Genomic DNA, 144,179 nt, shown 5'->3' with positions numbered 1-144,179 from the left:
TTACTAAGTGAAAGAGCCAATCTACTAAAGGCTGCATGTTGCATAACTCCACCTAACGCGTATGGCGTTCCAGAAAAGGCAAAACTGTGGAGACAATAAAAAGATCAGTGGTTGCCAGGGGTTGGGGCAGGAGTAAGGGGTCAGGGACTAGAGGAGAGGGAGGGATAAACAGGTAGCGCACAGGGCATTTTTCGGGCAGTGCAACTCCTCTGTATGGTACTGCAGTGGTGGATACATGTCATCATACATTTGTCCAAACCAAAGAAGGTACAACAGCCCAGGTTAACTTTAATGTAAACTATGGACTTTAGTTAATAATAATGTATCACAATTACTGAGCCATAAAAAGGAATGAAATAATGCCACTTGCAGCAACATAGATGGACCTAGAGATTATCATACTAAGTCAAAGACAAATATCATATAATATCACTTATATGTCTAAAAATAAGACACAAATAACTTATTTATAAAACAGAATGAGACATAGACATAGAAGGTTACCAGGAGGGAGAGAGGGGAGGGAGGGATAAATTGGGAGTTTGGGATTGGCAGATACAAACTACTATGTACAGAATAGATAAACAACAAGGTCCTACTGTATAGCTCAGGGAACTATATTCAATTGCTTATAGCAACCTGTAATGAAAAAGAGTCTGAAAAGGAGTATATGTGTGTATATGTGTGACTGAGACATTGTGCTGTGCGTCAGAAACTGACACATTGTAAATTGACTATACTTCAATAAAAAAAGAATATGAAAAAGAATATATATGTATAACTGAATCACTATGCTGTACACCAGAAACGAATACAACATTGTAAATCAACTATACTTCAATTAAAAAAAGTTTTAAAAACTGATGTATCAATATTGGTTCATCATTTGTAACAAAGGTACCACACTAATGCCAGGTGTTAGTAATAGGGGAACCTCGGCAGGTGGGGTTAGGGAGGATATAGGAACTCCGTACTTGCTGCTAGTGTTATTCAGTCCCTGGTCCGCTAATTTCAGCTCCCAAAATGTCAATCTAATAGTTTGAATGGCTAATCCAGAGCTGTCAGTGCAGCTTCGGAAGTCACTCTGATTATTTCCTTTGTGCTCACAGAGGAGTTACCACTCTTCTGCACTGACCTGCAAGAGGTCAGTGGGAAACCAGCCCCAGAGTTCTGACCTGCTGGGAAAGCCAGAAGGGTTTGCTTTCTGGAGCTTGGCCTGCACGCTGGCTATGGGTTCCCCAGACCCCTGGCCCTTGCCTCCCCTGGGAAGGAGACGAGCGTGGAGAAGAAGCAGGGCTGACCAGGGAGGTCAAGTAGTGCAGTGGGGAAGCTCACAGGCTCTGGGCTGCAGTCCCAGGTCTCCCCTTACTCATCTGTGAAATGGAGCAATAAAAGTACTTATTTTATAGGGCTCATGGAGGGAACAAATGAGATGTTAGTTGAGACAATGAGCACAACGCCTGGCATGTTGAAAAAGCTTAATAAATGTTTATTTATTAAAATAAAATTAACTTTATTATAATTAATTATTACACCTATTATACAAAGGTATAATAATTATAATAATGGTTATTGTTATTTTACTTCCTTTCTCATGGGTTTTTGGCAAGGAATACATCAGAGGAGAGAACAGGTATAAACTGCTAGAGGTAGGAGAAGGGTTTACAGACAAGAAACGGTAGCTTTACGATTGCAATGTCAGGTTATGTTGTTCACTGTTGGGACATAGAAAAGGACAGATATAGATGCTTGAAAACATCACGGGTGAAGTCCTGCTGGGCTCTAATCATGAAGGCTGCAGTTCTAAAAAGAAAAAAGTCCTCTGTTAAAACAGTTACCAGAAAACAGTTGCCTCCCTCCCTGGCCGGCTTCCATGCTCACTCCAGTAGGAGCAACTTTTATGAGGTGACAGGATAGGACCTCACAGATACGCAGCCTGGACGTGGATGGACCGCCGGGTCCGTGGGAGAGAGATGGCTGCTTTTCATCTTCACGACGGGGTCCCTGCAGGCCGTCAAAGCCCAGGCAGGGGATCACAGGCCTCCAGGGTGACCGTCTGTCCTGGCCCTTGGCAGATGTGGCCTCCAGCAGGCTCTCGCCCCGTGGGGGACAGGGATGACCTCCAGCGTCTGGGCAGCTGGCCCCAGCGTTCTTGATATTTCTGGCTTTGGATTGTTGGGGTTGGGAAGGCAGAACAGGGGGTGCCTGAGAATAAACTCCTGCTGCTGTGGAGGGCTGCCTCCAGGCTCTGCATGCCCTGGGGCCCTTTGTAAAAACCTGGTCCAAGGAGTGATAACAGGAGGGAAAGAGACACAGACACAGAACCTTTCCAGTGATACATGCACAATAAACATCTCTGGATTTTTCCATCTGGACAATGCAAGCAGTCCCAGTGTGTGATACGCTAGCTACACACTGGCATGTCTTGTACTGGGAACAAACTCAGTGACTGGGCCCCCAGGTATTTGGCTTTTCTGTGGCTGTGATGAAGATTTGTGAAGAATGTTCATGGGGAAAACAGCTCCCACCTATGGGGAACACAGGGATGCGCTATGATTTGCATTGGGCAAATAAGACCCGGGTCCTGTTAATTCCCAGCACTTTTGTGACTCTCTGGTGAGCAAAGAGAGGCAAGGGGGTCTTGGTTAACCTGAGAGAGAACAAAGAACAGGTCTGTCTAGGGCCACCACGTCTCTGAATGGCCCTCCCTGGGGACTGTGTTAGGTACTGTGTGACATGAGCTAAACATAAGCGTCCCGGCTAATGTTTAGGGTGTTTACAACGTGCCAGGAGCTGTAACAATCTCTGCAGTAGAAATGAGCAGAGTTAATGTTTAGCAGGTGTGCCCTGGGCCAGGCTGGCGTTCATTTAATAGGTTAGTGCCCAAAGCTGATTATTAAGTGTTTTCCTGGGTACTAGCATTGGCCCCCATTTTACAGATTAGGGAACAGGTTAAGAGAGGGCAGCAGCCTTGCCCGAGATCAGACAGCTTGTCCGTGCAGAGCCTGGACGCAAAGCCAGGCTGTCTGAGGACAGACCTTGGCGCTTCGCCTGGGCGTTCACTGCGTTTAAGACCCACAGTAAGTATCTGGGCGAGAGCGCTGTTCCTTGCACGGACACGCCTCCCGCACCCTGCACGCCTGCGCAGTGCAGCGCAGCGGGGTGGGGTCAGTGGGGCGTGGCTCGCTGTCCTGTGCTCCAGTCCTACAGGGGAGGCGGGGATCTGGGCTTCGGAAGTACCAGCTCATAAAGAAGAAAAGCTAACCACGCTTAATGAAAGAGAGGGACTCTCCCTCCTTAAGAGCGAACCGAAAAATGAGGCAAGAGGGATGCTTCCTGGGAAAAATGTCAAGTCTTCAAGTCATCTTCTGCCAGGGTCGTCAAGCTGGAATTTATCTGACACATTCCTCCACGAGCTTATTACGCACAATGCTAGACTAAGTATTTTGCATATATTTTCTCATTTAACCCTAAAGCAACGCAGCGTGGGTGAGGTACCATGACTGTGCCCATTTTACAGGTTGGGGAAGTGAGGCTGAGAGAAGTGAAAGGACACACTGGATCTGACTGCTGTGTAAACCCGTGATGCTGGTAATCATTATTCTGTACTACCTTCCTTTTAGGAATTTCAAAAACAGTGAAGGCATAATGTGGTCTGTGGCTTTCATATACATTTATTTTTTACAGCTATATTTCCTTAGCACCTGCTATGAACTAGGAACATCTGTTCGTTTATTCAACTGATTTGTCAAGCCTTATTGCATGCCAAGCCAAATGCTGGGCACTCACTGGTGAAGATCAGCAGTTGTCCTTACCTTAGGGGTCTTGCAGTGTCGGGTGAGGCAGGTGGAAGGAGGAAGGAGGAAGGGGAGAAGGCGCTGGGAAAACTGGTTCACATTGTAGAGAGTTTCCTGTGAGCCAGACACTGTGCTGGATGCTAAGTGATACATCATTTCACCAGAACTGCCCCCTCCGTCAATAGACTCTCAGGTAGATTATTCTTTTTTTTTTTTCTAATGAAGTATAATTGATTTACAGTATTATGTCAGCAGTGCACAGCACAGCGAATCAGTATTTTTGCAGATTATACTCCTTTACAGGTTATTACAAGTTAATGGCTATGGTTCTTTGTGCCGTACAGTGGGTCCTTGTTCCTTATTTGTTTTATATGTAGTAGTTTGTATCTGTTAATCCCATGCCCCTAATTTGTCGCTCCCCCCCTTGCCTTTCCCTTTCGTAACCGCAAGTTTGTTTTCTCTGCCTGTGAGTCTGTTTCTGTTTTGCTTATATGTTCGTTTGTATTATTTTTTTAGATTCCACATGTTAGTGATACCATACACTATTTGTCTTTCTCTGTCTGACCTATTTCACTCAGCATAATATTCTCTAGGTCCATCCATGTTGGGGCAAATGGCAGTCTTTCGTTTTTCTCTTTTTCTTTTGGCTGAGTATTACTCCATTGTGTATATGTAGATACCACATCTTTATCCAGTCTTCCAGTCATCTGTTGATGGGCACTTTGGTTGCTTCCATGTCTTGGCTATTGTACACAGTGCTTCTAGGAACACTGGGGTGCATGTACATTTTCAAATTAGCATTTTCATTTTTCCCAGATATATACCCAGGAGTGGAATTGCTAGATCATACAGTGGTTCTATTTTTAGTTTTTTGAGAAAACTCCATACTGTTTTCCATAATGGCTGCACCAATTTACATTCCCACCAACAGTGTATGAGGATTCCCTTAGACAATTCTTATTACCTCCATTTCGCAGAGGAGCAAACTGACTTGGAAAAGTTGGGTAATTTGCCCCAAGTTTCACAGCCAGAACACAGTGGAGCTGGGTTTTGGACTCAGATATCTGACTTCAAAGCCTGTGCTTTTACTTGCTGCTTTATATTCCCTACTTTTCATGTGTAATACTAGCCCCGGACCTGCAGGGAGCCAATATCAACCCCATTGAACTGATGGGAAACCCAGGCTTGGGGGGAAAGTGCTTTGCCCAAGGTCTCTCTGGCTAGAGCAGGGGGTCTGAACCCAGGGATTCTGGTGCCAAGTCCAGGGTGTGCTTGTTACTCAGCATCACCTCTCCGTGACAGAAACCTGGGGCCAGGAACCAGGGGGTGGGGGCTCCCCCAGCCTCCCGGCTGCACCTCTTCCAAGCACTGGTGGAACATACGTCGTGTGGCTGGACACTGTTTTACTGATGTGTTTAGGGCTGGCATCCAAGCATCTCTTGAAGCTCCGTAGGAAGCCGGGTAGGTGGGGAGGGGTGGGTGTACAGGGACGCACCCCACTTCCCGCCACCAAAGAAGGGGACTGGAAGCCTTTGTGCCCTTTCTCCTGTACTTCATGTTCCAGAGCCATGCCCCATGATTTTCACCATTTCTTGATAAGAAGGAAGAGGCTGCTGATTCACATTGAAAGGAAATGGCCTGGGTTCTGAAACTTCCTGTTTATCTGGTATCTGCAACGATATCTGTGTTATGCAAATATCACTCCTCACTTCTGAAAAATGCGGGCATGTACACACACACACATACACACACATACACACACAGACCCCTCGCTTGGCCCTGTGCACTGGGTGTCCTCTGTACCCAATAAACTGAAAAATGATTCCACTAACACAATAGCCAGGCTCCTGGGGGAACCTGCTGTAGGAATTTATGATCATTAAAATAGCAGCTTTTGTCTTTGGGTCGAAGAGCTTAGCAGATGTTCCCACCAGGTAAGTCCTCGCTCTGGCTCCTGGCCCAGGGCTGGTTTGGTCTCTCCCTGGCAGAGCCTGGGAGGTGGGGATCCCTGATGAGGGAAGCAGAGGTGTGAAGGGAGCTCCTCCAGGCCTCAGGCCCCACTGCAGCCTGGGAAGGCCATTCCCTCGTGGCCCAGCTCTTCTCTCGCTGGGCTTCCAGAAGGTGCCACATGCCACTTCCAAGCCCGTGGTGAGTCCAGGACAATGAGACGTTGAACATTTCTGTTGGTTCACTGGGACCTTTTTGCAGGTCTATCTTTCTTTCAAAAGTTCAGATCTGGGCCCCAGGCAGCCCCTTGCTGCGCTGGTCTGCGCTCCCAAAGAGCGATGGCCCCTGGAGCAGGCCCGGGACCCAGGCTGCGCCGCCGGCTGCTGGCTGCCTCCACGCTGGGAAGCTTTTTTCAAAAAGCTGAACATAAGCTTCGATTTTAATAGGTGCAAGTGAAAATGACATGTGACTTCCAGAAAATTCTCAGAAGTTCAAAAGAATTCTTTGTAATGAGTGAAATAGCACTCTTCAAATGGCTGAATGCTTTTCTCATATTCAGAGTTGAATTAGGGGAAATAGATATAAACTCCTGCAAGAGGAAATCTGGTTAGCTATAAATTAAAAAAATTTTTTTTCCACTGTAGTCTTTTCCTGCCCCCATCCAAAAATCCTCAGCCAGGTGGCAGGAGGGTGGCCTTTCCTTCCCCTACTTAGAAAGGGGTGCAGCTGAAGTTCTGGGGGAGTGGCCATCACTGGCTTGGAGCTGGATTTGCAGATTCTAGGCCAGTGCTCAAAGGGAGTGGCCCAGTGACAGGAGCATAAGCTGAGACAGGTCAAAGAGGGTGGACATCTTGACTCTGTTATTTACCAGCTGTGTGACCTTGAGCAAGTGACCTAACCTTACCAGGCCTCAGTTTTCTCACCTGTAGAATGGGGTTATCATAAGGATGATGGGAGACATAGTGCCTGGTCCAGGACCTGGAGCACAGGACAGGGTCAACTGGGGAGGTGTCATGATGGCCACATGCTACAGAGACACTCACGATGCTGATTCAGCCTCACTCACTATAACAGGTTACGTGGGACCCGAAAGATCTTCAGAGTGTTTCTAGAATCCGTCTTTGGGGCAGAAGTTTGCCTCCAAGCTCACTCTTTTTTTAGGGATGCCCATGAGGAAATGATGAGGTGAACAGTGAAAACTTTTCTGAGAAAGGAAATCTCCACCCCTTGAGAGGGGCCCAGCATCGCTTTTCACACTTATCCATGAACTTGACCCACTGTGTCAGTGCCCACTCAGGCTCTGGGAAGTGAGAGATCACCCTGCGCTTCTGCAGATATGAGACAAGGCCAGAGAAAAGTGGAAACAAATGCCTTAGTGCATAACCCACGTGAGGCAACTAAAGACACAGATTCAGCCCACATAGCCACTGAGCACCTACTGTGCACCTGCTGAATGCCTGGTGTGCTGTCGAGCATCGGGGAGACTTGTGACACTAGAGTGATAGCTGTGTCTATACTGCAGTCCAGACACCAGGCTGGGTGCTCTGCAAACAAGATTTCATTTCAACCCCCCAGGAGCCTCTCAAGTATGTATTAGCATCCTGACTTATCAGTGAGGCACAGAGAAGTTAAGTCCCTTGCCCCAGGCCACACAGTAGCAGGCTGCACTGGAATACATGTCCCATCAGCTGCAGTCTGAGCTGGCCACCCTCTCCCTGCCCCCTGCCCCACTCTGCACCCTCCAGCCTGTGGGAGTTAAAAAGCAGGAGAGGAAACACACAGCCCAGAATGCTGAAATAAGGATACAGATGCCAAAGAGCCCAGAGGAAAAACAGACAAAGGAAGCAAAGGAGCCAGGTATGACTTCATGGAGGTGGTGGAGTGGGGATGGGACTGGAGCATATCTGGGAGCAGGAAGCAGGGGCAGGAAAGAGAGTGGAGAACATAAGAATGTGCAAACTTGAGGAGAACTTGAGGAGACGAGGGCATGTCTGAGGCCGCTTTTCGTCCCCCTGGAACTGAGGACAGAGCTCTGGGAAGTGGCTGGGCCCTTGGAGTGTCTGTTGTCTGTGGGTTCTGGACTCTGAGGCTGGCCTGACACTTGCTTGGCAAGTTCTCCCTGCTCCTGACAACCTGCACCCTCTTCTGGATGATGGGTGTTGGATGACGGTTGCCTGAGGGGCTGAGAGTTATCTGTACAGCTTCCCAGCAAGCGGACAAGCCAGGTACCTGCTCTGACCAGCCGAGAACTTGCCCTGCTCCTTGCGTATCATTCGCGTCTCCCCCCAGGGACACCGGCGGCATGTAGAGCAGGTCTTTCTAGTCAATGGAGCCGGTAGGTTGGGTTGGAGTGGGGTACGCTGCAGAGGAGAGAGAGCGTGGGACAGGGCAAGAGCTGCCACACTTGCTCCCCTCCCATCTGTGGACTGGGGTGAGGCCTGGACCTTGGAAGAGTGATGACCAGGGAGGTGGGGGCAGGCACAGCCCCCTCTGTGTGGAACTCAGCATGGCTGCCTCCCGAGGCAGGTGTTAAGACCCAGTCTTGTGTTGACTAAAAAAAAAAAGGCCCATCCTAAAAGCTGAGAATTATGTTTCATTTGGTGGACAAAGCTGAGGACTTAAGCCCAGAAGACAGGCTCTCAGCTAGCTCTAAGGGACTGCTCCGAAGAGGTAAGGGAGGAAGGATATACAGTAATTTTGCAACGAAAACCAAGTAGTCATAAAATCAAAAGAATATTATTAATTAAAGAAACCAGGCATCTCAAGTTAATGAATTTAACACTTTTCTGTGTATGAGAAGATGCCAGAGTCTGGGCTCACTGAAGCCATTCCCTTGATGCGCTTCTTAACTCGGTATCCTGCTTGTTTTCATCCTGAGTCCCCTCAGGGTGCACAGTTGGGGCAGCTGCAGTGCTGACGGCTTGATGGCTGCAACACAACATCCTTTGTTTACTGATATGACAGGCGACATTTTTCATCCACACTTGCATGGCCGTAGGCCTCCCAGTGTTACTCATCGCAACAAGTCCGTGTGCCCGACACACAGTGAAGCCAAAAAATACTGAAACATCCGAGTTTGGAGCAGAGAAAGGCTTACTGCTGGGCCGAGCAAGGAGGATAGGTGGCTCGTGCCTAAAAAGCCCCGAACTCCCTGAAGGGTTTCAGCTGAGTATTTTAAAGGCCAATTGAGGGCAGCGTGTCCCAGGGTATGCGACCTGCTGTGCACAGTTCTCTGATTGATTGACATCATTCCTTTGGGGCCAGAAGGTCTGGGGGCTATGTGCTCATGATCATCAAGTAGTTAATTTCTTCCATTTGGTGGTGGGTTTTAGTGTCTGAGAAACTCAGGAAATATGCACGAGATACTGTTATCTGGGTACTTCAGAGAGGAGTTCGGCAGAGGATATGCGGGAGGGGTCTGTCGTGGGAATGCCCCGCATGGTCCTCCTGCCCGCTTACACCAGCTGGGCACTGTCCTAGCAGCAGTGCTGAAACTCTGGCCATGCCCCTTCGAAGGCTGCAGACATTGCCAGTGGGGCCAGAGCAGAGGGAAAACACACCCCACGGGAGACACTTGGCTTCCCCACACCTGTTCTTCCCCCACTCTGCCCATCTCAGGCTGCCAAGACCAGAATTTGAGGGGTCAGTTTTAACTCCTCTCCCACACCTGTCCCGTTCAGCACAACTCAAAATCTTGTCGGGTCCACCTCCAAAATGCCTCCTGGGCCTGCCCACTTCCCTCCAGCGCCATGTCCAGCTGTCTCATTCAAGTGCCATTGTCTCTTCCTCAGCCACTGCCGTGGCCGCCTGCCTTGGGGCTCCCCCATTTCCACCTTGGCTTTCTCCAAGCCATTCTGCCCAAAATAGTGAGAGGAATGGTGATAAAACACAAATCAAATCACCTTTGCACTTGTTGCATCAAACTCCTCCTCTGACCTCAGGGCCCCTTCCTGCGGGGAGACGGACAGGGTGGTGCTTCATTCCTGGGCTACTCATTCATTCACTCACTCACTCATTCATCCAACACACAGTCACTGAAGCCCTGTCATATACTGTTTTTAAGACCCTGGGGGCAATGACAAAATAGACAAAATCCCCCGATCTCTTGGAAGGAAGTTTTAGTGGAGGGGAGGGCTGCCGATCAATAAACCGATACAGAAGATGTTACAGGTTAGATGGTAAGACTAGGAAGAATGCAGGGCAAAGACGGGAACTAAGGGTGCAGCGGCTGGGGGTGGGCCCCAGGGAAGGCGGCACTGAAAAAGTGACACTTAAACAAACACCTGAAGGAAGTGAGGAGTGAGTCACGGGGATACACAGGGGGAAACTCCTTCTGACAGAAAGAACAGCAGTTGTGCCCCGCACTGGGAACACACCTGGAGGCTTGGGGTGTTTTTAAGGAAGACCCTATCTCCTGTTTTTTAAAAGCACAGTGTTTCCACAATTTATGGTTATATATTTTTTAGATTATTGTGTGCTTTCCCTTAATAAGCTGTCAGCTCTCTACAATCAGTGATGCATCTCTCTTGTTGATACCTGAATCGTTCGTATGACGTTATTAGCACAGGGCCTGGTGTCTCAAAGATATTCAGTAAATTTGTGTTAAATGAGGCAATAAACCTGCCAACTGGCACTACAAAGGGGCATGTGTGAGGAGTCCCTTTGGGGGCTTCTGGAAGATGACTGGGGACACTTTGAAGGGAGTGGAGTTCCACTTGAGCAGGTGGTTACCTCTGTGGTGGGGGCGGGGTGTGCTGTGAGCTGGGCATCACTGTGACCCCACTGTATATACAAGCTTTGGGATTCCCGCCATTGCGCTGGTTTATGAAATAAAAAAGAAGGCATGCTTCCTTCTTGTTAGCTCTGATACCCTGTTTTAAGTAGTCCTCGTCCCACTGTTCATCCTCCCTAAGGATGGGATGGAGCAGACCGACTCTTCTCAGAGAGATTTCTTTTCTTGTCCCAGCAGCAAAGCCCACCTGTGGTACAGGGGCTGTTCTCACTTGTAGGTTTAGACCACGCCTGCCCTTCCAGCCAACGGTACAGAAAACCTGAGAAGCAAGTTCTACTTGACAAGAATTTCTTGCAGACCCTGGAAAAAGCTTATTCTTTTTTATCGTGAAGGTTCTGGCCAGTGTGGTAGCAGGAATGTTAACTATCGATGAGGAGGAGAAGATAAAATCTCGCCACCCTCCAGGGCCTGGAATTTCCTCATTCCTGAGCCCAGGCTTCCTTGAGAGAGAGACTGCCAGTGCCTACTCCTTACCCAGTTTCCCCTTGTGCCTTATTGAAAGTAACTGACTGGGGGAGGGGCAGGCACATACCCAGCTAAAACACTGTGTTTCCCAAATCTCTTGAAACATGGGACAGACAATGAGGTATAAATGCAAGGAGTTGAGTAAGGCTTCCTCCTCTTAAAAGGAGCTAGCAAATGTGCTCTCCACCTGCCCCTCCCCTGTTTCTCCCCCAGAACACTGATGTGATAGCTGGAGATCTAGCAGCCATTTTCGACCATGAGGCAACCTTGGAAAGGGAAGCTACAAACTAAAACATAGACTTTCAATCTTTAAAGTTGAGAAAGAAAAACACAGCACCTGACATCTGGAAACTGGCCTGATACTTTCAGCCAGTCTTAGTCTTGTTAGAAGCTGGCCTAGACATTCTCTTGTTGGGCATAAATGATCTCACAGAACACCAGCAATGGACAGGGTCACTCTGTGGCTGTGATAGAGTGAGTCAAACAAACCACTTCATAATTTTATCTAAAAACAGACAAAAACAACCACAAAATACTGAACATCTCCCTCTCTTGGCTAATTTGAGTGACGGCTGCTTCTTTACCAATTGCAGCTTTGGCTGTGATCTGGTCTGCCCTCCTTACTGATAAGACTTACAAAGATACCCAATCATAGAATTGTCCCATTTCCTGACAGCATCCAATCCAGAGCAAACCCCTGCTTTCTTGGACCCTCCCCAGATTCACCTAACCAAAGCTCAAGTCCTTCAAGTCCTTTCAAACACCTTTTTACTGAGATGGCCCCCAATTCCCCAGGGTGAACAGCAAGTGATCAGACCAACTTGTTCAGCTACAGGTATTCAAGTAAGTCATGTGGAAGGAGTTACAGAGCAAACTGTGGGTCTGCGTTATAGAGCAGCCCATGTCTGTGTTTCTAACACTTTCCCAGCAATTCGGAGGCTGCTGGGCATTGGGCCCCACTTTGAGTAGCAGGGCCGTCAAGGACAGTGGATTCCAACACCAGAAACACTTGGGTTTGGCCACAGGACGCCCACATGAAACCTAGACTGCTTTCTAGAGACAATATGCCTGTATTTCAATTAAGCCACTGCTTGTTGCTTCTCTGTAACTAGCAACCCAATCCAATCCATTGCCCGGGTCCTTAGAGAGGCATGTGCATCCAGCTGCAGAAGCGTGTTGACAGGGCTTTGCGGTGGCCAGGTATGTGCAGACCTAGCAGGGGTCAAGGAATGATTGACCAAATATGTCGCCTTTGAGGTGAAATTTCGAGCAGCCAGAGAAACCAAGTCATTCCACTTAGTGGAAGGGTTGAAAATCCTCAAATAGTCCCATGTCAGCTGCATGTTGGGCTCTTGGGCTTGAGGACCAGAAACATGAGAGTTTCCAAACTGCCCTTCCAGCTGAAGTTGTCTGGGCTTCGCCCCACCTCGCCCTCCAGCTCCAAACTCACCATCCCACATGTAAGAGCACCACGATGTCTCCCACCTCCTTGCCTTTGCTGTTCCTTTCGCCCTGGTTGCCTTTCCCATCTCCTTTCACCAGGTCAACTGCTAACTCTGACCCGGCTCAGCCTCCCACCCCCGGCAGCCAGCTGAGTGCCCTTCTCTGTGCTCCCAGGGCACCTGGCTCCCCGACCCTCATTCTTTCTCAGGTTACATAGCCTTGATTTCTTCTGCAATCATCTTTCCATTGGTCGTCAGCTCCCAAGGACAAGAGCCATGTTTTCTTCATCATCACATCCTCAACACTCAGTAAATCTGAAACTGAACTAGAGGCTTCAGTCGCCCACAGCTTGCCCTTTAACCTTGAACCCACTGAACGAAGGTTAAAGGAGTGAAAGAAACCCTTCACTAATGTTTCTCCTTTGGGCTCATGTGAAATTGGGGGGTCCAGGGGCTTTAGGCGTGAAACTATAGGTCATAACCCCCTTGGAAACTTGGCCCCCAAGAAAAACGTGGGCTTCTGAAAACCCACAGGGGTATGAATTAGTGTTTAGTAAATAACTCTTAAACTGAAAGTTAGGACTCGTCTATATCTGGGCTTTTCATACTTGAATATGCTTATAAGTCACCTGAAAAGCACATGCAATTTAGCCCCCAGGTGAGTTTTACATGCTGAGACCCGAGCATTGGCCTCATCCAGCAGCTGCTTAGAAACTCAAAATCTTGGAACCCACCTGAGTTCTACTGAATCAGAATCTCTAGCGGTGCGACCCAGGCATCAGTATAAAACTCCAGGTGATGAAATCCAGGTTCCCAGAAACAATGAAAGAAAGGTAAATTACAGCAATAGTGCCCACCTAAACGAGTGAGCTTACACTGTGATTGACTTACTTTCCAATCTCACAATAACTGAAGGGGAGTCACTGAAAATGGACTTTGAAAAGAGAGAAACACTAATGACAGTGCCTGGATGATGATGACGATGATAATGAGGATGAAGATGAGGATGAGAATGTAGCAGCATCCACTCTGTGTGTGCGGGGCTGTGACTATGTAAGTGTGCACGGGCAAACTTTTCAAAGGAAATAAGCTAAAATGCTCACAGTAGCTGGATTATGAGTAATTCCCCCCCTCTTCTGTAATTAAAAAACTAACTTTTGTATTATTTGTATAATAGAAAGATACATGTATTCAACTTATAAATGTGCTCTTACTTCACACTGTAGGGGACAAAAGGGGCTGTGGGTTGGGATGGCTCAGTAGTCTCATGGCATCTCATGAAAACCAGACTGTAAGCCTTTCTCCGTGTTGAAGAGGGGAGGTGGGGTACAGCAGGCACATGGGGTGGAAATGCCGTTAGGGTATTTGTTGGAACAGCTTCAGTGCAAAAGACAAAAACCAAACTCAAACTGGACTGCGCCAAATTTAGGTGAGAAAGAGGAGGAGAAGAGGAAGAGAAAGAAGAGAAGGAAGGAAGGAAGGAAGCAAGGAAGGAAGGAAGGAAAGAAGGAAGGAGGAAGGAAGGAAAGAGGGAGGAAGAGGTGAAAAGAAATTGCTTGGTTCCATAAAAGAAAAGACCAGCTGGAGCTGTGCACTCTGAGGATGCTTTCAGGGCTGTCCACCTCTTAGCCTTCCTTCCCTCAGCATCAGGTCCACTCAGGCAGGCTGTACCCTAGACGTGAGTCTGGCAGTTCCTGCTTGAGTTGCCCCTGACTGGCCCGGCTTGGGTTATATGTCCATCCCTGCGCCTTAGAGATGTAGGGCTGTGGTCTGGGCCACGTGCCCCCTAAGGAAGCCCGGAACAGAGAGGGGTGAAGAGCTCTCCTCCAAGGAAAGCAAAGTGCTGCCGTCAGAAGAAGGAGGTGCAGGGCAGGAAAAACCACTGGATACCAGCTCCAGTCAATTTTGTTACTGATGCTTGGAAGATTGGCTCTTAGATGTGTCCCAGGCATTTTTCAGACTTGGGTTGAGAGTCTAGATAAGACGCAGAGTGGCTGCAGTCTTCCAAAGACCAAAGCTGCCCTCGGAGGCGTGGGGGCGGTGGGGGTTCTTACTCACCGAGTTAGCACTGCGCACAGTGCTCTCGGGAGGAGGTGGGAATTTCCACGTGGTAAGTTCCCTTCCCTGTACGATGAATTACGTCTTGATGAGAAACCCGTGGGTATTCTCTGAATGAGAAGGAATGTACCACCTTCCTTTCAATGGTGACAGTGCGGGTGCCACGACAGGGTGCGGACTGATTGATCTACGCAAATACCCATCTACGCAGACACCATCCTGCTAGCCTCTGCAGAATACGCGCCTGGAGATCATTTTTGCCGCCCAGGATACGCCACCTTTGCCACAACCACTCTCCCCACCACCCGCGCACCCTGCGGGCCCAGGCATGTCAGCCCGGAGTTCCCCGGTTAGAACCAGATGAGAGATCTCTGGGCCTAAGATTTGCGGAGGTGGGGCTGGGGGTAGGGGTGGGGGCGGTAAGCTGGCTGGCAGTGGCCCAGGTCCCTCCCAGGGACCGTCCCGGGCCTCTCTGTCCTGCCTCTTTCATCCCCAAAGGGCTCTTCCCCATCCCTGGAACTCCCACCCGCACTGGGCTGTGTGGGGGCAAGAGCTGGGGAGGCAGGGAGGGTGGGGAGCTGGGAGAGAGACCGCCCCTTCCACAGGCACCAAGGGGTTCTGCTGGTGACCCGACCTGACGCCTGCCCTGACCTCCACAGGTCCCCTGACCTCCGACAGTGTCTGAGGAAACTAAATTATGAGTAAAAGTGAAAACAAATTTTTTTTTGTTTTGGGTTTTTTTTGGGGGGGGGTGGGGAGAGATAATTAGGTCTGTCTGTCTGTCTGTATTGTTAATGGATTGGGGATTGGATTGGACCCAGGATCTCGTGCATGCTAAGCAAATGCTCTACCACTGAGCTATACCCTCCCCCACTAAAAGTGAAATTTTTTATGAAAAAAGGTAGAAACAGTAAGAGTGAAAAAGTTTTCAACCCTGGCTGAAGAAGCTAAAGACATTCTCACACTAGTTTGTTCTCTGGTGGATCATTTCCATCAACAGACAGGTATGCTGTTATTTCTCCTGGCTTTTACAGTTTTCTCTATAAATAATGATTCAACAAATAAATATTATTCATTGATAATTAATCAATTAATAAAAAAGAAGAAGAAAATCTCTTCTATAGAAGAGTTCCAAATAATACATCGTAGGTAGAACCCCCTCCAGGAGGTGAGGTGTAAATCCCTTCTCCTTGAGGGTGGGCTGCACTTAGTGACTGGCTTGCAAAGAGCAGAATGTGGAAAGGGACAAATCGTAATTTTATAGGGAAAAAAACCTGGCAGACGCCATCTTCATCAGGTGAGGAAGGTAACATTGCCAGTGGTAAGCCACGTTGCTATCACGTACCCTCTGATATGATCTAATGAAAGGGGTACTTTACCTCTGGGGTGTTCTTCCCTAAAACCCCTAATCCCAGCTGAATCATAAGAAAACCTCAAACTCAGATTGAGGGACACTGTAAAATACCTGACCTCTTTAAGACTGTCAAGATCATGAAAAGTAAGAAAAGACAGAGAAATCATCACAGATTGGAGAAGACAGACATGATGACTAAATGCAATGTGGTGTCTTGAACAGAAAAAGGACATAAGTGAGAAAATCATGAAATCTGTTTAGAGTTTGCAGCTGGGCTACTTGTATCATACCATTTTAATTTCTTAGTTTTGCAAACATGCCATGGCTTTTCAAGACGGTAGCATTGGGTGAGGCTGGGCCAGTGGTACACCACAGCTCTCTGTAAACAAATAAACAAACAAACCTTCCTCTACAATTGAAAGACTGACAGAATCAAGTGTTGATAACTCTGGAGCAACTGAAACTCATACATTGCTGGTTAGAATGTAAAAATATGTAGTCATTTTGGAAAACATTTTGACAATTTTTTTAAAATTAAGCACATTATGATATGACTCATCAATTCTACACCTCAATATCTATCTTAGAAAAACTGAAATTTATGTCTAAACAAAGACTAGTATACAAACACTTCTTTCACAGCATCTTTAATCATAATAGCCAAAAACTGGAAACAATTCAAATGTCCAACAACAAGTGAATGGGGAATCAAGTTGTGATATATCCAGACAACAGAATGCCACTTAATGATAGAAAGGTGGAGTTATGTCTCAAAAACGTGCTGAGCAAAAGAAGCTAGACACAGGAGTACATCCTGTATGATTCAATTTATATGAAATTCTAGAAAAGGCAAAACTAATCTCAGTGACAAAAAGCAGATCAGTGGTGCTGGGGATTGGAGTGGTGATGGAGAGAGGGACTGACCATAAAGGGGCGTGAGGGAATTTTTGGGGGGTGATGGAAGCGTTCTGTATCTTGTTTGTTGTAGTGGTTACATGGATGTACATGGTGGTTACAAAACTCATTGACTTGTATACTTCGAATCTGTTTAATGTAAATTTCATCTCAGTAAAGTTGATCTTTAAAAGAAGCTTGCTCTTGACCTCACTTACCCTGCCAGCTACTCTTTTGTAAGACTCCTGAAGGAGCTGTCTCTACTCATGTCTCCAATTCTGTCCCATGTATTCTCTCTTAAGTCAACACCAATTAGGCTTTTGTTCCCATCGTGCCTTGAATACTATTCTCATCAAGATTACCATGACCTCCGTGTTGCTAAATCCAATGGTCAGTTGTCATTTCTCAGTCACATCTTACTGACCTATCAGGAGCATCCCATCCCATTCACACCTTCTTTCTAGAAGCACTTTCTTCCTTTGGCTTCCAGGACACAATAGTCTCTTGATTTTCCTTTTAACTCAACTACCCCTCAATCTCCTTTGCTGGTTCTCTTTATCTTCCCAATCTCTTAATGTTGGAGTGTCTTGGGACTGTCTCTCTACAGTCACTCCTCAGATGATTTCACTGAGTCTTGGGGTTTTAAATTCCACCCATATGCTGGGAACTCCCAAATCTGTTATCTCTAGCCCTGACCTCTTTCCCAAATTCTAGACTCATAATTCCAACTGCCTACTTGACATTTCTACTTGGATGTTGAATAGACCTGCCAAACCCAACATATTCAGACTTGAACTCCTGGTCTTCTCCCATAAACCCGCCCACGCGCAGCCTTTCCTCTCTGTGTAGATGGCCCTGACATCTTACCATTTGCTCAGATCAAAAACCTAGGAGTCACCCGTGACTATTCTTTCTCTCACACCCCACTGGCTCCACCTTGAAAACATATCCATAATCTGTCTGTTCTTTATTATCTTCATTGCTACTCGCTTGGCCCAAGCAGCTTTCACCTGGATTGCTGAAGCAGACTCCTAATTGCCCCTCCGGGCTCCACCTTGGCCCTCCTCCACTCTGTTCTCAACACAGCGACCAGAATGACCCTGTTAAAACTTCAGTTAGAGCGTGTCATCCAAAACCCTGTAGTGATTTTCTCAGACTAAAAAATGTCCTTGCCGTGGCCTGCAAGGCCTGCACGTCCAGCCCCCCACCCTGCTCCCCACTCCATCCCTGTGACTTCATCTCCTAATACCCTCCCCCCCCCCGGCCCACTCCTCTCCAGACACACTGGTCTTTTTGCTGTTTCTCCACCTGTCAGGTATCGTCCTGCCCACCTGAGGGTCTTTGCTCTAGCTGCTCCATCTGGATGTGCCACTGGCCACCTTCCTCGCCTCCTTCAACTCTTTATACAGACTTGCTCAGACCTCACCTTCTCAAGGAGACCTGCTCTGACCGTGACATTTAATATGCAACCTGCCCCGCCCCCAGCTCTGCTTTCCTTACCTTGCTTGAGTTTTCCCTTTGTTTCCGTGTCGCTTCCAATTTTCTAACATACTTTTCCATCTTATATATTTTGTCTACTTTTTATTGTCTGCCTACTCAAGGGCAGGATTCTGTTTTGTTCACTGCTGTACCCCAAGTTCTAGAACAGTGCCTGGCACAGAGAAGCTGCCCGGTGAGTATTCGCTGAGTAAATTAATGAAGTTTCTCCAGAGGGAGCAGATTTCCCACCCCTGGCCTAATAGCCCAGATCTGACCAGGCTGGCACAAGAGGAGGAGCATCTGGAGGGATCCCATCCCACATCATGACTGAGACAATCGGGAGGCTCGGATCCCCCTGTTTTGGGTTGTGCTCTCGGACCTCAGACAGACTAGGGCCTCCCTCTGGTTTGCGGGGCTGCAGTGGGCTCAGAGCAAGCCCCCACTTCCCGAGGTCACAGCTCCTGGGGAGCCTTCCCAGTCTGTCGCTGCATTGTCTAGCCCCACGTGGCTACCGAGCCCTTGAAGTGTAGCCAGTCCAGACTGAGACGTGTCAAAAGGGTAACATTTCCAAGACTTAATACAAAAAAGAATGTAACATAGCTCAGTAGTATTTTTTTAAATGTTGATTACATCTTACTATTTGGGATAAATTGGGTTAAATAAAAACACTATTAAAATTAAGTCCACCTGTTTCTTATTACTTTTTAAAAATGTGGCTACTAGAAGACTGAAAACTAACTACTTCAGCGGCTTGCATTATATTTCTATGGGACAGCACTGATCTCCGAGGGAAAACTACTCACGTTTAGAAGTCAAATCCCATGAGCTTGAAAATCCACATTTCCTAAATGCAAACTGATGGTTCCTTTATTTCCAGTCACACTGAGATACAGTAGGATTCCATTAAGACAAAAGCCCCTTTAGGATTTGACTAATTGGGTTAATGGGGACTTTTAAAGAAGCTTTGTCTTTGTCTTTATTCTTCTATCATCTGCCGCTGCTTTGCCTGCGGGCCGAGAGCCCTCCCGGAGAACACGCGCCTGCCCCGTGGCTCCTCCGGAGTGTACTGAAGTCCCACGTGTGCAGGGGCCGGTGGAGGCGGGAGGTAAAGAGGGCAGCTCTGGGCCCTGACCCTGAGTCCTGGTGGGGCCTGCCTGCCGCTCGCGGGCAGTGTCAAGGCCACGATGGCCCAGCTCAGACCTGAGGGTGCAGCTGTGCGCACTTGGGGTGATTACCCCGTGGGTGCTCAGGCCTGCTGGCAGGCATGCAATCCCAGACCTTAGGCCAAAGGGAAGGACGAAGGCAACCAATTCTGGATGAAATAAGAGGCTGTTAGCGAGTTTCAGGAAAGACCGGCTCCCAGAAACTGGGAACACTGTGGAGCTGTGACTTCCAGGAGGCCAGGCCCCAGAAGAAGGGTGCCCCAAAGCTAGGGGTCAGGGGGCACAGGGAAGACAGAATGAGGGGCTCATTGAGCTAAGGGCCTGGCGCCAGGCAGACACAAGGATGGAAGGAGGGACTGGGGTGAGGGAGACTTTCTTCTGTTTTCCAAAATTCTGTAATCTTGCCATGTTGTTTTTATCTAATTGGGGGGGGGGGGGGAGAAGTGGGCAGGGGGAGAGGGAGGTGCAGCGTATCTTGAAAACTTGCCCCTGGATGTAAGCCATCTGCCTGGCCCTGCCTGGCAGTAGTCATTCCTTTCTGACTCAGGGCTGGGGATCTGGACTGGGAATTATAATCTTAAGTTTCTTGAGAAAAGCAAAATAAAATTTCAGCCTCTGTTTTCTCCTTCTTTCTCACTTTGCAGGCTGTAGGGGGAAAAAAAAGAAAAAGAACATGAAAAGCCAAAGCCAAAAGGATTCACAAATTGCAAAGTTAGAAAGTGAATAAGAAATGAAAACGAAGTAAGATGTTATTTTAAATTTGCATGAACAACAACTCAGAAATGCAGGTCAATTTACGACAGGGAAGTGGGCACGACTGTCCCAGATGTTCTAGGGATGGATGGGGCAGGAGGCAACTTAGGACAGGGACCAAGGTAACATGTCCCTAGCCAGCTTGCTACTGGGTTAGGGGGTCTCCTCAGCGAATGGGGGTTGCTGGGAGTCTTGCCAGAAGCACCCGAGAAGTATGGTGGGGATGGAGGACCCAGCCTCTTGGGGGCTCAGAACCTTCCATCCCCGAGCCCTTGTCTGCCTGTGAGTGAGCTTCCATCAGCCACAAACTGTATTTATGGCATCTCAAAATTTTCCGCATGAAGTAACATTTTTCCCCAGACCATTTTCTTCACAAGTGAAATCGGATCCCCACAGTCCGTGGAGACAGACCAAACAGTGTGACATCACCCTCCAGGGAGCCGTCACTTTAGATACCATCGTAGCCTTTTATTCAAGATCAAATGGATGTGACTTGCCTTGTGGAGGTCGTCGAATCCTGCCCCAGCAGAGGCGAGGGATGGGCCCCTGAGCTCTGGTTGAGGAACTGGGAGGGCGGAGGGTGGCAGGTGTGCTGGGTGGCCTGCAGGGTGGGACTGGACAGGAAGGGCCCGTGGGGAGGTCTCCCTGCCACCTCTCTAACTGCAGAGATGCTGCTCCATGACGTGCCGTGATGGGGCAGCGCTCCTGCCAGGGACACTGGCCCCCGTGTCCCTCCTCTCTCAGCCTCCCATGCTCTGGTGACGGTAGCCAGGTGCAGACAGCGCTGACCTGGAAGTTAGACAGCTTGGATTCTGCTTCTGTTCTGCCTTGCAGAGCTTCTGAGCCTCAGTTTCCCTCTCTGTGAAGGTGGCGAGGGTCAAAAATCCCAGCTCTGCTACACTACATAGATGCTTTGGGACCACACAGGAGAATAAGCATACGGACCTGGGAAGCACACGCCTGCTTCTCCTGTTCCTGCCTGCAGATCTGTTAACACTCAGAGGGGAGTATTCTGTAGGTCCTCAGCCACAAAACCCACGGCTCCCTACAGGGGGAGTCTGGGGGGATTGGCAGGGACTGTGATCCACGTCCTCCTGAGCTAATAACAAACATGTTATTTAATGAAAGCACCAAGAAGACGAGAAGACATCCTGTCATCTGGGAACCCAATCAGCCAGCGCCGAGGTCCCGACCCATCACTAGAGAACAGAAGTTGTCCTGTCTTTCTGCAAATGAAAGCTTCTTAAAGTGTAGCACACGGGCTGTCATAGTTCTAGGTAGTGGTTGGCCATGAAAGGAAGTAATCCATGAAATGATGCTAATAATCAGGAGTTACTGCCCACCAGGCTTGCACTGAGCATTTTATACCCTGGTCTCCTTTGAGCCTCTGGTTGGTGCTCCAGTTCTCGCCTAACGGATGACAAACCTGAGGCCACTTCACTCTGACCACAGGCTTGGGATCCAAACCAGGTCTGTCTACCCCAAGGCCCATGTGTTTAACCACCACACCATTCAGCCTCCCAGTCACAAACAGAAGCTCTCTGTGAAAAGCTGTGCCTTGTTTATTTTGTTTTCTTATGAATTTGATAGACGATGAGGCAGGGAGACCAAGGTGTGTGTGCTTCCTCGGATGCAGAAGGTGGGACACCTCACCTCCTCTTGTGGTATCTGTTCTTGCAACTCAGAAGCACCATGTTGACTCTGTTATAACCTATTTTATCCAAATTAAATGATCAAGAAAAATCATATATCTGGATATAGTTTAAAAGGCTGACATTGAAAATAAGTTGACAGTTCATATTTATTCCACAGCTGGGAATGTTATTTGAGCAGTTATAAACCAGTGAACCAAAGTCAAGTCACTGTCTGGGTCATTAGGACTCCATTAAAGGCACTGAAGAATTTCAATCAGCAGGAGAAAAAGGGTGCAGCCACGTAACTTCAGAATTGGAATAATTTCTAGTAAGAAAAAGTCTTTTGACTTAATAGAAGTTGTATTCTGAGCAGGGTCAGATGTTTAGTTTGTACAAAGAGAATCATAATTTCAGGCAGTGGGAGCTCCAGGCCCTTCTGCGCATAGCATTTTCTGAGTCAGGGCCAGAGAACAAGATGACTGCTTGCCTTCCGAGTTTCTCTCTCTTTCCTCCAACGACAGCTCGAGACTAGGGCAGGGCAGGCCTTGGAAAGGTGTAGGTCCAAAGGGGAAATAAGGAAGGCAGAGCCCTTTTATGTTGGGGCTGGGGCTGCCACATTCCAGAACGGGGATTCCAGAATGGCTGGAGGTTTGCTGATTGAGGATCTACTGTGTTTGCATTTCAGGGACCAGAACATACATTTTGAAGATCATAAGAAGTACAGTGGATTACTAAGCTCAGCCATTAAAACATTTCTGTCATCAGGCAAGATGATGTCACCACAGCTCTGGGGATCTGATGGCGCCAACATACGGATACAAAAACCAAGAGAGAAAGGTTTCATGCTACCTACATAGAAAATGAGCTCAAATAGAAGAAAAGATATGCTTCCATAATTCTCATTTCTATGTTATCATCAAGAGTACTTCTATTAGAGGAATCCCTTCTAAAATAATTTAGCAAACATGGCCACCAATATCCGGATCTTTTCTCATAGAGCTCAGTGGAAATCATCTTCTTGAGTCTCACAGGGTGTGCATTTGGCATTTTAAAACTTCTGTTGTCAAAAGGCACTTCCCACCTCAATGTATACTTGAGACTGGGCAGTTCAGAGGTTATGAGCTGGGGCATTTCCCTTCTGTCACTGGAGAGGTCTCTGGGCTCTACTGATGACTGAGAGGCTCCTTTACTGCGGAGGGGCTGTCAGAGCTCATGAGATGATGCCTGGAAGGTTCTGTAAGGCCAATGAAAAATAACGCACGGGGGTTGTAATTAATAAAGCAGTTATTAAAGCTTCCTCATCAAATCAGAAATTATGTGATAATGTGTAGATCATCTGCACATAAAAAGCTAGAGTTCAGCCACTAAATCACATAATTTATTCTGCTGAGAGAAAAGAAGTAACTTGTATTGAGTTCCTATAAAGTACCAGGTACTTCCAGATATGGTGACTCACTTAATGGGAGAGGCATCATGTTCTAATGGTCACACGCAAAACCACTGGAATTAGATTCTTAGTTTGTTCCATGACCTTAAGAAACATACATAACTTTTTAAGCCTTGTTTTCTTTATGAAGAGAGAACAGCAGTATCAATCCTTGCAGGACCTAGTACACGTGTACACACAGCGCTTGAGTAAGACAGTTTTATTATTATTAATTATAAGTCTCTGTGTGGGGGGGCTATTATTTCTGTCTTAGAGATAAAGACAACGGTTCAGAAAACCTAAATTTTTTGAGCAAGGTCAGCCCATATTAGGCAGAGCAAGAACCTCTCAGCTCCAAGACTACCTGTTTCCCAGTATAACCACAGACGGTACCATCTAATCCAAGACTGGAACTTAAACTAAAATAACAAACGAATGTGGATAGCTCAATAAAGTGAAATACAGAACTGATATCTGGTTAAGTATGTCTCCTCTCCCCAAATCAGGGGCTCGACTAAAGTGAGAACCGCCCAGGCCTAAACTTACAGAAGAAGAATTCAAGGATCCTCACATTTTATTTTCTCCTAAATTTGAGTCAGAGTCTAAAAGAACAGCCTGTGCTGATGGAATTGTACTAACTAGGACTGTCCAAAGTAAGTTATAGTTTTTTGCCAGCTTTCTGTGCCAGTGACCTAGAAACTATTTCAAAACCTATTTTTGTTTCTTAGGGGTTGAAATTTCAGTGAAGCAGTCCAGCCAACTCTGACCTGGAGTCTTCAAATTTAGAAATTAATCCCCAAAGAAAGGGAATACTAATTTTTATTATGACAGAGAATAACCTTCTCATAGCCCAGTTACAGGAAGAAACAACTAACGCTGTAATGCCACACCTCTAAACGCTTGCAATTTATAGCACCAAGATGCAAGAGAACTAGGCTAGCAATTATCCATGAACCTCCAAAAAGGAATCTGGCTTATGGACATGCACAAAACGTAAGCATTCTGTAGAGATAACGCTGCATACTGTACAATTTTAACAGCTCACAAAGGGATACTGTAAAGAAAGAAAGAAAGGAAGGAAGGAAGAAGGAAGGAAGGAAGGAAGGAAGGAAGGAAGGAAGGAAGGAAGGAAGAAGGAAGGAAGGAAGAAGGAAGGAAGAAGGAAGGAAGGAAGGAAGGAAGGAAGGAAGGGCGAGCAATTGAAATTTGCTAAAATGTATTCACACATAAAACAATATGGGTACATGTTAATTTGTAATGATTCCAGCAAAAAAAAAAAAATCCATTTGTTTATTTTTAAATCTCAACAAATTTACTATTGCATATTTCAACTTGAAATTACCCTTGGTCAGAACTTATTATTAAATTGATCCTTAGATTAATATGGACATGAAAAAATAACCCAGAATTAAAACAAAACAAAACCTTTAGGGGAAAAAAAAGGGGAAGAAGAATCTATTAAATACCACTCGGGTGAGTGATCCCTAAGCAGATACAGTGATAGTGTCATCCCGGTGTGGGGTATTCTCTTATCTTCACACATTTCTCATTTTAGAGATGCTTCCAAAGCTGTGGGAGAGGACACACAGGAACACATACTGCAGAGCTCAATTAACACCCACAAGACATCTCGGACACACTGGGGCACCAGGCAGTGAATGGCCTTGTTAAATACCATCCAGCAGGGCATTCTGCAGCTCCAGCACCAAGCTGACAAATGGTCCTGCAGTCATCAATCTCCTAACTTGAATTAAAAGTATGCAGCAGACAACGGACTGAAGAAATAGCTGTTCTAATAAAGAAGTACTGTGACTGACCAGTGACAAAGTGGTAACACCAAGCCTGCTATGGAAACTCTGGAAACTTCTGCATGGCTTCCTCACAGCCTTTCCACAGTGTAAGGTGCTTTATAGAGAAAGTGCACTATTTGATGTGAATTTTTTTTTTTTGAGAAGCGAAACAATTTCTCACTTAAAATGTTTATCAAGTGAAGATGATAGGTTTACAGTGATTCTCCTGTTCATAAAAAAAAAAAAAAAAAAGGAGATTTGGGTGACAGGAAAATATTTCCCTGGCTTATGACAGCTTACTGAACAGGTCAGTATCCTGGTTAATTATTAAAATACACAGAACACAATGCAAAGTTTATCTTTATATAGCTAACACCAGATACTTGTATTTTTTTTTAATAACAATTAGAATAGCATGTGGGAAGTCAGTGGATGGAGACCAGTGAGTAAGGGGCAGTGTAGTTGAGGTAAGAGTAATAGACTACAGATAAACAATAAGTTTCTTCTGTATAGCACAGGGAGGAACTATATTCAATATCTTGCAGTAACCTATAATGGAAAAGAATATGAAAACAAATATATGTATATATATGTATGACTGAAACATGCTGTACACCAGAAATTGTTGACACTGCATTGTAAACTGACTCTACTTCAATTCAAAAAAAAAAAAAAAAAGGAAAAAATAAAAACTAGAGTGAATTCATGTAATGGTTCTGCCCCTTTCTTCCTTGAGGGGCCGCAGTCACTGAGTCCCTTAGTCTTCTCCCCCCTCCCTAGATGACTTCTAACAGCCCTCATCTCTGAAACTGTGATTACAAAACTTGTTAATGTTCATTTTTTTGACTTCACTCAAATGATTCACCAAAATGCTAGAAGAAAACTAGGACATTTGATTTCCAGCATTTAGACTATTACCTGCTTATTCAGCAGGTATTTTAAATCCCTTTTGGAACAAAGAGACACACATAAATAAGGTAAAATGACAATCTCAGCTATGCCAAAAACCACAGTTGCATTTTGAATAGAACGCAACAGATGATTGTTACCAACTGCAAAAGGTCAATGCAACTGACAGGTAAGTTTGTGGCAGTCCTATCAATCCAACTTAACTGTCTAACTATCCATCTCCCATCATGATTCAAAAATGATATAAGGGGGCTTAAATAATACAGAATAGCATAAATGAAAAGTGAACACTCAGAACAGGAAAATAAAACTAAAGATGAGGGTATAAAATAAACCAGGAGTGATGTTCTAATAAATCACCATAATGACCTATATTACAATCTGCTTCTGGTGGAACCCAAATTTGGCATTAAGCTTGTCAGCATCCAGTGTGAAAGAGGAATTCTACCTGATCAACTACATAATTCATAGAGAACATAAGATGGAAGCAAAGCTCAGCAGAAATGCAGTTTGCGGTTGTAAGAAGCAATCAGGGGGTCTTCACACAGAACTGCGCCAACAGCATGTTCAGTAGCCTTCCTTAGAGTGGATGCAATGGTTAGTACACAGGGCTAGTCCTCGAGACAACTCTCACTTCGAGACAACATCACCACCAAGCAGAGCCAGGCATCACAGTACGATGGTCAGAAGAGGCTATAGTCCCACACTGTCTGACTTCACACCCCAGCTCTGTCATGAAAGCTGTGTGACCTGGAACATGTTATTCCAGTCTGCCTCAGGTGCCCTCAGTTTCCCTAACTGTGAGGTGGGGGTAAAAGCAATTTGTGAGGATTAAGTGGGTTCATAAGAAATGTACAGTGTCACCACTTGTTCACGAAGAGCTCAATACAAGCATTTGGGGTGGAAACTGCCTCATGACCGTTCAATAGCTTACTCTACCCTGTCCTGACGAGCCCAAGGCAGGTTTGAGAACAGTGCTGTCCAAAGGAAGTTTCTGCAGAAACACTGTTCAATACAACAGCCTCTTGAGGCTACTGAACAATAGAAATGTGGCTAGTTTTGTTTTAAAATGTAAAATGGGAGGGAGGGTAGAGCTCAAGTGGTAGAGCGCATGCTTGACATGCACAAGGTCCCAGGTTCAATCACCAGCACCTCCTCCAAATAGAAATATATGAATAATTATGAATAAAACACCCCCCTGCCAAAAAAAAAAATATGTAAAATGGAGCTGGCTTTCAGGCTCAGATAACTATGCTCTGACAAACTGAATTTCTAACTTAATTTGAGTAGCCACAATGAAAGATACAGAAAACAGCCATCACTGCAGAAAGTTGGGGCAGTGTTGATCCAAAACATCTTCCAAGCAATACCCTCTTCATGCTGTTATCAGCGAAGTCTTTGATGACTATTAGGCAACAAGGAACCCCAGACTACTCCTTGACGTCTCACTGGAGTGCGTCCAAACCCCCGTTGCCAGGAGAGTGTAGACCCTTGTGCCTATGTGGAGCTGTCCATTTGTGACGTAAAATGAAACAATGAGCAGATGAGTGGCTGAACACAATGCCAGCCTATCTGTGCTTTGAGGGAAGCCAAGTAGGTATCCACAGCAAGGCCAAGATCCTCTCCAGAAAACTTTGGAATCTACATCTGAGCACAATGGAATGGGCTTGATCCCAGAGTTCTACCTCATCTAGCACAGCTGGGATTGTTTCGGCTTGAACAATTTTAAAGGGTGGTTTACCCAGATGCTGGCCTCTTTTTCCTCCACCGTTCTATTAACTTTGAGAAATGCTACTTCCTGGTGTACCCTTCCAAGATAAACTACTTGGAAAAGGTATACCAAGATGACTAAAAAGAGAAGCTGTAGTATGTATGCATCACTGATAAAAGTAACAACTGCTGAAGTCAATAAATGATTTAATATAAGTCATGTAATATGAAGGAAAAACAAAGGGAAAGTAACTGATAATGAAATGTGTATTTCCACATGTGAATGCCCAGGTGCAGTGACACTAGACGAAGCAACTAAGTCACTGGTACCCACACACACAAGTATGTGGGGACTCAACCATCATCAGCAGCACTGCTGTCAGTAACAAGATTTTTTGAAATAAGTATAATTCCTGGTCAAGTTTTGAACAAAATAAAGTAGAATCTTCCCTCAGTTATCTCATGAGTGTATTCTTAGAAAATTCAGGGTACATTAAAACTGTATGAAAAAATACTTTAAAATGTAAAATGGAGTTAAGTTTTAGGCTCAGATAACAAATTAAAAAAAAAAAAATCATATGAATGACCAGCAGAACGTTCAAGAATCACGGGATGTGGCACAATTCTTTGTTGTGCTAAACTGTCCCATGTGCTGTAAGACATGAAACATCTATGTGACCTGCCCACTGATGTCAGCAGTGTCCCCAGTTGTTTCTAAAACCATGGGTCCAAGCCCATCATATTAATTCAACCAACACCACCTGCACTGGTAACTGATTCGTCAATCCAGGCCTAATCAGCCAGTGCACGGCATTGGTTGGTTTGAGAACACGGTACACGACGTAATGCTGGCCAATGAAACCGAGAGGAAGTTTGCTGGGGACTTTGCAGGAAAGCTTCCAAGGAGCAAACCAAAGGAAAGACAGTCTTTTTTTCTCTACATGGTCACAAATGGATGTGAGGCCTCAAAATTCTGGACTCATCTCAGAACCAGCTGGAGGATGAAACCAACAAACAGGAAGGGAGAACAAAAAACACAGGGAACTGAGCTAAATGTGGATTATGTCACCCTTGGGGTCTACTCCACCTCTGGGCTTCCAGTTACACAAATCAATACGTTTCTTATGGTTCAAGTCATTTTGAGTTTGGGTTTTGGTTTCTTGCAGCTGAAAGCACTTTGATACATACATAAACAATTTCACAAGTCAAAGACTGGGTTAAATAAAACAACAACAAAAAGTGACTATTGTTCCTAGACTTCTATACCATGTGGTAAAAAAACAAACAAAACAAACACAGTATTTTTTCCACCTGTGGTAAGTGTGAGGCAGGCTGTGCTGGTGGAAGGCCTGCACGCTCTTACATAAAGGAGCTAGGGGTGCAGGGCTCTGTGGTTCCTCCATCCAGCAGCAGGCATGTTGTGGAAGGAGAATGGCCAGCACAGTTCACACATGCAGCCTGTTCGAGGAAACACGTGAAAAGTACACGTTTAATCTGAAAAGGAAAAGTACAGTTACAGGAAAAAAAGTATTTGTGTACAAAGAGTTCCACAGGGCGTACTGTGAACAAACAGGAGAGGAAAAATAGACTAAGTCTCCGTTCTCATGAAACTTATCAAAAAGATAAAAAAAAAATACAGTTGACCCTTGGACAGCAAGAGTTTGAACTGTGTAGGTCCACGGATGCCCAGATTTTTTTGTTAAATACACAGCACAGTACTGCAAGACCATCTGCTGGGTGAGTCTGCAGGTGCGGAACCACGACACCAAGGGCCCACGGTAAAGTCACACATAGACTTTCAACTGCACGGTGGCCAAGGCTCCTAGTCCCAAACCCTGCGTTGTCCAGTGGCCAACGGTGCACGTTTCTGAGTACAGCACGTGATGAGGAAATGGTACACAGGGAAGTGGGCAGTCAGATATGGTTAATGGTTAAGGGTAAGTATTTGTAAACAGGAGTGGAAATTTTAGTAATATATGCTGCTGAGATGGCAGCAGGCAAGGTTCTAGATGATTCCAATTGCCAGGTTCATGACAGACAGCAGGGCAGAAAGAAAGAGTAAATTTATAATTGGGGAAAGGCCTAAATGTGGAATCCCTGCTCTACCATGTCCCAGCTGTTTGACCTGGGACGAGCTACTTAACCCTCCTCATCAGTTTCTTCATCTTACAAGACCGGGAAGTGTATCGGGGGTGGGGCGAACATAAGGAAGAAATGAGATGAGGTATGCTGGGAAGTGCTTAATCATGATAGTTATGATCATTCTTAAAACCACAAGCAATTCACCCAAATTAATTTCAGAATATTTATAAGATAAGCAAATGTGAAACTTGAAATACCTATTACATCAGGTTTGAAAAAAGCTGTTTTTTTAAACAGCCAACTGGAACTCATTTTTAAAAACCCTACATTAAAAGAAAAAACAATGATACAGAAGAAAATAGATTGTGATTAAGAGATTATAAATACATTTATTGATAGTATTACTGAATACTGAATGTAGAGAATAGAATACAAAGAAATCAGCACTTAAAAGGAAACATTAATCTTTAAAAAATGCAATATATTTACATAGATGTTAACCAATTTCACACATGTTTAGAGTTATAAACATAGACAAAGCTAATTTCAAAGCTTTCAATCTGAATGTACTTTGATGAATTCTAGTGTTCTCCAGTCTAATGTCCACTGTTTTTTGCTGTATTTACACCAAGTATGATTAATTTTGTTTGTATCTAACCTAAAAGCAAGACTCTGTGTGCTGATCCTGAGGCAGCCAGGTAAATCAGGAATTTCAGAACACCTCTTTGAGACAGGATAAAGCCACATGAAAGAAAACACCTCAATTCTAGATATACAAATGCAAAAGAGAAAATATTAAGCAGCAAAGAGAATCACAGAAATATCAATTCTATTCTAAACTGTAATTTCTAATTCTAGCAGCAGTTCAATTAGCAGTAGCTTAGATGACTGTGTGTGAAAAATGAAACCATTAATTCTTTCACTACAATTTTTTGACTTAATTATCAAGTCTTCACATCCTATTTTAATAATCCAAGAATATGATTTATATACAACATAATCATTAACAAAAGAGGCCTTCAAATGTACTGCTGAAAAATGCAGTATAGTTTGGGGGCCAGATTTCAATTCACATAATACTACAATGCAGGAAGAGTTTACGACACCTAGAATAGTGTTCAGCGCTGTTAATTCAGAAATACTCCATCCACTCTTGCCATCGGAGAATTACTGACATGGATGAGATTGTTATGACAATTCTAACAGGGCCTCTAAACAAGGTTGAACTTAAAATGAAAAAATTATAAACTATGATACAATTGTGACAACACAGCTAGCTTATAGAACTGAATTTTTCACATAACAGCGCTACAGAATTACAGTGACAGGTAAACATCAGAAACATCTCCCCCTGCTAACTACTGAGTAGAAAAGGTTTTCTGACTGTACTTTTGATGACTCGGATATCTTGCAAATAAACACCAGGAGAAAGTGAAGAGTGAAAAAATGAACTTCTCAAGTTCTGTTTTCACGAATATTATAAACAAGCAAAGCAGTTTACCAAAAAATCAAAATTATCCTAAAAACAAATAAATATGAGATCAAATCAATCATTCGTGAAGAAAATATAGCATATTTTCAAAAGTTCTGTTCGGTTTGAGACTAGACTTAAAAATATTAAAACATACCAAACAGATTCCAATAACACTGATTTGCTATTCAGGCTTTGAAAAAAGCACTTCAAATTTTAAGCTGAATGTTTCATATTCCCCGGTATTCCCCAGAGAAAGTAAATACAAAGAGAAAAGTGGCTTTTGAAAAAATAGACAAACAAAAGCAAAACAAAACTAACCAAAACTAACCACGTAGGATAACCTTCTCCTTTCTGAACGTTTCACTATCGTTGAGCCTACATTAGGGTGAGGTTTGTACAGTAAGGGTTCCTAGCCCCGGCCTCCATCTTTTGTTCCACAGTCCACGTTTTATCAGAGAAGGCTGTGCAGAGGCTTTCCTAAGGAGTCAGGCTGAGTTGGAGGTAGCTTAGGACACAGTATGCTTGACTACAGTATGTAGTTAGTTCAAATAGACATGTCGTTCTCCTAAAAGGATAACAATGTGTAAAAATGCCAAAAGGAAAAATGGACAGCCCTCACTGCCTAGCACTAAGAGAAGATTCTGAGAAACTGAGAACAAACACTGGAAGCCAGGACACTGGCACTGGTTTCATCTCCCACAAGCTCCTTCAATGCACCAGTTCAGGCTGGTTTTCCACAAAGGGCAGCACCCCACTCACATAGTAGGCGATGCCAAGGGACAGCAGAGCAATGACAAAGATCAGGAGCAACACCCTCCAGAAGCCCAGATCCTCTACAAACTCCTGCCACGTGGTTCGGAAGCTGGACAGGACTCCTTCTCCTTGCTGCAGGTTGGGATTGAGCAGGGAATGGCTTTCCATGGCACTGTGAGAGAAGCAAAGAGAAAAGAAAGGGTATGAGACAACACATTTCACCTATTTCAAGAACATAAAGCAAGAGGAACTGCACTGTTCAGAAAAGACCAACCTTAAAACAACACTTACAAGAAGAAAACTGACACATGTACGCATACTCTCACCCACCTGTGTGCTGATTTGTGTATCTGCATGCATTTCCACAATGTACCTGTAACTATAAATTGCTAAATAGCAATGATTATGTTTCATGCTTTAGTATCTGGAAGGGTCAAAGTTCAGAATCCTTTTCTAATAAAAAATGTCCCAAGCAGAAGTCTTGAAGTAGGTCAAATGAGTTGTTTCCATCAGATACTAAAGCAAAACACATTTTGGTTATTTGAAATTTAGACGAATTCAAAATGAGAATTCAAAATGTGAGAATTCATGTTGATGAAAATAAGCAAAGATGGGCAAATCTAAAAAACTGCTTTATACACTGTGTGAATCTTAAAGTGAAAAGGGGATTTTATTCATTTAGTTCAATAATCTGACCAGTGAAGGAATTCCTTCTTGCAGCTGTCATCCTCTAATAGTGGCTGCTCCCTCTTCAGGCCGCGGTACACTTGGACAGGGCTAGCCACTAGGAATTCCTCCTGATAGCTTCCTCCCACTGGTTTTAGTTCCATCTTGTACAACAATACAGAGTAAGTTTATTTCTCTTTCACATTAAGGCTGAGTCTAGTTGAATATAAGGTAGTACAAATACTATAAAAACACTGATTCTGGTTTTCAGAACTATATAAACAAAAAATATGACCACCACAAAGAGAAAACAGCGTATCTGATGCTGGTATTCAGAAGGCTGCACTGTGATCAATTCCCAGCTCTAAGGAATCAGCATGCACAACTGTGTCACAACACGCAGGCCCAGTAACAGGGCATCACTTAGACTAAAGCCACAATGACCATAATCACAGGTACCAGCTGTCTACCGCTATTACTATCCTTCCTAAACTCCTTCTCTTCACATTCTTCCAACCATCTTGGGACAGAACAATGGAAACAGCATAAAACAATTAGAGTCTGGTTCTTCGTGCGTAACTGACAGTTTTCACTGTAACCTACAACTTTTACTTCTGAACACTGTGAGCCAGACGCCCTTCAGCCTATCCTGGCATTAGTCTTCTCTAGTCATCGGAAGGTGACTTCCTAAAGGGCCGGTCTGCTTAACATCCAAATTTTTTTATATTGAAAAATGTTTATCTTCTTAATAATAAAAGACATTTTCTAGTTTTATTTTTAATTTTTTTTATTTTTTATTGAAGTATAGTTGACTTATAGTGTTGAGTTACGAGAAGACATTTTCCACGGTTATCTACAAGAGTATGAAAATTTAAGAAATCTCAAGGAAGTTCAAAATAAGATTGGAACTCTGAGAAGTTTAGGAGAGGTTAATTTTGACTTACCTGAAATTTACTGACTATGTCTGAGTCGACATGCTCTCATACGTAAAGGTGTTAGATACAGGTATCTCCCACTTTTTCAAAGTTCGCTTTATGCCACCTCACTTTTAAGAAACATCTGCGATACTACCTGTATTCGCTAACTGAAAAAAATCCCAAGAGGAATTTAGCTTTTATACGAAAAAAGGCAAAAATCAAAAATATTGTTCAATGTTTGTTTTGCAGCGAGAGTGGCACCGCCGAGCTGCTTCCCCAGAACTACACTCCTCATCTCAGCACCCAGCTGCCAAAGCTCTGAACTGTGTCTGTGAGCCTCTGTGCCTTATCCTCATTTCTTCTGTGCATCCGTTAGTGAGATGACTCCTAAGAGAACTGCTTCTTTGCTTGATGCCACCTTGGCTCAGGAAAGGTTTCCTAGAACACTCTACTTTTGCATAGTAAAGGGTGAAAGCGGTGGGAATCTACAAAATGAGAATTCAGTTGCGCAATCTCTAGGCACTAGTGAAGTTCTGCTAATTAGAATTTAGCCAATGAAGTGTTTTCTACTGTCTAGGAAATACCTGATTCTAGCATGGTGGTCTGTGTGTGCATGTGTAATTATTTTTGTATATGTATCATCTATACTGTCTCTGTCATCCATACTTACAAAGTGAAGAAGAACTAAATTAAACCTAGGATATATGGGGGTGTGGGGAAATATTTTTCATCAACTAAATGATTTAAAGGCCTGTAAGAAGTTATGCTATTTTTCAGGGAACCCTAAAGGAAATGGAAAATACTTGGTACATTCAAAATCTTGCTTTTATCTCTTGCTCTAGAAAAGACGAATCATCACACAGCTGTGCCACAATGCCATGTACTAGCCAATCCTTTTAAGCTTTTCCCCCCACTTTTTCTTCTTGATATAATTCACGTACCATAAAATTCATCTTTTTAAAGTACATGATTCAGTGGTGTTTAGTCTGTTCACCAAGTTGTACAACCATCTCCACTATATAACCTGAGAACATTTCTATAATAAACTCTGTACCCTTCAGCAGCCACTTCCTACCGCCCCTGCCCTGCTCCTGGCAACCACTAATCTACTTTCTGTTTGCTGATTATGGACATTTCCTATAAATGGAATAGTATGATACGTGGCCTTCTGTGCCTGGCTTCTCTCACGGGGCACATTTTCAAAGCTCATCCATGTTGCAGCACATGTCAGCATTTCATTCTTTTTTTTACGGCGGAATAATGTTTCACTGAATGGATAGGTGACATTTTGTTTATCCGTTTATCGGTGATGAATTTCTGGGTGGTTTCCACCTCTTGGCTATGAAAATAATGCTTCTATGAACATCCACGTACAAGTTTTTGTGTGAACACATGTTTTCAATTTTCCTGGGCATATACCTAAACGTGGAGTCGTTGTGGTAAGTCTGTGTAACTTTCTGAGGAGCTGCCAGACTGTTTTCCACAGCAGCTACGCTACTTTACGTCCAGCAAAGACTGAGGGTTTGAATTTTTCCTTGCCGGTAGTAGTTGCTATTGTCCATCTGTTTGATTACAGCCATCCTATTGCGTAGGAAGTGGTATTTCACTGTGGTTTTAATGTGCATTTTCCTAAAGACCAACGATGCTGCCCTTTAAGTGTTTTACTTTACGCTTCACCCACCGCCTCCCTACCATGGCACTGGAGGGCAGGAGTCAGTCCGGACAACCAGGTTTTAAAGAGCTGTCTTCACACTATGCTGTGACTAATATGCATACACATGCTGAACTGCAGTGGCAGGTACGTGAAAGAAGAATAAATGTCATACTGCGCTGCTCAAGTGACTAATCACTTCTTAGTTAATAAGTAATCACAATTGATGCAACAAAGTTAAAAGTGTATTTCGAATAAAGAGGTGCCAAGAGATTGGCTATTAATAAAAAACACCAAGCAAAAATGCATTCTTGGACATTTTTCACGGTAAAGAAGCTTAAGGTAGTTATGAAAATAATCTTTAAGTCCTTTTGGAAGAACATGATCTTTAACAAATAATAGGTAACTCAATGCTACTGAATTGCTGATGGCATTCTGACCGCCAGTCTGCAGCAGACAGGAGAGAGAAGGGCCTGCCCGTGCACCTTGGACTTCTCCCTTGTTTCACGTGCTTGCCTGCTTTCAGTGGTGACTCGCGAGGCGCACGCACGGGAGCCCCAGTTTCACCTGTTCCAGGTCACGGGGAAGTCGCCTCATGTCCACGTCACTGGCGGGTGTGTGACATCTTGTCTTACACTCTCTGCTCCTGTTTTACTGTCCTCAGCACTTTAATTCCCTACCCTTGAAACTCCCTTTTCGGTCTCTTCTAATACTGTCCAAGTTCTTGGCCTTCCTTCTCTCTCCTCCCTTTCTGAAATTCCTTTCTTTTTGTGACCCGTATCTGAATTCTCAAACTCCTGCTTCCTTCCCTCCTATTCAGCCTTTTCCCGCCTGTACAGCAGGCTTCCCTGCACACTGGCTAACAGAACATTATGTGCACGTGGGCACATAGGACTTACTGTTAATAGCTTTTCAATTGTAATCTGGAGCCAGAAGGACAAAATAAAGTTCAAAGAAAGAATCAAAGCTCTTTACTTGAAAGCAAATAAATATAAAGCTCACAAAAAGCTGTCATAAAAGATTCACTTAAAGTGACTCGCCCCTTAAGAAAAATGGTATCTTAAGTACCTTTCACTTTCAGCTGTCTGCATGGTCTCCAGTTTTGAGTGAGTTCCTCTGTTAAATCCTTTTACCTCCTGTTCTTCCAAAGATTCCAGCAATCGGATGACATCTTTATTCACTCCTCTGCGCTTTGCCAGCACTAAGGGTGTAGCACCTTGATGATTGCTAAAAAATTTCATAAAAATAAAGAGGTCATCATAGCAGTTTTATTACCCTGTTAGTAGCCATTTGTGTAGATCTCAGTGAGGAAGGCATGGGCCCCATTAACTCAAATCCCAGAGCAGAACCAATGGTTGAGCCAGAACCTGAATTTTGAGTTAACCAATTTATTTTTTCCTTTTAGGGAAAAAAGGGACAAAAAAAAAAAAAAAAATATATATATATATATATGTAGGCATAAGAGTAGATAAATGAGAATAAATAAAAAGAGGACATCTTCCTAGAAATTAACTGGAAAATTCTACATTCTAGATTCATTCTTGTCTGACATTTATATTTTAAGGGAAGAGTATATATATTTTAAAAATACGTAAGAATTAAAACAAAACTCAAGCAATCAAATAAGCTGCTTTGGTTCACCGAGCTATTCCACAACAGGAGACAGCCCAAGTAACACTGAATCCTCTAGTCAATGCCCACCACATTTTGTCCTATAGTAGCAAAACCATTTACTGTCTTATTCAGATTTAGGGACATTATAGTACCAATACATTAGGGCAACATGTAACTGTAGCTTAAAGGTCAAGGTTGCTTTTAAAAGTGGTCTGATACCTTTCCCACTCAAGAGACAAGGTATCACTAAAACAAACAAACAAACAAACAAACAAAACCAAAACCAAAACCAAAAACCTACTTCCTCAAATTGTTCAGTATAAAAAGGACTCAGCCCCAGAGATAAGGAGGCTGGCATGGTATGTTACATGACAGAAGTCAAACAAGCTCTGGATCAGGTGGAACGAGGTTCAGACTCCAGCTGTGTGACCTCTGTTACACCATTTAAGCCAGAATTCTTGTCTCAACCATCATCTATAAAATGAAGATAACACCTACCTCAAGAGCTGTTCACTCTGAGGATTAAATGAGCTAACACAGTAAGTGCAATGCCCAGACCATAATCGATTTTCAACAAATCTGCGTTCTTCTCTTCCTTTTCCCTTGTCTAACAATACACAATTAATGAGGAGCAGAACCTAGCCACTATTTTCATAGAAAAACTTACCACTGCTTCTGCATAAATCTAGAAGTCAGCCTCTTGCTACATCACTCCCCTAACAAGATGACACTGTCCTCAATACCTTTCTGAACTTGTCACTACACCTGATCAACGAGGAGACAAAATCAGTAGACTTCCAAGATTAGACCACTGGTTGAGAGACTAACGGGAAGAAATGACTAGACTTCAAAAACCACGGAGAACTTACCAGATATCAATTTTGAGTCCATTAGAAACTAAGAATTGAATAGTATCCACGTGGCCACAGAGGTGAAGGGCTGTGTTTCCCTGGTAGTCTGTGGCCAGGAGGTCAGCACCGAATTTATGTAACAACTGGCAGATGTCCACGTTGCCTCGGGCTGCTGCGAGGTGAAGGCCTGTTCTGCCCCTGCCGTCACGAATATTTGGGTCAAAGCCACTTTCCAAAAGCCGCTTGGAGTAGTTAAAGTCTCCATCAATGCAGGCTTGCAGCAGGGGCACGTTAGTCTGAGAGGAATCATTTACAAAAACGTAGGACATTGCTGGAATGTGGTGGAGGGAATATGCCTGTAATGAAATACGAGGTGAGTGGGATTTGCTGCAGCCAAACTAAATCAAGACAATGAAGTCACTCAGAAAAGCACTATTTCTTTTCCTTCTTGGCCTCCTGCCGCTAATAAATCATCTCACCAAACAGAAACAACAGCAGAGTTATCAAGTATATTTTATTTTCCATTAACGTGTCTCTTTAAGTTAAGCAAGATACAAGCAATTTGATTTAAGTTTACTGCTCTGTCAGAAGACACAGACAACATATTCCTTAAACTTCAAATAACTACCTACATGCACACACACACACACACACAAATGTTACTACTGGTAGAGATTCTTACTAAAAACCAAGTAATTCTCTTTCATATATTTGCTTCTTACTGTATTTGAGATATTCTATTTGGTAAACAGAATTTTCTGCTCAAAAGTTAACTAAATCAGCTTTAAAAAATAAATAGCTTAATTCACACTCAACAAGGACCTGCTAAATGCTGTGTGTATAGTACAAACTTCAAATTTTAATTGAAATAGAAAAGCCAAGGAAAGTAAAAAACTAAATTTAAAAACTGGAAATATCATAAAATTGATCCAGATTGTCCATCGTTTTACGGCGCTGATCCTATTCTGCTCCATCCTGTGGTTATCTAAATATCTGATTTCGCTAAACTCCCACGGTCTGAAGACGGAGCGGTGAGGAGAAACAGGTCTCTGGGAATTCGGAGGTGGGACCAAGGCAGCAGTCCTTGCTGTGTCCACTCTAATATTCCACCCATCTGAGCAGCCCAGGTTCACCAGTCGGTCTGTCCACGCCTCTTTCACTGCTGCTTCTCTGTCCCAGCAGTCTCCCGGTCTCTCAGTGTGAGAGAGGGGGTGTGTGTGTGCGCGCGCGCGTGCGTGTCTCCACCCCACCCCCAACTTCCCTTTCCTTGGTTCACTTAAGAAAAAGTTAAAGCCTGATAAAAGAAACTTTCCTAAGAAGTTAAAGAGAAAGCAAACCAAAACAAGAAAATACAAAGGCAGAGACTTCTGTGCTTGTGAAGATGGCTCCCTTTACCTAAGGTTACAAAAGTCACAGATGAGCTTGGCCTGTAATTTATCAGGCGAAGTCCTTCCTTCTGGAACACAGATGGAACTGGATGCTAGATCAATCTATTGTGCCTAACCTCAAGGGAATTCAGGAAAGCCTGGCTCTGGAGTTTGGTAAGATTCTTTGTCCCTACTCCACTCTGCCTGGTTTCCAGCAGAGACACAGTCCCTCTAGCCCTGGGCCACCTTACACTAAGCTCTGTTGCTGCCCTGGGCCCACCACGCGAGGCGGAGACATTAATACTGACTGAGAGCCTGTTCTGAGCCAGGCACTGCACTAAGGGGTCTTAATAAATTTCGTTTAACCTTCGTAACAAATCCATGGTAAAATTTATTACATCTGAATTTTAGTAAGGAGTCAATGAAGGATTTTAAGCCAAGGAAATGGCATGGTCTTAGTATATCAGTCCTTCAGAAAGATCACTTTGTTTGAGATATAAAGAGGTTAGACTGGAGGGGGTCAAGACTGGAGGCAGGGAGATCAATCAATAAGCCGTTGTAGAAATCCAGGCAAGAAATGACAACAGCCGGACCTGAGACAGTGGTGGAGAGAAGACGGCATACTGGAGAGGGACATACTAAATAGAATTAACATAACTTATTGACCTGCTGGATATAAAGAGTGAGAAGGAGTCATTAAGGATAATTCTAAATAAGGAGAAAATCTGCTTATGATTAAGAATTACAGAGATCAAGTTAAGATAAACTTCAGATTATGGTACCATATAATGCTTCTTAAGAAATTAATCCAATGGGAAGATATTACTCAAAAAAAATGTCAAGAGTTCTCTTTTGAGGGTAATCTCCCTATTTTCCCCTACAGTACTCACTGGATTGGATCATAAAAAAGACAAAGGTATCACAAACTTTTTAAAAATTAAAATACAACCTATCATGTGCTTTTCAAGAGGCAATGTGCTTTGGTCAAATTCTCTCAGAATAGATAATAAAAAACAATCTACTTGGTGTTTTTGGTTCAAACACAGTAAGAATTCTTGTGGTTTGCAGACTGGGATTCTTTTGAATGTTGGCTCAGTAAAAAGGACAAGCCTTTCTTGTCTATTTTTAAGTGAGAGAAAGTGTGGTGTATTTTGTGAGTTTCTTTGTGTCTTTGCAAAACTACTAACCTCCAAATTTATTAGGCCCAATGATAGATAACATTTTTCATCTTGATCGCAGAACTGATTCTGCCCAAAAGCAAGGCCACAGTTCACTGAAGCTTTCACGTATTTTGAAGAAGTCCACAGCAGAAAATACTAACCTGGGCCTTAGGACTGGATCTTTCTTTCAGTGGTCACACGGCAGTTTCTCTGAATTCTTAAGAAGGTTTAACAGAATATCCAGAAGTGTGCTGGCAAGGATCTATAGGAAACAGAAAATTCAATTATAACAAAGGAGTGGCGTGAAAAAGGACTTGCTGTTCTACTAAATACAGACAAGCTAGACGGGCCTGTAGATACTTTCCAAAAAATCTCTGGGTAAGGCATCAACTTATGAGGCCAATAAAGTCACCGACGAGTAATAGAGTGGTGAAAAGGAAGAAGAGACGGGCTTAATAAGGAGGAGCTCTGTTGCCCACAAACAAGCAAGCACGCTCAGAAAGAGGAAAGAGTCAGATAATGTGCCATCAGCAGAGGACAGACTGGGCTCCGAAAATTCACTCTACGTCAGCAGAAATGGAATGCATATTTTCACGTTATAAATGGTGGCTACATCTCAGGTTAGCCCACTAAAGCACTTTTAGAAATAAAAAGCTGTCTGCATGGGGGAAAAAAGTTAAAAAACCAATACTTGTGTTTAAACCAAACAGGTACATTTAAGAAAAAAAATATTTCTAATCTGTCTTAAATGCTGGTACTTTACCCTCCTCCTGAGATTGTCCCCCACTGTTTCTTTTCAGTGCAGAAGAGACGCTGGCTCAGATCTACCTGCAGTCTTCTGCACAGCCCTTCCTGACCCAGCTCCTCCTGCACCGTGGCGCTGCCTGCCCTCCCTCTCTGGGCCCTGAGAGACATTTCCAGAGTCCCTGGCCTGTCCCACTGCACTCTTCTCTTGAGGGAACGTGGAAGAGAGGGGGTCATGGACAGGTAGTATGAACCACAAAAAAATCAATGGTAATTTGTTAGGCAAACATTTACTGTGTGCCTAAAATGTGCCAGGTACCACACTCACTGGTAAATTTAGGACATAAAGTCTAAATCCCAAATTTATAGTTCCAGCTGAAATTCATGACTTTTACCGGTCATTCATGCTATTACCAAATCCCTTTAAATAAACTTATATAGGGAAGTAATTAATGGTATTTTATGAAGCTCCACCTAATGTACCTACGTCAGGCTGTATCTTACAGGCTAGCAGTGCTAGGCTGGAAGCGAAGATGAGGCTGACAAACTGTACGTGAGCACCAGTCCCACAACAGCTGAAAGAACACCATGATGACACGACAGCATGCACAATGCCCACCTCCCCGAGTGTGCCCTAGTTCTCTGTGGTTCTGCAACACCAACTCAGACAAACTTCCTATCCCTGAGCCACTTAATTTCTTTAAACACATAATCTGTGTTCACCAAAAAAGCCTACAACTTTCTTTCCTTGTCCTGACCACTGGAGCTGAGTCTTCATGCCTGAAGCCTGTCTCTAACATATTAATATATGATCTGGCTTTTTCAATGTCAAGACGGTACAGGGGTTATTCTGAAGATAGCAGAATTTACATTATGAAAAAGACAAGTGCTGCTTTTTGTTTGGGGATAAAATTATAGATTATATACTTATGCCCCCACCAAGAAATCCTAATATTTCCTTAAATCCACAAGAAAGACCATTTTTCTCTGATATGACAGGCCCCATTAAGAAAACAACTTGATCAAATTACAGATTTATTTACATGATTTCAAACTTAGTATTATATAATGCATTAGGCCTAATTATTAGAAACCTGCCAAGAAACTGTCCAAAACCCCAATTAAATCATTAGAAATCTGTTACTGGCTTCCCCAAGAAGTTATAGAAGTGAATAAAATTCAGGACACATTAACCATTGTCCAAAGAGGGGAGAGGACTAAAGACTTTTTAAACTTTTTTGAGATAACTAGATTCAAATTCAGTTGTCAGAAATAATACAGAGAGGTCCTGTGTACTTTTTACTTAGTCTCCCCTGATGGTATCATCAGTGACACTGACGCTGAATCAGTCAAGATACGGATCACTTCCAGCCCCACGAGGATCTCTTCTATTGCCCTCCTACAGCCACATCTACTTCCCTTCTGCCCCCACCCCTCCTCATCCCCTGGAAATGGAAGACTACTGTCTTCCATGTCTATAGTTCTGTCATTTCAAGAATGTTACATGGATGGAGCCATAGAGTATGTAACTGTTGCAATTTTTTTTCACTCAACATAATTATCTGGAGATTCATTCAGGTTGCCATCTGTATCAACAATTTGTTTCTTTTTCACTACTGAGAAGCATTTCATGGAATGGATATACCACAGTTTAACTGTCTATCTACTAAAGGACATCTGGTTATCTCCAGGTTTTGGATGTTACGTTAAAGCTTCTAAAACATTCAGGTACATATTTTTACATAATGTAAATCTCCATTTTCTCTAGGATAAACAGCTAGAAGTGCAATTTCTGGGTCATATAGAAGCCTAAAGATTTTGATGGAAAGACTATTGAGTCTGAAAGTGCCCATCTTCCCCATGGGAAAAAGAGAGTAAAAGAGAAAAAGCCAGATCTTTGAGGTCATTTCTCTGGGTGCTAAGAGAGTGAGAAATCATTTATGGATGAGTCTGTAGGACCAAGATTTGGAAGGGCTCAGGTGGAAGCCCTGGCACTTACCAAAGGGAATGTATCGTATGAGCCACTGCACAAGTATAGTTAGAGGCACGCATGTGACAGCTCTCGAGGTGCACAGGAGGCTGAGTCTGTCACCCTGTGAACACATGTGAGCACACTGGAGCTGCTTTAGAGGTGGGGAGAGCAGGACGGAGAGATGCGCTAGTCTGACTCTCCCGACAGAGGTGACTTTGGGAGTGTACAGTTCTCTGAAGGCCGTTTTTCTACTGTCAGATGTTCAGAGAGCGTGGCTACTCCACCAAGAATGTATCCAGAGCTGGGATGCCTGGGACTGAACCCCACTTCAGCTCCTCACCAGCTCTAAGACTTAAGCACCATAAAATGACAGATACTACGCAGGAGACCAGTGCTCTCCTGCACCTGAGCTCGTACTCAGCAGCGTTCTGTAAGCCCCTGGAAACGTAGCGGTTTCTAACAAACGAGTGACCTCTAGTGGGGGGTAAAGGAAAGAAAGAGAACTGGTTCCTGGCAGAGGAAAAACCGTAAGAACAGTCAATAGTGGGGACAGTCAAACCCCAGAAAGTCCTCCGGTTGTTTACCAAGGCCTGGTTCTGGTTCCTAAGGGACATAGTGTCCATAAGGGCCAGTTGACTGGCTCAGAGGCCGACTCCCTGGGACTGTTCAAAGCAGGACTCTGAGGGTCAGGTCTTAGAGGGCTGGCACAGCATAGCGTTTAAAACTCTAACTCCATGCTCTGTGGCACTGCCCAGGAAACTGCATGGGGATGGAGTCACTCATCCTCTGGGACAAGGCAGTCACCTAGATCCCAGTAACAAGAGCTCCTAATGCCAAATAGTGCTTGTCTCAACCCACGTACCAAAACAAGGAGGTTTTGGTGAAAGCTTGTGAGCCACCGACTTGATAGAAATACATTTTCTTATTAAAACATTTTTTTACATTTTATATATTTTTTTATATTTATCTTAGGTCAATCTATACAACTTTAAGATAGTATTCTTGATGGTTAAGAACTAATGGAGAAGACATGTCTATTTTAACATACACTTACTATACCATCACTTTAATTGGTCTTCTGTGTCCAGTATCACCAGCCATACATAATGTATTGATTTATTTTTCATTTTGAAAGGTCCCTAGGAAAGGCAAGACTAAGTGCTACATTCTTGGTTCAGATGGACTGACAGCCTTATGCCTATATAGCAACTTTGATCAGAGATCAAAGCACCAGACACTTCAAGGAAATTCAACGACAAAATAGCATAGCTGGAAAGACACACCAGCAGATCTTACTCCCTGCATCTTCTAATGTCAAAGGAAAGAACTAAAACTGAGAGTGACACACAGTAAATGGAGTCCCCAAATTTGGATTCGCTACAGCTCACTTGTTTTATTCTTGCCCTTTAAAAAGGATACTTGCTTTTAAAATATAAAATAACCTCAAAGAACCAAAAAATAAAAACGCCCAATGAATTCATTAAATCCTAACTGCTTGCACTTTAGAATTATTATTCTTAAAACCTAAGCAGTGTGCAGATCCACAGATACTAGGCATGGGGAAAAAAACAAGCCATATTTGAGAGTAAGTAAAAATTTTAACAATTTAAACTTTTCCCCATATATTGGTATGTTTCTTCAGTCTGCTTATCTTTAGCAGCTTTATTTCTCAGTGTTCTTACTGAATTCTTTAGCACATTAAAAAAGAATCTGTCCTATATTTTCCCAATTATCACACAGAGTGGAATTTGTTGACATTTTAGACCAATCAAAACGCAAATAGTCTAAGAGAAGTTTAAAATAATATTTTTGATCAAAATTCAACTATCACAATGGGTTATTAGGCAATGTATTTAAAAGATGTGATACAGATGGATCTGACTACAATGTAATAAGGTTATAGAACCAGTTTCATTTCTTTATTGGCAAATAGTTTAACTGTGACAGCAATCGTGATGCAACACTTGCTTTTGCTCACTATAAAACTTCCAAGATTCCAGTTTATAGTTCATCTTAAACTGCGATGAATTTAGGGTCCGTATTTATCTGTTTTTTTGGAGTCTGTGTTGAAGGGCCTGAGATTCACATAGATCTTATGGCTAGAGTTCCAAATTTTAACCTTTGAGGTATCTACCAAAACAAAGGCAAAACATATGTGAATATTTACTTTGAGTTCTTAAAAAAGGAAAAGGGCAGCCCCCTTTCTGAAAGCCTGGTAGTGAGTAAATAAAAAAGGAATTGAGAATATTACCCTTTTAGGCTATTGCAGTACCATGACAAATATTTTAAAGAGGAGGTTTATAAATAGAACCTTCTGAATTTTACTTCTAAGCCTCAAAAATAATTAACAGAAGTTCAAAAAGAGTAAATTTTAGATAGACCTGGACTCACCACAGATACATTTTTACTTTATGTTTAAATTTGTGGAGAATACACATTTTATGGTATTTCCAAGTCAAATTTAACTCTAAAATGTTTTAATTTTGTGATTTCTTCAATGCCAAGCTGTCAATTACTTCATAATTAAAACATTATTAATGCAGTAAAGCTGTGAATTACAGAGCTACTTTAATAAAGGCTAGTTCATTGTGCTTAAGTTCATATAATAATTAAAAGTAGGCTAATCAGGTATTACTTAGGTGGTGTTCTTAGGGAACAAAGGATTTACTTATGTTTGTAAATGGTTATTATGTTATGTTTATTATTTATAATGAAAAAGAAAAAATGATTTGTATTTTTGCTATTACACTGCAAACAACTGCTTAGCAACATGTTTTAACATTTATTAAGTTATACTCCAGGCATTATTTAAGTGTTTTTCCTGTAATAACTAATTTAAACCTCATGGGAAAAAAACCTAAATGGGAAGTACTATCATTATTCTCATTTTCTGGGTGAAAAAAACTAAGTCACTAAGTTTGTTTTCTTAAGATTCTTTTTATATAATGAATTAATTTAGCAAATCTTTTCATCAAAGATTACATAAAGGGAAACATTAGTCTAGTCCACACACTCTGAATTAAACTCTTGGAATCATTTTATTAAAAGTAAACTTTTTAAACTGTGGGAAAACAATAAATATCTGGAAATGTTTCTTACTTTACAGGAAGCATCAGTCTAGCTTACATATTCTGAATTAACTCTTTGCAATCACATCACACAAAGTAAACTTTTTAAAATATTAGAAACCCAAATAAAATATTTGGAAAAGTTTTCTACTTTACAGGAAGTGACTACATTCCTAGACTCATTGTTCAAGTATTTCTTACTTGTTAGGATAGTGAGAAAACATTTGCCTAAATTTTTATTTCTCCATCAGGAAATCAAAAAATCAGCAAACAAGAATTTTTGATATATATTTCCTGCAATATTTATATTATGTAACTATTTTTTTACACTATTAAAATTTAGTTATAATTCAAATTTCAGAACGATATTGGTTTAAAAATTAAAATTAATTTTTACAAGGAGAATATTGTTTATCTTGGATATTTCATTTTACTCCAATGCTTTTCAGGATTTTCCAAAATTTTTACTGTGTAATTTTACCATGTTTAAAATTCTTAGCAAGGGACTCCCTCTCATAGACGTTTCCAACTTATAATTATATAATAGAGGCATTAAATAAGCTCTAGGAGGTCAATCTGAAGTTTTTCATACACGTGTTACTTTTGTAATAAGAGTTATTTGATTTTTTAAAAAATTACCTTTTTCCTAGCTACAGCAGTACGCTATTTACATGGCCTAATGGCGCCACCTTGTGGCCCACATGGGCTTCAAGAGCAACTTGAGCATCTAATACTGGTATAAAGCAATACCAGTAACCGCCTTTGAAGCTTCTGTTTCATTTCAGTTACCTATTACAGTGCTCATTACTTCGGAAATTGTTCAGAATTGGGATGAACTTCAATTTTCCTTAAAAAAGAAAAGTTAACTAATACAATTTTGTAAGTCAATTAGAAAGAAAGAAGAAGAAAGAGAGAGAGAGAGAGAGATTTACCAAGCAAATTAACAGCATAAATATAAACATGAAAAATCTAAACCTCTTTAACCTACATTATCAGACTTCATTTACACAGACTTTTTACGGTACTATGAAAATGACATTCTTACTTATTCATTTACTCGGTGTTATTTAAAAATGTAGAAATTAGAACTTTTGTAAATTATTCCTTATTTAAAAAAAATTATTCCTTATTTTCTAAATACTCCACAAAATTTAAACCAGACTTTACCTCAAATAGTTCGAAGGTACAAGATTGTTTTCTTAGGAGAAATTTAAATTTATTTCTGTGAAATTTTTACAGCTGGAAGGGCCATCCAGGATCATCTAACCTAGATATCTAACCCAATCTCCCTATTTTTCAGATAAGGATACTGAGAACCAGAGAGGCTCTAACTTTACCTGCCAACCCTTACCTCCATGGTTCTAGATAAATATAAATATTTTATTTAATCACTTTCAATCTTTACAATGCAACAGATGGCTGGACTGCACCCGCTTTGGAAAAAGCATGTAAGATCACGAAGAAAAAAAGATATATATATATATACATATATATATATATATGTATATATATATATATATACACACACATACACACACACACACACAAATACAAAGATCATGGAAAGAGTTTATGTCCCCAGAAAAGATGGTGTAAATCTGGTATATACTTGCAAATTATTTTGTACATGGCATTAATTTACTGAGGGCAGAAACAAGAACCTAAACTCATGTCCTCAGACAAAAAGACAGCATACTTCAAAATAAATCCTGGTTCTCAACTTCTTTGTGCATGTATTTTGTCTTTAAATGTATAGTTCGTAGCACCTCTATGTTAATTTTAGCCTAACGTAAGAACAAAGATAAGTGGCAAATGAACACACTCCACGCAAGCACTTTTATGAGCCCTGAAATGTATTATGTAAAATGGACAAACTTCACTGGGTGTTGGTTTTGGAGGTTAACAATACATTATCAGCAGCAGCAGTAGTATTTTATTTCCACCAGTCACTGATAAAATAATCCAAGCCAAGTTGCTACAGAGCTGAAGATGGAAGTAAACTTATTTACTGTGGAGATGACTACAGTGCTTTCAAATAACTTATATATGAAAAATTTACAACTCACCTGCATTAAAGAGTTGTACATACTTGCAGACTCCAATCCCTCTCCCCCTTTTCTCTCTTTAAATCACACCGATCAGTTTTCTCCCCCATTCTTCTGAAAGTGCTCTTGCCCAGTCACCAGTGATCTTCACACTGCCAAGTCCAATGGTCATTTCACAGTCCTCATCTTACCTGACTTATCAGATGAGCAGGAGGAGAAGCTGGTCACTTTCTCCTTCTTGAAACACTCTCTGCACTTGACTTCCAGCACTTCACCCTCCTGCCTGCAAAGGTTTCTCCTCTCAGTCCTTTTGTCGTTCTTCATTTCTCCAGTCTCTCAACATGGAAAGTGCTAGCGCATTCAATTTCATGGCTTTAAATACAATCTATATGCTAGCGACTCTCAAATTTCTATTTTGAGCTGGAACTGGTTCATTGAACTCCAGTCTCAAATAATCCCACCTCAACAGGCATCTCAAACCTGATGTGTCTACAACTCAACTCTTGATTCCCGCTCCACCCTCCTTCCCATCTCTCTCCACCCTCAAGTCTCCCCCATATCAGTAAAGGGCAACTCCATCCTTCCAATAGCTCAGACCAAAGGCCTTGAGGTCATTCTTCATGTTCAAATATTTGTATTTATAGTGATTAAAAAAAACTTATCTTTTTTTCTGTCGAGCGAAGTGTTTAAGTCTTCAAGTTTGTATCTTTTGTTTTGTTCTTTTTTTCCCTCTGGGAATTTTTCAGGGGTTGGCTCCACTCTCTAGTTGTCCTAATCATTTCATACATCCTTTTTAACTGTTTTCTTTTGCAGAGCTGCTTAAGTTAGGCCCTTCCATTACTGATTTGATTTTCTGTAATATTTGTTGTTCCTTACTGTTTACAATTTGGATTTTAAATTTATGTTTTTATATAAATTTAGTCTTTTTATCTTAATCTCCTTATGATACTGATTTTAAAAAAATTTTATACATTCCTAATCCACGTTTTTCTAGATTTTCTTCTATTTCTTCTAGTAAATAGTTGTCAGTGGTATACTGTTCTGTGTAGAGCTTATGAACCTCTTCTCTTACAGTGCAGAGTTCATTAACTCTGTTGACTTTTTTATTATTTATACTTTAAAAGTGAAAGAACTTTTGAGATTATCACTGTACTACTGAATTTGTCATACCAAATTTGCTCAATATTATTCTACTAAAGACTTTCTAGATTTTTTACAAAGAAAATAACTAGAGAATTGGATTTTGTGTCGGCATTCTGTAAGGGATTGTACTGTGGTGTTTGAAAAAGACTTACCTATTTAAAATATTTTTGGTATTATTAGAACTTAAGTTTACAGTTATATCTTTGTAATAAAATCCTTTTTTTCCAATCCAGTATACAGCCCTAAGAATGATCAACTTAAACTTCACATATAACAATAAAATCAGTAACAAAGGAATAGCTAGTCTCCAAATTAAATAGATGCTTGTTCCTCTTTCCTTTTCTTTCCAGCTTTATTGAAATATTATTGACAAATAAAAATTGTATATAGTATTTATGCAGCATGATTTTTTAAAGGTGTACATGTGATGATTCAATAGTACATTGTGAAATGATTACCCCCATCAAGTTAATACATCCATCACCTCACATAGTTACCTTTGTGTGTGTTTGTGTGTGATGAGAACACTTAAGATCTGCTTAGCAAATTTCAAGTATATAATACAGTATTAACTATAATCACGATGCTGTACATTAGCTTTTCAGAAATTATTCATCTTATAACTGTATGTTAGTACCCTCTGACCAACATCTTCCCATCTCCCCCACCCCTCAGCTCCTGGTAACCACTGTTCTATTCTGGTCCTGAGTGGGACTTTTTTAGATTCCATGTATAAGTGAGATTATACAGTATTTATCTTCCTGTGTCTGGCTTACTTCACCTAACATGATGTCCTCCAGGTTCATCTATGCTGTCACAAAAAACAGGAGTTCCTTCCTTTTTAATGGCTAAATAATATTCCATTGTGTATATGTACCACATTTTCTTTATCGTTCATCTGTGAATGGACACTTCGGTTGTTTACATATCTTGGCTATTGTGATTAATGCTACAGTGAACATGCAGCAGGTATCTCTTCCAGATAATGATTTCATTTCCTTTGGCTGTATACCCAGAAGTATAGAGCCTGAAGAAGAAGAACTTGCCTTTCTTTTTTAAGTGCTATTTAGTTTTTTGGACCTTCTCTGTTCACTGGTGTGATAGGCACTTCCTCCAAGGCAGTGTATAGAGACATTTAGATAATTTAACTTCTGATTTGCCAGTGGTTAAAACAATTCTAAGACTAAATATGTTCAACAAACAGTAGACACCCCTTTGCTAAAAAAAAAAAAAGTAACTTTTTTGCCCCTAGTTCTTGATCAAGTGGCCATAAACACACATTTGGCAAAGAAGTGCTGGTATTTGTGTGTATTCAACAGGCTATCCAAAAAGCAGTAATTTTAACAAATTTCTGAATACAGTCAATTAAAAGGTATGTGCACATTGTTATTCAGGGATGGTACCAATCAGTCAGAAACCAGTGCAAGAGCACACATGGTTTATTTAGCTATCTTTTCCACACTGGGTCTTTACGAGATCAGATACTCTGCTGTGTTTTACTTTTTAAAAAATGAAGTATATTAAAACTAGCCAAATAATCTCTATTTTCACTTATTACATTATGGTGTCTTTTTTCCTTTAGCCTGAGTTAAATTTTTACAAAACGTCCTGAAGTATGACATTGTCAGAGCAGTTTATCTAGACATTCCAACTCTGGTGGCAATTTTAGTCCTAGTATCAGTTTTTTCCCAGAGCCAAATGGCATTTCTTTTATTTAATTCTCTTTCTGTCACTTCCCCATTTGGGGCTATGTTTCGCCTGTTGGCTGTTTTTCTTAAAAACAAAGCAATAACTGGTATTGTCTGTAAGAGTTTTCCCTCAGTGAGCTTATTTTATCTCATTTGTTTATTCAGAGCATCCTTTCAGCTTGTTCTTCAAGTTATCTCCTTGGTGAGCTCCTAGAATTTACCCAGCCTTCAGCCTACTTCCAACCACCATGAGATTTGTTCCATTTAAGCGTGAGATTTCTTAGACCTCAATTTAACTCCTTCTCGAAGACAGTTAGATACCATTATACCCCACCCTTCCTTTGATCTTTGTCTTTTGCTGAAACATGTAACACAAGCAATTTTTTTTCCTTCTTAGAAAGCAGTGGCAGATGCATATAGCAGTAGGAATCAAGTGGTAATGACTACTTTAGGTTCTGTGTCATTTAAATATTTGGGTCTAAGTAATGGAAAACCTAACTTAAACTGTCGATAAAAAAGGGACTTTATTGATGCCTGTATTTGAAGTCCAGACTTAGTGTAAACTTCAGGTGAGGTTTAATCGCGGTTTGCCCCTGTTTCTCTGTCTGCCTTAGCCTGTGTGCGTCCCTTCTCTCTCTCTCTCTCCTCCCACCCACTGCCTCTATCTCTCTCTGTCCTTTCTGAAATATTTACTAAAATGATTAAGGCAACTTTAGCTGTCATCTTCACACCATATTTTCAGGAAAAAGGAATATATCATTCTAGCACTCCAAGTAAAGGGTCTTATTGGACTGAAATGTGTCTACCTCTAAATAAACCACTACATCGAGAGGAATGTAGTATGTTCATAACTTAAAATAATCAGAGCTGATCCCTTCAAAACATACGGACAGTCAAGAGTAATAGTGTTGAGCACTAACAGGACAGGAAGATGTAGGACTGGTGGGCAACCAAGTTGTGCCCACGACCATGGGACTGGGCCTCCCAGGGAATGAAAAACACATGGTTTGGGATCAAAACAGTACATTAAGTTAATGTTTTAGCATATGGAAATAACTGACAGAATACAAAAAGTGGAAAACCAAAAAGATGTAGTCAGAACAGTAAATTAGTTAAACATCTCTATATAAGCACAAAGTGATGAGTGGAGCTTAGCTGTCTGGAAGTGGGCACTGGCAGCCAAGAATCTGACTCCTGCTGGGTACTGAGGATAGAAAGTGCTCCGCAGACAAAAGACTGGAGTGGGGTTATGGCTTAAAGTCAGGGCCTCGACTGGTACCTCCTAGGCTTGCTAAGAGAATTAAATAAAGGTAGTAGGTTTGAAAGCACTCAGCAAGCGACATACAGCAAGCCCTGAAGACAGCTATTACTGCAGTTCCTTCACCACTGACATTACAGCTATTTCAGCTCGGAGCGCCTTGGTACCACTGTCCGTTTTTATACGGATAAGAATTACTATTTAATGGTTTTTTTTTTTAACCTCGTTATGTTCTGTAGCCAATTGTGGACACTATGGAGCATTTTAAAGAATGTCTTTTTATCCAGGCAGAGGCCGGTACCGGAGAACAATTTGCTTCTTGCATTGCATGTTAGTTAAGAGGCAATGCTGTCCTTTACCCCGGGCACCCGGGGCCCGTGCCATCGGGACAGTTCACTCACGTCTCAGCTGCTTCTGCTTTCGCCTGGACTGCGGGTTCCCAACAGTCGGGGGTAGCCCACCACCGGGGCTAATGCCATCTTTTCTGGCCCGACGCCTGGACGCCGGCCGAGGGCTTCGGCCCGGACCTCCGCCCTCCCGATTCCCGGCGAGCACGCCCGCCCCAGGCCGGCCCGCCGCGGCCCACAGCACGGCCTCTATGCCCCGAGCCCCGGAGCCCTCGCAGGCCCTCCCCGGCCCCGCGAGCGGCACAGCCCCGCGAGGAGGCCGCCCGGACGCGCCACGGCTGGCCTGGCTCCGGCGGGCGGCCTCGCCCCGCAGGCCCCTCGGTCAGGCCCGGGGCCGGGGCTCTGCAGTGCTTCGGGGTTGGCGGGGGAGGTGTCAGGGGCTTCCACCCCGAGGCCGCCCGCGGGACGCGGCCCAGGTACCTTCAAGTCGGCCGAGCAGCGGTAACAGCGGCAGCGCCTTCCCCGCAGCGGTGACTACGGCGGCGGCGGCGGCGGCGACAACGGCAACAGCAGGCGGAGAGGAGACGCGGGCCACTGAGACTCGCGGAGCCCCGCCTGGGCCAGAGCGGCCTCCCTGCGCCGCGGACGGCGCGCCCCCTGGAGGCGGGAGGCCCTCACGGCGGCTCGGCCCGGACGGAATCAGAAACACCGTGAGCCTGCTGTAAACTAGGCAAAGCATCAAAGGTGCGGCCGGCGGAGGACAGCCGAAAGAGGTTTCCTCCCTCCGGGTCCAGGAGCGCTTTGCAGTTTTCAAGTCCTTTTCTAGAGAAACATCCCAACCCTGAGCCAAATGAAGACTTCAAAGATCAGGACAGTTTTACCAAGAGCTGTAGACATCAATTAATAGCTGCCGGCCTTTAGGTAAGTCGTCTCTACAACCTGAATTGGTATATTAGTAACAGCAACTAACTATTGGCTGCTCTAATTCTAAAATATGAGCGTTTGCATTTTCGAAAATGGTTTGAATACTTACATCCCACTTTTTAGGGTTCCTAGACTGGATACAAGATATATCCAGCCGAAACTAAAAAGGTGGTGGGTGGTGGGAAGTTCATTTACTGGGAAATTTCTTTTTTTCTTTTTTAGTTTACTAACAACTCCAGCCCTACAGCCAAGAAGACTTGCCCTGCATGGTGATCTTCCTTCCCCTGAATTCTAGCATAACTCGCCCAGCCAAGCCACCCCCTAAGGGGTCTCATGTCCCTTCATTCAAGGGCTATTACTGCCGTGGAACAGTTTGTTCCTGGAAACCTCATGTAAATGTTTAGGATTATTGTCGAATTTGAGAAAACCTCTATCAAATCTCTTTCATATAAGAATAAGATTTCGGGCATTCCATATTTTCTCGTGCAGTGACTAATCATAAATATTAAGTACTCTTTAAATTGATGAAATTTATTAACCAATTTGTCATCGATGTCCTCTTTGAGGCTGTATTGAGATAACATCTTCATTGATGCCCATCAGTTGTGTCAAATCAACAAAGAATTTCAACCTTTTCCCAGTGTGTTCATACAGTTCCCTCCTTTTCATTAATCGGTTTATCAAATAATCTGAGAGCCTATTCACTAGTTCTATTCAAATTAATCTCTCCATCTTCATGAATTGCTGCTTTTGTTTGATCTGAAAAAATGTAGAGACTGTGCAGACAGCTTTTTCTTCTGGTGAGATTAAAAGAATGAACTGGATGCTGTACATATTCTGACTCCATGTCAGCACCCATGGGACTTGAGCACAGTGGGCGTTAGGAGTGTGCATGGAAGCCCTCCCCACACTCCAGCAATAGCTTAATGCTGCACAGGACCATGAACCACATAAGCAGAGCCCACCAAATGCAAACCGGAGTATCCTCAGCAGCATTCCTGATTAGCCAGACCCCCGAAATACCTGTAGCTATGCCACATTTCTCAACAAGAGGACAGTGCCTTGGCAAGTCTGAGTGCAGAGACAGCAGCCTTAAACAATTGTAGTTAAAATAATTGAATTTCATAAGCTTTGCAGAAACATTTGACCACGTGAACATACTTCCAAGGTCCCTTGCAGGGTCTTGGAAGGGGCCTGTACAAGGCAGAGCCATATTAGTTCCTAATTGTTATTGTAACAAATCACCACAGACGTAATGACTTGAAGCAACACTAATTCATCTTGTTACATTTCAGGAGGTCAGAAGTAAAAATCAGTCACTGGGCTAAAATTAGAGTGTAGGCAGTTCTGAATTTCCTTCTAGAGGCTCTAAGGAGAACCCAGTTCCCTGTCTTCTCCAGCTTCTAGAAGCCTCCTACAGCCCGTGGCTCGTGGCCCCTTCCTCCAGGTTCAAACCCAGCAGTGTGGCATCTTTTCTCCTCTCTGATCTCTGCTTCTAACCTTGCATCTTTTCTATCTTTGACCCTCCTGCCTCCTGATAAGTACCCTGGAATTATGTTGGGCATATCTGGAAAACCCAGAACAATCTCTCCAGGTTAAGATCTTTAGTCACATCTGCAAAGCCCTTTTTAGGTAAACAGTCACAGATTCTGGGGATGAGGACACCTGTAGGGGGAATGTTACTCAGCCCACCACAAGTGCCGTGAAGCTTAAACTCCATTTCCTTCAGCTAAATCTACCTTTTCTTCCTTATTACCAAAAGCTAGTTAGTCCTGAGTGCTGATTGTGAGAGTTTCAACGGAGAGGAATACCTATAATTACAACTGATGAGTGTTACAAAGGAAAAGAGGAGGGATGTTATATGAGGGCAGATGGTACGGGGCCTAATTTAGATGGAAGGGCAGTGGTGCCTCTGAATAAGTGACGTTTAACTGAGATGCAAAGGATGAGGAGTTAATTATACAATGAACAAGAGGAGTGTTTCAGACAGAGGGGACAGTATGAGTGACCTGGAAATGGTTATGTCAGAAGGTCAGTGTGGCTGAGCTGTGTTCCTACCATCAAACTGTCAGCCCTGCCGCAAGGAGGGACACATTGTCAGTAGTCAAGAGAATTAGCTTAGCAGTTCTCAGCCCTGGCAGCACCTTACAGTCACCACAGGAGCTTAAAAGGGCCAACACGCTAGCCAAGACCAAGTCAGAAGTGTTTGGAAGTACAGCCTGGCACCCATATTTTTAAAAGCTGCTCAGAGTGTTCTAACGTGCAGCTGGGGTTGCGAGCAACTGAGTCAGATGCAGCCACAGAGTAAAGAGTGAAGGGATGACAGAAAGTATTTGCTTGCAGAAGGATTTTCTGTTAGGAGGTTTTCTTCTGTTTAGAGAAAAGAAGGGTTTGGGCCATATTGATTATACATTCCTATTCAGTTTTAGGAAATGCAGAAAAGGCTTTCAAAAGCATTGTTAAAATAAGCTACAAGAATATACTGTACAACATGGGGAATAGAGCCCATATTTTATAATAGCTATAAGTGGAGCATAACCTTTAAGAATTGTGAATAACTGTGTTGTACACCTGTAACATATATAATATTGTACATCGACTATATCTCAATTTTTTTTAAAGTAAAAAAACCTTTGTAATAGAACATTTATCAGAAGATACTCAAAGTGATACAGCAACCATCCCAGTTTAACCAGTTGTCTCTGTAGAAAAGAAATGTCTTGGAAGGGAGAGATGTTCAAAAACACGCGTATCTGCAAAGGAAAAGGCATTTCTTGGTTTTGAGATCTATTTTCCGGAAGGCATTCTGTTTTTTGTAGTACCAACGCATGACCACTAGAGGGAGATATGCTCCCAGAAAGCGTGGCTCCCCCTCTCCCGCCCCTCCCAGTTTCTCACAACCCGCCACGGGGAATCAGGTGTTTTTAACAACACTGGGAGTTCTCAAGGCATAATCATTGAATCAGCAAGTCACAGGATTAGAGACAAGTAGCATATATCTTTCTGCACCAGAGTTAGACTCATTTCAGTTCTCTGACAGTTTAAACATCTGAACCACTGGGGGGAAAAATGAAGTTTGTATTTGTGCCAGGCATTGTATTTGCAAAACTAAGGGGAGAAAAATGGAAACCTAGGAGGGCATTTTCCTTCAGCAACTACCACAATTACAAATGAAGTATTCAAGCAAGTCTTTCAGAAAGAGATCTCTTCCTTTCTTAATTGCAAAGTAAACATCTTAGGTCTCCTTGAATTTCTGGAGTTAGTGAGATAACAGCTAGACCCCTGGGAAGAAGAAAAGAGCTTAGCTGCTGGCTGAAAACCGCCTTGTTGTTTTACTTTGCAATTACCCACACACGGGAGAACCACACAGATTTTCACACACGCATCAGAAGATATAATGTATGTGATGGGCAAGTATATAATGCCTGGCCCCAATTAACCTTCCCTTCCAAAAGTAAAGTAACTGATCATTAGCAAGCAAATACCTTTTGCAAAGGTTTAAGCAAACACATTGCTTTGCAAAGCCTTTAAATGTGACTGGTGAGATGTGGGTTCAGTCAGGGAAGCGGAACAGCTGTGTTCTGGGATAATGGATTTATTACAGGCATTCCATCTCACACAGCTGGGGGAGGAGTCCTGGAAGTGAAGGTTTGGAAGGAGGTTTTGGAGGATCAGATAAAAAGTCACAAACTAGTCTGCCTGAGGATTCTGGGAAGCCAAGCAGGGTTTGGGTCCCACTGAAGTGGGAACATGAAGGGGGATCTTGAGGATCCATTGCCTCTGTGCAACCAGCCACTGCTCTGAGTCCCCACCAAGTATCTGGTGGTGGGTCTGAGGCTCTGTGGGTCAGCAGGGCCAGGAGGCAAGAAGAGCTGGGTTTGGAGTGGAGGGGGACAAGGACAAGCTGGAAACTGCCAGGAACTGGCCTTTCCACGTCACTGTATCTGATTGTGAAAAGACAGTCAGAAGGTAACGGCTACTGCCTTGCTCTGTCTCCCGGATCTCATAGAAAGTCCTCTCTGCTCATTTTAAACTGAAACCATACAGGAGAGGGGACACTGGGAAACATAGTTCCCAACTTAACCAAGTGGATAAAAAAAAATCCAGTACACATATAGGATCTTACAACTAATTTTGCAGGTAAGAAAACTAAGGGCCATGTAGTTAGGCTAATTGCTTACACTCACATTACTAGCTAAAAGGAGAAGCTCAGAATTCAAGCCAGAGGGGTCATTTTTGTACTCCACCATCATGCCTAATGATGCTACACAGGCCACTCAGAGACTCTTAGCCCAGGAAGGGAAGTCAGAAATGATGCATGGAATTTTTCTACCATTTTCTTGAAATACTTTAGAGTGCTTACTTGTTTCTATTTTCTTTTCAAATTTTTATGTTTTAAAGTGGCATTTTAAAAATTTATTTATTGGGGGGTTAGGTTTATTTACTATCTATTTTTAATGGAAATACTGGAGATTGAACTCAGGATCACGTGCATGCTAAGCATGTGCTCTACCACAGAGCTATACCCTCCCCCTCCCACCCCAGAGGGCATGGGTTTGTTACATCTGGGCAAAGAAATGCTAAGGAAGGGCTCATCCTGATCCCAAAAGGCTCTGGGATGTCTTCCTTGTCCAGTTTAGAAGATTCTAGCCATCTGTGTTGGTAAAGCATCCATTTCAACCCTAGAATGGCACTTAGCTCACCCCAGGGGCTCAAACTGAACTGAAATTTTAGGCTTAGAGGGATCTTAACCCTCGTCTTAGACTCAAAACAAACTCCTGGCGATCAAACAGAAGCAAAGCACATCTTCTTAGTCTTGAAATAAACTCCAGGAAGTGAGCTTGATCAGAACTTGCCTCAATTCCACTCTTTTCCTCACAAAACACCTATCCTGTGGTTTCATTTCCACCTTTACAAAATTGTGATGCTCAAGGTCAGGATAAAGTCCGAGGCTATTCTGACAATTATTTTCTGCAAATACAACTGGACTAAAGCATCTTTTGACCTTATACTTGTGATTGACAAGAAAGGTAACTTCTGACATTTTTATAGGAAAAATAAAAGGTAGGATAAGTTATGCAAATTGATCTTAGCCTATGCACTTTTTTTTAAAGGCAGAGTGAGAAAAGACTTACAAATGATCTTATTTTGTAAAAACCTGAAAAATGTATTTTACATGTCTATCTTCCAAGCTCACAAAGTACATTAAAAAAACAAATGAAGCTAGTTACTTTTTGTGTTTGTTTTTGTTTTGTTAAACATCTAACAGGATTTCAGAAAGAAAGTCCCAGGTAAGGGGGTTTGCATTAAGGCAGTAAGGTTTTAGGGTTTTTTCTTCAGTGAGTTCTCTGCCCAAGATCTCAGCCTGTCTTCATTGTGGTCGCCAGACTGCACGTCACCTGTTTTAATTTTGACAAATGAAAAGGGAAAAGAGATGTAAGAAAAAAGGGGTAAAAAGAAGATCTATGACACAAACAACCCACAGTTGATGACAAAAGACAAATACATACATAATGGGTATGAATCCAGTGACCTGTAAAAATCTTAGGTTTTTGTGGTGTGTGTTCAGTCAGTACATGAAAATACACTCTGATGTACAATCTTTCTACGTTCTTCCCTAACACAATGCGATACAAGTAGTGGGAGTGGAACCACTCTCCCTCTGAGCTTAAGGAGGTGTACCTGTTGGCCCAGTACTTCTGGAAAGCATGATGCTCCACCAGCTATTGTAAAGCAAAATCTGGAGATCACCTCTGCCATTGATTGATTTTTGAATAGAACTTGTCTCCAAGTTGTTGACTTTCACAGCATCTATGTTTAATAACTGCCATTCACATGTCTTACCCATCATTTTTGTTCTGACTTTCCTTTGATTGAGACCCAGAAGCAGCAGACTGACGTCATCTCTTCCTCTGCACACTGGACCCCATACAGAGGATTGGAGCGCCCCAGAAATTCTGCAGGAACCAGTTGCTAGTGAGAATAAGAGCGCGCACGTACACAGCAAAGCCGGCTCACACTTTTCAGCCTGCTGTTCCGAGCGCCTCCACCCCAGACAACTGCTGTACCGCAGACCCCATCAAATATGTGCTCTTGTGGACAGATGGAAAACCCATTAGGAAGTGCAGCCAACTCCGTGTTCCCACATTTCCGGGAGAGAAACCACATTTAGTGCAGGAGCAATGCAAAATCACTAGGGTCAGTGCCTTTAAATCAACTGAATGTCTAATCTTTTCCAAGACATTACACAAGCAAAGCCCATGTGGTTAGCTAAAGACTTTGCCCTACAAAAAAAGTACATGGGCTAGGGCTAGACCCAAGCCCACCATGTATTTTTTTCTATAGCTCTCACTTATTTTTCTTATCTGGAAATTTGTTATACAAATGACTGACTTCTTAAGAATACTAACAAATAGCTATTACAGAGCAACTTATAAGTACAATTATACCTCAATAAAGTGGGGGGGGCACAGTTATAGGACTTCATTAAAAGCCACGTAAAAGGGATTTAGTTTGTCATACTTTTTCTGAGTTAACTCAGCATGTCTTATTTTGGGGTGAATGAGCCAGCAAAATGTACCTAACTTTTTCTTGACTTTTTTTCCCGGCATCACTGGTGGCAGGATTCAGACCATCCTCATGAAGGAGAGAAGTGTTTTCCACTCTGTCCCCCACAATCCTGAGTCCACATGGGCCACCCACACCCAGCCTGCCTGCTGGCTGCTGGACCACAGTCCACACACTGCATGAGGGAAAAGTGTCCCGGGACTGAACCCAGGACCTAGTGCACGCTAAGCCTGGGCTTTTTTTTTTTTTTAAGTGGGAAGGTAATTAGATTTACTTATTTATTTGTTTTTTGGAGGAGGTACCGGGGATTGAACCCAGGACCTCATGCATGCTAAGCATGCATTCTACCACTTGAGCTACACCCTCCCCTCTAAGGTAATTTCTAATGTACATATTTAACATAAAATGTGCTTCCCGATTATGCACGTGGGGTTGTGTGCAGCTGTGAGCTCACCACATACTGGTGGCTTTGGCAAGCATGTCAGCTCTTCAAATGAAGCCTGCGCGTGCTCCCTTCCGTGGGACCCAAGGGGGCTCAGCCCTCAGGGCCTAACCACAATTTAATCAGCTCTGTCCTTTTTTCTCATAATTATTTTTGTGAAATTTGCAAGCCCAAGTGTGTTTGCCTGTGGGCAGAGTGCTTACGCCGGTTATTTTAGGCTTAGGAGCAGCAGTAGGAACAAACACGCATGTCTAGATGTGGGGAGAAGTGATGTCAGTGAACGCAGATGTATCAGGAGGACGTTTGGCTGAGTGGGGACCATTTTTGGAGGTATATGAGGAGTGAATCTATAGACTAAAGCATAGGCTGGTAATTTCCAAAGCCCCGCCACGCCACTTAGGAGTTACTTGATGGAATTCAACAGTTGCCTACCTTCATACGTCCTGCTCTGGCTGGTGTCTCCTCCCGTGCTGGGTGGCTGTGCAGTGGGGAAGGTCCCGCCCCAGCAGCACCACCGAGAGTGAGGGCATCACCCCCAGCAGTGATGGGGTCTCACTCGCTGTCTTCCCTCTGAGCCAGCAGCAGGGAAGGCCACCCTGGCAACTGGAGTTTAGACTTTTTACCCAACGACGAAGTCCTCTGATCCAGAAGTGATTCAAACCCCAATTCTTTCTAGATAAAGATAGGCCCAGTAACCCCCAGAGGGGCTACTCCCCGCTTCTTCTCTTGCATAACTGCTGGCGAATATGTCATTTTACAAAGTAAGTTTTGAATTTTGTTTCCTATCCCTCCCAGTTCCTTTATTCTTCACGGTGTATACTGTGGAATGCACCTGTATTTTTCTTCTCACATTCTGACTTGGATGATCATCTCAGTGTCTCAGGGGGAAAAGACTATTAAATTCAATGCATCTATTTTTGCCAGCCTCAGATAGGAATAAATTGCTCTACTGACAAGGACGCTGCAGTGGTGTGTGCATGTATACTGATCCCTCTTCCCTCTTAACACGTTGCTGGCACAGAGTGGGTTTACCTGTTCTTTCCCAAACACCGTCCTCATTCTCCCATCAGTGCCTGTCCTTTCCTTTTACGCGTGTGCCTCCATCGCTGCCTCCACTTGGCTCTCCTCTTCCTTCAAAGTCCCTCTTCCCCTCGGACCTTCCTGACCACCCTCCCTCCTTAACTTCCTTTGACACGTAGGTCCTCACTACACGCTGGACACCTGCTACATGCTGTCTTGGATTACTTGCTCTTATGATCAAGTGGCAACGTACAAAATATGTAACATTCAACCATTTTAACATACAAAACAGCAATTTGATTGCATATGGTTCAATTTGATAAATGCATCTTCTCACCCCCAATATAAGTTCTCTTCACATTCCTAAGGTCTTCAATAGACCCTTACACAGTGTAGGCGTTTGCTATTAAAAAGAAATAGACTTTGACTATTCTTAATTTGGCAAAATAGAGGATAAGTTTCCATTTTAATCTGAAAATGCATTCTAATCCATTAATAAACTCACCAGGGGTGATTTGGGATGTTTATGATTTTCTCTTGCAAAAATGTCCTACTACAGCCTAGAATATAAATATAAAACTTTATGGCACTGGAAGTTATGGCTAGAGATGTTGCTTTATAAATATTATGGGTCTTTAGCAAGTTCTACACTTCAAAAAATCATTCACAGAATTTTCATCAGTGAATTCTATATTCAGTAGACTACATTTGATATTTATAATATAATTTTATATTTATAATTCATTTATAATTAATTATACAACCCAGTTAGTAAAGAACATTAGAATATTACACTTTATCTAATTATACTGATTCCTCTGTCCCTCTCCCTTATTGCGATCTTAATTCTATATATCATTCTATTCATTATGATGATAAACTGAAACTGGATAAGGAAAGGTCCAGCGAGAAAATACACATTTTAAAGCTAAGGTATCTGATGCCGAGTACAGAGCCCCACTGCTTTCTAAAGTAAAAATATTCAAAATAGCATGATGGCTATTGAACTGAATTCAGTATTCTAAGGACAGAATACAACCATGACAGTGGAGAGAGAACCGGGCAGCGTACCACTTTGAGTACATCCATATTGATAGTCTCAGAATGAGGTAAGGAAACAAATCAGCATGTCATCACCTCCTTGCTCTGGGGCTGTGGTGGGTCAGAGAAGTCCAGATTTCTTTTTCAATGATTCCATTTCTTAGAGCCACTGCTAATGAGTCGTGTCTTCGGAACTTAACCCCAAATGCACTTATGGTGTTTTATCCTGAGCCTTTCATTCATGCAGTATCAGAAAGTGTAAACGACTTCATGAAGCCAGGTCAGCATCTATTTTAGGAAGGGGAAAAAAAAAAGAACGAGCTTCATACTAATTGATTCAGATTTGCCATTTGTCATCTGTAAGTCATTAAAAACAGACTACATAACCTTGGTTTGTGTTTCTTTTTAATCTTGACATTTACAGACTTCTGAAGTAGTCTTGATGCATATAGTCCATCTTCATGTGAAAAAAAAAAGGAGAAAGGGCCACACTTCTTCCGTTGGTGGCAGGAAGCCTACTTTCAACCCCCAAGCTCTTTCACGGTCAAGATGGCCTTTGAGAACATTTTTTAAAAATCAGACTTTCTCTTCAAAGATCTTCCTTTATGGTCCCAAAACCACAGTCAACTTCAACTATCTTAATCTTGCTTTTTCTTGGTAGAAAACTAGAACAGGCTTTCTGCTGCAAAGTAAACAGAGATCAGAGATTATATATGAGAGGAAACAACTTCCATAGCAGCAATAATAGTAAAAAAAAAAAAAATCAAATGTTAAAATAACATAAAAAAGGCAACAGAAAGGTTATATTTGTTTAAACAATGGTTGTTTTTAGAAGCTTTGTTTTGGGGTAGGTATGCATCTGTTAGTGCTGAGATGACGAGGTAGGCATGTCCAGAGCATCTTTCCAGGCACTGTGATGTCTGTCTCCAGGCAACAGTTGAACTCTGCTTCTCTTGTCTTTTCCCCCTTCTCTTAAAGACATGTGGCTTTCAATTGTTAATTTCACCCCAAATCTTTAGGGTACGTCCCCCACAAATACAAAGTTTTAATTTAAAAAGTATTACAACTATTTAAAAACACTTTAAGAGGTTATGGTTGCTACAGACCTTCAGTGAGTGAATAGTTGGCTTTCATTGTTTATAAAATCCCAAAGACAGGGCCGTGGAGAGTGGGCTTGGGCCCTGGTGAAATAAATGTGTGACAGTCCAACAGGCAGAGCAGCTGAAAAATTTTTTTTTCTACAAGGGATTTGTCTCAATGGAGAGGCCCCACAGCAGAGTGGTTAAAGGAACAAACAAATTGTATTTGTTAAACAACAAATAAAGACAACTTGGGTAAGGATACTAATTCCATCATTTGCTAGCTGTGTGACCTTGGGCAAGTTACTTAACCTTTCTGTGTTTTCAGTTCCCTTGGCTACAAACTAAGGATGATAATAATACCTGGGTTTTTATGAGGATTAAATGAGTTAGGTGTGGAAAGCAATTATAACAGTGCCTAGCTCAGGATAAGCTCTCTATAAAGCCTGGCTAAAATAAGTGGAATTCAATATAATTGGATAGCAGGCCCCCTTCTGACATGCTGGCCCTGCCCGGAGCATGAGCGAGGTCGGCCTGCTTTAGTGTTGCTGCTCATCCCTGCTGACTGTTGTGTTGTGGCTCTCAAACTCAGACATGCACCCGACTCACTTGGAGGGCTTCCTAAATACAGATTGCTGGCCCCCATCCCCGGGGTTTCAGATCCAGTAAGTTTGGGGCTGAGGATTTAAATTTCTAGTAGGTTCCCAAGGGATGCTGACCCTGCTGGTGGAGGGGCCTCCCTCTGAGAATCACTGTTCTAGGGACAATGGTTCCAATCCTGCCTGTTCATTAGACCATCTGGGAAGCTTTAAAAAAACCTCCTCTGCCAGGCCCCTCAGATCAGTTAAATCAGAATATCCTAGGGTGGACAGCCCAGCCATCCTTCATTTGTAGAGCTCTCCAGGTGATTCCAATATGCAGCCAAGGTTGAGAAGTACGGCTCCATGCCATCACCTTGCAGCGAAATGGATGCACGTAAGTGATGGAGAGATTACTACCGGTATTTTACAGATAAAGAAATTGAAGCTCGGTGCAGTACTTCCCATTGGGGTACTTCCTATAAAGGCTGATCTCCTGAATCCATCCTTTGGGGTCAGACCCAGGAATTTGCCTTTTAATAAGCACCTCAAGAGTTCCTTATACACATTTAGTTTTTTGATCTGCTGGAAGACACACAGTAAGTGGTGGAGTTCCCATCTCCTGTCTCTGATGTAAGCAGTCCGAAATGCTGTTGTTATGTAAGAGTGAAAACTCTGCATTTAACTCTATTTTTAAAATTTTTCTCTGTGCTTATTCACTCAAGGAAGGACCTTACATACTTATAAATGCTGTACTTACACTATCTTAAAAGACACATCAGACCCTGTAACAGGAGCTCGACCCATAATAAATCCCATTCAAATGCTACTTAAAGGCCACCTTTATTTCGTTTACCTACACTAGGATTTGAACCTGGAAAGGAGTGAGTTAAGGGCATGGCCCTGGAGTCAGACTGCCTGCTTTCCTCTACCACTGATAACTACAACCTGAAGCAAGTCATCTCACCAATTTGTGCCCCAGTTTCCTCAACTGATTTACAGGATCAGGTCACGATGAACACATTCATCTGCAAAGAAGTGCTTAGAACACTGCCTGGTGATGCGTATCTATTAATGTTTTTCATTATGATTTTTACTATTATTGTTATCTGCACAGCAGATCTAAATGCTTGCAAAAGTAGTTTATAAACTTTGTTATAAAAGTTACAAATATATATATATATATGTTATAAAAGCTGTTTTATAGAGTTCATTGTAGAAAGTCCATGAAACTAAAATATACAAACTAGAAAGAGGATTTTCCCCCAAAAAATGCATGGAGTGTAGAAGAAAATCACTAAAGAGTTTTGTGTTCTTGAAAGTTTTCTATATATAAAAACTCGAAAGTATTCCTCCTTGCCCCCCGGGGTGCCACAGTAAAAACACCATGTTTGTGTGATGGTTGTCCAACTGGACCAGCCTCCATGGAGCAGCTTCTGAGAAAGAGAATTCTGCCTTATTCTTAAAAGTAGAATGACTCTCGTTATTTAACGGGGGGGGGGGGGGAGGGAGGAACGGGCAGATTTATCAAAATTACAATATATCCATTACATAATTTTACTCACAGACCTGGCTTTGTTGAACGTGGTATTTTCTGCTTTTGCCCTGCTCCGGAACTTCAATCTGCTAAATAGATTAGTGAAATGTCAGTCAGCACAGCCGGAGAAGCGAGCACACAAACAATCTCTTTAACTAGCACATTTCCCTTCCACAGTAATCCTCTTAATGGGCCCGAAGGCTGCCAGTCAGCAGGACACCTGCCTGTCATCTGCACATCCCCCTTCGTTTGCAAGTATCTCAGTGTTACAGAAGTTGAGTCCCCAGAAGTTAAGTGAAGCTCAAAGTTTGACGTTAGTGGCTGCCTATGGATTTTGTGCTTTCACATAGCTTTTAAAAGGAATTCACACGAAATGAACTCCTAAATCCAGAAATAATCCACAGAGCTCCAGTCCATATGTTGAACCAAAGCCAAATGGGGCTTTGATTAATCAAAAGGCATCGTTAATCAAGGGAAGAATCAAATTGAAGTTTAAGATGCTTTAACACAGCTCATGCACAGAAGGTAGACTTAATATAACAGTCAGGGGCCTGGCAGAAAGCAGATGGCCTACTCCTGGGGTAACTGAGGGGAGCTTCTAAAACGAGCTGCTTCGTGGCGGTGTGGGTAAGATTAAAGCGAATCAGTGAAGGGATGTCGGAGCGCCCAGCGGCCAGCAGTGAGGGGCTGGCGTGGGTGGGGGTAATTCTTACCACTTCTAGGCCTGAAGGGGCCGGGGGACAGCTGGTACTGGAACCAGAGTAGCCGAAGCAACAGGGAGGAGAGGTCACCTACAGGAGCCGTGGCCCTTGTCAGGGGGCCGGGCCAACCACAGGGACCCAGCAGTGACAGAGTTGCAGAAACGAATACCCCAGTCTCAGTTTTCTCCCACGCTCCCATCTCACTGGGTTTTCCCATGGGTGACCCCCCTCAGAGGCTTGAGGTCAGAGGGCAAGGTCACGGCACACAGAGGTCAGTCTCCTAGCCAGGATTTAGGAGAAAGTGTTCTTAGACTCTTCTCACAGAAAAACCAAAGAAATACTATTAACCAACTGTGTATGATGTACACAGCTCCACCTGTCACTCTCCAATCCTCAGTATCCCTTTACTGATTGCCCTTCTCCTCCAACAGATATAAACTGGACATGGAGTCCTCAGTTTCTAGCCACTGCCTGGTAAATACAGGCATTTGGGAATGATGGAATGAGGGCATGAATTAACTAAGTTGTTTTTTATGGCTTATTATTCATGAGACTACAGAGTGGAGCATTTCAAAATAATGGGATAAATAACATGATACTGCAAAAGAGCATTATCTTTTAACTATGGTTAACTTAATTTTGCAGTAAAATACACTGCTTTGAAGGATACATAGGACTTCCTTTAGGTTAGTATTCTTAATAGAGATGTTCACATATTTGAAGCCTAGCTCAGTAACTTTAAAAAATCATCATTAAGTCTCAGTAAATGGGGAATTAATACTCTGACGCCTTATGTGTTTTGCTACTATTATTATTATTTTACAATATTACATTATAGTTTGTAAGTAGTCTTGTGCAATGAAATACGAAGTTAGGGGGAACCTCTTGGAATTTCTCTCTCTCCTAGTCTCCTTCTCTACCCCCTCCCTAGGTAGAAATAAATAAAATAGAACCCATCATACATGTTAAGCAGTTTCTGATATATTCTGTTTCCTTGACTTATTTCAATATAGAGAGTTTATGAATTTTATATAATGGGGAAATAACGTTGGGGGAGAAAGCTAATCCTCTTTTCATAGTGCCGTATTCCCACACTCTCTCTCATCAACAGACAGTTTCTGTTAATCAGAGGACCATTTATCCTGCACAGTAACTTCCCCCTGCTCGGCTTAGACCTTTCTTGCGATGGCTGCAATGTCTGTACATCTTCCATGTGCTGAACTGGACCAGCTGCTCAAAGGCTGACATTCCTGGGATGTTCCTGGTGTTTTCCCTTCCCACCGTATAATGGGAACATACTTCAAAGCACCACTTTCCGAACCCAGTGGCCTTTTACATAGTTTGATCTTGCCCCAAATGAAAGAGGAGTGACGAGAGAAGTAGGTATAGCCATGGTAGTTGGGGAGAGGGTAAAGGTATGAGGCAAGCCAGAATCAGAAGGCCACTTTGTTCTTTGCCATTTTTCAGAAAACCAGTTGAGACATCCAGACCCACTTTTAAGTAAACCTAATAAGGTAAAGATATATGGACTAATAAAAACAATCAAACCAGGCATAGATTATTAAAAATAGAAATTGTTTTTCAATTCAGAAAATTATTCACCAGCATGTTCCTGATACCTTTCATGTGTTCAAATTATGGCTTAATATACAAATAATACTGATGACAATGCACTTTCAGAAACTCCTTAGGATTGTAAATTGACTATATGTCAAAAAGAAAAGAAAAGAAAAGAATAGAAAAGAAAAGAAAGGAAAGGAAAGGAAAGGAAAGGAAAGGAAAGGAAAGGAAAGGAAAGGAAAGGAAAGGAAAGGAAAGGAAAGGAAAGAAAAGAAAAGAAAATTCCTTAGGGACACATCTCCTACATAAAATCCATCAGCTTCCTTTTCTTGGCATCTTTTAGATTTCTTCGCGTAGCAGAGATGGCTGGTAGCCTGCTCCATTGTCCATTTCATCCTTCTTTCTTAGCAATAACACCCAAATTTATTTGGAAAGACAACATAATCTGCACAAAGACTACCTTTACTAGACTTCCTTGCAGCTAGGTGTGGGCATGTGGTGTGACTAACTCTTTGCCAATGAGCTGTAACCAGAGCTGCAAGCAGAAATTCTGTGTGGGATTTCTGAGACTCCTCCTTAAAGAAAAGAGGTGACCCCTCTGCATACTTCCCTTATACTTGCTGCCTAGAATGTGGATGTAATGACTGGAGCTCCAGCAGCCATCTTGGACACGAGGTAAAGGCCACACACTGAAAATGGCAGAGCAGAAAGGTCTCTGGTGACCTCAAGAAGCCACCATCCAAGCCTCAGACTGCCTACCTCTGGGCTTCCTTTAGGTGAGAGAGAAACAAATGTTTATTTTGTCCAAGACACTTATTTTGCCTAATTTGGTTTTTGTTATAAGCAGCCAAATATACTCCTAACCAATATACTTTATTTTCAAATGAAATAATCCTTTAATTCTGTTGTAGTTAAAAGTAGCAAATGCTACAAAAGAAAAAATTTTAGTTTTTTTTGTAAAAGCAGAACTCTAAGAAGAATGTTACACTTTTTTTTTCTCCTTTCTGGTTTGCAGTTAATACTGTCTTAAGAATTTAACATGCTTTTTGGCTGTATGTTTATATTTTCTTTATTGCATTTGTTTGACTTCACATTGTAATGATCTTGGGCTGGGTACCACTCAGTGGTAGAGCGCCTGCTTAGCATGCATGAGGTCCTGGGTTCAATCCCTAGTACCTCCATTAAAAAAAATATTAATGATCTCTTCATAAATGGTTTAAGTCTTACCTTTACTGCCTAAAGCTAACTAAGCTAATTAACTTTAAGTTAGCACTAAATTTCTTCTTTCATTGCTTCCTTCTTACTAGGATAAAACAGTACTATTTAATCTCCCCAGGGACCATCTGCTTTATTTATGGAGCTCCTTTGGTTACAGTTTCCTCAATTTCTCTTTCCCTCCCAGATCCTTTACAGCTGTCAAAATCTTAGAATTTATTCTGCCTTGCAAATTAGAGACCTCTGTATCTCAGTGCATACAAGCCTTCTGTAAGTGATAGGTGTCAGTTCAGACTTTCTGTGTTCACCTAGAAAATGAGTTAATGTCAAACATTTATATGGCTACTTTAAGCTTCGTAAAATGACTTGCTCTCATCAGCTGTACTTGTGAAGAGGTCCAAAACTCAGTCGAAGTTCCAATAGCTGCTCTATCAGTCCTGTTTCCCTCCCAGGGTCCCATTCTACCCAGGGATTTGTAGATGAAATTCCAGACTGAAATGTGGACTATTCCTACAACATCCAATTTTCGAGAGGAAGGGTCTTAACATTTCTAAGAACTGAAATAAGGAAAGAAATAAAGAGTCTGTGGAAATCAAACTTGTTTTGTATTTTGATAAGGCAATACAAGTTTTATTGGCTCATATGCTGATTTCGCTATCAGCCACAGGGATAAACTAGAGATTTCAATTTGTGTGCAAACCTAAGGAATGTGGTAGCATGGTTGTTCTTCTTGAAAACTTTAAATAGATTACTACCTTCTCCTATTAGAGAGCAAACTCTTTAGCTATTCATTGTACAAGTATATCCTGCATCACGTAGCTTACACTTTATTCAACCACATGTGAGATCACTTCCTCCTTTTAATGGGGCTGCCTTAGTTAATTATTTTTCTCTTAATATATAGGTCTGTCTGTCTGTCTCTCTCTCTCTCTCTCTCTATATATATATATAAATTGGAGCCTAAGAAGGTCCATCCTGCCTAGGAGGTTAGATTTTATTGCTCTTTTAAAAAGAGCATCTTTGATTCTTCTATTGCTTTGATTTGCTACTCTCTAGTACATTTTGAATTGTTCAAACACCAAGGGCCAGTGAATTTAATTTTCCCTGGGAAAATATTTTCAGTTCTAGAAGAAAGAGAAGTAAGTATAAAATGCAATTTTTTTCTTAGAAAAATGCTGCAAAGTCAAGTAAAGATCAATGTTAAACTAAAGCTGTTATCCACTCACTTATAAAAGACAAAAATTAAAACATTAAGGAAAGTTTTCAAATATTTTTTGTTGTATTTGTAAAGACCAGTGTACTAGTCTGCAAAAGAATTATATTTGTAACCATCAACCAAGCAGTAGTATTTGTAATCATTTTTAAAAATCAAACTGTATTATCTTCTTCGGGACATGCTTATATCATGATGGTGACAAGGGAAGGAGAAAATTTAAAATCCCATGCACCCTTTTTACAGCTTAGCACCAACACTTTGAATGAGTACCTGGCCTTTATTGAAGAGATGGAGACTAGAAAAACAAAGTTTAATTTTACATTGAGAAAAAAATTATAGCCTTGAAGGCTTCTATTACTTGGTGGCTTCTCCCAACTGCTAAAGGCATCTTAATTTGGCACAGTGGAAATATCAAGAGGCTGTGAGTTCTTTCTGGAGACTAAACCACAGAGCTTATGAAAGGTCATGGCGGCTGTGTCGAAGACCTCTCAAGATCCTATCTTTATGATGTTGCTTCTATGGTAAACCTGGAATCTTCCATTTGGGGGAAGGTAGAAATACAAGGACACAGAGTAGAGGGTTAGAGAACTCTCAGAAATCCAAAGATGACTTCTCGTTGGAAAAAAATGGCTTGAATTCTAAAGACTGAGCTCCCAGAGGGCAGAGATGCTCACATCTGGGCAGCTGGGTTCCTGCCTGGAGGACCAGACTCCACTGATCCAGGGAATTCATCAGTGTAGTTTAGTGTCAGCTGGTGGTGGAAACTTAAAGTGAAATATCTACACAGATAAGAGCACTTACCATTTCTGGATTCTCTGCAGCTAGCTTTACCATCTTGTCTGAGATCATCTTTTTCAAGCAGCTACTCAGCAAAAAAGCCTAAGAAACCCAGAAATAAAGAACTGTCAGTTGAGGATATTTTCATCCTCTTCCTTCTCATCTCATACCGTGAAGCAGATCTTGAGCCCTGCCCTCCAATAGCACGCTTTTAAGAATTTTGGAGTCCTTTACCTTTCATAAATTTGCATAAGATGTAATTAGCAAGTAACCATAAATTTTCTCAATTACACAGACATAGCTACAGTACATTTTTAGAAAGACAGATTAAAAATGTCTGGGATCTCATTACTAATATTTTTCCCTTTTAAAACTCCCTTAACACATCCCATTTTTAAAATTACTTTGTAAACAGCTCATGTCTTATGAGCAACAAATAATAAAAACTGCTTATTATTGTAATCCAAACAACTGCTGATGGTCAGTCTTATAACTAACTGTATGTGTAATGCTTGAGAGACTTAAGGCATAAGTAGTAACCTGTTTGAAAGAATATATTAGCACATTATGGCCTTTACTGAAATAAAAACAAAATTAGTTGTTTTTCTTCACTTTCTTATTTTTCTGGTATTTTTAATCATTTGCTGTCCAGATTGACAGTTGCCCCCAGCATTACCTGTGGCTTATTGTTGGCTCATCACTGTTAGTGCCGAGATACACGTTACACGTCCTGCTGCACCAAAGCTGGGGCTTCCTTTTCCCAGGAGCTTCCCCCCACGTGCCAAGTTTAAGGTTCCCTGCCATCTTAATGGGAGCTTGCTCCTCTACCATGGGTCCTTTTTCTCTCCTTGTCCTGCTCTCAGCTCTCAGCTTGGCTTTTGCTCGTTTGGCCCTACTAAGGTTTGAGACAACTGAAGCTCAGAGCTCAAGGATGTAGACCTTTAGGGTAAGTTGTGCTCAAGGATGGTCACCGCACTGGAGCGGGGAGGAGAGGCAGAGGAAGCTCAGGCTGGGGTGGTAGCCAATGCAGAAAACTCCTGGAGGACAGGCCACGGAAAGTAGAATTTGAGGGCGAGTGGCTTACACAGAGGGAGCCTTTCAGAGTCTTGCAGGACTGTAGAGCCTGATAGGGGTGCATTTTATTTAAGGGGAAAGAAAGGAGAGAAGAGAAAGGAAAGGGCTGCCACCAATAAGGAAAAGAGGCACAGACGTGGGGTTTATATACAAAAACAAATTTTGCCTTCCTTCCTGGTTTAGCCAAGAACTAACCCTGTTTATCTGTAATGTATGTAACCTACCAGAACCAGGGTACGAAATGGTTAAACAACCACCTCTGAGCTGACGTGGCGAGGAAGGGTGTTTAATGGTGTCCCACGCAGTGTGGACTGATTCCCTAGTCCTGTACAATGCACAGAGCCATACAGGTTAGGACTCTGCTATAAGCCAGGTGAGGGTTATGAAATACAAAGGGACAGAGGTTTGTTTAAAGGGTCTAAGGAAGATATGGGGCCAAGCCCTCTTTTGTATTTGCAAGGCACACAAGCCACATTTCTGCCTTTTGCAGAAGTACCCCTCAGGTGCATGTCAATAAACCCACACTCCAAAGGAAATAAGACCTTACTAGGAATCCTTTAAAAGAATGTTTATTGCACCTCTTCATAGTGGCTTAAACTCATTTGCTCTAGACTAGATTAAAAGACCATAATAAAATTTAACTACCCGCACTTAGCATTCTGGGGTAAAGGGGTGGTTTCACTGCCAAACTGTCTGTGTGTCTCTCCAAATGACTGCAGATTTTGCCTCAGCAAACCATCCTACCATTTCCCTAAGGGTCTTTCATATTTAAGGTGAACCCGGGGAACCATTTCTTTGACCTAGGATTTTGGTTTAGAAACTATGTGTTTTTCAGAGAACGCTAATATCTATTACCTCCTGATCAAAACCATATTAGTAGAAAGTTGAAACAGAGCTTTGGTTGCCTGAAACCAGAATGCTCCATGGAACACAAAAGTTAGTGTGACCACCAGGGATATTAATAATGTTGATGCAAAGGATACTTTAATATTTTGGTTTCGTTTTAGAACTCTTGTAGTTTTGATTTCAAATTGGAATAGCTTAAGTTAGCCCACTGAAAAGAACTGTCAATTGGATTTGGTGTTTAGAAAATCAGATTTTTTTAATGGATTTTTAATTTCAATTATTTCAAATTTAATTAATTCAACTCAACAGCCATTGTCCCTTCTTCCCTCATAACAGAATCTTGACTTCGGGATGACAAAGTACCCAGCTCTAGGCAATGACTCATGCTTACTCTAAGCTGATCATGAATCCTATTTCTCTATGCTAAATGCTTGATTCCCAGACTCTCTTGCAGCTAGGAGTGGTCATGTGACATGGTTCTGGCCAATGAGACATAATGGAAAGTCAACCGGGGGGCTCTTGGGGTGAGGCTTTTGCCTTCCAGATAAAAGGGACAGCTTTTATCAACTTGGAAAAGGTCGAAAGAATTATAGGGATGCCACTCATCTACCTCCAGCATTCTTAGTAAGTGAGATGATAAAAATTTGTATTGTCTAAGACACAACCTGTTTTTGTAAATAAAGTTTTATTGGAACACAGCTATACCCATCTGTTTATGTCTTAGCTGTGGCTGTTTTTGTGCTGCAACAATAGAGTTAAGCAGTTGCAACAGGGACCATATGAACCTCAAAATGTAAAATATTTACCATCTGGTCTTTGGATAAAAAGTTTGCCGACCTGTGGTCTAAGTCACTGTCCATTGAGTCTTCTGTTACTTGGAACTCATTCATTTCTAATTGATATGAAAGCTATGGTGACGAGCAAAATAAAACAAAAAGCAAACAAAAGAAATGGTATTATGGGCCGAACACAGCGTGAGTCGCAGGCCAGCACTCTGCTCCAGCTGGTTACGGTGATGTGCTTTGTCCACCCCAGCATGCAAGAGAGCATTTTGGCACAGAAGGTTTTCCTGCTGTGCCCTGAGAACTTACCTGCTGGGTGTAAATAACAAACCACTGCCAGTGACTATCCTTGCCGTACTGAAATCTGAGCTCTAAGTTCTGGTTGAGAGTTTGCTGGGGCCCATCCATATCCAGCAGAGAACCCTGCAGAGGAAAATATATTATTTGACCTTCAACAGAAATTTAAGTGGCTATTACCTGCTGGGAAAAATATCAAAACAAGTGAGACTGTCCCTACTCCCGAGAAACTATCAGTCCTACTGGGAGCCATGAGAGTAAATCGTCACAGTTTGATGTAACAAGTATTACAAGGGAAGCAAACACAGGTCTATGGAAGTAACTTGGATGGACACCTAACTCAGACCAGGAGGGTAAAGGAAGGCTTTGGGGGGTGGGGTGCAGGTATTTGAGCAGAAATAGAAACTATGCAAGTTTGTTATGGTTTTTAGTGGAGGGGCACAAGGGGTTCCTGGTGGAAGAAAAAGCAAGTGCAAATGCTCTGAAGCATGAGGGAACCTGGTACATTAAAGACAATGCAGTGTGGCTGAAGTACAGGCTGCAAGATGTTGAGGGTGGTGAGAAAAGAGGCTTCAAGAGGCAGGGCAGGGCCAGATCTTGAATGCCTGGTGGGAGGCACCTGTGATTTTTGCTGTGCAGCATCCATCCCTCCCCCTCTAGTACCGACATCTCAGATTCCCTTGGGGGAAACCTCCCTCTCCACTGTGGCTCTCTAGGTAGGTCTGTCAGGAAATGCTGCCCTCCTGGAGTGGGACACATGACCCAAACTCAGGCCAACAGGACAAATGGACAAATTGGACAAATGTTCTCTGAGCCCCTCATTTGATTCCAGGGCAGAGAGACCCAAGGAGCAGTTAGTAAAGTAAAGTAAAGTTAGTTAGTAAAGAATTCCTATTTTCTAGAAACCTTGAGCTCCTCTGGTTCCTGACCATCTCAAGTCTCTGCATCAGCCTTTCCTTTAAATCAGTGGGTTACCCCATATCCTTCCAATATATCTTTTTTTTTCCCACTAGAGCCAGAAGTCTTGGTTTCTGCTGCTTGCCACGAAATAGCCCTAACTGTTACATGTTTTATAAGCTAAGTTAAGGAGTCTGGACTTTATCTTGAGGGCAGGAAGCATTTATTAAAAGATTTTAAAAGCTGGATAATAGCACAGATTTATATTTTACAAATATGAATCTGGCCGCATCAATGTAAAAAATGAACCAGGAAATAGCTATTTTCAGACATTGAACAGCAGATAATGCAGGCCTGTTAACCCAGAGAGCAGGAAAACAAGGTGAGCTTTACAGCCACCCAGCTTACTGCCTGGAGGAGTTTCCAGGACGCAGTGCAAGGAGGGGGAACCCAAACAGAACCCAGAAGCCTTGCTGAATTGAGAAGAGAGATAAAAACAATCCAATTAGGAAATGGGCAGAAGATATGAAAAGACATTTCAGCTGAGATACCCAGATGGCAAATACTCACACGAAAAGATGTTCAACATCATCAGCCATGAGGGAAAAGCAAATTAAAATCACAATGAAATACCATTACACACTTATCAGGATGACTAAAATAAAAACTAATGCCAACACCAAATGCTGGCGAAGATGCAGAGACTGGATTGCTCATACTTCGCCGGCGGGAGTGTAAATTGATACAGCCCCCCTGAAAACGGTTTGGCAGTTTCTTAAAAAATTAAACATGCAACTTTCACATGACTCAGCAATTGCACTCCTAGGCATTTATTCCAGAGAAATGAAGACTTGTGCTCAGACAGAAGCCTATACATGAATATTTATAGAAGCTTTATGCGTAATAGCTAAAAACTGGAAACCACCAGATATCTTTCATTGGGTGAGTGTAAAGAAATTTTGGCCATCCTATACCATGGAATCCTGCTCAGCAACAATAACAAAAGACAAACTACTGATGTACCAACAAGCGGGATGAATTTCCAAAAATGTATGCTGAGTAAAGAAAACCCCAAAGGCTGCACAGAGCATGGCTATATTCATGTAATGCTCTTATTTTTTGAGGTAATCAATCCCTTGCTTTTATTTATACTTTCACCTCCTAAACATAGTCAATTCTTTCTTTTTTTATTGAGTTACAGTCATTTTACAATGTTTTGTCAAATTCCAGCATAGAGCGCAATTTTTCAGTTATACGTGAACATATATATGTTCATTGTCACATTTTTTTCTCTGTGAGCTACCACAAGATCTTGTATATATTTCCCTGTGCTTTACAGTATAATCTTGTTTATCTGTTCTGCATATGCCTGTCAGTATCTACAAATTTTGAAATCCCAGTCTGTCCCTTCCCATCCTACCCCCTTGGCAACCACAAGTTTGTAGTCTACATCTGTGAGTCTGTTTCTGTTTTCAAACGCAGTCAGTTCTTATTAGTTACAGTAGTCATGTTCTCTAAAGTCACCATAAGCACTGAATTAGTGGACTGAAACACAGCCCAAGGGGAAATACAGGTCTAGGTTCCTGTGAACCTCTGGTTACAACATTTTCATCAGCTGATCAATATATAATCTTGTTTTATGTGTGTGTGTTTTTAAATTGAGGTATAATTGATATGCAAAAACTGCACATATTGAATGTACCCAATTTGAAGAGTTTGGACATATGCATATATCCAGGAAACCATCACCACAGTCATAAGGAAGATCATCTGGTGAACCCTTGGGTTTCATCTAGGCAGGAAGTGTTGAGGCCAAGCTGTGAGGGCAGGCGGGACGGGAGAGTCCTGAGGGACAGCAGGGGCACAGAAGGGCTGGGCCTCTGTCAGCAATTAAACATGCGAGGTAAGAGAGAAAAGTCAGAGGTGGTTTTAGGATTGATGGTTTGGCAATTAAAGGGCAGTCACGGAAGTCCCACTTACGAAGACAGGGAACACAGGAGGAAGAACGCTAGGATGGACATGAGAGGAGGGAGCCTGGGATGGACATGAGAGGAAGGAGCTTCGGGCAGGTGTGAGAGGGAAAGAATGAGACTGGTTTGGGGAAAGGTTGAATTGAGGCGTCTATAAAACCCTTGGTGAAGATGTCCAGAATTCAGTAGGAACTATGGACCTTTTGACAGGCATCTGGGTAATTGATTTTCAGGGAATACGTAGAGGAAAAATGATAGAAATGGAACCCCAGAGAACACCAGCATTTTAGGAATGGTCAGAGGGAGGAGCAACCCACAAAGTTAAGGGATGAAGGAGGGGGAGTTTTGGGAAGGAAGACAGTTGACCGTATCAAATGTCACAGAGTGACCTAGCAGTGAGCCAGCTAAAACATCCCGGGGGTTTGTGGATTTAGCACCTGGGTGCATTTGTCCTCTACTAGTTAACCTCTCTTTCCTGTGTAAAGCAGACAATCCCTCTTAGCTCACTGCGTTCTATTTTAGAAATTAATTAAATAGCAGATGTGGCATTGCCCACACAGCACCTGGTACAAAGTAGGCACTCAATAAATCTGATCAGAAGGGTTTCTCTGGGAGGAGACAGCAGTGTAGGTGTGATGCCAGGGACTGTTAAGAATAGCTCGGCTGGTCAGCGTCCAGTTTCCAAGCATAGAGGTCTTGCCAGTACTGAGTACGTATTAAGTGCTCAATAATGGTAGCTGTTATTTCTAAGTGGTGTGATTACTTTAGACATCCTTCAAGCAGTAGAGAAGTCTGTGGTTGGAAGGTTGGGAAGACTGGTGTCTCTGCTGTTACGGGTGGGGAACTTGGGTACCAGATAATAGACAGGTTTTACCACTAGGTGATGCTCACTGTGGCTTAGACGCCAGTCCACTCAAGGTTCAGATTCAAAAGGCAGCCCTCTCTCCCCAGTACCAACGTCATCATCCAAGAACACTAGGATTTTTAAATCGTGGGTGGAGGCTTTAAATCATGGGTACGGCGAGGTGCTAAGATACTCACAAGGAAAGTGACCTGCCAGCACTTCACTCTGTTCATCTGGAAAATGACATCCTGGGTCTGGTTATCAGGCAGGGTGACACAGCAGCTGATCTCGTTATTGCCAACAGAGATCACGGCCCCACAGCCCGGTTCTGGGTAGTCACAGGTACAGGGATCCAGCTGCACATATCCATAGTGCCGAACCTCCTGGGACAGCTCCAAAAACTGTTCCAAAAGGGGTTGGGGGTGGAGGAAGCAGAAGACCACTTGAGGAGGACGAAAATCTCACATCAGGAGGTACCGCCATTCTGACAGCACACACAGAATGGAGTCACAGTGAAAGCACCTTTCTCTTCGGGAGGATATAAATGAAGGCAATGCCCCTTTCACTCTCTGACAGCAAGGGCTGCCCAAGTTCATGGTGGGTCCCTGCTCCTGCTACAGTGCTTGGAACAGTGGGAATGAAAATAGTCGATGTGAATGATGAAGGGAGAAACGAGTAGAATGAAATCAAATGAGTAGATAGGATTTTATCTCAGAAGATTATAGCAGCAAAACAAACAAAAAGTGTGCCTATAAAATGCTGCTTTTTTTTTTTTTAAACTAAGCTGAGATCAAGGTAGGAGGGAAGCAGTTCATTTTCACAGGCTGTTGTATATACTGGTGGTGCTGGTTGTCAGAGACAGGGGTTTTGTAAATGGCAATGAGGAGAGAGCAAGAGTGAATCTGCTCTCTTGGTGGGGTTCCACGCCCCAAAGCACCAACGGAACACTTTCATGTGATGTCTAAGGTTTAGCTTTTCCCTCTGCTTATGATGTGACTTAAGAACAGAAGATAGATGCAGTCCACACCCACAGTCCTGGCATCCTGTCCTGTTAATGTCTGTTGAGGACTTGTCATTTTTCTAACAAAGTGGTTATTAACGACTGCATTCAAGTCACCTGATATCAGTTTAATGCCCTCCAGCTTGTTCTTCTAGCCTTCCGCAGGCTCCTGCCTGATGGGGTGAGAGATGTGTGTTCAGAGAAGTGTTCCCACTTTACCACGTGGTTAAGTCAGAAAGAAGACCACGCAGTAACAACCTGCCTCTTTCCCAGTTCTCCCCTGAAGAAGGCAACTTACACCTCTCTTTCAAGAGCTACCTGGGAAATGTGCTGAGACATATGTGGTGAGGGATGGCTGACTCTTGGTACAAGGTGGCAGAAGGATTCCAGGCCACTGTCCCTCCAGCCACACGTCTTACCTGCTCACTGTGCTGCAGCCCATTCATTCAACTGAGGAGCTGCATGAAGCTGCTAGGCTTCCTTTTGGGTCAGTGGGAAACATCAGAAATGACAGGTTGTGAGTAAATGCTACCTGGGCAGGGTGGGGACGGGGGCTGGGTGATCTTGCCACAGAGCAGTTTCACGGCTCCTACTACAAAAGTTCTCATTTATTATATAGCATAAATCTTTAATTGTTTATTTTATTATTTAGTAACACAAAAAAATTGTAATAAACTGTTGGCTGCAATGCTCTAAAAGAGATGAAAGTATTTTAAATGAAGTTAAGAAATGACGAGTAAGTAACTTGCTCAAAATGCTTGCTGACATCTGCTATTCAAAGGGGGTGCACTGATACGGATTATATGAAAACTGGAAGACAGAAATCTAAAAGGATTATCTACTTGAAAATCAGTTCCTTTAAAAAGACTGTACCTGAAAAAGATAATTTAACATGTATAACTGCAGAAGATATTTATAAATTTTCGTTCAGATCAGGATTTGGCAAACTGTTCTATAGAGCCACATAGTAAATATTTTCAGTTTTGTGGGCATGTGGTCTCTATTGCAACTACTTACCGCTGCTGCTCCAACACCAAAGCAGCCTTTGACAATAGGCAAATGAATGAGGGTGGCTGTGTGCCAATAAAACTTTATTTATACAAACAGTGGCCCATGGGCCATAGTTAGCCCCTCTCTCTGATTTAGAGCAAATGACTGCTCCTTTCAATTAATTTCACTCATTTGTCAACTCCAAGTTTTCTTGTACATGTACCTAACATAAAGCAATAGTTGTTCGTGTGTTGACTCCATTAGCAGAACGCCACAAACATTTAAATAATGCCGGTTTTATAGCAGTATTCTTAGATGCCTCAAGAGAAAATCATTTAAGATAACTTGAATAATGGTTCCATTTTTTTCAGATGAAAAAAAAAAAAAAACCCACATATACCCTGTCCCAAAGCAGTATATATGAGTCTGACAAACAAGACATATTTTAACAGAAGAAATGGCCTCTACTTCACTGTGTTCTTTTTTCCTTCTCTAGATTTGGCCAACCACTAAAGCACTGAGTTTGAACAACATGCAGAAAAAGTTTATAGGACCAAATCCATGCACTCAAAGTAAAGTTTTCAAAAGACCACTAGTAAAACAGTATGGTAAAAATCATGGGAAATATTCACCATAGAAAATAAAATTTGTTTTGTGGCAAAAATACACATTTTGGCACAGCATAGCATCATAGTTAAAAACAATATTCTTACTAAATTAAGAAGTTTATAGAGCAGAAATGCCCTTAGAATTGGTAACTGTATCCAAAGTAGCAGCAAGATGCTACCCATCAAAATAGAGGCTGTAATTACAGAAATTGACAAATACACAGAGAAGTTGAATTCCAAAATTTCCATGACAAAGCTGTGGTGGAATTCCCAGCAGGGAAATACTAAATTTTGGCAGTATATGCTTTTTCTCCTCCATCTTTTATTTTTTATTTTTTATTTTTTTGCAGTTCATCAATAAAATTTTCAAAATATTGCAGACTTTGAAGAATTACTTTCTACATCAACCTAAGTATAAATGAGTCCTCTAAATTTTGTTTGCTTTTTCTTCAAAAATCAATGCTTTAGTGGTGAACATTTGTTAAGTATAAAGAATTGTTTTAAAAAGACAACCCAATGAAGCAAAGGCCATTTCCTCTGCTAAAATATATCTTGTTTGTCAGATTTCATATCCACTGCTTGGAAACAGGGTATGTCAGTTGGTACCATCTTCATGGAAACTTTACAAATGGACATTTAGAAATACATCCTAAAGAATAAAAGAAAATAGAATGTATATTCAAAGACAGGATGCTGGCTGCATGTTCAGGGACCTTCATCCAGGAACCACACCAGATGTTGGGAATACACAGGGTATGTATAAATTAGACTCAGTCCTGGGCCTCATGGCACTCGCTGCCAAAGTGATTTATAGCAGCAAATCCTGGAAACAACCTGACTTCCAATAATAGGAAATTGGATAGCTGAATGATAACATAACCATAAAATGGAATAGTCTGTGTCATTAAAAATAACGTTGAGGGTCTACATTAATTAACTTGGCAAAGGACTCACAATATATTGTCTGTATTTTTTAGAATGTTTAAACAGTAAGCCTTTATTAATTTCATAAAAAGGAAAATCAATGAAGGTAGTCTCATTTTTTTTTTAAAAAGCCCCATTTTTGGTGCTTGAAGGGTTTATAAATTACAGAAACAGCTCAATTCCAATATGTTTCTTTAACTCCCTTCCAAGAGATTTCTCTTGGTGCAATATTTCATTCACCTTTGTTTGGTTGTCTTCTTTCCGGAGAGCTTCTAATTTCTGCTTCTGCTCCTCTGTGGGTTTGGCCCATTCTTTTTCAATGTCCTGTATTGCCTTAAAATAATGTAAGTTGTAAAATTAGCAAACCTAACAGAAATGAATTGATCTGAAAAAAAAAAAAAAACCCCACACTTATGTATAAAAGGCTATAAAAACAGACCCAAATGGACATATATAAAGGTCTAGCATGTTAGAAGGATGACTTTTTAAATGAGTTGGATGTGGGAAGCAATTGCTCAATGGTTTGGAGACAACTGGCAGCACTTGGGAAAGAAAATAAAAGTAGCTCTTCCCCTACACCACCCAACCACATCAGCCCAGAGAGGTTCAAGATTCAAATATAAAAACCATAAAAGAACCAGAAGAAAATAAAAGGTGAGTATTTTAATCTGGTTTTGAGATCGGAAATAGCTTTCTAAGATACAAAGGCAAAATGTCATATCAATGAATATATAATTACATAAAAATATAAAAACTTCTGTATGTAAAACCACCAAGAACAAAACTAAGAAGCAAATGGCAAACCAGGGGAAATGAGTGCATCATATGTGGCAAAGAGTTCATCTCATTTAGGTAAAGAAATAGTAAAACTGCAAGCATCCCTATGGACAAAGGGTATGTATCAGCAATTGATAAGAAGGAATTCCAAGTGACAAATAAATATTGAACCTCACTAGTAATCAAAGAATTTTTTTGCCTCCCAACTTGGCAAAGACTAAAAAATATATATAATATTCAGAGTTGGCAAGGGTTTGGAGAAACAGAAAGTTCCACACAGAACTGATGCAACATAAACTGGTACAACTTTTTGGAGGTGATTTGACAATATAAACTTAAAACCGCCTACAGGAATGATAAGCATAGGGGGGGTGGGTGTAGCTCAGTGGTAGAGTGCCTGCTTAGCATGCACAAGGTCCTGGGTTCAATCCCCAGTACCTCCACTGAAAAAAAAAAATGCTAAGTATAGATGTGGGGAAAATGTATTGAGAAGGCTATTACTATTGTTGTCTGAAATATTGAGAAATTTTCAGCTATTAATAGTGGCAGGCACACTTATAGTGCTTACTATGTGTCAGGCATTGTTCTAATTGCTCTGAAACAAAAGTCGACCCCACTTCCTCCCCCTCTGCTAACTACTGATTTGTTATCTCTATCTATGTGTTTGTTTCTGTTTGATTTAGTTTGGTTTGGTTTGGTTTGGTTCATTTATTTTATTTTATTTATTTATGTATTATTTAATTATTATGTATGATGTAATTTATATTTCAGTAAATCATGCAGCATTTGTCTCTCTCCATCTGACTTATTTTACTCAGCACAATCCCCTTGAGGTCTATCCATGTTGTCACAAATGGCAGGATTTCATCCTTTTTATGGCTGAATAGTACTCCAGCCAAGGAATGCTTGGAGCCACCAGAAGAGGCAAGGAACAGAAACTCCCCTAGCACCATCAGAGGGAACATGGCCCTTGCCAGCACCTTGATGTCAGACTTCTGGCCTAGGGAACTGTGAGAAAATACATTTCTATTATTTTAGCCCCCTCCCTCCCCAAAAAAGTCAGTTATCACAGCCACCCTATGAAGCAAGTACTATATGAAATGCCCAAAAATAGGTGATTGAGTTTGGGTACAACCACAATAATAGGTTATGCTATCATTTGAAATTATACAGACTATTTAACAACATGGGAAAAGTCTGTGATGTATTGATACATAAAAAAATGTCAAGTTACAAAATAAGGGCTCAGGAGTAGGTCCTGATTTTTAGAAAACAAAAGAAATATATAAAACAAAACCCGAAAGACCCTGTGTGCACACTTATGAGTCAAGAAAATGGATGGGCTTATGAATAAAATACAGCACATGAAATAAACACAGCAAAAAAAGTTGAGAGTTTAGATGTGTAATTGATTTAAGATTTGGGGTGACATTTGCTTTTATTTTTGAGTTCTTCCATATTTGTAAATTTTTATAAGATGAAAACAAACGTTACCATTAAAAAAAATTAAAAGGGAAAACATTGTTGGGCCCTGTTTGCTCAGCTTTGGGTAACTGCTACCAGCAAGTGTGTGCACTCTCCACCTCCCTAATGGGCTTCTGGCTTCTGTTCCCTAATCTGCACAGAAGGTTTAAGCAGAACAACACCGGCCTCAAAGGCAGAAATCACCGGGAGACAACTGCCCCCTGGACTGTCCTGAAGCCTCAGGAACTTCTTCTGTGCTCTTCCCTTTTCCTTCTGGAATCCAGCCTCCTTTCCCCTTTTATCCTGCCTGGCCCCAGGGGACGCTCTGAGACTGCTTTCCATCTCATCAGCTGCTAGGCTTAGCCTGCGCTATGCTGACATCATGCTCCAAAAGAGTTCCTCACTAGTCCTCAGTTAAACTGTCAACCCCTCAAAGGAAGACCCTGAGTCCTTTACCTCGGTGCATCCTGTCTGATGCTTTACATACAGCAAACACACAAATAATTCTTTTCCAGTTATCAGACACTTATATATACCCTAGTCTGAATGTAAGTCTATCTGCTATGTCCCTCAGTGATACAAAGGACAGGGAGGAAGAAAGAAAGAGGAGAAAGAAAACTTGAATAGATTTTTGACATTGTTATTAAGGTTGGGGGACAGGAGATGGGTTGAGAGAGGAGAAGAAAAATAACTTCTATTTGTTGAAAAACTGTTTTAAGATAAATTTCTCATTGATTTTTTAAAAACTATTCTGTGGGTTAGGAACATTTTCCTAACCAGAGAGGTTATGACTTCAAGATGACCCAGTAAGTGGCAAGAGTTGGATTAAACCCAGGTTGGACCCACTCCACCAAACCTTCCTACTATTGCCCAAGACACTGAATTCTACCCCAAGACTTTCTCCTTGTTGCCACCTGATCTCAAAGCTGAACCTAGATGCTATACCAGAAGGGAATCAGCATGGGCACGAAGAACGAAACACCTTTTCTTCCTGAATTCTACCTGATGTTAGAGCTCCATAAGGACTGTTAGAACAGGGCAACGATGTCAAAGAGAAAGCATGGCTAAATCTACACGGTAAACAGCAGTCATGGCGGTAAGGAGGTAGATACTAACCAAAGATACATCATTCGTCATGAGAGGAGCTGGGCCTCTCAAACACAGAAATTTTTGTTGTTGTTGAAGTGTAGTTGATTTACAAGGTTAGTTTCAGGTGTACAGCAAAGTGATTCAGTTATACATATACATACATACATATATATTTTTTCAGTTTCTTCTCCATTACAGCTCATTACAAGAAACTGAATACAGTTCCCTGTGCTACACAGCACGTCGTTGCTGTTCATCTGTTTTATATATAGTAATGTATGTCTGCTAATCCCAAACTCCTATTTATCCCTCCCTCCCCCTTTCCCACCTGGTAACTGCAGTTTGTCTTCTATGTCCGTGAGTCTCCTAGTTTGCAAATAAAATTTGTATCTTTTTTTTTTTAGATTCCACATGTAAGCAACTTACTTCCACATATCCGACTTATTTCACGGAATATGATAACAGATTTAAAAGTCCTACAGGAGAGGTAACATAACTATTTTAGTTTCACTCCCTTCAAAAACATTTGACCCTGATTATGACTTCACAAGTCATCACTCAAATATATTATATACAGCCCCTCACTCCAGACAATGAGAGAGTGAAGTTTAGACAAATGTCTCTACTTAGTTATATGGTTCCCCGAAGACTGGCTGATGCAGACTCACTCAGAACCTAATTTTTTAAATTGCATGAAATCACATAAGTCATGGTTTTCATGAGCTTCAATCACACATACTCTAGTGCCCTCTGCAGAGGCTACAGTGGTGAGAAATGGAGAGCATATGCCTTTTTAAACAAGGCATCGGCCACTCGGCTCTGAGCAGTTGAGGCCGTGAGCAGAGCAAGGCCAGGGATGTGTGAGTAGAGGATGCTTTGTACAAGGGCCCTGGGCCATGGGGGTGTTAGGAGGCTACTGGTCAGCTCATGCTCCCTTCCCAAGCCACAGGCCCTGATGCAGGACTGGGCCTGCCTGGAGGAAGGGGCACCTTTTTCTAATTTGTACAAAGTTATCATATGGGCCAGTGGTGGCCCTGTTGAAATGTAGGCTCAGAATTGACTGAGCCTTCAAAATTTTTTTAGAAAATCTAGAAACTTATACTTTTATAGGCAATCTTCCATTTTGTTTAGTGTCACTCAAATTTTTAAAAAGAAGAAGGAAACACTCATGAAAACCATGACTTAATGTGATTTCATGCAATTTAAAAAATTAGGTTCTGAGTGAATCTGCATTGTGGGAGCCCCCTTGGCTCCTGGGACTTCACTGAGCACACCTGCTCTAGAAAAATCGAGTGTAGCCCTTAGCAGTTCATTACGATGGCACTGTTATTTATCAGAAGAGCTCATCAGAACTTTTTGCATTATCTTTTTTAAAGGGTGATTGCTTCTCACTCATTCATGTACCCTAAGCTCCCAGGACACAGTCTCTGCCCTCGGTCATCCAGAGTCTAGTTAGGGGACACAGGTGTGTGAACCAGTATTCACAGCACTGGGTGGGAAGCACCACAACAGCAGGCACAACAAAACACCACGGAGCAGAGACGGGGAAGGCATTTTCTTTTTGTAGAAGCCAAGGAAGGCTTCCCAAAGAAGGCAACAATTGTGGGGTCCCCTTTTGATTTCTCAGGACCTCTAGTCAAATTCAAGGAATAATAATGGCCCAGGTTACTATGACATCAATGACAATTTTTGGAAGACTTTGCCAGGCAAAGAGCTAAGGTTTGAATAATAGTCAATTAAAGCTGGAAGAAAACTTAGGGAGTGTTAGTTTAGTCTCGTCGCTTCACAGGGAGACGTTGTAGTTCTAGTGCCAGAAGGAAGACGGGATTGGCCTGAGGTCACACAGAGAGAAAGCCAGTGACAGGGCAAGGGACAGAGTGCATTTCTGAAACTACAATTCAGTGTGCTTTCCACGAAGTCATCTTTCCCCAGCTTTAAGCTGTGATGGCTCCTACTTTACAACTCCTTAATGAAGACAGATAAAAATCATATTTGATGCTGGTAGTTCCTAGCTTTCCCCACCATGTATCTCTGGAAGCCATACCACAGGAACAATATTAGAATTAGGTGATGCAGTCCCAATCAAGGATGCGATAGTAAATAAAAAAACAGATGCCATTAATAATGTATCATATCAGCAAGGATACCTCAGCACTGAGCCTCAGTAAACACTTAGAATGGTAAATTGTGTTCCAACTCATGTAATAGGGGTATAAGTACATGGAACGTGACTATGCATGGATCAAAGTAAGATCTGAAATGAGTTCAAAGCTATACTCTAGCCATAAAAATATGATCATGAACATTAAACAGTTAATAAGTGATATTTTGATTTGCCTTCTTTGAAGTTAGAATAGTTTTGTGGAAATTATTTACTAGTTGGTCTTGGTCTCTTAAAAAGTCACCTAAGGAGGAATGGGTATTAAGGTTGTGACTCCTCCTGTGACATCCTGGCTGCTGGGGTCTGCTGTGTCTGCTCAGTCACGCACCCAGGTTCTCTGCGTGGTGCTGAAAAAGCCAAGGTCCCTGCAGGGGGCTGGTGGTCTGGTGGGGGAGATGCATACACAGCTGATACTCTATTTTGTCAAACTGAAGATACCACTGATTTTTCTGATACCCTGATTTTGTGTGACATGAAGGAAAAACACTGTCAATTAAATTGACACAGTGCCACGTGGCCAACCTATGTGGTACGTGAGCTGCTCACACCAGTCTCTCCCTGTTGATAATTGCTTTCATTTCTTCTGAGGCACTTGGTGATTTCTCTCACCGTCTGTGGCACTGCTCAGCCCATGTTAGGTAGTCTTTTCCCCTAATCTTAGTATCATACAGAGCAGTTTCCTCTCTCTGGGAACATAAAGCACTTGGTTGTTGCTTTGCAAGAAAATACAGAACATGGAACTGTAGTCATTTTTCCAAAGATGAACTTTAGCTTTTCCAGTATATAAGGGAACTGTCAGTCTTTGCCTTTCTGTGTGATCAATAACTCCCATTCCATGAAGAATCATAGTGTAAATTTTTGGAAGTAACTTTATATGATAATTAGATTCAACATATGTATCAACAACACACATAATCCAACTAAAGGGAAAACAGTATGAATAGCTATGTATCAGTTAGCTATTGCTGTGTAACAAACCACTCCAAAAATGACAACTTGCTTAAAACAATGCCATTAAAGCAATGCAACTGCTTAAGACAAAAACAAAAGTCCCCTAAAGAAGTATGTGCTTTTCCTCTTCTCTGCTCTTTGGTAAGTCAAAGCATCAAAATATACCCCTTTACCTTTTTGCTATCCCCGAAGTACTGAGGGAGGTTCTATTAATGTTTCCTTGTCCCCTTGCAAAGCTCATCAAAAGTGATATCTGACCCTACATTTCTCCCCTCTCTTCAATTCTACCTCCTTAGTTTACAAAAAGCTACAGAGTATAGCAGCTTAGAACCACACCATGTAAAAGCCACCTATAAATAAGTATCATTAAATCCCTTTTCTAAACCCTCTGTGTCTCAGCCTACTCAGTTCTTTGTCAGCAAACTTCATTTCTTCTTCTTAAAAATGTAGGTGGTACCAACTGCCTGACAGTTATTATAAAGCTTAAATGAAACAATGTATTTAAAATAATTAGTACAATGCCAGACCCATCACAAGGCTTAATGCCAAGATCATGCCAGGAATAGTTCTAGCTTCTGGAGATACCACAGTGAGCAAATTCCTGAATTTCATGGAGAAATCATTCTAGTAGGGAGAGAGACAGTAAACAAAAATTTGAAAATACACGTATACACACACACAAGTAATATACACGTATACAGAGTGAAAGGGCGGAAAAGCTAAGGGGAAAATAAAGCAAGTGCATCAGAACTTGGGGTTTAGTCTGAGGGAACAGAGAACCCTGGGAGGGCTTGAACAGGCAGGGAATTCAACCCACCACTCTGCTTAAAAGAAGTTTCCAAACCGCCAGAACTGTCAAGCCAGGACTCGGAAAAGATCAGACCTCCAAAGATGCTGACTCGTGCTGGTGACCGCTGGGGAGGAGCTGGGGAAGTGGGAGGAGCTGGCACAGGGGTAACCAGTGGTGCATCACGGAGGCAGCATCTGCTGACCAGCCCAGACTGAGCAGAACTTTCACCATGTGAGTCAGGAAAGGAAAGGCAGCCAAACTCAAAATTTACTTTTTTGGAGGTTGAGAGGCAGGGAGTAAGGCAGGACCGACTGCATAATTTGCAGGATCTAGTGCAAAATGAAACTGTGAGATCACTTGTTAAAAAAAGTAGTGAGAATTTCAAGATAGGACAGCAGAGCAGTAAACAAGCCTGGGGCCCTTCTGAGCAAGGGGGGTACGGGCAGCGGGTGGGGACCATGTGCAGCCTCACAGGTCACTTGCCCAGGAGGCTGGCCCTGGGGGCACGTATGCAACCTGTTGGCTCAGGGAAAAAGAAAATTATGCTAAAGTGAGATTTAGGGACCATGTATGACTTTAAATGATCGGGGGTATCCTTTCCAGGCTCATGTAAATTAGCCTAGATGACGTGTCAACTGCCAATTCAGAGAGAGTCTTAAAATGGAGGTAGAAGAGAGACACAAGGTGCTACTGTCTAGCACAGGAACTATATTCAATATCTTGTAGTGGCCTATAATGAAAAAGAATATGAAAAGGAATATATATATATATAACTGAATCACTATGCTGTACACCAGAAATTAACATAGCATTGTAAATTGACTATATTTCAATTAAAAAAAATACAACATGGAGGTAGAACTCTTTCCCTTCCAAACTTTACTTTTGTTAAATTTTTAATTAATTTTTTTACTGTGGTAAAATATACATAACATTTATCATTTGAACTGTCTGGAGGTGTACAATTCGGTGGCACTAAAAATACTGACAGTGTTGTGTAACCATCACGGCTCTCCACACCTAAAATTATCTCTCCATCCCCAGCAAAAATTCTGTACCCATTAAAACAATCACTCCTCCCCTCCCGCCAGCCCCTGGTAACCTCTATTCTAGTTCCCACCTCTATGCATTTGCCTCTTCTAGGTCTGCAGGTAGAATTCTTAACTGCCACGCACATTCTCTAATGGTTTCAAACCCAAATGGCCGATAAGATACTATGTTCTAGCAGCCCCTGGCTACCCTCACCTGCATGTAGATCAGATCTACAGCCACTCTGCAGTCCATCAGCCTGGAGTCGAGGGATGGGTCCAGGTACCTGCACGATTCCAGAGCATTCGGTTAATTCATGACACGGCTAAGGGAGCATATGCTCCCTGAAGTGGTGGCCCTGGATGCTTTGAACCAAGGCCCCTCTTTCTAACAAAGCCACAGCCTTCTGCTTGCCTGGTCTTCAGTTGTACCTCCACCTCTTCTGTTTCCTATTGTCGTTATACCGTAAGCCTGCCTGGCTGGCTCTGAGAGTAGACATGCAAAAATAAATGAGTTGATAAAGCTTTAAAGGAAGGGTCTGCCTCCCTGTTCACACTCAGCCCCACTGTTGGTCGTCAAGTTTTGACATCCTTTCCCTACCAGCAATCCCTGGCACAGCCATCTGCCCAGCACTCACAGCCATGCTGCCGCCCTGTGCGTGGCCACCTCATCTCTGGCCTGAGCTGCTCTTGTGACCTCACCAGACTTTCTGCCTTGGTTATGTTCCCTCGATCCCTGGCTCCACATTCTAACTGGAGTGGTCTTTCCCCAGTAACCTTTCAGACTCTCCTGGTCCCAGGAGTTAGAGCATTTATCCTGCTCACTTCCAAGGCCCTTTATGGAAGACCCCACCTTCATTTCCAATTCCATCTCTGACCTGTCTCCCCTCCCCCTACTCCACATTCCCACTGTGTTTTCTCTCCTCTCCCACCACCTGGAGGACGGCTCCCTTCACCAACATCTTTCCCTGATTCCTCCTCCTCTCCCCCAAGCCTCATCCTCATGTCCCCTCCTCAGGCCCCTCCTCCCCAAGGCTATGTGAGCAACCCATCCCCTGTGCTTCCTCAGCGCTCTGAGTTTGTCCTGATCACTGTCTGATCGAGCTGATCTTGACAGCAGGTGTGAAGACCCCTGAGTCCAGCGGCTGGGCCCTATTCAGACTCCTGTCTCTGGACCTTGGCCAAGTGACCTGCAAGTAGCAGGGCTTTGTGTCTGTCTAACAGACCCAGAATCACCGGGATGAACTGAAGTTTACGGTTACCAGATGAGCACAGCAGCTTGCTAAGAACTGACAGACTCCATCAGGAAAGGGTGCATCCGGACTGGCCTGTAACCAGTCTGAAGGCACAGGTGAGCAGGACCCCCACACTCAGCAGTGTGGGGGAGTAGACCGATGGGACTGGCATAGACTATGAAAAGGATGAAGATGTTGCTCGAAGCTCAACGTCGTCCTAGGGCGGAGAAGCAGCTGAAGCATTCCTACCTATATTCCATTTAGCGATGTTACCCCTGCACCCCAGGGGCCTGGTGTGGCTGCGAATAGCAACCATTGCACCAGAGTTGGAGAGCACCCAGACCCATCCCAGGCTGGGGCTCTGAGAGGCCAGGGCAGGTGCTCTCTGGTCTGGAAGGAACTATACTGTCTTTGGAGAGATGCACCAGGGAAGTCACACACAGAGAAAAGTCCCTGAAACTCCAAACAGGGCTCACCTGCCGGGAATCCCACAGCTCACAGCAGTCGAGCTGCTCTCCCTGCTCCCACCTGCTAAGTCCTCACTCTGGACAGAGGACCAGGCAACTGTATGATCTGCCTCCAGACTCTCCCTTCCCAGTGACCTGACCCTCAGCTCTAACAGCTGAAGTAGGACCCTGTTTCCTCCCGGTTCCCATGAGCAAAGGCAATGTGCCCAGATCCGAGATGTGGGCTTGTGATGGGGCAGACATTTTATCTCACATTTATGATCTAGAATTTATCTGCTTACTGAAGATGCAGGCAAAGCCCAATTTCTAATTCAAGCTTCAAGGAGACGGACAAAATCCTCATCTTTCCTTTGATTTCAAGCTCTCTGGAGAGTTCATGGACAAAACAGTCCAAGCCCCAGGGATTTGTTGTTGTTGTTGTTACTCTTATCATCATTATCATCATCAATATAACAAAAAATGACCAAGATTCATTGGACATATAGGATTACTTCATTTAACTCTCACTATAATCCTATGAGATACTCTACTATTATATTATTCCCATTTTACAGATAAAGAAACTGAGGCTTAGAGAGCTTGAATAACTTGGCTAAAGTTATTTAGCTAAACCCAGAGAACACTGGAACTTAGATTCACATACTCAGATCCAGGAACAACTGTGCTTCCTTAAGCAGCTTCCAGAAGAACAGCTACTCTCTAGACTCTCAGACAGAACTGCATCCTTTTCCCCTTCTCGGGGCTCCAGGCCACAGATTTTGACCACTTCTCAGAACACTTTTGAACAGCAGTATATGAACTTCTAGCCTTGCTGGGAATCTCCTTCCAAAATTCAAAACGATAGCCGGGAGCTCTAGCAAGGTATCACAAGGTCAAGATAACTCCTGTTCCCCAATTTCAAAATGCCTTTCTTTAAAGTGCCTATTTTTAGATTACTGAATAACTGGGCCAGGAGAGCGTGAATAGCGAAGTAATCTAATACGGCCACGGTAATAAACACTGGGGAATTATAGCTTATAGGATGATGGGGGTGGGTCGGGCTGGGGGAGTGTCCTGCTTCTCAGTGTCCTGGTATTTTGTCTGTCTGCTCTCCACGGGACCCCTTGTTTCTGGGGGAAACAAAAGTAATTTCTGCAAAACTACTACAGATTTTTTTCATAGATTGCATCCTATTGATCTAGGAAGCTAGGGCTGCTCTGGTATATAAGCGTGTATTGTTGGAATCCTTTAGGAATGGAAGCCAAACACACAAAGTGCAATTTCACTGTGAATTGGCTGAGTTCACTCTTTGCCCACAGGGAATACTACAGCTCAACAGATAAATAGACTTGCTTGTCATCATCAACAAATCCCTTCAATTAAATACAGTCGGTAATCTATTCCCAAGCCGACCCACAGCCTGCAGTTCCTCCCCGTCACCTGCCCCAATCCCCGGCCTCCCTGCCCCCGGCTCTTGTTTTTCAGTCCTTACCTTCATGGCTGCCGTCCTCACAATATCCGTCAGGTTTTTACTCGAGACCAGTGAAAGTCACCCTCCACATCCTGTTCTTCAGGACGAATGTTCTGGTCGACTCCCTGCCCTGCCCTTCTCTTCTTCATTGCTTTCCTCCTAACCTTGCCCCAGCCCCTGAGCCCCTTCCAGCTGTCAGACTGCGAGCTGGATGTGGTGAGACTCGGACAAGTTCCCATCAGCAAGGGAAGCTATCCTGAGGTAGCTTCTGCCACGACAAATGCTTACTCACCACTTCCTGAGTCCAATCCCGCAGTTTTCCACTTCGGAACTTCGGAGGCTAACGTAAGGGAGTTCAAAGTCCACCAATTTTTTCATGACTGGACAAAGTGGAAGAAGAGTCTTACTGGTTGAAACAGCACAAATAGCTTACACACAGTGCTTTAAAATGATGAAATAAAGTATTACCATTGGAAAGAATAAAATCACAATAATAATGCTCTTTTGCCTTTGGATATAATTTTTAACTTTCTGAGGTTCATTCAAAAAATAAGTAGCATTTGATCCTCACAAAAGACCAGTACCTTCTTCCATTTCCACTTCGCTACAGATGAAGAAACTGAGGTTCAGAGAGGTCCAGTGCCTTACCAGCACACCACAGCTCCTGGTGGCCAAGCTGATACCCAAACCCCTTAACTTCTACCTTAGAATCACCCCCCACAGCTTTTGAGGACATATGTAAACTACTTGGAGATAACTGATACCATTTTACAACTAAAAAAACTTGTAATATGTAGAAATGCACTGCAGAGAAAAGCAACAGTGGAATATTACCACTCACGGTCTCCTTACATCTTTTTTTTTTTTTTTTGAGAATCTAAGAACTTAATTATAGCATCCACATATTAAAGCAAATATTCTTATTTGAAGTACAGACAGTTTACAATGTTGCGTCAACTTTGGGTGCGCAGCACAAGGCCTGGGTCAGACACAGACATGAGTACACTCCTTTTCATTTTCTCCCCCTCTACAGGCCCCCACAAGATACCGGATATAGTTCCCTGTAAAGCAAATAATCCATAACAAGAAGCTATGATGGTGTCACAGGATGGACTGATGCCTGGAGTCCAGCGCTCCATTCACAAGGGGCTGGTGGCATGGCTGGTGGTCACAGCCAGGGCGCAGGGATAAAAGTGCACCGGACAGCAGGCCTGGGGCTGGGGGAGGCACGAGAGCAAGTGTAGTTACTGGAAAGAACTGATGTCTTGCTCCTGACCGTGCTGCCTCTCTGGAGCTGCTCACCCCCAGCCCACCCTGAACACAGGCACAACCTCCCACTCCCAAATGTCTGGTCCAGGGGCCGAGAGCCAGAGTAGGACCAACACACTGAGGAGCTCCTCTGGGGGGTGGCTGTCCCCTCAGCCACGACCCCGCATTTCCCAGCTGAGCGCATATCTGCCCACCTGCCCGTGTCTGCCCATCCCGTCTCAGGCTGCCCTGTATCCCTTCCTCTCTCCTTACCGGATAGCTTGCCCTCCTTGCAAAACTGAATGAGAAATAGGCCAAAGAAGCCCAGCAGCTCCCGACATAGTCCAACTTTGTGTGACACCACCTTCAACCAAGGATCAGAAAGAGGAGGGTAAAGTTAGGCATGTCTGGTGTGATGTGCAGGGTTTGAACTTGCCTGTAAACAGCAGTAAAAAGAGCTTTAAGGAGCTTGTGGACATTAGAAGAAATCCTTTCTGAATCTAAAAATAGTACACACTCATTTTAGAAAATTTAGGAAAAGAAAAAAACAGTGAAGAAAATAAAAGTCATCCCCCCCTTCCCCCGCCCCCCGCCTGCCCTGCAATGAACATGAAATGGCTCAGCCGAGACTGGTTTGTCCCATCTCCCATGTGGACGCAGCTCCCAGGTCGTTTGGTCTTTACTGTCCACTGGGGGGCAGCAGCCATTCTCCATGCACATCAGTCCTTCTGTAATATCTGGTCCTGGAGTCCACACTCCAACTGGTCTTCCCACAAGGGCTGGATCACTGGATATTGGGGAAGCGGATGTTCCTCACTGCTGGGCTGCCATATACAAGTATACAGGCCCCTGTCTGCCTGTGACACCCCCGGACTACCTCTCTCTGATGTCTGCTGTGATGGTCAAGGTCTAATTTCTGTGGTCTTTGCTCAGATCCCAGGCATGGGCTGCCCTCATTTCACATTCCTCTTTGACCTTCATGTCAAATGGCTTTCATTTCAACACCAATGATTTAATTTTCACTAACTGGTCCTGAGACCATAACCTTGTAACATTTCACATCCATTCACCCTCCCTTAGCGGGGACATCCTTGCTTGCACAGACTTGCTTCCCTCTCCACCCTGCCAGCCCACTCCCCTTGAGGCTGGGCTCCTGGGTGATTTCTTTGCACGCCTTGTCTGAGTTCGCTGGGTCACCTCTGTAACGCTCAAGGGTCCACCGGTACGGCTCTGTGAGTGACCTGACCCTTTAACCACAGCTCCAAGCTCTCAAGGTGACAGTGCTATAAATGCCAGGCTCAAAAGGGTACTTTTCTTGTCAGAGATCTGCAAATCATGAGACAGTCTGATTGGCTGAGGGTATGAGTGAGTGTTCTCGGTACAGCTCTGAACATAAAGAAGAGCCTGGGAACTTTTCACAACTTTTACTCAGTGTTGATCCCCATTCGCCTTCTTTCTACCTCACTCACTTCCCCATGCCCTTGCAAAAAACAACCACCACCAAACAAACCAAAACACTGAGCTCGGCTGTGCAACGGGCTGAGTGTGCTCCAGTGGTAACAGATTGCACAGACATCTTTCCCTACAGTAAATACGACCCATGTCCACCCTGGATGCTTTTTAGGAAGATCATTCTAGAAATCAGCACAGATTAGCGAGACTGGAAGCTGGGAGGCTAGTTTGGGAGCTGCTGGGGGCACAGGGCTGGAGAGGAGGAGACGGGGAAGAAGGGACGAAAAGGAGAGAGACTTGGGATGTAGCGTCAGTAGGATGTGGGGGGTGAAGTAGGAGGAGCCCAGGGTGGCTTCTCAATGGAGGGGCCTCGGCAACTAGCTGGCTGCTGATACGAGTCAACCAGGCCAGCAATCCAGGAACCAAGAAGAGGTTGTATGCGGTGACTTCAGTAGGAAGAAAGGTCCAAAATAATCATTCTCAAGTAGATCAAGATCTAGAGAAGGGGCGTTTCCTGACCTGGGGATGCAACCAGGAGGGCGCGGGCAGGCTCAAATCTCCAGGCTGGAGGAGGAGCCATGGTGCAGGAGGACACCTCGGCAGTGCCAGGTGAAGGCAGGCTCGGGAGCTGGGAGCCCATCCCGGGGCACCTCCAGTCATCTGGCTCAGGAGGCCGCAGACACCACGACCCCAGCACAAGAACTTTCTGTCCTTGGAAAAGTCCTAGAAACTTTCTGACCTCCTCCCGGTTATAACTACTTCTTTTCACTTGCATGTGTCTCTGGAGGATTAGAACTTGTGAAAGAACTTCCATCCAGAGTGGAACCCGAGGGTAAGAAATGGAAAGCCCCACAAGCATGCCCTCAGGAAGACAAGACTCAAGGGCTGAGAGGCTGACTTCCCTTCAGTGCCTGATGCACAGACCGCTGATAATACTGGAACTTTCTCAAATGACAAGGAGTTGGTCCCGGGTTGCCTCATATCAGCCTTGGGAAATTTCGCTTATGGTTTCCAGAGACCCAAACGAGACATGACCCAGGTCAGGTTGGGCTCATGAAATAAGTGAAACTGAGCTTTGTTTGTGTGACTGGACCGGTTTTGTCTGCTCAGGGAATTTTCAAATCCGGTCTCCGTTTGTTTTGACTTCAGCAGACTCTAACTGAACTCTCCCCTCTTTACATTCCCTGCCCACAAATACAGGCTGCCCTAACCCCTCCGAGGACCGGCCTGCCGCCTCTCCACCTTGCGTGACCCAAATTGCAATTCCCCTGCTATTCCCGAGTCACCCATCTGCTTGACAGTTTTGAGCTGCCTCATTTTACCTTTTTATTCAAGTGGACAGATCCCACTCCCTCCACCCCCTCCCCCTGCCCCAAGGGCCTGGGAGCTGGCCCTCAAGCAGTGTGGTGCCCTCCCCGCAGTCCAGCTCCAAGGAGGAAAGGCCCCAGGGGCAGAGCTGGTGACAACTGCATCTGGGCAAGGCAGAATGCTTTCTGGGTCTTGTGCTCTGAGTCCTCAGAGAACCTACTAGAACTCAGGTCTGGCCCTGTGGACCCAGAATTAGTTCTGCCGGGCACTGGCTTCATGAGCTTTCTCCACAAGGGAGGAGGAACCAGCCCACTGGGTTGGTAGACTCATCTGGACTCCACCCTCCTTTCTGCCCCCAACCACGGACATCCCACAGTGAAGCACTTCGCGTATTTGCAGGGCACCTCCCTGGCTGAGTTTCAGGGAACCAACAGCAGCCTTAGGAAGGACCCAGGAAGTCGCTGCTCACAGGGAAAACAAAACAAAACAAAACAAAACAAAGGGACTCAGTCTCTCAGAAAATACCAGCATCTCTACAGAGAAGTCATCCAGAGCGAAATGACAGGGGGGCAGTTCCCGGGAGGTAAACACATCCTAGCCCCTGTCTTCACAAGAATGATTCCTAAACTCAGCTTTGGGGCGGGGGTTCAAACACAGCTCACCTCTAAGACTCTTTCGGCAGTGTCTGATGTTAGAGCCTCGACTTTAATGCTCCTTCCATCAGGTAGAAAGATATCCAGAGACACTTTCTTGGTAGTGATGCTAAATGTGTCCTGTAAGCAAAAGGGAGAACAGTAAGCTTCGGTGCCCTTCCACGGGGCTCGTGGCAGCAGGGGGCAATCAGCTCCCTCTCTGTGGGCCCTTGGGGCACACAGTGTCCAAAGCACAGAGAGCCCAGGGCAGAGATTTGGAGGAGCGGGTGGAGGAGCCCAGGCAAAGAAATGACAGGCAGCTTGAATGATTTCCAGATAAACAAGGCATCCACTTTAGGAAAAAAGCTTTGGATAAAATCATCCACATGACTCTAGGTCATCGCAGATTTTAACTCTCATTTTGAATATTTCCTGGCATCCCTAAAAGTCCATAATATGCACTCATTTAGGATTCTGCTACAGCGAAACTCTGAAACTTCTAGTTGCAAACTGTGAGGCCTGTGTGGGGCAGTAAGTTTTTCTCTGGCAAACAGGCGGCCAGCTGAGGGCCAACACCCCAGCTCTGCACAGCCGTGACTGCACTGACGCCTTCTGCCTGCTGCGAGGGGACGCATGCGGGCCAGGAGACTGCCAACCTGGGGACGTGGGAAGCTCTCCAATGGAGTGCTCTAGAATGTCAGAGACACGCTGGAGGCACGGGAAGCCCACCAGAGTTCAGGACAGCACGAGGCTGAGGTCGGCTCTCAGGTACCATAGACAAGGGGACCCCGGGGGGAGGCAGGGTCAGTGGCTGCCCAGGCTGACCCCCCGCCTGGGGTGGCTGCATCTGGGGGTAGCTGTTCTCACTGCCTCCCAGACGGGATCCTGACTGTCCACAGAGCTGCTTCATCTCTGGGAGGCTGATGTGGATCACAGCCGTTCTCATCCCAGATCCCACAGTAGGATTAAACCAGAACGCAGCCACGGCATGCAATGCGTTCCAGTCTCTCCTAGGCATTTAGAATAGCATGAGTGATGTGTCCTCCTTAGAAGAAGTGATAAAAGAGTCACTCAAATCATGCCCTGTGTTGTGAGCCTACTATATAAGCCAGAGCATTCACAATTAGCAATATCGTGGGCGGGAACGAGCTGAGGGAGGTGAGAAGAGGTAACTTTAAGTGACCAGAAAACTCCATCCATGTCACCTTCTTCCTGGATCAGTTTGGGGGAGGGAAGATCCAAAGGACTGATCAGAAGATTATTTGGACATCATGGAATTGGGGCTCCACTCAGCTGACCAGGCGACACCCCTTCTCAACAGGCAGCCCCTCCCCATTTTAGCCCTCCTGACCCCTCGCCCTCTCCCACCACCACCATTCACAGACACGACAGACCCGGCACCAGGCTTTGTAGGCAACTGGGAATCCGACAACCCAACTGAACTGTGAAAGGCCCATCACATTAGTGACAGGCTTATTTTTTCCTAATTTTGTTATCCAAGGGCAAGCTTTGGCTTTCAATGTTAACCACCCACCCCCAGCCCCTCTAGCCCACATACTAAAAGTTACTAAGTGTGAATGATTCTGAACCTTAGTTCTTTAGAAGAGAAAGTCTGCTATTTTCCAAAGCCAAAGGGGTGGTCCCCCAAAGCAACATTTGTTTTGAAATGTGTTGTATCTACCTCTATAGGTAACATGTGTCCTTTGTCATTTATGAGTAAATACAATATCTGTGTATTTGTTACATGTAAATACACTGTTAGATCCTGACACCGATAACTGTGCTCTGTGCCACCTGCTTCACACATAGAGAGACGCTCATGTAACTCTCATAACAACTCTGTGAGGGATATATACTCACAAAGCATCCTTTTCCAGATGAAGGAAAAGTTTACAAAGGTTAAATAACTTCCCCAGGACATACTGCTAGTTGGTGGCAGAATTCAGGCCAGCTCGGCATGTCTCTGGGGCCTGGGCTCAAAATAGGGTGGACATGTCTCCTGGCTGGCCCAGCAAGGTTCCAGCATGAGCCCGTCATCCACATGGCTTTGGAGTGAATGTCTGTCCCTCACCCCCCATTCATGTGTTGCAGCCGTAAGCTGCAAGGTGATGGTATTTGCAGACAGTGCCTGATGGAAGAAGAGACACCAGAGACCTTGCTCTCTGTCCACATGCACACAAAGAAGAAATCCATTTCTCACAGTTTTAGGAATTTCTGTTGTTTGAGTTACCCAGTCTGCATTTTGTTATGGCAGCCTGAGCTGGCTAGCGCCGGCGTAACAATGACAGTTCTCCTTTCTCTGTCACAAGTGTCCAGGACTGGCTAAGTTGTGCAGCTGCCATGTTACCACCGTGACACCAGCAGCAGGTACCATGGTGTGCTGCCTCCCTCCGCGTGCAGTAAGCTTCTGGCTGCCTGAGTGAACTGGCCACTTATTGATCACTGTGCTGGCCACTTTTCAAATAGTCCTGGGGCTTCTCCCTGTCAGAACTGGCCTCCAAGTCAGCAAACGCTGAACTAACCACCTGCAAGATTTTCCCTTTAAGTGGCCAGTGCTGGGACATCCCACCTCCTCGTATCCTTTGAGAATCACTCCAAGCCCTTCCACATAATGTCAGGGCCACTGGTCCCCTTCCTCCACAGCACCAGCCCCCCACACAAAGTCAGCTGCTCTTTCTTCACATCTCTCTCATCAGGGGAATTCTGGCAGATTTCCCTACTTCCCCTGCAGTTGTAATAACTGACTGAGGTGAACCACAGCGTGGCCCTCAAGACCCCATATTTAGCTGAGCTTCAGGTCGCCAGGGGTTTCCTCAGAGAAACTGTTGCAAAAAGTCCCTTTCTAGGCCCACCTATGCCCAAATCTGGTTCTTAAAGGTTTTTGCCCTGGATTCACAAACATCGCTTACCTCAGAGGAAAACACTCTCAAAATTAATGGAAAGATATCATTGCCTTTTGATAAGATTTAAGGGAAAGCCTACCATTAATTGGTTACATCAGTGCAGCTCCCAACTCAAACTACATCACAGAGTAGTTACCTCTGTCCTGCTTTCCTCTTGGAGACAAACAGAAAACCATTGGAAGGAAAATCAACTTTGAAGAAGTGGACAATGGCCCTGAGGCTGGACCACTGGGTTTGCAGAGAGGTTGCTAAGCACGGTTAACGCTGGATCTGGTCAGGGAGGAGGGAGGCAGAGGTGCAAAGGTGCAGCCGACAGCACGCACAGGCACTGCCTTGTCACAGTTCATCAGGAGGCACGAGGCCTGCCTGTGGGCACAGCTCTGGGCCCATCCGACAGCAGCCACTGGCTGCAGAGGCCAAGGAGACATGCAGACACCCCTCTTCACTGAAAGCAATCTCTCAGCAGGCGGGGAAGAGGAAAAAGGGCTGGCACTGGTGATGGTAACAGTACTTCACAGGGGTCAGCATCGGCCAGATGACATTGAAGTGCATTAAGAGCACTGGCTCACTTAATCCTCACAACAGCCCTAAGAGACAGGCACTCTTCTCCCCATTTTATAGACAGGGAGACTGAGATGCAGAGAGGCTAAGTAAACTGCCCCCAGCCACCCAAATTGAAAGTAGGGCAGCCAAAATTCTAAGCTCACGCCAAGCCTGCACTCATAAACACTAAGCCAGGCCTGAGGCTGATCAGTCAGCGGGAGGGTTGAAGATCTGGTAAGAGGAACTGTGTGGCTTTGGCTTCACCGTGGACATGCTGCTCTGGCCTGGGGGCAGAGTGTTAGAGAGAAAGTGCTCAGAAATGAGACAGGCGAGATCCAGAAGGACAGCAGACAGGTTCAAAGGACTCGGCTCCAGCAACTCCCAGCACTGGGAGCCCGCAAACCACTGGCTCACGGAACACATTCCCTGTCAAAGTTGGGGGATCACCTCGGAAGAGCCAGAGGTAAAGATCCCACCAAAAAAAGGAGGAAAGAAATGTGGCCAAATCAGGATGAAAAACATGTCCCCCTAGAATGATGCCATTAAGGAGACGGCAAGGAGGGCTGTGCTAATAGAAATACGGCTTCTCTGAACTAAGATCTCAAAGAACAGACAAAGGCCTCAAAAAAGAGGTATGATAACAAGAGGACACGAAAGTAAGCTGGCCAAGTTCATGCCAGCAGTGGAAGAGGGACACAAAGCCACTGCAAAAGTGAAAATTTCATCAAGAAGAGACACTGCAAACGCAGCTGGGGTAAAAGGCTTCTGTGCAGAGTTACACGGGTAAAAATTATGAAGAGAACTAAAGTCCGGATAAAACTCTTTTAAATCATCAGGGGAAAAAGACACTCAAAGCAAAACTCCAAAACATTGCTACCCTGTGAATGACTTTTAAAAAACATTGCAAACAAAAATCATAATGCACACAAAGATGACAGAACCCAGGCCAATCGTACCTCCGTGCACTCACATAGAATGATTTGCAAGATGCAAACTTTAAAAAACAAGGCTCAGCCCTCCTACACTGTTGGTGGGAATGTAAATTGGTGCAGCCACTACAGAAAACAGTACGGAGGTTTCTTAAAAAACTAAAAATACAGTTGCCATATGATCCAGCAATCCCACTCTTGGACATATATCTAGAGAAAACTCTAATTCAAAAAGATACACACACCCCAATGTTCACAGCAGCACTATTTACAATAGCCAAGACATGGAAGCAACTTAAAGGTCCATCAACAGATGAATGGATAAAGGAGATGTGATATATCTATACAGTGGAATACTATTCAGCCATAAAGAAAGAATGAAATAATGCCATTTGCAGCAACATGGATGGACCTGGAGATTATCATACTAGTGAAGTAAGTCAGAAAGACAGATACGGTATGATAATCACTTACATGTGTTATCTAAAATATGACACAAATGAACTTATTTACAGAACAGAAACAGAGTCACATAGAAACAAACTTACGGTTACCAAAGGGGAAAGGGGACGGGGAGGATAAATTAGGAGCTTGGGATTAGCAGATACAAACTACTATATATAAAATAGATAAACAACAAGTTTATACTGTATAGCACAGGGAACTATACTCAATATCCTGTAGTAAAGCATAATGAAAAAGAATATGAAAAAAAAAATTTCAGGAAGAGGGTAGAGTATGTGGCTATTTGTAAAATAAAAAAAGTACATAGATATGGATGCTTGTATCTGCACAGAAATGTGTAGAAGAAACACACAATAAACTATAAACAATAGTTCCCTCTGAGAGATGAGATTTGTGGTGAGAGCAGAGGCTACTTTTATGTACACCATTTTGTGCTGTTTGTATGTTACCACCATTACCACCTCAACAACAAACTTTTCAAAGAGGAAATTATATCTCTCTATATATACATACATATATAATTGTGTATATATACACATATACCATCAAGTACATGTGAAAATACAAACAATCATACAATGAGAGGCTGCAGTGTCATTTCTCAGTTGGGTTCCTAGAAGTAGATCAACACAGTTGAACCCACTGAATAAATGCAATTTGCTCCCATTTTTACAAATCTAACCAGGGTATCATTCCTCCCCACACTAGGGGGCCAGTTCAATAAGGTATCATTGTACAACTTCACTCCTTCCAAAGCTCTTCCATTCAGTCAAAAACATACATGCAGGCGTAAAAATGCTGCCCCATGTACCACCAGAATGAGTGACGTGCTAAACAAATGCACCTGGCCAAGCTCCATCTTCCAGAGGGCAAGTGGCCAGCGGTTCCTTTGACCAAGAGGAAAGGGAGTTGCTATACGTCATTCTGTTGAGACTGAGTTTTCTCCATGATTTGTTTACAATAAAGTTAGGAGCAGAGAATATACAAGTTAACAGCTGGCATGGCTATTCCTGCGGCCCTGAGGTCTTCCCCGTCACACACGTGCAAATCCCAGCTACAGAAGTAGGGTCTCAGAGTTGTCCTAGAGCCCCTAATGATAAAAGGTTCTTTTCTTCATGGCCAGTTTTGAGATTCACAATGCTTAGGCTAAAATGGGCCAGTCAAGTGACACACTTAATTTTCCTTCTAGAATCTAAACCTCCAAAAATCCAAAATAGAAACCATCTTCCAGTGTACTCCAAATGGATGTATTTTATCTGAATCCAGGCTCTGCGGGGCTGTGAAAAGGCTGGAAATGCACATCAGGAGATACATTCCGCAGTGAAATAATGACCTTAGTAAAGACAAGTGAGCTTACCAACTGCACCAGTTTTAAAAAATCAACGAAGACGTCGCTTCTCAACATGTTTGGGTCCACGGTTACTGAAAAACAGGGACGGTGAACCTGGTTAGCATGGGGAGCTGGGTTGACTTCCCTGTTAAACTGCTCTGTCCTCCAGGGAGCCCTCCAGGCCTTGCCAGTGCACCGCTGCCTCCTTGAAGGCAATGGAGCCTGTGACCTCTGGGATCCATGAAAGTCTACAAAGCTCGCCTCCTCCAGGCAGCCTTGACAACAACATGAACCCATCAGACCAATCCTGGGTGACCGTTTCTAGGAATCCCACTTTATTTGTGCACACCCATTGCCCAAGATCCACCTTGTTGCCTCTACTTCTTAGAAAGATGATGAAATTAACACAAAGAAGCAATAAGATCTAAAAACCTGGACAGAGATTCCCACGTTAGTGAGACACTGGATAATTTGCAAATTTTAAATCAACCAAGAAACACTGACTGAGAGGAACTCTTTTAATGATAGGAGCTCTCAAGAGGTTCAACAACAACAAAAAAAGTGATTATAAGGCTGTCTGAGAGATTAAACGTTTCCATCCTTCTCTACTTATAAGAGCATTTCCCCCCCTTAGTTTGAAAGCTCCAGATGCCAATACCCAGCGCTGTGGCCAGAGCAGATGGAGCAGAGTTTCTCCTGAGAACCCCGAGCTCTGGGTGAGGCATTTCCTGGTGGACTCCTCACTTCTTTTTTTTTTTTTTTTCTATTTGTTTTTAAATGGAGTTCCTGGGGAATGAACCTCCTGCATGATAAGCATGCGCTTCGCCCACTGAGCTCTACCCTCCCCTGGCTTCCTTACTTCTTCTCTTCTTCCCCACCAGTCCTCTCCTTACTAAATCTTTATTAAATGTCTTTCTTTTTGTTGCTGCTTTACTGATTTTGTCAAATCACTTCCACCAGCGTTCAAAACCAGCACTGGCCAAGGTCATTTCAGGTCATATTTTCCCAAATGATGCCATGTTTTTCAAAATAAAGTAAGAGAGAGAGTGTCTGCATAACATGAGAACCTTTTTATGAAACGTGTTCCCTCTATTTCAAGGGCGATAATTTCAGGGGGGGAAGGCCCTCGTCTTGTTTTCTGGAATGTATGTGGCATATATGCAAACTCACTTTATAATCGTTAGCATGGAGACTTGGGGGTGGGGAAAGCTGTTGGGAAAGTGTTCACCCAACTACTGTGCAACTATTAAGTAAGCATTTTGTATATTTTAGCTCACTTAATCTTCACAACAAACCCTGAAGGATCTCTATTTTATAGATAAAGACACTGAAGCTCAGAGAAGGTAAGTGTCTTGCCCCAGGTGAGGTGCAAACCTGAGGCTTGCCTTCAGGTCTGACTAGAGCCCGTGCTCTCAGCCACAAGGCTATGCTGCACTCCTTCCTTTATCTGCCAAGAGGATGCACAAGGCATCCTGAATGTAGATACAGGCCAGGCCAGGCCTGAAGTGACCTCTTAAGCGTGGTGATCATTTGTGAAAAGGCCAGTTTCTAAAGGAGTATTTCACGAAGATAGGAGAAAACAAACCAAGAGAGAATGAAAATTCAAAAGATATTACATTGTCAGCTTGAAAGGGCTTATTTAACAGGTCTAAAAGAGGTTACATTTAGAACATTCTGTATCACAAAAGGTGAATGGAAAACAGCTGACTTCTAGAAGTTCTATTTACTGTGTTTAAAAAAATATGTGCGGCCCTGAGAAATAATGAGGTAAATGTATACTTGCTGACCTAGAGTAATCTATAAGATTACTATTTTAAGAGGAACAAAATCAATGTACAGAAGGAAAAGCTTTTTTTCTTTTGTTATCAAGGACATTAGTGGGGTAGTTGGTGAAGTCTGAATAATGTCTCTAGATTAGATAGCATTATTGTATCAAAGTTAATTGCCTTAATTTAATAACTACACTGTGGTTACAGAAGAAAAGGTCCTTGATACACATAGATGTATTTAAGGGTAAAGTGGCTTGTATGTGCAACACAAGCCTCTCAAAACTTATATATATATATATACATGTATAGAAATGTATATATACATTCATAACACAAACACAGACGTGGGGACGTGAGAGAATGATAAAGCAAATGTAAAATGTTAACATTTGGGAAATCTGGATGAAGAGTACACAGTAATTTTTGCCTTGTTTTGCATCTTTTCTGAAATCCAGAAACTCTTTCAGAATAAAAAGTTTTTAAAAATCAGATACAGAAAAGTGCACAGAGTAAGTTTCAATTTGTGTCGAACAAACAGCCAGGTACACCCACTAGAATACACAGGATGGTTTCTGAGAAATGCACAAGCTGCTTCTAACAGTGTTTTCTTCTAGAAGCTTGGGAACCTGAAGTAGAAGGGAATGCACCTTTCATTGTATACTCTTTAGACAGGTTGTATTTTTATAACATTTTGTGTCTATATCATTCCTCACCACCCCCCTTTCTTTTTTAATAGAGGGATTGTACTGGGGATCGAACCCAGGACCTCATGCATGCTAAGCACACACTCTACCACTGAGCTACTATCCTTCCCCTCTTTTAAACCTTTGAATATTTGAATGCCAATGTTGCTTTCTCTCCACTCCCTCTTTTTGTGAGAGAGAAGTTTTGCTGTGCACAGCACTTTTCAGGAGCCAAGCAATGGGCCAGGACCTCTGTATTGCAAGCGTCACGGGGCCAGAGCAGACCTCAGGGAATCCCTGGTGCCCTAGTGTGACCCCCGGGAAGAACAGAGCTGGAAATGCCAGTAGACATCTCCGACATCTCCTGAGAGCTTTCACATACATGGTTCATTTCATCCCTTTGCTCAGTGCTAATCCAAATGGTACTTCTTTGACTTCTGCAGTCAAAGCCAACACAGAGCACCAGGAGATGAATGTAAGCAGAGCATTTTCAAACCAAATGCAGAGACTACATGTTGTATGATTCCATTTTCCAGAGCAGGCAAATTTATAAAGACAGAAATCAGTGTCTAAAGACAGGGGCTGGTGGAGGAGAGACAGAGGGAGTGACTGGTTAAGGTATAGTTTCTTTTTGGGGTGGTAAAGATTACATTACAGTGATGGTGGCACAATCCTGTAAATATACTGAAAATCACTGAGTATATATATAAAATGGGTGAACTTTTTATCTCAATAAATCTGTTTTAAAAAATCTAAATACATACCATTTTGCAAATACTGCTCCAACTGGTCCCTTCTCTCATCAGCCATAGATGTGGTCATCGCGAGATAGTGCTTTGGCGGAAAGGGTGGTAGGCTATTTCCAAAGACCCGCCTCAGCTGAAAGATGCAGAACACACACAGTTAAGGCGAAGAGCCTACAAGTCAGGGGTGGTGAGCTACCCACGCCTCCTCTTAGGGCAAGTCTCACTCCGGCACTTAATTTAAAATTAACCCTTCCTGGTGGCCAAAAGGAGGAAAAGGGGACACCTTGATTTTCTTAAGGAGGAATTTATTTCAGTATAGGTTTCTAGAGCACCATTAGACACATCCCAGACTGACGACTCCAGAGGGAGTGTGGCAGATTTGGGGTACATTTTAATTTTTCATTTGTTTTTACCAAACTGCCCACTGGTCACATCATACAATATTCTTTTAATTCAGTCTCCAATAGAATCTGTGATATCAAGGATGATAGTTGGGAATTTAATTCCCCCACCCCACCTCCACCAAATCTGAACACAGCAGCAGGTGTTTACAGCTGTGCTAATTCAGTAGCCACTGGCAGTGCGGCCGGCCCGAAGTGAGCTGTGCTTAAGTGTGAAAAACAATCCAGATTCTGAAGACTTGGTTCAAAGGGAAGGTAAAACACCTCACTGATAATTTTTATATTGATTACATGTCGAAATGGCAATATTTTGAATATATTGAATTGAATTAAATAAAATATATTATTGAAATGAACTCCACTGGCTTCTTTTTATGCTTTATAACATGACTACCAGAAAACTTTAAAATACATATGTGGCTCACATTATATTTCTCATGGACAGTGCTGGTTTCTAGAATTCCTACAAGGCTGACATATGATCCCAATAGAAACCCAGCCAGGCCTCTCCCTTCTCCCCACACACATATGACCCAAGGCCACGGTGGAAATGACTTTTATGTAAGCTAATAGGGGATGCTTCAGAAATGATCTTTAAATTGAAGTAACTGAAAGTACGTCTTCCTTCAGTCCGGCCCTGCATTTACAAGGACAGCTTGAGGACCAGGCACAGCATCATTCTCTTTAAAGTAAGAGAAGGGAAACCTGGAAGGAATTCAGTTAGGTTTTAACATGGTACTTTGGAGCAGGAGGGCTCAGTGGCTTAAAGAAAATGAAAGCAGTGGCTTAAAGAGAAATGAGAATGCGAACAGGTAAGAACTTGAATGCCATGGCCTTTGCCACAAACACAGTTGTGTGTGTGGTTAATATTTACCTTGCATAGGTCCTATCTTCAAAACACATCAAGAATCTGTTCACTTCTCTCCACCCCCATGGCCATCACCCTGGTCCAAACCACTGTCATCTCTTCCAGGTTGTTGCAGTAGCCTTCCAACAAACCTCTCTGCCTCTGCCCTTGAGCCCCTTCTGTCTATTTCTACTAAAGACTCTCAGGTGGTACCTTAAAAATGTTAAGTCAGATCATTCTACTGCCTGCATGGCTTCCCATCTCACTCAACTACAAGCCCAAACCCTTCCAGTGGCCCAGAACCGTGTCACCCGATAAGGTGTCCATCAGCTACCTGTGACTACTTAAATAAAAATAAAATGTAAAATTCAGTGTCTCAGTCATACTAGCTCTATTTCAAATATTCAGCAGCCACCAGAAATGCCGCAAGTTGCTACTGAATTGGACAAAGAGGATATAGAGCGTTTCCACCAGCACAGAAAGTTCTACTGGACAGTGTTGATCTACCACCGAGAAAGGTTATTAACCGCCTGCCTGTAGGTAAAACACAGCTCCTGGATGTGTTTTGTTTGGTCTGCTAAGTTGTTTGTTTGATTTACAGGGAATTTGAATTTGATACCAATATTTTTTTTGTGATATAAAATATAAAAAGTTATGTCCTGGAGGGAACATGAAATGGTACAGCCATTTTGGAAGATAGTTTGGCAGTTTCTTACAAAGCTAAACATAGTTTTATCATATAATCCAGCAATCTCACTTCCGGTTATTTACGGAACAGATTTGAAAACTATATTCACAAAACCAGCATACAATATTTATAGGTGCTTTATTCATAACCACCAAAAACTGAAAGCAACCAAGGTGTCCTTCAATGTGTGAATGAATAAGCAAACTGGTGTATTCCTACTATGGAATATTACTCAGCAATAAAAAGAAGTGAGCTGTCAAGCCACAAAAAGACATGGAGGAACATGAAATATATTGATAAGTGAAAAGCCTGTCTGGAAAAAGCAAAATTGTAGAGTGAGTAAAAATACCAATAGTCACCAGGAGCTTGGGATGGGGGTGTTGAACTGGTGAAGCACATGGAATTTTTTTAGGGCAATGGAACTATTCTGTGCGATATTGTCATTGCTGACACGTGATGCTATGCTTCTGTCAAACCTACTGAACTTTACAGCACAACCTTAATCTGTATGACTATTTTAAAAATCATACAGAAAGTTGAGGAAAACCCAGGACAGAGTGCAGAATGTAAGAAAACATTACAGGCAAAAGAAACTCTACGTAAGCACTGTGCTCTAGTTGGTAAAGTTGCTTCCTGCACAGGTACAGGTTAATAATTCTCATACCACTATATGCGTGCACAGAATTGAACAATTAAGTAAACGGATGGCAGGTGGTGGGACTCAGATTTTTCACCGTTGGAATGAGGGTTTTCAGGTAAGTAAGGGGAACAGGCTAGGAGCCATGTGGTAATGGATGATAGTTGAAGACACTGCTGTGAATTTGTTTCGCTTAATAGGGATACAGATGGCTACACACAGAAGTATTTATAGACATGCAGATACACATGGTGTATTCCCTTGCTCTGTCAGCTGAGGGCCTAGAAGCCACAGCACTGCACTGGTGAGAAGCACACCAGTGCCCAGACCTTGGCTTCTAATACTGTTCTCCAATAAAAGCAACTAGAGCTCCATGGAGAATGGTGGACTCCAGGACCGAGGCAGGAAACGTACAAGACGAGTCTGGAGCATCTGCAGCACCTGAAAATAAGAAAGTGCCCCAAACAAGCCAAGAAAGTCAACAACAGGGGCATGTCAAAGAAACGCAGCAGCAAACCGAAAGAGCTCCCATAGGCCAAAGCTGGAGTAATCTGAACAATAAGATAAAGTCTTAGTGACATCCAACCCAAAGTAGAAAGTAAATGTCCAGGAGTCCACACAGATATAAATTATTGAATAAACAAATAAACTGGAGAGAACAGACAAATCCCTAGTACAGAAGAATCCCAAATAATGTATGTAGGTACTTATCTCACAGAGAGATGGAGCATAAACCCTCACTCTTCTAAGTGTGGGCTGCGCATAGTGACTTCCTTCCAAAGAAGTCACTAAGGAAAGGGGGGGGGGAGGAGTTACTTTACACGGAGAAACCTGACAAACACTACCTCAGGCAGATGACCAAGGGCAAACAGTGTGAAGTCCCGTCCATAGCAGGTACCCTGGACATGATGTGATTAGAATGGCACTTGGTCTTGGCGATCGTCCTCTCAAAGGCATAACCCCAGTCTGGCTCTGGTCATGTGAAAAACATCAGACAAATTCCAACAGAGGGGCATTCTGCAAACTACCTGACCAGTAATCCTCAAAACAGCCACAGTCACTAAAAACAAGGGAAGTCTGAGAAACTGTCACATTCGAGAGGAGCCTGAAGAGACAGGACAATTAAATGTGATGTGCGACCTGGATAGGAGCTTGGGACAGAAATGGGACATTAGGTAAGCACTAAAGAAGTCTGAGTGATTGATGGGCTATAGTTAATAATAGTGTATCAATACTGGTTAATTAACTATAACAAAAGTACCATATAAATGGAAAACTACAGGGGAAACTGTGTGCAGGGTAGATGGCAACTCTCTGTACTATCTTGGCAATTTTTTTTAAAGATTGGTCCCCCCAAAAAAGTTCATTAAAAAAAGAAAAAGAAAAACTGATGTTCTGGCTTCTCTTGAGAAACCAGGTCTGGAATCACCTAGTTCACATTTTCTCAGGCAACTGTCTCCTTCAGAGACCTAAGCTGTTTCCACCACTCCCCGCTGCCTCACAGCTGACCCACATCTTGCATTTAAATTTAAATTACCTGCGTAACCCCGGTGTCCAATTAGTTTGCAATCTTTCCTCTAAATCTAATAGTATAAAATATGATTGCAACAATTCCATTTCTTCAAATGCAAGGAAATTTTCCTGCTATGCCAGAGACTGTCCAGAGCCACTTCGCTCTCCACACCCCACCCCCACTGAAACGTCATCACAGGCAGGGCTGCTCAAACAACTTGGGATTTATGCACCCTATCCCGGCTAATTCCATCAAGCAGGAGCAGGAATTTATCTTCTTCGCATGCAGTTATTTCTTGATTAACTAAGTGATCTTTAAAAGGTAATTGTCTTCCTTGGCACATGTTCATAAATTCCTCAGGTGCTCCCGGATTGGTTAGAATCACAGTGGCCTTGAGCCAGCAGGGCTGCCTGGTCACCCATCAGGAGGGGAGTATCTGGGAGAAACCCTAAGGGAAAAGTCAACAAGGATTAAGGTCCTAATACCCATACCAGAGCCAAAACTCTCCCAGCAGGTTTTACAACCTGAGCTGACTTCTTGAAGAATCCTCCCCCGCCCCGACCCCGCCCTTTCTGTAGCACAGGACTAAGAGGGAAGAGAAACACGCAACAACCTGAGCGGTTGAGCCAGCCAAAGTCAATTACCAACTCCACAAGTTCTCTAACTCTCCCGAAATACAGCCCTTTCAGTTGGTCTCGGATAGCACATAGTTTAGCTATTAAAACCACAAGCATACTGAGAATTATCTGGTATTAGCGTTTAGCCCCATCACTCTTTCCAAAAAATTTTCAAGAGATCAAAAGGAAAATATCTCTTCTGTTCATTATGAGGTGTTTTTGTTTGGTTGTTTTTAAAGACCATGTTCATATAATATATGTTCTTAATCCCAGCACAATCTCCTGCCCCGAATTCTCCATCGTACAGTTCTGCATTTTAACATGAAAAGGACTTTACCGGCCAATTGAAAATATCACCTCCTTCCCCGCCCTACGCACTCACAGCCCCCATCCCTATCCCACAGTGGTGACCTGGGACAAGTGCAACTGTGGACACAAAGGATGTCTTTTCTACAGTCTCTGTTTCTAATGTTGACTCATTTGTCTCACCTCAGCAAGGCCCATTGTAATAAAAACCTCAGATTTTCCAGATAAAGGGCCACAAGCTCAAAGCAATCTGGACTGCCAAAGGACAGTCCCACGAGGCAGATGAGCATCATTGCCATTAACATTGTCATCCTTCCACCTTGACGACAAGATTACTTGACGATAAGAGTAACCTGAAGCTCAGGGAGATGAAGCGACTTAAGCCAAGATCCTACTCGTTATTGAGTAGCAGAACTCAGAGTCTTTTCACTGCTTTTCCTCCTCCTCCACCAGCACCACCGAATCTCTACTGAGCATCTACTAAAGTAGGATTCTGTGCTGGTTCGGCTATGCCTACAGCCTTCATTCATCCCTTCAAGTATTGGGATTTTGCAACTAAATAAACAGGGGAAACCAAATCTACACACCAAAAAAGGGAACATGACAAGGTCTGAACATAAAGTGGCACAGGAATCAGAGAAAGGCATCTTGTGCAATCAAGGGGGACTTCCCAGAGGAGGTGAGCCTTGAGAAAGGGCTAGTCCCTAACCCATGGCCAAAGAGCAGGGATCTTCCCAGGAAGGGGAGGTGAGCCAGGCAGAGGCAATGGGCCAGTTTGATGAGAACAAAGGGTCTGAGTTGGGGAAAGAGCAGACATCGGGTGGAAGGAGGGAAGGAGCTGGGCTGGGTCAGCAGCCGGCTGAGAGGAAGATGGAACTGGTGCATAGCCTTCCTCTTCCACTGAGGGATCTTTCCCAAGCTTCCCTGGCCAATCCGCATTGCCACGACTGATGCTGGCAGAGTGTTTGCAAAGAAGGAAGCATTCTTTCCACAGAGTCCAGCCTCACTTACACTGGACGGCCAGAAGGAGCCAGATTTCTTTAAGTCCATTTGAGGGAGGTGGTGCAGGCAAGGGCAGAAATCAGACTGGTTTTATTCATCTAAAAGCACAGAAAGAAGTCAGGTCAGGCAGTTCACAGGGCAGAAAGACAGGCAGTTCTCAGCAGGAGCAGAGCAAGCTGCCACCGCCTGAACTTAGGGGAGCCTAACAGGGGACAGGGCTGCAGGCAATGACTTCAGAGAGGGCAGGTGGATAAAATCCTGCTCCCAGAACTCTAATGACAGAAGGCAGATCTTGGTTGTCTCGGGCCAGAGGTGGATCAAAGGCAGAGGGGACAAGGGAACTTTATGATTTCAGGAACTGTTCTCTATCTTGATTATGGCAGTGTTAATCGTATACATTTACCAAAAGTTCATCACACTGAACATGGAAAGTCAGGGAATTTTATTAGGTATGCCCAAATAGAGTAAAAGCCTGTTAGTTTAGGACACAGTTGTTTTTCTCATACAATTTATTTTGTCAACTTTGGTAAGAAACCACAAAATGTAATAGGTCAGAGCAGGTTCTAGAGATCAAATCTTGACTCCAACACTTACTAGCAGTATGACTTGAGGCAGGTTGTGCCTCAATTTTCTCATCTGTTGAATGGGGCTAATTATAACCCTTGCTCTTAAGACTTGTAAAAACTAAACATGATATTACATGTCAAGCTCTTGGCACCCATCTCAGCACAGAGTAACTGACTGTTAGCTGTTGTTTTAAATTAATAATAATACCAATAGCCACCCAGATCTAAATAGTTTCTTTAAAATGGAGTTGTTCCTACAGAAAATGGAAACAATGATACCTGTAAGGTAGCTAGAAACTGGATAAAGAAATCTCCACTTTAGGATTTTGAAAAACCTGGGACAACTATGAAGTATTTGTGGATATCGATTGTATACCCTCCAGGGGCCCCTGGGCTGTGGCAGTTCAGCCTGTAAGAGTCCACTGCAGGGAACAACAGATGGTTTCTTTTTCATGGCTTCCAACATAGAAGATCAAGAGTAAAAGAACTGGCTTTCTGTCTCCACTTCTGGACCTGCTAGAATTTGATAAGTCCAAGTTTTTCTGAAAACCAGCATTATCCTGAGTCTGTTGGTTCATGAGGGTCAGAAGCCTCTGAGTGAGTGAATGTTTACTGAGCATGTAACCTGTGCACCAAGTTCTGTGAGAAACTGGTCCCTCATCTTCACAAGTGCCCTGTGAAGTTGACATCCATAACCACCAACTTGATTATTTCTGAGGAGAAAATCAAAGGTCAGAGAAGAGGTGAGGTGCAGGGGGAGGAAGTGGGCAGTCAGTCCCACGCCCTCCCTGCTCCTCTCTGCTCCTCCCTGCCATCCTCTACTTTTCCCCCATGATGGCCACTGCCCCAGAGCCATCTCACATATAGGAAGACAGATGAGGGCAGGAGATGAATGTCGAATTCCTCTTCCAAATACCTAAAACACCTGTACCTTCTCTTCCTTCGAGATCCCCATCTGCCTGCTTCTGTAGCCCTCCCAACTCCCCAGACACATTTCGATTACAACTAGCTTGTCATCTTTCAGAAGTCAGAATCCATGCCCCTTTTATTCGGTCATTGGCAATCATTCCTGAGGACCTGTTGGGTCACAGGCACCATATTAGGTGCTAGCAGTTCAAAGACAACCACAAAAATTAGGTAACAACCACATTAAACCTGTTTTTGTTTACTTCCAAGAATTGTCATCATACCTTGAAAATAGATTTTTCCAGCACTATGATGTATGAGCAAAAAGTCTGACTGGAGTGATTTTTTAAAAGTTTTTAAATTAATTTATTATTGTATTATTTAATTATTTTATTTTGAGGGGAGGTAATTAGTTTTATTTATTTTTAGAGGAGGTACTGGGGATTGAAGCAGGACCTAGTGCCTGCTAAGCATGTGCTCTAGTGTTTGAGCTATACCTTCCTCCCTGGAGTGATGTTTTAATTGTGGAAAAATGGACCTGAGCTGCCCATCAACAGAAGATAGTGTTAAAGGAAACGTGATGTATCTATTCACTAGAAACCAGAGATTGCCTGAAAGGACTCTCCCAAAAATGTTAATTGCTGTTACCTAGGTAAGCTTCTCTTTTTCTTTTTTTCTTTCTAACTTTAGGTATGGGCTCTTTATAATCAGGATACAAAATCTAAAAATTAAAAAATTAAAAAGAAAACACTGCACGAGGGTGAAGTTCACTTGCAAACTTCCATGTACTCCTCTAACCCAGCTTGAAGACTTGCAACACTTCTTTCTTAGGAAAATAAAGCCCATTAAAGCAGGATAAGAAATCAGTCTGCCTCCAGGAAGAAAATGCTATCAGGACATCAGAGTGAGAAACTAGAGTGGGAAATGGCCCCCTGTCTTGATAAGCAGTCTGTTTGCTGGGTTTCCAGCCAGCTGGTATTTGAAGCCAATGAATACCCTCGTTTGAAAACAAAAATAAAGACATACCTTTTTAAAAGGGGCAAATTCTGGGAGAAAGGAGATTAAATACCCATGTAGAAGATTCCTAAGAATACACCTTGATCTAGACTTGGTCTGCTCATTTTGAACAGGGACATCATACTGCGGGAACAGCTGGTGTTGAAATGGAGCGCATGTGGGGCTGGTGGGGATCACGGGGCTGGTACCGGTTGGGATAATCACCTGCACCCTGTTCCCTCATCTCACAGCTGTTGGTGATAAGGAGCAGCAACATGTAGTCATTGCGCTGAATACCAAGCAATTCACACTCAGTCCTCACCACGACCCTGATTAGAGCCTGATGCCCTCAAAAGCTTCAGTGTCCCGAGTCAGACGCCAAGAGACCACTGGGCACACTTTTCTTCACCTGCCTCAGGTGGGCGGGCTGGTACCCGACTCGGATCCGCTCACCTGTTCGTTCCAACGATGCAACTGGCTGTAGCGCACCCTGCAGAACAGGAACCCGTCCAGGTACACGGAGTACAACTGCAAACACAGACACATCGCGTCCGAATTAGCCGAGGGAGGTGAGCCCCCCCACCCCGCCATGTCACTGGCCTCCTCTCTGTCCAGCCCGACCCCAACCCACCACGTAGCGGCCCCCCAGCCCGTCCGGCCGCTGCTGGGACACCGGGATGCAGAAGTGCATCTTCATGGCTCTGGCGGTGGCCCCGGAACAGCGCTGGGAGCTAGACTCGTGGCGGCTGCGGCGCGGTCGGCGAGTCCCGGCTCCGCGATCAGCCAGGGAGCCAGGCCTGCGGCGGCGGCGGCGCGGTCCTCGGCTCTGAGCCCGAGGCGGTGGGTGCCGCGGGCTGGCCGCGCAGTCCGGGGCGGGGCCCGCTCCCGCCGGCCCCTCGCTCCGCGGTCCGCAGGTGGGGCCGGGGCCGGGCCGCGCCGCCTCCTGGTCCCCGCCCCGCTCCAGCTGCGCCGCTCAGGTCCCAGGAAGGGAGGGAGGCTGAGCGCATCCACCGCCAAGGGCCCGCCCGCCGCCAGCCTGCGCCCGCCCGAGGCCGGGCTCACAGGTGCGAGGCAGGAATTCCCTGGGACGGAATTCAGTGTAGAAGACCCTAGAGAGTGCCAGAGCCTCCCTCGGCTAGGGGTTGCACCCTGAGGTCTATGGATTCCTGGGGGCTCTTTGCGGGGAAAACTGTGAGTGAGTGGTGGGGTGATAGAAATTCTTCTGGGGAGAAGGCCCAGGATCTCATCGGATTTTCAGAGGGTTCCTTGAACTCACTAAAGTTAAAAATCGTTGTGCATGTATGTCCCGTCCACCTGCCAATGGAGTCAGTCACTTACTACACTCCATCTCTCCCCAAAAGCTCAGGTCAGGCTTCCCGCTGAGGGTTAGGAGGTGGGGGTGGGGTGGGGTGCACAGCAGAGGAGAAATGGCCCCAGGGCCCCATTCTGATCCCTGTGGCCTGCAGAATGTTCCAGTCCCCCTTCAGTTGGGTCTATCATGAGACAGAGACAGATCACACTCAGACTAACCCTCAAACTCAAAATGTTGACATTTGCTGCAAGTAGGTGCCCTGACAGGGTTGGAAAAAATGTGTCCCATTACCTGCCAACACTGCATGCGGTTACTGTGAATTAAGGTTTTCGAATATATATGTACATCTAGTAATTACCCCTATGACTGGAACAATTATATTAGGTTTTGTTTTATGTATTAACGTTTGTCGAACGTAACGCTTAAGGTAGGCCACAGTGTTTGTAACTGTACTTTAGTATTTTTTTAAATACTAAATATTTTTCCTTTAAAAAAAAATACCCTTTTTTGGGGGGTGAGGCCGGGGATATAGCTCAGTGGTACAGTGTATGCTTAATATGCACGAGGTTCAATCCCCAGTACCTCCATTAAAAAAGAGAAAATAATACTTTTTTTCTCTGTTAATATACCAGAAACCTCATCAAATGGAAATGGCTTTGGCCTCTCTTGATCCCCCAGAAGCTTTGACTTCAAATAGGTGCCGGCACTCAGATGGTTCATATAAACCCTTTATTCTCTGGACTAACCATCCCACGTTCTTTCAACAGTCTTTCATTTTTCATTGCTGTGGAAAGTAATCCTAATCCTCTTCTTTTAGTTACACCAGGACAGCATTCCCCCACTTTGCTGCGGTCATCAGGCTGGAGGGAAGAGCAGTCACGTGTGTCTGTCACAAGGAGGCCCTGGGCTCTCTCCGTGCTCCCTGTGCTTTAACCCTCCCCTAACTCTTCTGGGTGAACATTAAGAACAACATCCTTCCATGTGGAGAAAAGAGAGCCCTCCTGCACTGTGAGAGGGAATGTAAATTGGTGCAGCCACTGTGAAAAGTACCATGGATTCCTTAAAAAACTAAAAATAGATTTACCATATGATCCAGCAAACCCACTCCTGGGCATATATCCGGAGAAAACTCTAAATTGAAAGGACGCATGCACCCCAATGTTCATAGCAGCACTGTTTACAATAGCCAAGATGTGGAAGCAGCCTAAATGTCCATCAACAGACGAGTGGATAGAGTTGTGGTATATATATAATGGAATACTACTCAGCCATAAAAAAGAATGAAATAATGCCATTTGCAGCAACATGGATGGACCTAGAGATTATCATACTAAGTGAAGTAAGTCAGAGAAAGACAAATATCATATGATATACTTATATGTGGAATCTAAAAAAATGACACAAATGAACTTACAAAACAGAAACAGACTCACTGACATAGAAAACATTCTTAGTAGGGATAAACTGGGAATTTGGAATTAGCAGATACATACTTATTTTTTTGAAAAATGTTTTTAAATTTCTTTGTGTGTGGGTGGGGGGGTAATTAGGTTTATTTATTTATTTTTATACTTTCTTCTTATTTTTTAATGGAGGTTCTGGAGATTGAACCCAGGACCTTGTGCATGCTAAGCACACAGCTGAGCTATACCCTCCCCCTACAGATACACACTTCTATATATAAACTAGATAAACAACAGGGATATATGCAGGGATCTATGTACCGTAGCTTGTAATAACCTGTAATAAAAAAGAATATGTTATATATAACTGAATCACTGTGCTGTACACTAGAAACTAATACAACATTGTAAACCAACTATACTTCAATTTAAAAAATAAAGTAAAGTAAAAAGAACAACATCCTACCAATGACAGAACAGGCCGAGAGAGTAGAGTAAATTTTCCAGCGTCACAGATCACTTTTCCATAGGCCTGAGTAGTTTCTTCCAGGATTTAATCAGAATCTCGGAAAGTCCTTTAAGATGCAAGTCATCGCTGGGTGAGAGATGAGGGCCTGAAATGGGACTCTGAGACAAGGGAAGGAGATCACTGCTGGACACCCACTCCTTCTCGCACACTTGCTGGGCGCCCTGCTCTGATGTACATTAGTCTTTTTCATTTCGCCAGTAGCTTTGACCGAGGAACCTTCAACTGTTCTGGTTTTTCATAAAAGGAAATTGAGGCGTAGGCCTTTGAGTTAGGGAGGCCGTATGTCGTAGTGACTCAGAGAATGGCAGCAGGAACTCACATCCCAGCTCAGCAGCATCCAGTTAGGGGCCTTGGGCAAGTTAGTGGACTCCTCCCTGATCTTAGGTGAAAAGCTTTCAGCTTTTAGCTTTTCATCCCTGATTGTGATGTTAGCTGTGAGCTTGTCATACGTGGCCTTTATTATGTTGAGGCATGTTCCTTCTATACTCACTTTGTTCAGAGTTTTATCATAAATGGGTGTTGAATTTTGTCAGATGATTTTCTTCACCTGTTGAGATGATCATATGATTTTTAATCTTTTATTTTGTTAGTTTGGTATATCACATTGTTTGATTTGAGATATTGAAACATCCTTATGTCCCATGAATAAATCTCACTTGATCATGGTGTATGATCCTTTTAATGTATTGTTGAATCAGTTTGCTAATATTTTGTTGAGAATTTTTACATCTATGTTTATCAGCAATATTGGCCTATTAACTTTCTTGTGGCGTCCTTGTCTCTTTTTGGTATCAGGGTAATACTGGCCTTTTAAAATGAGTTTCAGCGTGTTCCTTCTAGTTTTGAAAAAGTTTGAGAAGAATTTGTATCAATTCTTTTTTAAATGTTTGGTAGAATTTATCAGTTTAGCCATCTGGTCCTGGACTTTTGTTTCTTGAGAGGTTTTTGATCACTGCTTCAGTCTCCTTGATCTGTTCAGAGTTTATATTTCTTCATCATTCAGTCCTGGGAAGTTGTATATTTCTAGGAATTTATCTCTTTCTTCTAGGTTGTCCAGTTTATTGGCATATAATTGTTCATAGTAGTCTTTTGTGATCCTTTGAATTTCTGTTATCAGTTATGACATTTCCTCTTTTATTTCTGATTTTGAGTCCTTTCTCTTTTTTTCTTGGTTAGTCTAGCCAATGATTGTCAACTTTTAAATATCTTTTTAAAGAACCAACTCTTAGTTTTGTCCATCTTGTCCATCTTTTTCCTATTCTCTATTTGATTTATTTCTGCTCCAATCTTTATGATTTTCTTCAGCTAACTTTGTCCTAGTTTTTTCTTCTTTTAATACTTCCTGGAGGTATAATGTTAGGTCATTTGAGATCTTTTTTTTTTTTTCCAATCTAGCCATTTATAGCTATAAACTTTCCTCTCAGAACTGCTTTTGCTTTATTCTTTAAGTGTGATGTATTATATTTCCATTTCCATTTGTCTCAAGAATTTTTTAACCTCCCATTTGGTTTCTTCTTTGATCCATCTGTTGTTCAGGAGTGCATAGTTTAATTTCCATGTATTTGTGAATTTTCCATATTTCCTCCTACTGATTTCTAGTTTTATACCATTGTGGTCAGAAGAGGTACTTGATATAATTTCTATCATCTTGAATTTGTTTAAACTTGTTTTATAGCACAACATGATCTGTCCTAGAGATTATTCTGTGTGCACTGAGAAGAATGAGTACTCTGCTCTTGTTGGATGGAATAGTCTATATATGTTAGGTGCACTTGGTCTACAGTGTTGTTCAAATTCACTGTTTCATTATTGACTCTGTCTGGATAATCTACCCATGATTGAGACTGGGGTATTAAAGTCCTCTACTATTATTCTATTGCTGTTTTTTTCTCATTTTAGTTCTGTTACTATTTCCTTCATATATTTCAGTGCTCTGATGTGGGTTGATAAATATTCATATTTGTTATACGTTCTTGATGAATTGACCCCTTTATCATTATATAATGATCTTCCTTGTCTCTTGTTAATATTTTTAGCTTAAAGTCTATTTTGTCTGATACAAGTATAGCTACCCTGCACTGTGCAAGGTACATTGCTCAAACATGTCCAAGAGATAAGTATAATAATAATAATAATAATAATAATAATAATAATAATAATCTAACACTTCTTAAGACCTTACTCTCCCAGACATTGTTCTCAACACTTTACATAAATAAACTCATTGAATTCTCACAACAGCCACATGAAGTAGACAGTAATATTATCTTCATATGCACATGGGGAAACTGAGGCACAGAGCAGCTGAGAAATTTGCTCCAAATGGCAGAAGTATAAATGGTGGAAATGTGATATGAAGGAAGCAGTCTGCATCTACAGCCCATGCTCTAGGAAGTTGCTTTTCAAGGCTGCTTGTGAAATCTGTGCCATTAATTTACCATCATGCCCTTTGTAGTTTTAAATTCTTAATGTAGTTTTAAGTAAACACATTTAATGGTGCTCAATCTCTGAATCAATTCTATATTGTTTTTGAGGGGTATTTTAATTTACTCTGTGTCTGGAACATGGTAGGCATTCCATAAAAGCTTAACAGTCCCTCAGTCAAGGGCTGTTTACTGAGAGCCTCGTATGTGCTGGGCAGGGCAGTGACAGATCAGCACTGTAACCTCACAGAACCTACAGCCTAGTTATAGACCCAAAAAAGAGGCAGTTCTGTGGTGTGATCCATGGTATTACCAAACAAGTAAACCATTTACTGCTTTTAAAACCTTTTAAATGTTATTTGCATATGGCCTCTTACTCACTTTGTATAACCTTTTTGGTCCTTTGATATATGGTACCCACGCTCTTTTGAAGGTATGGATGGTGAGGTGGAGCTTTTTGCCTCTCCTGAGTCCTTCACACCCTTGGGCCTCTGGGATGGGCAGCGTAGTAGGGACTAGAGAGCTAGCCCAGTGGTTCCTAATGGATGGTGCTCTCGTGAAAACTACAGAGACCCAACCTATGTGTACATGTGTCCTTTGCTCCTTCTTTTCTTATAACCCAGCCTTTGGGCACCAACAGCCAAAGTCATGGACCATATGGACAAAGGGACTTGAGCAAACATGCAAGAGTTTTGGGTTGGTGGGCAGCTTTTCTGAGCAAATATACCAAGGAGCCATAAGAGGCAGGGTATGAAGTTAAATCTGCCCACCCTATTTTTCTTCATTTGTCAGCATTCCTTTAGTCCCTTGAGGTCCAGACAGATGAGTCAGAAAGGAAAACTGGAGAGTTTGGGCTGTGTGTCTTTGTCTTGACTCTACCTCTATTGGGCTTTGTTGAGTGCTTTGGGGTCCGCTGGAACTTCAGAAAACAAAGAAAGCTATAGAAAACATAAGGGAGCTGCAACAGTACACCAGTAATGGGGAGTTCTGAAGTGTTCATGGTTCCTGGCTGATTTTCTGATCTGGAACACCTAAACCCACAAACTGACCATAACCAGTTGAATAGCAGCCTTGCCAAATTCACGTATACCTGGAATCTCAGAATGCAACCTTATTTGAAAATAGGGTCTGTGCAGATGCACGTAAGGCAAGAACTGAGATGAGAACCTCCTGGATTAGGGTGGCTTATCCACTTAGAGTGTCCTTATAAGGCCCAGAAAAGGACACAGAGACATGTACCCAGCAGAAGGCCATGTGAAGGCAGAGGCAGAGACTGGAGTTTTGCTGCCACAAGTCGAAGTTTGCCTGAGGCCACCAGAAACAGGCGGAAGCAAGAAAGCATTTTCCCCTGAAAATAATAGCAAGACTCTCTAACCCTTACGTAGCGCTCACTCTGGGCCAGGCGTGACTCTGCATGTTTACATACACAGGCCCACCTAACCCCCACACCACCCGTATGAGCTTGTTGTATCTGCCATTCTTGTTTACAGGGGGGCGAAACTGAGGTGCAGGGCATTTCATGCAGCTTGTAAGAGGGGAGTAGGGATGAAACCCAAGCTGTCTGACTCCAGAGCCCTTGCTCCCAGCCACTTCTCCAACCAAAGTAAGTTTTCAGTCCGTCCCTGCTAATGGAAGGAACTCTAGAAAACCAAGGGCCTTTAGATTCGGGCCCTGACATGGGGAAGAGCTCACCCTGTGGAAGTAAAACTGCTGGGAATCAGGCGTTCCAAACCAAGCCCGTCGGAGGCGGGGAGGGGTGGGGGGGGCCGATGCTCACGCTGCGGAGAAGCTCAGTTCCGCTCAGGTGCCTGCGTGGAGGCACCGAGTCAGGCCAGGGGTGGAAGGAGGGATGGGACTGACTGGGAGGCCTCGCTGCCTGCTCTGGGGAGGCAGACACCCTGAAATACCAGCACTGCTGGGAGTCCAGGGACAGAGGCACCCCCCGTGCACAACAGAAGGAAGAGGGGACACTGACCCAGCTGGCACGGAGAGAGACGGGAGGCAGAAGAGGCTTTCTGGGAAGGAAAGCAGGTGCGGGAGGTTTGATGAGGACCTTTCAGGACAAGAAGTTAAGTGGAAGGCAGAGCAGCAAAGGCCTAAGATGATCAGGGAAAAACAAACAAACAAATCAAGCAACCAAAGCAAAACACAACAAGGACTTTATTGTTACAGGGAAATGAAAGGGGTGCTTGAAGAAGTGCACGTCGAGGCTGGAGAGGGAGGCAGGTGAGATGGGAAAGGTGCAGCCGCCAGGCCGAGAAGCTTGGACTTTGTCCTGCAAATGAAGAGCTGCTGAAGGTTTGTAAAGAGGGAGAGGGTGCGGAGGGCACGTTTTAGGTGGAGCACTCTGTGACTGTGCCACTAGGAGGTGAGACCAGCGAGGGAGCCTTTGGCAAAAAGAGATTATAGATCACAGGTCCTGTAGGGTTCATCTCAAAACCTGGGTGCCCAGCTCTAAGAGTTTGGGGTGACACTGCTTGGACAGTCCCCTCTCGGGTGTTGACAAAGTACATAAGTGGACTGAGGATGTGGAGAAGTCTGCAGCAGAGACAGCTGGAACTGGTTCAGGTCTTCCCTGCTCATAGCCTGGGGAGCTGGTGTCCCGGGAAATGCTGTCACTGTGCCAGAGAAGACGGGGCCGTGTCGACAGCGATAGATTTCAAATATGACCGAGCACAGTTAGAAACAGCTCCTGTTCTCAAGCAGCCAAGGGGTATCCATTTAAGGCACTGGGAGCTTTTTATTTGACCCCAAATGGCTTGGTAATCCTTTCACAATATATTGCAAGGATTGGCTTGTTAGACTTGGTCCAAATTTTAGACAAATTTGTAGGCTTTCGTATCTCTCTTGGATCTTTTCTTCATGTGTAATGGTTGCTTCTAACAATCGTCCACTGATGTGACCCTGCTCTGTCTGGGTCCAGCAGCTCAACACATGGAGAAAGTGAACTAGGGATTGAATTGTAAGGAAGCAAAGGTGCAAGAGCAAACATCCAACGGTTGCTTTATTCACTAATGATGCTCGCCAGATGAAAGGACGGCGCGTCACTCTGCCTCATACCTGGCAATACATCAATACTGTTAAATTGTGAAGGAAAAAAAAAGGGAAAGTTGTAAGACTCAGATTGATGGGCCATGGGAGGTGAGGAAAAGGAGAGGGCGACCCAAGGCTGCCTTGGGGTTTGGGCTGAAGAGACTTGATGGACAATGGGGCCCGCCATCTGGGGAAGCAGCAGGGTAGGGGTAGGGGAGCACAAGATGAGTTTGGATGTGCTGAGCTGGATGTGCTGGAGAGAGAGCCAGTCAGAGGGCTCAGAAATCCAAGCTGGAGAGGAGGGGTGAGACCATGAATGGGAACCCAGGTGGAGGTCAACGTCACCGGAGAGGATGGGGTGACCTGAGGAAGGCACAGATGGTGAGAAGTGGGCTCACGCTCTGGAAGCTTGGTAACAACCCATGTAGTCAAGGCAACTAGAAGAGTGAATGAAGCTAGAGCTCTAGTCTAGCCAATTTTCCTGAACTGTGATTGTCTGAAAGGATGGGGAGTCCTAAGGGCCTGCTAGTTGGTGGAAGGGCCGCCTCTGAGCCAAGGCTCCTCCTCCTGCCCCTCCTCCAAGTTCCGTCCAGGGGAGGAAGCGATCTGCACACCTCAGATGGATGGGGAGTCTAATCGCTGGACCTGTGCAGCTGGGGACGTTCAGCAGGGATGAGATACAACTCAAGACCATCCAGTTTTCTCGGCTCCGACTTGCCGCTCACCACCCAAACTTCTGATTAGTAGCTCAGGTTTCTAGGGGATGGGGCCCTGGAGAACCCAGACAGGAGTGTCCTGTCACCAGAAGTGCCCTCCCCCTGGAAGTTACATAAATCAGAGCCTGGCCAGGACTTCCATGTCCTGGGAGCCCGGTTCCTATGTCCTTTCCAAGCCTGGCCAATTCCAGGTTCCCAGGCAGGCCCACGCAGCCTGACGCAGTCTGAGTCCCAGAGGGGGCCAGGCCACAAGCACCCACTTTGGCAATGGTCCCTAAGGGCAGCACAGCATTTTGGAGGAGAGACAGATGGTTTTGGTGAGAAGGAGAAAGGATAAACGACCTTTCCTAGAGAAATGGGATATAAAGTGGAAGGAAAAGGTGAAATTACTGCAGGCCTTGTAGATGCCAACCATGGCTGTAACACACACACAGACCTTGCACATCAGGGCTCGGAGGACCACCCGGAGCATTATCCAAGAGCCGCAATGGAAAGGGGTTTGCTGCCCCTCAAAGGTGGTGGGAACGTTGTTGAGGAAAACCTTATCCAGGTTGTAGAAGAGTCTGAATGACCATCATCTCACGATGATGATGATGATAAGCATGGCCAACCCTGCAAGGGTTTTCCCAGCACCAGGCTCCTTTACACAGGCTGTCCTGGCTCAGTATTCACAGTGACCCGAGACGGGCCCTCTCATCCTCGTTGACACTGGGAGAAATAGGCACAGCGAGATGGAGGAACTTTCTTACGACACACACTCCACGTCCCTCCTGCATGGCCTCCGCGGGCTGCCTCCACCCCCCAGAGACCCCAAGGCCCCTTCTCTGCTTCGTGGCGCGGCTCCCATCTCACCTTCAGCGTGTGCAGGAGGGTTGTCCATGTCCCCGTCATACAGCAGTTCTCCTCCACGAGACCTTGCGTGCCTCCAGGGCAGGGCCACTGGAGAACTGCCAGGCTCAGCCCTGCCTTCGCCCAGCCCTGCCTTTGGATTCACATGGGGAGTTCCAACCAAGAGCAGCGCAGGCGTTATCCAACAAGAAGGAACGGTTCCCCTAAAACTCCGTAAATGACAAGAACACAAGCCGTACTACCTGACGATCCCCAAATCAAGCAACTTCCAAAAAGGAGGTCAAATACTAGGGAGCTCTGACATCTTAAGGGCCCCATTCCTGAGCCTTTTCTCCCCCCAATCCTGCCAGTTTGTTAACATCCACTCATATCTTTAGCAACATACATTAGCCTCCACCTGTGACCCGTTCCTATGGTGAAAACGTTCACAAACCCACACATTTGGGTGAGGCCTGGCAGTGCCTCCCAGCCCTGACTGCCCTTTGGAATCACCTGGGTAGCTTGTAAATACTGAAGTCTGGCTCCCTCCTTCAGGGATCCCAATTTAATTGGTTTGGGATCCATCTTGGGCATCAGGCTTTTAAAACTTCCCAGGTGGGACAGTTACAGGAGGGTGAATAAAAGCAGTTATGGTCAGAGCCACCTCCCATCTCTTTAGAATTCTGAAGGCTGAGTTTGGCTCCAACTTGCTCTCTGAGAGATGACATCTAGTCTCTGAGATGCTGCGTTAAGAATGTCATCCAAGCTGCTTGCTGGGATAAAACTGAAGTCTGGAAAGCATCACCTGGGGTTTTATTCGAAGTCTTTTTCATCCATTTGCCGAATGAAGACTTATTTCACACGCTGCTAGGGACCTACTGAGGGAAGTGGGTGGACTCAAACCCTGGGCAGAGGCACTGCCAGTGATAAAAATAGTTCACATGGATGAGGACTTACTGTGCGCCAGGCACCACTCAGAGTGCTTGGCAATATCAATTCTCTCAAGCCTCACAACAACTCTATGTGCCCATTTTATTGATAAGGAAACTGAGATACAGAGAAACTAAACTGAGATACAGAGAAATTAAGTATCTCGCCCAAGGTAACACAGCTGTAATATCCCAGGATTTGAAATTTGACTCTCTGGGCTCTTCAGTGAAATGTAAGACAGTAAGACAGTGGTGGGTCATGGCCAGAGTAGAATTTTGAGGAGCGCACATGAGATGCTTCTGGGGATGACCACAGCTTTTAGAAGGTTCCTTGCAGTGGGTGCTGGTTCCGGTTCAGCAGGAACGGCTATGAACCAGTGACGGCTGTTCCATTGCTCTTGGGGACACCCAGTGACTGAGAGGCTCGGGGGAATTCAGGGTACAATACAATTAGTCTCAAGCTGAGTCACACAGGCAGAAAACATGTTGATTCAAGAAGAATTTAGATTTATGTATAGATTACAGAGTAAGATCTAGCCCTAAGGGCCATAAAGTGGCTTGGGAACAGCACAATCTTTTTCATTTGGGTGCCAAGGGGCACAGCAGGACCTTCCTGAAGCTACCCCGTGACAACAGCTCTCAGAGACAGATGCCGGAGCTGGGAGATCATACATGGAGGCATTTAAATTATTTTCCTCTTGTTTACAGCTGATGGTTATCTTTATTGGTTAGAGGTAACAAGAATGTTTCTTCCTTTTCTGAACAAAGGTAGCAATTCTATACCAGAAATACTTTGGTTTGGGGATTTTTAAAAAATTTTTTCTTATTGCAAAAGTGATGTCCACTCACTGTAGAAAATTTAGAAAATGCAGATAAGCCAAAAGAAGAAAGTAAAAAGTTTCCCAACATGAAGCCTAGAAGTAACCACTGGTAGTGTTTTGATTTATACCTCTCGGCACATACTTGGCAGTTTTAGTTTGCCTCTTTCCAGTCTTTTTCACTCTGGGTATATAAACTCTCTCTCACCCCTAAAATGAGGTCTTGTAACAGGTGCTCTTCCCTGAAAACACCCCTGCAGTTTCTCTGGAGTGATATTAAACGATCATTTTTCTATGCAAGAGATGAAACCAGGCCCTGGAACGCCACCCCGCAGCAGGCTGTCACTCATCGAAGGGCGAGGCCCCTGGCCAGTGGAAGGTCTGACAGGTGGAGTCTTCCCCCTGGAAAATTCCTATACAAAGCGATCCTGCTAACACTGGCCACGCCTCTCCAAGTGGCTCGGCCTGGGTCCCTCAGACTCTGATATCTCTGAATCCCTCCTCCACAGCCCTGATGAGTAACAAAGGTATTCATACAAACCCCACAAATCTAAGTAGTATTTCTAAAAGGACTGCTTTGAGAGGTCCTTAGTATCAAGTCCTGCTGGCAGACCAAACACATCAAGTATTCAACTAACGCAGCACATGTTATCCCCTTGTGCTTGGGTAACACTGCACAGTGTTTTAGAGCATTTTGATGAAAATTTCCACGTCAACCTTCTCCCCAACCCAGAAAGGCAGGTGGATATAATTTCCATGTTACTGATGAAAAACATTGAAGCTCAGAGTTTCAGTGACTTGTTTAAGGTCAGAGGACTAGTAAGATACAGAATCATAAATTCTCAAAAGTGGGAGAGAATCAGAAGTTCATCTAAACCAGAGAAAACCAGTAAGACTAGAATTAACTGACTCTGATCCAGTAATGATGACCAGCTGGGGCTCCGTGTTAACAAGGATGAGATTAGTAGGAAATGGTAATGGCTCATGCTTTCCCTAAGCAGTTTTACTGAGATGGAATTGACATACAACAAACCACATTTAAAGTATGTAATTTAGGAAACTATATTCAATAGCTTGTAATAACCTATAATGAAAAAGAGTATTAAAAAAATATATAACTGAATCACTATGTCTACACCAGAAATACAACATTGTAAATCAACTATATTATAATAAAAAATAAAGTGTATAATTTGGTAAGTTTGCACATATACATACAATCATGAAACTAAAACCATCGTCACAATTAAGATAGTAAACATATCCGTCACCACCGAAAGCTTCTTCCTGCCCCTCTTCCTTCCTTCCCACCTCTCCACACCTCCCTATTCCCAAGCAGCCTCTGCTATGCTGTCACTATAGATTCGTATATTTTTTCATGAGTTCTATATAAATAGAATCATAGAGATTTTTGGTCTCTTCTTTCCTTCAGCATGGTTATTTGGAGATTCATCCAGATTCTTATGTGTGTTAATGGTTTTTCTTTTCACTGCTGAGTAGTATTCCACTATACCACAATTTATCCATTGGCTCGCTCAGTAGGTATTCTGTGAGAATTGTTCCACATGTAGATGTATTTTTGATGTATTTGTGGGAGGAGGTGAGCTCTGCATCCTTCTGTTTCGCCATCTTGAAGACCCTCCTCCATTGGCTTGTTGATGGGCATTTGGGTTGTGTCTAGTTTTTGACTTCAGAGCTTAGTATTTCTTAAGCACTTACCTTGGGCCAAAAACCCTTCTAAGTGCTATACATATATATCTCAAATACATATATATTTATATCTCAAATCATTCAGTCACTCAGCCAACCCCATGATGTGAGGCAAGTACCCTCCCATTCCTCTGTTGAAGAGCTAACTGAAGGAATGCGTGGTTGAATAAACTGCCCAAGGCCATGAAGCTATTAAAAGGCAGAGCCAGGATTCAAACCCAGACAGCATGATTCTAGAATGAACACTCAATTGTCACGTTTAATTGTTACCATCACTTAGCCACCCCTGTCATGGGTGGAGCTGGGGAGATGGCAGTGGTACCTTGTACTCACATACCCAAGCTCTTAATAACTGCCATCATTTGTCACCTAAACTGTCCCAACACATGCTTAAGTCCCCTTACAACATCTGTTTCAGCTGTATATTGAATGGAGAACATTTCTAGGTATAGATTTGTTCAGAACTAGAAATTTCTGTCACAATGATAGAGCATCGTAACACATTTGGCCTTATTTTTTTTTAAAGAATACTTTTGACTTTTGAAAATCAACAAAAATCAGGAACATACTATGGCCACTGAATAGTATCTCTGTATTTGAAAGTTTAAAAAGAGAAATAGCTCTTTTCTCGACAGTGTGGCTGGAAATGACCCAAGCAGCCCTTTCTTGGAAAGCCTTTTCAGAAAACTTTTATTGCTTCTTTTGATTCTTTTTTCACTCCCCTTCATCAGTTGCGAGGATACCATGTGAACTGCAGTGATGCTCCACATCCCTGAAACAGAGCAGGGCTCTCCCTGCCACTTGAAACTCTTATTAATGGTTCATATAAAGGAGATTTTGTTTCTTCAGCAGAAATGAGAGCCACTGCTCCGTGGCTGGAAATGAAGGAAGTGCATTACCAGCCACGCCAGGACACGCTGTAAACAATAACTTGCCTGGGTATGCCCCACCTGCTGAGCCAGGCTTACTGTTCAGCTATCAGACTCTGATCTTGGTTAAATAAACATGAACTTGAGGACAACCAGCTTTTCTGCATCTCTAAGTCAGGGAGTTGTAGGAACAAGGTTGAGCTGAGGGTCCCAGGAATGAGCTGGTTCAGCAGGTGGACTGGCATTCAGCCAAGAGGAGAGAATGTTCAGTGGAGATCTGCTGTGTGTCTGGCCCTGTGCCTGGGCCGCAGGTACTGCCGTGAACATGTCAGATGTCCTCCCTGGGCTCATACAGTCCCACAAGGGAAGCCAGACATTCAGCAAGAAAAAGCACAACTGAGTAGACTCCCAAGTGCAATCCATTCTACGCAGGACGAGCGTAGAGCACGGAGCGTGCATGGGGGTGGGGTGGGGGAGGGGGTCAGCCCTGAGTCAGGGGCACAGGCAAGGCGTCTCTGGACTGGGGACAGTTAGCTGGGACCTGAAGTGAGTCAGGATTAGCCAGATGAAGAGCCTGTGAGGAGGGTGAGAACGAGAAGTGTTTAAGGTAGAAAAAATAGCAAGTGTGAGGAAGCCCTTAGTTCAAGAACAAAGCCACTGAACTGGAGCAGCAGGAGGTAAGATGGGGCCAGGGGAGCCCCATTCTGCTAATGAGGAAAATGGGGCTCTGGGAAGTGAACCCTTGGGCTGAAACTCACAATCATCACTCATCTTCATACAGCATTTGACCATGTCATCCCCTTTATTCCTGTAAGTTCTTCAAAATGTGCCATTTTAGAGATTTAAAAAAAACTATGGCTCAGAAGAGGTTTGCTCAAGGTGACAGAGCCAGAAAGCATCAGAGCCAAGACTGAAATGCTGAAGTTCCTCCTCAGAAGCTCTCACTGCCTAGGCAATGCCTCTTAAACTTGCGTGTTGTGTGAGAAAATACTAAGAAGCTTAAAAAAAAAAAATTCTCTGACCTCAACCCCAGATTATCTGAGTTGGGCCTTGGGCACACCACTGATCTTGAGGCATTTCAACTTCCTGATCTGCAGTCAGGTAGCAGATCCTCATTTTTGACAGTGGGAGGTCGGTAGATAATACCTGATCCCGAAAAATAAGTGGCGTCCCAAGCATGTTATTTGGTGGCATTGGAAGTTGTCAGCGAGATGCAAGGAAGGGCTGCGTCTCAGGCAGGTGACATGGCTGAGGTCTCGAGGCTGCTGTTTGTCTTTTTATATAAGGCTTACAGAGTTAGTTGACTCTAACCTATATGCAACTCTAAGCTTTAAACAAGTTTTTTTTTTTTTAATTTTAATTAAACATAGACAAGGGGGTTGAACTAGAAAAACTTTCAGACCCAATCCTCCTCTATCATTCTGTGCTATGTCAGATTTCAGATTAAAATTCAGTCTAAGAGAGGCACTGCCTGTCGTGCTGGCACTGAGGAACTGGTTAACAGCTAAGAGCAAGGCGGCAAAGCAGGGAGGGGAGGCGGTAGGAGAAACATCTGCTGAGCCGGGACGTTGGCCCAGCCACTGTTCTGGGCACATTTCTGTCTTCATCTCATTGAGCTGTCATTGCAACCCGGGGAGGTAGGTTGTCGGTATTGTCCCAAGTTTAAAGGTCCAGCGGGTTAAGTTACTTAATCAAAGAGACACAGCCGATGAGGATCAGCCTCATTTGAATGTGAAACCTGTCGTGGTTCTTGTGTTGACCTTTGATGAAAGCCAAGGGCAGCACTTAAACCTCGCCACCCCCTCCCAGTCCCCCGGAGGTGGTTCTGCAGGGGTGACGCCACCCCCTTACCTTCACTTCAATGGGTGGCTTCCTCGTGATCTGATTTAATGTCGGAAGAGAACTTAAAATACCTATAGGAATAAAGTATTAGATTTGAATTCTTTAGAGGCAAATAATAGAAACCCACTGGAGATGTAAACAAAAAGTGGAAATTCACTTAAAAACACGGGGCTTCTTGAGAAACCTAGGCAGGTTATAGTTGGATCTTGGAAGGGATGAAATGTTTAGAACTGGAACGTTTCTGAAACATCTCTATTTCATTTTGTGCATCTGCTAATCCATTTTCCCTGTTTCCCTAAATCACTTAGTTGAATAACGCTGCTGTACAGCTCTCCCCCTCCTCCACCCTAGTGTTCATGTTACTTGTAATGGTTCCAGCCTTAGACAGAGGGGTTCAGTCCACTAGGCCCTGGGTTGAAATTCTAGGGAAAGAGAAGTTGATTGGTCCATCTCTGATCCAATCAGCTCTACCCAGAGAATGGGGTGAAAACATATGAATATGCCTGCCGGGGCTCCATGTGAGCTTGGGAAGTAGGGGTGAGTGTGTGGTGTGGTGTGTATGTGTGGTGTGGTGTGTGTGTAGGTATAGATCAGTTCCAAGAGGAAAAGAAAAGGTAGAGTCATTTCCTCATAGGATTTACTAAATCTGACCTATTGGAACATAACACCCTGGAGTTCACCTTCCCTTTCTATTCCTCCCTTTGCAAAAGAAAACCAAAGTAAGTCAGTAGCAATGATAAAGTATCATTAAACAAGCCAAGAAAAAAAAAAAGGTTAAATTATGTCTACAACTGACTTTTGAAGCATGTATTAAATTAAAATTTTTTTTTTTTTGGTTCCATGTGTCAGAAGCCAAACTCAACAAAAGGGAAATTTAATGCTCATATGAAGTGGGAAGTACAGATGTTATCTGACTTCAGGCGTATCTGGATCCAGGGGCTCAAATAGTATCTTCAGGACTCTGCCTTTCTCTCTTGCCCCCCTCAGTTCTGCCATCTTCTACACATTGGCTTCATATGTGCCTTGTCTTCCACAGAAGGCTGCGTCCAATGAAGCTGGGACGGATGACCACAGCAGCCCTAGAGTGAAGTTCCTCATCCCAGAACAGTGCTCCTCTGTGTGAGGAGCCAGGGGGCAGCAATGCCCCCTAGGAAGCATCTTGGAAATCTGCGGGGAATGTTTGAGTTGTCACAATGACGGTGGGGAGCTCCTCCTTGAATTTAATTCTAGACATCCTGCAAAGCACGGGACGCTTCTATACAAAGAACTGTCTCATGTTCCACACAAATTTCTAATGTCCCACCAGACATTCATGTAGGTTTAAAGTCTATTTTTAATGAACTGAGCCTAGATTTAACCCCCTTTTCTTGCCTAATTGCTCTAGCAAGGACTTCCAGGATTATGTTGCATATGATTGGCAAGAGTGGGCATCCTTGTTTTGTTCCAAATCTTGGGGAAAAGTTTTCACTGTTTTTTTGCTGTTGAGTATGATGTTAGCTGTGGGCTTCTCATATATGGCCTTTATTATGTGGAGGTCCATTTCCATTATACCCCCTTTGAGAGTTTTTATTATACATGGATGTTGAATTTTGTCAAATGCTTTTCTGCATCTATTGAGATAATTATATGATTTTTATCCTTTTTTTTTTGACATAGTATCACACTGATTTGTGGATATTGAACCATCCTTACATCCAGGCATAAATCCAACTTGATCATTGGGTATGATCCTTTAATGTACTGTTGAGTTTGGTTTTCTAATATTTTGAGGACTTTTGCATCTGTGTTCATCAGGGATGAACCTGTAGATTTCTTTTCTTGTGGTGTTCTTACCTCATTTTGGTACCAGTACTCCTGGCCTCATAAGGTGAGTTTGGAAGTGTACCTTCTCTTCTATTTTTTAGAATATTTGAGAAGGATTGGCACTAATTGTTCTTTAAATGTTTGGTGGAACTCACTAGTTAAGCCATCTGGTCCTGGGACCTTTGTTTGTTGGGAGGTTTTTGATTACTGATTCAGTCTCCTTACTGCAAGTTGGTCTGTTCAGATTTTTTATTTCTTCATCAGTTAGTCTTGGCAAGTTGTATGTTTTGAGGAATTTATCTATTCTGGGATGTCCAATTGGTTAGCATATTGGTTCATAGTCATCTCTCAATGACCCTTTGCATTTTTGTGGTATCAGTAGTAACATCTCTTATTTCTGATTTTGAGTCCTTTTTTTTTCTGATGAGTGTAGCTTATGTTTTGCCAGTTTTGTGTGTATTTCCAAGGAAACAGCTCTTAGTTTAATTGATTTTCCTATTGTGTCTTTAGACTTTCATTTCTTTCCACTCTGATTCTTGATTTTTCCTTACTTCTACTAACTTTGGGCTTCATATGTTCTTTTTTCTAATTCCAGAAGATGGATTGCTAGGTTACCTATCTGAGATTTGTCTTATTTCTTATGTAGGCATTCATTGCTGTAAGCTTGTCTCTTAGAACTGCCTTTGCTGAATCCCATACATTTTGGTATGCTGTGCTTCCATTTTCATTTGTCTCAAGGTATTTTTTATTTCTCTTTTGATACCTTCTTTGACCCAGTGGCTGTTCAGTAGCATGCTGTTTAATTTCCACATATTAGTGAATTTTTCAGTTTTCTTTCTTATAATTGACTTCTAGTTTCATACCATTGTGGTTGGAAAAGATGCTGACATGATTTCAGTCTTCTTAAATTTATTGACTTGTTTGTGGCCTAACATATGATCTGTCCTGGAGAATGTTCCACATGCACTCTATTTCATGTCTAGTGATTGGTCTATTCAAATGATATGTTTCTTTTTTTACTCAGTTTTGACAGGCCCCATGTTTCTAGAAACTTGTCCATTTCTTCTAGGCTGTCCAATGTGTTGGCATATAATTGTTCATAGTATTTTCTTATGATTATGTATTTCTGTAGTTTCAGTTATTTCTCCTTTCGTTTCTTATTCTGTCTACTTGGGTCCTCTCTTTTCTTCTTGCTAAGCCTGGCTAGAGATTGGTCAATTTTGTTTACCCTTTCAAAAAAACAGCTCTTGGTTTTATTGATTTTTTAAACTATATTTTATTTATCTCCTCTCTGATCTTTATTTCCTTTCTTCTGCTGACTTTAGGTTTTGTTTGTTCTTTTTCTAATTATTTTAGATGGTAGTTTAGGTTGTTTATTTGAGATTTTTCTTATTTTTTGAGCACCCCATAGATTTTGTGTGGTTGTGTTTTCACTGTTGTTTACTCCAAAGGTATTTTCTGATTTCCTCTTTGATTTCATAGTTGACTCATTGTTTTTTATGCTTGAATTCCTTTCTTTTTGGTTTTTGTGACCTTTATGTTTTTGATTTGTGGTTATCCTGGGTTTCATGTATGTTAACCCATAACTGTATCTACTTGCTTTAGAATGACAGTCATGTAAGTTCAAACACATTCTAAAAGATCTATGTTTTCTACTCCCTTTGCCCACATTTTGTGATTTTGATGTTCTATTTTACATCTTCATGTTTATCCTTTTGCTGTTCATTGTAGTTATAATCGCTTTCATAAAAAATTTTTTTTAATCTATGTACCAGCTTATTTAAGTGATCTGCCATCCTTTTATATATTTGCCTTTCCCACTGTGATTTTCCCTTTCCTATAGATTCTTGCTTCTTTTCTAGTTAGAGAAGACCTTTCAATATCTCTTTTAGTTTAGGTTTAGTATTGCTATGTTCTTTCAGTTTTTGCTTGTTTGAGAAATTCTTTCTCTCTCTTTCTAGTCTAAGTGATAATTTTCCTGGGTAGAGTTTCCTAGGTTAAAGGTTTTTCCCTTTCAAAGTTTTGAATATATCTTGCCACTCCCTTCCAGCCTGCAAGATTTCTGTAAAGAAATCACCTGATGCCCCTATGGGGGTTCCCTTGTAACTGACTCTTTGTCTTTCTCTTGCTGTTATCCTCTCTCTAACTTTTGCCAGTTCACTTTTGATATGTCTTGGTGTGGGTTTGTTTGTGTTCATCTTGTTTGGGACCCTCTGTGTTTCCTTTACCTGGATTTCTGTTTCCTTCTTTAGATTTGGGAAGTTTTTGGTCATAATGTCTTCAAATACATTTTTAATCCCCATTTGTCTTTCTTCTCCTTCTGGAATCCCTATTATGTGTAGGTTGGCATGCTTTATATTATCCCATAGGTCTCCTACATTGCTCTCATTTTTTTTCATTTGTCTTTCTATCTGCTGTTCTGACTGGGTTATTTCCATCTTCTAGATCACATATTTGTTCTTCTGCATTATGTACTCTGCTGTTATTGCCTTTACCTTGGTTTTATCTTGGCAATTGAGTTGTCTAATTTTGATTGGTTCCGCTTTATGGGTTCCAGTTTCTTATTACAGTAATCTGCATTTCTATCAGTAGCCTTAATTCCTTTCTTAATTTCTTTATTTTTATTACCTCCTTTTTGAACTCGACCTGTAGACTGCAGAACTCTGTTTTATTGTTTGTTCTTTCAGGGAATTTTCCTCCTTCTTTTAATTGGGAGTAGTTCTCTGCTTTCTCATTTTATTTAAATTTCTCTGACTCTGGATTTAGGAGAAACAGTTATCTACTGTGGTCTTGAAAGGCTGTTTTTACATGGGAGTTTCGCTGCCTAGACTGTGAGTCCAATGTTTTTGGTGTCCAAAGGCTGGTTCTGGTATGGATGCCTGCCACATGTTTGCTCAGAGTGTGCTGGCCATTGTCCCCTTGATAGAGGGTGTGATTTGTGTTGTGGTGACCAGAGCCTGCAGGATGTTGGGCGGGACCTCCTCTTTTGCTCTGTGGCTGTCACAGCCCTGTCGGCATCAGGGTCTGCGCCAGTTGTTGGAGTAGAAACCCCCAGATCCTGTTCTAAGCTGTCGTGTGAGGTAGGTGGCACTGTGTGCTCCCGCTGGGGAAGGAGCTGCTGCGTATTCCTCCCCAGGGGCTGTCAGCCAGGACGTGCCACCTGACGTGTGTGCCCACAAAGTTTGCTGCTGCTGGTGCCACTCCCGGATCTGCCCCCTCTGAGAGCCCTGATAATCTGCTCAGACATCGTTCCCGCCTCCGGTGAGCAGGAGTTCCCAAAGCCTGTGGAGGCCCCACCCGCTGTGGGAGTGCTGACAGTTGGCCTGGAAGTCAGCTCTGTCTCCAGCACATGCCCCGTCTCAAAACCCGTGGGGCTAGAACCATGTCCCGCTGGAAGCGTGCTGACAGTGAGGCTCCGACGGTGGACGCCCGCCTTTGCGCATTGACAATGATGCTTCTGCGGTGGACTCATGCTCTGTCCCCGCGTGCGCACTGCAGGCCCTTAATGCTGTCTCAGCGCCACCAGTTTGCTCCCCAGGTCTGTTAGCTTAAGCCCAAGTTTCAGCATCCAGCTGCTGCCAAGGAGGTTCCCAGGGTGAGGGAACCTTTCCTTTTTCACCACGCTCTCCCAGGAACTGAGGTCCCACCCTGATTCCTCTTTTTTTTTTTTTTTTTTCCCCTCTTTTCATCCTACCTGGGGTTACATGGGGATCTTTCTTGCAGCTTTGGTTATATAAGAGGCGTTCTGAGGGGGGAGGTTATAGCTCATGTGGCACAGCGCATGCTTAGCATGCATGAGGTCCTGGGTTCAATCCCCAGTGCCTCCTTCAAAATTAAATAAATAAATAAATCTAATTCCCCCCCCCCAAAAAAAACCTAAATAAAATCACTCTTCAAAAAGTTAAAAAAAGGCATTCTGCCAGCTTTCAGGTGGTAGTCTGTGAGAATTGTTGCACATGTTAGATGTATTTTAGATGTGTTTTGGGGGGCAGGTGAGATCCACGTCCTTCTATTCTGCCATCTTGATCTCTCTCTGACCTTTTGTTTTTCTTAAGTTAATATATATATTTTATTAAGATATAATTGATGTATAGTATTATATTAGTTTCAGGTGTGCAATGTAGTGATTCAGTTTTTATATATATTGTGAAATGATCCATCACCACATGTAGTTACAAATGTTGTTTCCTCATGAAGGGCACTTTTAAGATCTACTCACCTAGTAACTTTCAAATATACAACACAATATTATTAACTATAGTCACCCTGCTGTATATTACATCCCCATGACTTATTTATTTTATAACCAGAAGTTTGTACTTTCTAACCTCTTTCATCCATTTTGCCCACTCTCTATCCCCCCACCTCTGGCAACTACCAATCTGTTCAATTTTTTTGTTTGTTTAGTTTGGTTTGGTGTTTTTAGGTTCCACAAAATCTAAGCTGTTGCTGCCCACTGGGAACCTGACTATGACTGGAAGCCTCAGTGTGGCTTTGATTTGCATGTCCCTGGTGGTTAGTGATGTTGAGCACCTTTTCATACATGTGTTGGCCATCTGTATGCCTTCTTTGAAAAAATATTTCTTCAGACCCTCTGCGCATTTAAAAAATGAGATTGTGTTTTTACTGTTGCATTGTATGAGTCCTTTATATGCTTTTTATGTTAACCCCTTATCAAATATATGATTGGCAAATATTTTCTCCCATTCGGCAGGTTGCCTTTCATTATGTTGATGATTCCCTTTGCTGTGCAGAAGCTTTTTAGTTTGATGTGGTCCCACTTGTTTTTGCTTTTGTTGCCTTTGACCTTAAAAAAAAAAAAAAGCAATCCTTGCCTTCCCATCAGAAGAGGAGGAGTATGAGTTAATAAAAACAAGAAAGAATCCCCATTGAGATAGTAACAGAGCTGTCATTTGTGTGTAGGAGTTGTTTGTTATCTTCAGGTGTCTAGTGACAGAGCAGAAAATTCCACAAATTATGAATTGGCATGCAATGCCCCCCTGTGGACTATGGCAAAAAGGAGTCTCAGTGTTTACATGGATTTTAGATCCTTTAACCAAATATCTCCGTCTTTCCTGTTGACATCACCTTATTGTCAGTTCACTTGTCTTAGAATATTAGATACAGAGCACATCTTAGGCCCTGGAAATACAAGACAGAACATACCTTAATCTTCACAGAACTGTTGGAAGTGCAGGACCAGATGTCCCCAATGTAGGAGAGATCTGGTCACATCTCGTTCTTTCCTGTTGCCTCCATGGAAGGATCCAGCTGCAGCTCCCTTTTGTCCTCCCTTCACTGGCCATTTTCAGATGGTAATAACAAATGTTGGTGAGGATGTGGAGGAAAGGGAACCCTTATAATATTGTTGATGGGAATGTCAATTGGTAAAGCCATTGTAGAAAACCTGTCTGAAGGCTTCTCAAGGAATTAGCACTATCATATGATCCAGTAACCTCAGTCCTGAGCATGTATCTAGGGGAAATGAATTTAGTTGGTGAAGCAGCACAACGTGGTCATGTTACAACAGCATCTTAACTGCTCTGGCGCCAGGAGCACCTGAGTGGTCCCTCCTGTTCTGTCTCTTTTCTCAAGCGATGGATCACGGCTCCAAGTGCTTCCTAACCATTCAGACAGGCTTCGGCTCCAGGTCTGGTGACCAGGCATGGGGGCATGTGCTTTTCCTGTATTATCTTAATTAACTATCAAAACAGTCCTGTGAGAGAGATGCTGTTATTATGAGAGTCTTCAGACAAGGACACTGAGCCACCAAGAGTGGAGGGCACTTGGGTATCAAAAGCACAGGCCACAGTGCCTGGCGGACGGCTGGTCGCGCTATCCTTGGCCTTATTCTCCAAGTCCTTTTCTGTTCTTTGCTGATTGAATTTAATTCATCCTTGTTCAATGTTTATGTCTTCTACTTACTCACTGTGTTGACACTTTCAAGTAACACATTTGCATTTTAACAGGGACCTCCTAGCAATCAAGCCATAAACTCAAAACCCAAATCCCTAATGCTGGCGTTTCAAGTGCTCTGGCTGATGTGGGGCAGCGGGGGATAATTTGGAGCAGAGGTTCTTTCCAGGTGGCTCTCTGACTTCCATCTGGATACATCATAACATCAACTCCAATTTGTTTGGCACTTTATATATTTTCTCTGTTTTAATCCTCCTGGTAACCTGCACAAGTATTATTATCCCCAGTAACAGCAAAGGAAACTAAGTAAGGCTCAGCAGCAGTGAGCAGAGGGGCCAAAGTGCACAGCCAGGCCCTTCCGACTGTTACCCGCATGCTGCTGCCCTCCCCGCCACGCAGCCCGCCCGCGTTGCTGCCTGGCAGTGGTTCTGAGTACGTTCTATCCTGTCCGCGGCTGTGCCCCACCCACTAACAAACCACACAGTAATCCACTGTGATCCTGCCCACTGTGTTCCCTGCCAAGTCTCTGGTGCACATAGTAGGTGCACAGTGCATGTTTGTTGCAGGAATGGATGTCTTGTTTGATTGGTTGCTGCTTGTTTGCTGCAGAGATGGACTCAGCTTTGGATGAAACACTTGAACCAGGCCCCGAATGCTTGCTGGCAGGTTGGGGCCACCTTTCCTAGGGCAGATGGCCGTGAGCATCCATGCCATCTAACTGCAGGAGGCAAAATTTGCCGTCTGTAATACAACTAACTTGCCTTTAGGCTGATGGTTTGTTAACATCCTAACCTAAGGTCTCTCCAGCCCTCACTCCCTTGGCTCATGTCACCAGGTTAACGTGCCTTAACCGAGCAGCTTTCTGTAGCAAGTCCTAAAACCCCAACTCAGGCCAGCTTACATACCCGGGGGGGTGGTTATTGGCTCTCATAGCTGGGGGTGACTTGGGGAGGCTTGGAAACAGGGGAGAGCTCTGTGTTTGGGGCCTGGGGATGGAATGAAGGACACCACTGTGGCAGGACCATGTCTCCTCTCCACCTGCCAGGTGTCATTTGCAGACAGGTGAGCTCTAAAAGACAGGGACGATGGTCATCTGCAACCTAGAGCCTGCCTCCTGGTAGCTCATGAACCCAAAAGAAAAGAGGACCGTTCTCCTCCACCTCTGACTTGGGAAATCTGGGGAAAGGCCCCAGCCAGCCCAGCCTGTGATGGGTACCCAACACTTAGACCAATTCATTGTCAGTCATTCAACAAATATTATGAGCAAGACGATGACATTGTCATGAAACTCATAATCAGGGGGAGGTAAATGTAAATCAGATGGCCACAGGTGCAAGAGGGCACTGTGGCAAGTGCATTGAGAAAGAGCTAGGTGGTGCTTTGAGAATGTATGTGAGGACTTGAACTTGGAGGTCAGGGAAAGCCTCTAAGTAAGTGATAGCTAAGATCAAAAGGATGAGTAACGTAGGCAGAGTTAGGGGTATTTAGGGTGGAAGGAACAGCGGGTACAAAGCACATGGTGGGAGGAGGTGGGTGTGGCTCAGTGGTAGAGCACTTGCTTAGCATGTGTAAGGTCTCGGGTTCAACCCCCAGTACCTCTATTAAAAAAAAAATGCAGCATGTTAATACCAAGGCCTGGGGCTGCAAGAAGGCCTGAGTAGTTAGTACAAAGATACCCTGTGGAGAGTAGTTTGAGGGAAACAGGCGAAACAGGGAGGGAGCAAGTCCATGGAGTGCCTTGCGGGTGACATTGGAAATTTTTGCCTTTATCCTAAGGCCACGGGAGCCAGGACAGAAATGGGGGAATTGGTGGAGTCATACAATCATGCTTTTCCTTTGAAAGAATGACCCCAGCTGCAGTAGGCTAGATGGAGGTGGCCCAGACCGAGATGGGAACACCAGTTAGGAAGCTCTACAACTGTTTGGGAGAGAAGGACAGTGACCGCTGAGGTTAGGGTGATAGGAGAGATGGACAGGAGAGAAATCGAGGCGGTAAAATCGCCAGGCCGTGACAGCTTGGGTACGGTAGGTAAGGGAGAAGTTGGTGTTGAGGATGCTGTGGGGCTTTCTGGCTTCCTCAGCAGTGTCCAAAGGGAGGCAAGGCTGAGACTGGGGTCCTCATTTACCCCTGTAGACAGGATCAAACACCGTGGCTTGTCAAACCCACAGGATTCACCAGGAGAGGGGGATAAATTTCCTGAAGGAAAGGGGGTACTGTTGCCAGGCAGAGAAGGATGGGAAAACTGGCTGGAGAGACCCCAGCTGTAGCCATCACAGCCCACCGCAGAGATAACACGGGAGTCCAGTCTCTGGGCTCCCTGAGACACTGGCAATCAGTACCACCCTTACGCTGTTAATCACCAGTTTGCATTTGCCATCAGGCCAGACACCAAGGAACTCAACCCTCCGGCTTCAGGAGGCCTCTGGGAGAGGTTTCAGATGGTCAAGCTCACTGTCATAGGCACACACCTGTAGGGGGCGCTGTGACTCTTCTCACCCTGCTGGTCCCTGGGATGGCTGGCCAGGTGTCAATTTGGCCCCAGTTTAAATCACAGAGCAGAGGGATTACTTCCAAGTGTTTCAGCCAAACCGGGAAGTGGCAAAGGGAGCTAAGGTAGAGCTGCCGGGAACACTTAGTCCTGGTTTTGCAGACGCACCTGCTCACAGGCTCACACGCATCTTGGCATTCTTTAAATCATTGTCAGTCATTCAACAAATATTATGAGCAGAATGATACCATTGTTGTGAAATTCAATCAGGAGGAGACAAATGTAAATCACAGATCTTGGGAAGAAAAAACGCTCCTTGTTTATCTTAGATTTTTCTTTCAGTAGTACCTGGAGGCCGCTGGCAAATAAGTTAGAATTGCAAACCATAACGATAAGCCAGTGAAGAGGTTAAAATAACAAGAACGGGTCTTTCAAGGTCACCTGAGGTACTCGGCAAAACCAGTTGTGTTCATGACAAAGTAGAAGAAGCCAGATTTCCCAGGATGTTTATCTAAAAACATGATAGTGTCACTTGTTGCGTATCCAGTGATGAATGTGGGTTTGCTAAGTGCTTGTGAAGGGACAGTGGTGGCTTCAGGCTTTATTGTGGAAAAGATGTGTGTCAGGTCAAATGCTGTATCTAGTATGTTGGGTTTTTGTTTAAGTATTTTTAAAAATGCTTTGGAAGGAGTTCAAGTGGTCAAGAAGGGAAACCAAACTCAAGGGAAGAAAGGATACTGTGCTATAAAATAACAAACAAGGAATTCCTGGGGATTTGTCACGAGGGTGTTAAATACTAAATTAACAGGTGGGGGAGGGTGTAGCTCAGTGGCAGAGCACATGCTTAGCCTGCACAAGGTCCTGGGTTCCCCAGTACCTCCATTTAAAAAAAGAAAAAAGTAAATGAGGCTGGTTGCTATCTTCTCTAAACTGGTGGGAATATTGGGGTAAAGTGTTAAGTGAACTGGTAGGACTTCCAAGTTGGTGGTTTCTGTCCTTCCTGAGGGACGGATCTCTAGGCCCAAGCCCGTGGTCAGGGTTGGCAGCCGCCTCCAGAGAGGTCATGTCTTTGCTCAGTCATAATAACTGCTGTTAATGGCGAGTTCCCACTGGCCAGGGGCTCTGAGAGCTTTGCACGGGTTATTTTCATTGCATCCTCCCAAGAACCTGTGAGGCGGTCCTACACACATCCCCATCTTAACGCTGAGTTCTAGCGAAGAGACATACCTCACTGAGAGCCCTACAGCTGGGAAGTGATGGCTCTGGGCTTTGAACCTGGGGGACAATTTCTCGAGCCTCCCAGCTATGACACTGTGCTAACCTGTGCCCCCTACACTTCCTGTTCTACCCTGCTTGTCTTGAATTCTGGCCCTTGCTCCGTTCTGGGGCCAGGCAGGAGGTTGGGTGGGCCGGCATGAGGGGATCTGAGTCAATGTGAAAGGCAGATTTTACCTGTGTGCTTAACTCCGGCCGGCCACGGTGACCTCCCTGGTGTCCACCTGTGGGGGACTGGCAGCTGTGCCCAGTTTCCAGTAACTTCCCCAGTGCTGAGAGGACACAGAGGGGTGACCAAGTAAGGCCACAGGGGCAGAGTCCTGTAATCTACCCGATATCTATCGTTCCCTTTCATCCTTAGAAGCAGATCACTCATTTTATTCTGAGCAGCGATGGGCCCAATTGAAAAACTAGATTTTCCTGCCTCCCTTGCATGCAGCCATGTGACTAAGTTCTAAGCAGTGAGATGCTGGCAGAATTGTTGTGAGGGTTTTTCTAGGGTTGAAGGAAGCTTATGCCACAGAGAGGTGAGTCCTTTTGCTTCCCTCCTCCTTCCTGATGCCTTAGATGCAGCTGTGGCAGCTGGCGTGCCAACAGCTGGCTTGGATAAGGCAGGCATTTATTTACTCTGTAGGTGGGCAGTGCGGCTCAAACTTTACTGTGCATATGAATCACCTAGGGTTTTGTTAAAAACGCAAACCGATTCAGTAGGTCTTGGGACACTCCCTAGCACTCTTCCCTGAGACAGCTTAGGTGCAGAGAACTTGTATTCTTACCGGATACAAGCATGCCTGACACCCAGTCTTGGTTTCTAAATGCCATTTTCCACTAAAAGAAGCCAGAGATCCTTAGGAAAATGGCCCATTTTATGGCTTGAGCAGGAAAAATGAAAGAAAAGCCTGTGGTCCAAAACAAGAAGTCACTCAAAAAATAATGGGTCCACGTCAAAAGGACACAGAAGCCAGCTTGAAGGGACTGCCACTAGTCACATCACGAGCAATTGGCACACTGTAATTAATCATGACAGTCACAGATTATAAGCCAATGAATAAAGTGGGAAACCATGCTCCATACAGAATGAAT

The 144,179-nt window shown here is 43.4% G+C and overlaps 2 protein-coding genes across 5 annotated transcripts; both read right to left on the bottom strand.

Annotated features, from left to right (window-relative positions):
* Positions 1 to 30,064: 30,064 nt before the first annotated feature.
* ANKRD46 (ankyrin repeat domain 46) lies at positions 30,065 to 53,006 on the bottom strand. 2 transcript variants are annotated; one of them, XM_031439390.2, is made up of 5 exons: positions 52,894 to 53,006; positions 40,310 to 40,410; positions 37,640 to 37,977; positions 36,225 to 36,383; positions 30,065 to 32,094 (listed from the first exon to the last, which is right to left on the bottom strand). In XM_031439390.2, exons 3-5 carry the CDS (start codon positions 37,948 to 37,950, stop codon positions 31,878 to 31,880), a joined length of 687 nt encoding a protein of 228 aa, XP_031295250.1. In that variant the 5' UTR covers positions 37,951 to 37,977; positions 40,310 to 40,410; positions 52,894 to 53,006; the 3' UTR covers positions 30,065 to 31,877. The 2 variants fall into 2 exon arrangements, with proteins under 2 accessions (XP_031295250.1, XP_064332995.1); XM_064476925.1 differs by lacking the exon at positions 52,894 to 53,006 and adding an exon at positions 48,169 to 49,106.
* A 9,032-nt stretch (positions 53,007 to 62,038) lies between these two features.
* SNX31 (sorting nexin 31) lies at positions 62,039 to 116,013 on the bottom strand. 3 transcript variants are annotated; one of them, XM_010981889.3, is made up of 14 exons: positions 115,833 to 116,013; positions 115,655 to 115,729; positions 106,741 to 106,855; positions 103,552 to 103,616; positions 97,385 to 97,495; positions 94,236 to 94,326; positions 93,007 to 93,094; positions 89,780 to 89,849; positions 81,543 to 81,635; positions 77,978 to 78,181; positions 74,082 to 74,195; positions 71,095 to 71,172; positions 65,634 to 65,690; positions 62,039 to 63,089 (listed from the first exon to the last, which is right to left on the bottom strand). In XM_010981889.3, exons 1-14 carry the CDS (start codon positions 115,896 to 115,898, stop codon positions 62,997 to 62,999), a joined length of 1,320 nt encoding a protein of 439 aa, XP_010980191.1. In that variant the 5' UTR covers positions 115,899 to 116,013; the 3' UTR covers positions 62,039 to 62,996. The 3 variants fall into 3 exon arrangements, with proteins under 3 accessions (XP_010980191.1, XP_031295254.1, XP_064332994.1); XM_031439394.2 differs by having other exon boundaries at positions 62,039 to 63,086; XM_064476924.1 differs by lacking the exon at positions 77,978 to 78,181.
* Positions 116,014 to 144,179: the final 28,166 nt, after the last annotated feature.

This window comes from Camelus dromedarius, chromosome 20, assembly GCF_036321535.1.
Source record: "Camelus dromedarius isolate mCamDro1 chromosome 20, mCamDro1.pat, whole genome shotgun sequence".
Classification (NCBI taxonomy): Eukaryota; Metazoa; Chordata; class Mammalia; order Artiodactyla; family Camelidae; genus Camelus; species Camelus dromedarius.
The sequence above is the reverse complement of the archived record's forward strand: the minus strand, read 5'-3'. Positions and strand labels throughout refer to the sequence as shown.

Excerpts from the sequence above, each read along its gene's own strand:
- ANKRD46 (XM_031439390.2), bottom strand. The coding sequence starts at position 37,950 with ATGTCCTACGTTTTTGTAAATGATTCCTCTCAGACTAACGTGCCCCTG. Across the intron at positions 36,384-37,639 it reads GGACTCAAAATTGATATCTG|CAATCATCAAGGTGCTACAC; the intron begins GTAAGTTCTCCG and ends GAAATTTTTTAG. Across the intron at positions 32,095-36,224 it reads CAGACAGCTGAAAGTGAAAG|TGCCATGGAAAGCCATTCCC; the intron begins GTACTTAAGATA and ends CTTCTCTCACAG.
- SNX31 (XM_010981889.3), bottom strand. The coding sequence starts at position 115,898 with ATGAAGATGCACTTCTGCATCCCGGTGTCCCAGCAGCGGCCGGACGGG. Across the intron at positions 71,173-74,081 it reads TTGTTATTTACACCCAGCAG|GCTTTTTTGCTGAGTAGCTG; the intron begins GTAAGTTCTCAG and ends TGGGTTTCTTAG. Across the intron at positions 63,090-65,633 it reads ACCACGTTCAACAAAGCCAG|CAGAAAGCCTGTTCTAGTTT; the intron begins GTCTGTGAGTAA and ends TTTACTTTGCAG.